The sequence below is a fragment of the Natator depressus genome, chromosome 10, assembly GCF_965152275.1.
Source record: "Natator depressus isolate rNatDep1 chromosome 10, rNatDep2.hap1, whole genome shotgun sequence".
NCBI classification, from domain to species: domain Eukaryota; kingdom Metazoa; phylum Chordata; order Testudines; family Cheloniidae; genus Natator; species Natator depressus.
Genome location: NC_134243.1, coordinates 44,918,204 through 45,040,099, shown reverse-complemented (window position 1 = coordinate 45,040,099; position 121,896 = coordinate 44,918,204). Strand labels below are relative to the sequence as shown.

The window sequence follows — 121,896 nt, the reverse complement described above, 5'->3', positions numbered from 1 at the left end:
CCCAGTTCACGCAGGCACAGCATTGCGGGATGACTGACCAGCCTGGCCCCCATGCTGCGGCTTTGGGACTGAGCAGGCAGGGTTGCCAGGAAGAGTTATCAAGCTGCTCCATGGCTTGCAGTGAGTCAGAGTGGGTCCAGGGGTGGGGGCAACCCCAGAAGCTTGTGGCTATGTGGTGTGCAGGAGCAGCCTGCCCTGACACACCCCAATGGGGATATCTGTGTGACTCTCTGCATGAGTCAGCCCTGCTCCCAGTGAGCGAAAGCCGCAGAATCAGGCCACAGCCAGACAGAGAATTGTAGCACTGTGCTACTAAAAGCCCTGACAAAGAACAAGGAGAAATGCCATTCGCTGTGTTTTTCCCATGTCCGCCCCACTGGGTAAAAAGCCCTGTCTGCCTGTCTGTTCTGACTCCAAGCTCCCACTGCACAAGTACTCTGGGTCAGCATAACTCCTATGGACATGCTCTCCATCCGAGTGCCCTGCACAGCCAAAATAAACCCCAGCAGCAGCCTGGAGCTCATGGCAGTTGTTTCCCTGGGAGCCTCTGGGGTGAATTCCCAGGGGCTATAGACAAGAGAGGTGCCCCTGAGCATGCCCCATAGGTGCCCCATATGTCTCACCACAGTGTTAAGTGTGATAGAGGCTCAGGACTCCACTTCCATTGTCACCGAGAGCCCACGGCAGAGATGGAAGAAGCAGAAGCTATTGCAAGAACCAATCATATGGCAGAACTCGGAGACAAAAGGGTTGGTTCTACTTTCAGTTGTGGCTGTTTGGAGTGGAGCAGAAAGAGAAACATTGAAACCAGGGAGGTCCTCACTGATTTCCCATTCCCACCCGAGGGGAAACTGAGCTCTGGTGCTGGGTCCTGAAAGTGTCAGCCCAGCAGAGACCAGCAACCCTGGAGGCTGAGGAGCGAATCCAGGTGAGGCTGCCAAGAGCCAACCTAACCGTCCATTGGACTACAGACTAGGGAGTCTGAGGACAATACTGCCCTTTTAGGGGCGAAGACCATGTAAGAAATCCTATGTCTATTTATTCTGTTCAGGGTTTTAAGTTGGCCACCGATTGCAGTGCTGCATTGCCCCTTCTGTCTGCATAGGCGGGTGCTGGGAGGGAGCGGGGTGATTTAGGCCAGTTGTAGGTGTTGGAAGCGGGAAGGGTTGAGGTATTACTGCTTTTTTATTATTCTAGTTACTTTTGTTCTTTCCTTATCCTTTGTTCCCTGTACCTAATAAAGTTCTCCCCATTGTTGTATTGTTATTTTGGGGATTCTGATCATTATTTTATTTCCTGTGTATTGGACTATGCTCCTAGTATATTATTTGGTAGGAATCTTTTCTTAGGGGACAGCACCCCATATGTCCCAGGCATTGGGAGGAGTCCCCCTGAGGTGGAGGCACCAGGTGCCAAGATACAGGACCCATGCCCCTAAAGTGAGAGGGGAGATCCCATCCAAGCAGAAGGCAACAGGGAGGAAGCTTAAGTCATGCCTCAGGACCGGGGTTACACTGGTGCAACTTCCCTGCTGGAGGGTGGCGTGAGCAGAGCAGAACTAGCCACTGGCTGCAGGCTGTGACTGCAACGCCAACCCCAAGCATTCAAAAATCATGAATCAAGCACCTAAAAGCATGAAATTGACTTCAAAATCATGAGGTTTTAAAAATTCTTCATGCTGGGTTTCTTTTTGACTGTGTTCTGGCTTCTGAGCCGTGGGTCACTGTTTCCAACTTTCCTCCGCAACCACCAGGGCTAGACATTTCCTTTTTTCCCCACTATGAAAGCTGAGATTCTCATGACTCCAGGAGCTGGGGTCTTAAGCATAATAAATATCACGAGACTCATAATACAGTCATGAGCGCGGGTAGCCCTGCTGTGAGCCAAGGCTGGGGACTTCCTTCATTGGTCCACTGAGTAGTTTTCCCATGACACCTCGGCTGCACCCCCCGGCATGTCATGTGGCACCCCTGCTGAATGCCAAATGATGCAAGTTACAGCACCACCCCCCTCCCCCCGCTCTCTCACCAGCTCACCCCAGGGCCAGACTCTGCTCTCAGACAGGGAGAGAGGAGCCCAGGTTGATCCCAGTCCGTGAGGCTGTTGGAAGTGAAAGTAGGACTGGCCCCATGTGTAACATGCAGCACGGGGGCCTTGGCAGTCCAAGTTGTCTCACTGACACGGTGCTGGATCAACACCTATTCTGCACACCCCCACCCTGGGTTTAGGGATGGAGCCTATGCTGGGCAGGGTCCGAGGGGAGTTCAGCTGCCCCCAAATGGGCTCATAAGAACATAAGAATGGCCATATTGGGTCAGACCAAAGGTCCATCCATCCCAGTATCCTGTCTACTGACAGTGGCCAATGCCAGGTGCCCCAGAGGGAGTGATCTCTCTAACAGGTAATGATCAAGTGATCTCTCTCCTGCCACCCATCTCCACCCTCTGTCAAACAGGGGCTAGGAACACCATTTCTTACCCATCCTGGCTAATAGCCATTAATGGACTTAACCTCCATGAATTTATCCAGTTCTCTTTTAAACCCTGTTATAGTCCTAGCCTTCACAACCTCCTCAGGCAAGGAGTTCCACAGGTTGACAGTGCGCTGAGTGAAGAAGAACTTCCCTTTATTTGTTTTAAACCTGCTACCCATTAATTTCATTTGGTGGCCCCTAGTTCTTATATTATGGGAGCAAGTAAATAACTACCTTATTCACTTTCTCCACACCACTCATGATTTTAGATACCTCTATCATATCCCCCCTTAGTCTCCTCCTTTCCAAGCTGAAAAGTCCTAGTCTCTTTAATCTCTCCTCATATGGGACCCGTTCCAAACCCCTAATCATTTTAGTTGCCCTTCTCTGAACCTTTTCTGAAGGCTCATTGAAAAAGGCAACTGGAACTTTTATCCGTCTAGCTTTTTGCTTGACTGAAACTAACTCATAAGCCAGCTTGGAATCTCCCAGTTCAGCCAAAGGGGCCAGTGGGGGCAGGGCAGAGAGTTTGGAACGTGCCTCTCCCCTCTCTCCCAGCAGGCTCCCAGCAGGCCCCCAGCACCCAGACGGTGCTCACCGCTGCAGCAGGTGGGGCGGTCATGTCTGTGGCTCTGCTGCCTCCTGTCTGCGCCGGGCTTGGAGCAGGGGTGGGTAACTGCAGTGCAGGAAGATGTTGCTCAGGTGTGGGTGGGGCTGGTGCTTCCCTGACACACTCCAGCAACCTGCTGCTGTTGGAGTGCAGGAGGCACGTGCCATGGGGAAAAGCACAGCCAAGACGCGCAGGCCTGGCTGCCTGCCTGTTGCCCAGGGAGTTCCTATATAGAGGGAGGGAGACCAGCTCTGGTTCTCCAGCCAGCGCTCGGCTGCGTGTGGAACCACTGCTCAGCAGCCCAGCTGGCCGTTGGTGAGCAGCAGAGACGGGTAAGTCAGTGTGCGTCGCTGCTGCCTCTGTGCACTGCTCCCAGACACAGCGTGGGAGAGCCAGGCCTGGCGCGCTGGGGGACATGGGCACTTCTGCAGGCAGAGCAGAGCTTCTGGGACACCCCCTTTGCTAGGGGTGCTGGCAACTAACTGCCCATGGGAACTAAGTGCCTCGCTGCCGTGGTGATGGGGGCTGCTCTGTAGGTGGGTCGGGGGAGCTGCAGTCTTGCTTCCCTAGAGCCATATACTCCTGAGCAGGCGCCTGTGGCATGATCAAACTTCTGAGCTGTGGGGCCAGTGGGGGGGGGGTGTCACTCACTGCACCCCAGAATCCCTGTCTCCTCTGAGCACTGAGCACTGCTGCAGGGAAGCGGCAGGGAGAGCTCAGTGACAATACAAGGAAAAGGGCCCCTCACCTAGAACCTGGAATGGCCGGCTCAGCACTGCCTTGGGGCTGAATGGCACCGGCCCAACAAGCCCCTCAGGCCCAGGGCTTTGAGCTACAACAAGAACATTCAGCGAATGTTAATAAATGCGGGGAGGGAGGGCGGATTGTGCTGTTTTGGCTCCCCCCATCCTAGCACCCCCAGCCTGGCCCCAAGGGCAGGCTGCAGTCTGGTGGGGGCACAGCACAGGAGCAGAGATCTGAGCTGGTCTCCATGGAGTTGGCAGGAGACACTGGCTGCCATGCTCCAGTACCAGATCGGGGCTGGCTTACGCGCCCCAGATGTGTTCAACATTGGATTCTTTCTTTAAGGCTCTTCCAGGCATGGCTGAGGGGCCTTTAAATAAGGCATTTGAGGCACGGTGCCACCTAGTGGCTGAACAGTATAATATCGTTGAGCATTCTATCATGCTGGCTGGCTTGGAGGCGCTCTCAGCCGCCCCTTGTTCTTTGGCCGAAATGAACCTGGTCCTGAGAGCACCGTGTTTCCCCTCCTCTCCCAGTCGCTTTGTGCTCATGACTGAGCCAGGCACAGCATTTGCCCTGGCACTGCGCTGGGCCCAAATGAAGTACATTTGCCCCTCTGGACGTGTGCCCACCCTGCCCTAGGCCCCGGCCTCTCTTGCCTGTGAATGCCAGGAGAGACGATTTCCCAGAGGATGAGGGAGTAGGTGGTTCAGATGTGCGAAGACGCTTTGAGGGAGTTCTGCAGCCTAGTGCTATGTCCCTGGGGTTCTGGGTAGGCGTGACAAATTTGTTCCCATGATGACTTACTAGTTTCCCTTTATTGACCGGCGGCACCTCCATTTGTGACTCATGGAGGAGAAGCTGGCAGCATATGCACAGGGTGACTCACTGCCTGTACTCTGTAAATCTGCAGGGTGGAGGGTGGGCAGATCTCTGCGTGCTCAGCGCCCACACCTCGGACCAGCTTTTCGGAAGTGCCCAGCGCCCATATCTCCAATCCAGAATGCTGAGCTGTCCTGAGAAGCTGGCCCATGAAGCAGCCAGAGCATGGGCCCAAACCAGGGCTACCAGAGACAGACAGCCCCCGCCCATGGTTCGGGAGGTGTTTTGCTTTCCACTAATACCGATGGACCTGACTGGCTGCTTTTGGAAACCCTCAGCAAAGGCCGTTTCCACTTCAAATTGTGCAATTTTTATGGTTGGGGGTTTTTCCCCTCAAATTTCAGGCGATATGGATGAGCCATTTTTGAGACTCTGATATGTCTATTGATGGGACTCACAAGATACATGGTTTTTTAAACCACATTTTATTGAAACATGGCTTGTTCAGTCTAGGCATTTTGAGTCCCTGAAAAGAGGAGCTTTAGTGAGCAGGACCATTTCAGAGCTGTGGAAAGACCTATCTGGGAGTGAAGTGATTCACTGTGCATGAACTTCACCCCCTGCCTAGGGTGGCCAACTTCGAGCAGGAGTTGGAACCTCCCCTGCCCTGCCTTTTCCCCCTGCGGCCCTGTCGAAAAGCATGACAGTCTCTTAAAGCTCTTGAGGAGGTACTCTTCCTGATGTGGCGGGCTTTACAGGTCATCATCATGGCATTATGGTCCGTAATCCCGCCCAGAGCTAGTCAGTATGTAACACACACAGAGCTCTCTATCTCCAGGGCCGGTTTTTGTCAATAACGGGTCAGCACTGAGGTGCGTCGGCAGAGCAGTTGGGGGCAGTCATTTGCACTGCATAGCAACAAGACTGTGGGTTGGGTGAGGGGCATCAGCAGAACTGGGTGAGGGCTGGATGGCAGAGGGGCTGCAGGTTGGTCTGAGGGACGCTGGCAGTGCTGTGCCGGGGCTGTTGTGATCACTGGGCCTACACATTTTCCATAATTGTGAGCTTAACTGCCAGAAGTGAGCGTAAATTCACAAGATGGCCCGGTAACAGCAGATGTTGATGGGAAAAAGCACGAAAGCAGACAAGACTGAATTAGTCCATACAAAAAGGCCCCCTGAAATAACTCAAGGACTGTGTTGAGATCATGCTTGGTAAACAAGAACAGCGTGAGATTGAAAAGCAATGAACCAAAATCGGTGTGTTGGAAATTAGGCCTAATTGGTGGACAAATAATGAGGGGAAGGGCTGTTCGCCCACCACCATCTTGGGAGGTCTTTAAAGAAAGAGACTGTGGGGAAAAACTGACTAACGGAGCAAGCTGCACCAATCTATGGCTGCCACCCCACTGTCTCCTGGGACCCTGGGCCTTCTTCATCCTAATCCTGAGAGACGTCCTGACCAACCATCCTGCACCCGCCGTCCTCCTGCCGTGACATGTCCCCAACCTGTAACAGATCCCTGTAACAACCCCCTTGCCGTCTCTGTCCCCATATCTACTCTAGCGACACCATCATAGGACCCCACCACACCAGCCACACCATTAGGGGCTCATTCACCTGCACATCCACTAATGTGATATGTGCTAGCAATGCCTCTCTGCCTTGTACATTGGCCAAACTGGACAGTCTCTATGTAAAAGAATAAATGGACACAAATCAGACATCAGGAATGGTAACATACAAAAGCCAGTAGGAGAACACTTCAATCTTCCTGGACATCCAATAACAGATTTAAAAGTAGCCATCCTTCAACAAAAAAACTTCAAAAACAGACTTCAAAGAGAAATTGCAGAGCTACAATTCATTTGCAAATTTAACACCATTAATTTGGGCTTGAATAGGGGCTGGGAGTGGCTGGCTCACTACAAAAGCAATTTTCCCTCTCTTGGTATTGACACCTCCGCATCAATTATTGGGAGTGGACCACATAAACCCTGACTGAATTGGCCTTCAACACTGGTTCTCCACTTGTAAGATAACTCCCTTCTCTTCATGTGCCAGTATATTTATGCCTGTATCTTTAATTTTCACTCCATGCATCTGAAGAAGTGGTTTTTTATCCATGAAAGCTTATGCCAAAATAAATCTGTTAGTCTTTAAGGTGGCACCGGACTCCTCGTAGTTTTTGCCCCCCACCTCGAGTGTGAGGCTGCAGGTACCCCCTCCAACCCCCCTCCCAGGCATCCCTCCTAGTACACCCCCTTCCACAACTGTACCCCACGTCCCGCTCCCTCTCCCCCTCCCTGCCCCTCTGGCAGTGTCCTCTTTTTTGGGAACCTGAAATACAGTAACCCTAGCTAAAGGAAAAGGGAACAACAAAGGTCATTAAACTACAAGCCTTACTAAATAGGTCACATTTCAAAGGCTTTAACTGTATGTCCTTCTTTTTTGTATTCTTAATAAAAGGTAAAAATACTGTTGAATGGTGCGTTTGCCATGAGCTTGAGCAGGCCAAGGGTCTCTGCATACCAAACCCCGTGCCTTGTTGAAAACTGGTTAATGTTAAACAATAACTGGGTTGTGATAGCATCTTTGGCCCTTATATTCCATCTAAATTAATACAACAGGGTCCATGGGTGGGATAGCAGGGGGCTGTGGGATTGGACAGAGGGGCACTGACAGAGCTGGGGGGGTCAGGGCTGGGATAGCAGGGGGCCATGGGATGGGACTGAGGGGCACCGGCAGAGCTGGCGGGAGGGAGCAGGGCTGGGATAGCAGGGGGCTGTGGGCTGGGACTGAGGGGTGCTGGCAGAGCTAGGGGTGCAGGGCTGGGATAGCAGGGGGCCATGGGCTGGGACTGAGGGGTGCTGGAAGAGCTGGGGGGCAGGGCTGGGATAGCAGGGGACCGTGAGCTGGGACTGAGGGGTGCTGGCAGAGTTGGGGGGGCAGGGCTGGGATAGCAGGGGGCTGTGGGCTGGGACTGAGGGGTGCTGGCAGAGTTGGGGGAGCAGGGCTGGGATAGCAGGGGGCTGTGGGCTGGGACTGAGGGGTGCCGGCAGAGCTGGGGGGCCGGAGCAGAGCTGGGATAGCAGGGGGCCGTGGGCTGGGACTTAGGGTCTCCGGCAGAGCTGGAGAAGGCCGGGCTGGTATCCCAGGGTATATTTCCTCTGTTCCCCAGAGAGGGGGAAGTGTGTCCCTGCTCTGTGGGGAGGAATAGCCAGAAGCATTCGTTTCACTCGCTGCTCATGTTGTGTCTGTAGATCTCCTGCCTCTCCCAGGCACTGTGATGACCTTGCTCGATGGCTCCTTCCCCTTCTACCCTAACACCAGGACACCTTTCCCCTTTAACACGACCTGGGTCGTGATCATCTCCGTGTTCCTCACCGTGCTGGCCACGTTCATTCTCATCCTGCCTGGAATCCGGGGCAAAGGGGTAAGGGCAGGAATTCGGTGAAGGGGGTGGGGGATGCACAGCTCCCCATCCTAGGCTAAAAGCAAGGGGGAGTTCGCCCCTTTCCTCCTGCCTAGTGGACTCAGAGCTCCCCCACTGAGCATGTGGCACAGACTGATAGGCCAAGGTGGCACCGAACAGCTGACACTGTCTCTGGATTGGTGAACTTCCCCAGGGGCAGAGGCTATTGAACTCGTGCGCTGGGGAGGCGCTCTAGGGCCTGCAGGTGGCGTGAGCAGCCATCTGGCCGCTAGAATAACCCACTAAAGTGCTGAGGAAGCGGAGAGCCCTCCCCTCCCCAAAAGAGAGACAGAGACACACTCAGTGTGTATGAGACCCCAGGAGGACACATCACTCCCCCAGTAACCGAGTCGCTAGTCCCATCCAGGGAACTAGAAGGGCTATTGCAGCCACTTTGACTAGGGGAAATGCCTCTGGGCACCCCTCTTAATGAAAAGCAGCATGGAGGGGGCTAGCCTGGCCCAGGACACTGGGCCAGAAGCCTGCTTTCATGGGCTCTTTAATGTCTGAGATGTTATCTAGAGGTGGGCCTGGAGCCTGGACCTGGCTCCGAGCTCCATGTCTGGCCCCATCTCATGGAGGTCTGGACCAACTGCCAGACTCATGAGGAACATTCAGGCCCAGATCCAAGGTTTTCAGCACTTGCCCAGCTCTAGCTCTGGGGGTATCTGTCCCACCATCCCACAGCTGATGTGTGAAACCCACCCACGCAATCCCAGAGAAACAAGAACTTCAGTGAAGAGAGCCACACTTCACAGGCCTCAACACCCCACGTGCTATTGGTTAATCTCCACACCTCCACAAGGAACGCACTGGCCTTGTAGCAAAGGAACCCCACCCAGCACACCCCTGCTCCTTCTCCAAAGCCAAACCTTCAATGTGACCTCAGACTGTCCCCGACACTGCTTTAAAATAAAATAGCCCTGGTCACGTGTGCCTACATTAGATCTGATTGACTGTCTGGTGTCAGATTCCAATATTGTGACATACATTTTCTTCCTGAATTGGGACAAAATGTTGCAATGTTTAAACTTCTATGAATTGAAAAGTTCAGGAAAAGTTCCATTTGGGAATGTGGAAACAGAACCCTGCTGCCTCATTTTCAACCCGCTGAAAGGTTTCAACTTCCCTAGGTAAAAACATTTCAGAATGCTCCTTTGGCCTGTGCAACTGCAGTGCCTCAGGGGGTTGTAGGTCTGTGTCCCTCGCAACCACGTTCCCCTAGAGGCCCCATGCCACAGCTGGACTGCATCTCCCATGATGCACAGCAGTCTTTCCCTGTGAGGGAGCTGCCGCAGTGACTCATGGGAGTTGCAGTTTCCTGTCCCATCTCAGTTTGTTTCAGACTCTACCACTTCCACTGCAGTTAATCTGGGGCTCAGGAGTAGGGTGACCTGATGTCCCGATATTATCAGGACCATCCCGATATTAAGGGCTTTGTCTTATATACACAACTATCCCACCCCACACCCCCAAAATGTGTCCCGGTTTTTCACACTTGTTATCTGGTCACCCTACTCAGGATTGGGGCAGGTTCCAAAATGTTATGATTTGTTTCTGGTTGAGGTTTCTAACTGAACTCGTTTGTTTTGATTTTCCCATTGGAAAATCCCTCTGAAATCAATCTTCTCCTGCAGAAAATGGTGATTTCAAGGAAGCCCTGTTTTCTGAAGGAAAAATGTTTTGATCAGAAATTTCTGGCCAGCTTTGGCCTACAGGAACCATGAAGTGAACAGAACTTCTCTGGTTCTGCCATTGGGCTCTGTTGAGTTCACAGACTAGAAAGGGGAGTGTGGCTGGGTCCTGATCTGTCCTGTCCTCCCTACAGAGGTTCTTCTGGCTCCTGCGAGTGGTCACCAGCCTCTTCATTGGAGCAGTGATTCTCAGTGAGTACTTGCTGCCACGCCCCGGTTCCCCGTAGTCATCTGCCCCTTCAGGCAGAGAAGCTGGACCAAAGTGGGAAATAGCAAGAAACACTCCCCGGTAGAGAGGAGAGGAAGAGGAAAGGTTGATGAAGAGCAAGGAAGTGGGGGTGTCCCATTGAATACTCTGTGGGGAAAGAAGATGACTCAACCCCTTTTTTGACTAATATTCTGAGGCGCTGGCTGCAGCAGTGCAGTTAGCGAGCAGAGGAGCGGCTGGCCCCTGGTAGGATAAATTATTTGCACCAAGTCCTTCAAGCAGCTCTCCTCCAAGGGTCATCTCCAGCACTGACAGAACACAAAGCCCACTGCCGCTGGACATCTGCTGGGGGTCCCTAATCATGAAAGCGTCTGCATCACAAACACCAGCACCTCAGCGGGACCCTCTGTTGCGCCTCGTCAGAGAGGCCTGGGCCGATAGGTGTCCCGAGAATTGCCACAGCCTCCTGAACACAGCCTTTCTAGGGCAGGGTTGTGGGGTGGGGGTGGGGAAGGCTGCGCGGGGGGCTCTGATCTATGGATCCCGAGGGAATTGCAGTCCCTCAGGCTATCGATCCAGCCCTTTCCCTTTGGGCTCAGTGAGCTCCCTTTCAGGCATGCAGGGCTGCAATGCCCTGGTGTCCCAGCAGCATGGTGCCATCCGCCTGGCACTCGGCATGGCAGCATCGGGGAAAGGGCAGCTCTCAGAGACGAGACCGCTGACATTCAGTGAGTGGAGATGCTGGAGCCAGAGGCACCGACTCCATGGGTGCTCCAGGGCTCAAGCACCCATATTAAAAATAGGGGGTGCTCAGCACCTACCAGCCACAGCTGTTTGGTGGGGCCACCAATCAGCTGTTCGGCAGCTGGCAGGAGGTGCTTGGGGAATGGCGGGGGGCCTCGGGGTAGGGGGTGGAGTGGGAGCAGGAAGAGGCAGAGCGAGGCCAGGAAGAGGGGGAGTCAGGGCGGGGTCTTGGGGCAGAGCAGGGGTGGAGCACCCACTGGGAAAAATGAAAGTCAGCACCTGTGCTGGGACGGATGGGCAGGATTCGAGCATACTTGCGCAGAAGTTGTGAGCGGTGGCCAGGCCACCGCCAGCGCTGGGTGATGCACATCTCAAGGTAAATAAACCCTTCGGGGCTGGCTGCCAGCGCTCGCCCCCTGCATGTGACCAGCAGGTTATTCACACAGGGGCCAGAAAGTGAAATCCCACCCAGAGGTGAGCTGAAGTCATGCATTTGCCAGTCAGGCTCCCCAGCAATGCTCTGGGGCTCAAGGGCAACACAGAGGCCAGCTGACTTTTGCTCATGTTCACCCGAAGCCCCATCCCCCCAAAACCAGTGCCCCATACAAACAACCCTCCCCCCAAATTCCACTGCCCCTACAAGCAGCCTAGCTCCCCCCATGCCCACGCACAGCCCAGTGCCCTTCCCCAGCCTAGCTACCCGTGGCCTTGTCTGTGCTGAGGGGAGGAGGGACCAAGTGCCTTTGCCCTGAGTGAAGTCGCCTCCCTCACCAGGGGCAAACACTGATGGTGAGTCTTCCGCCAGGGCGTGAGGCTCTCCATACTGGGGCTGGGACGGGCAGGACGAACTGTGGCCTCTGGGTCAGCCGAGCAGGACAGACTCATGGAGATCACGCTGAGATGGGGCTGTGCTCTGACTGCCCCACGCAGACCCTGCTGTCATGCTGTGGAAGGTATCTAGTTGGCATACTATCACTGCTGCCCGCCTGCAGGATCTACATGGCGGATTTACAGGACAGCCTTATGTTAGAGCGCTCTCAGTGCACACCCCTGATGTACAGGCGCTTGGCTGCTGCCATGGAGACAAGGAGTTTGTCACTCGCTCTTTGTGCACAGCCAATGGCTGATTGAGTAGCACAGGGGCTATGTCTGTTTATTGCCGTCTTCACAGGTGTTAACTTCACCAGGGACTGGGAGATCGGCCGGGTTACGGTGAACACCTCCTATAAATCCTTCAGCCATGCCATGGTGAACGCAGACGTCGGCCTGCATATCGGCTTGGCGGGGGTCAATGTCACGCTAGTGGGTGAGTCCTGGTCTTCAAGTCAAGGGCGAGTAGGAGGGGGAGACACTGGGGTCTTTCAGCTCCCCCGGGGCAGGTTGGCAGGACAGAGGGGAGGTAAGCTCAGCAAAAATGCCCTGCCCTTGGGTGACTGAGCAGCTCTTCCCAGCTCCCCTTCCCCATGTGCTCGGTCTCCTTGAGCTGCTGCAGAACAGAAATGTGTCTCTTTCCTGCAGGGAACCCAGTGAATCAGATCAACGAAACCATCAACTACAATGAGCACTTTGCCTGGCACTTGGGAGCAGACTACGCCCGCATCTACGTGGACAGCCTGGCGAAGGGGCTGCCCAGCCCCATCCTGTATGTGGCAGAGAAGTTTAGCCAGCACAGCCCGTGCGGCGTGCACAGCCAGTACCGGATCTCCGGCCACTATACCTCTGTCACTCTGTGGTAAGGCCCAGCAAGACACCGCACCTTGGGAGATCCGTCCGCGAGGGAAGGGGCTTCTCTCCGGTGGAAGGTCAAAGAGCTTCAGTAGCTTCCTGAGATGCACAGTGTGCGGCTCAATGTAGCATCATAATGGGACTGATTTCACTGGCCATAAACCATCCTTAGGAAATTACTGTCCAAGGCTTGACTAGCATCTGACAGATTGTTGATGAGCTTTCTGCAGAGTTATCCAGATGCTCTTAACACTGAGCTAAGGTTTACTTAGCTGGGCTCATGATCTGCTGCCATGCCAGAAGCTAAGCAAGGCCAGTACTTGGGTGACAAGAACCCATCCTAGATGCTCCAGAAATTGGTGGTTCTGTAGCTGGTACTCTTCCTTCTCAGTCAGTGACGATTCAGTGCATCACGTAGGAGATAGGTGGAGGTGCCACTTCTGGAGAAGAAACAACGAGGATTACTTGTGGCACCTTGTAGACTTAACAAATTTATTTGGGCATAAGCTTTCATGGGCTAAAACCCACGTCATCAGATGCATGGAGTGGAAAATACAGTAAGAAGATATATAAAGCAGTACATGAAAAGATGGGAATTGCCTTACCAAGTGGAGGATCGAGACAATTCAATTAAAGTAGGCTATTATCAACAGGACGAAAAATCACTTTTGTAGTGGTAATCAGGGTGGCTTATTTCAAACAGTTAACAAGAAGGTGTGAGTAACAGATGGTGTCCAAAAACAGACTCCAATGAGAAATTGCAGAACTGGAATTAATTTGCAAACTGGACACCATCAAACTAGGCCTGAATAAAGACTGGGAGCGGATGGGTCACTACAAGAACTAAAGAAAACTAATTTCCCCAAGCTAATTTCCCCCTACTGTTGCTCATACCTTCTTGTTAACTGTTTGAAATGAGCCACCCTGATTACCACTTGTGACAGACCCAGCCCAGAGGGGTACAGGAGTTTGGTCCTATTGGGATCCAGGAAGTGGGCGGGCAAAGCTCGCCCACTGCTAAAGGATTCCCCCCCCCAGCCTAAGGGGGGATCCACAGGACCTGGAAACCAAATGATTACGTGGGACAACTAATGAAGAACAGGAACGGGAGTGCAGTCAAAGGGTCAAAAGAAGGGAACCGGACGGGGACACCGAGCAGAGGACCCCGGACAGCGCCCACCGCACCTCAAAGGCGTCAAGGGAGTCGGTGGACGCCGCCTAGAGGAACTCTGCCCGGAGGCGTGAACGGACGGAGGATCGGAAATAGGCCCCGCAGTCGCAGGAGACTCCATCGGCCAACCTCCTCACCCTGGTTTTATAGATGGCCACTTTAGCCAGGGCCAGGAGGAGGTTGACCAGGAGGTCCCGCGACTTAGTGGGGCCACGGACAGGGAGTGCGTAAATAAGAAGGTGAGGAGAAAAGTGCAACCAAAACTTTAATAAAATATTGGTGAGGAGCCGGAATAGGGGCTGCAACCTGGCGCACTCCAGGTAGACGTGCGCCAGGGTTTCCCTCACGCCGCAAAAGGGGCAGGTGTCCGGGATTGGGGTAAACCGCGCCAAGTACACGCCCGTGTCAGGAGTTTGGTAGAAGGTAAATATACTGGCCACTGGATGAATAGTTTTCTGTTCCCTGAGTGACCAGAGCAGGGGCTGCGCTAGAGCAATCAGGAGCCTGCTAGAACCAATTAAGACAGGCAAGCTAATTAAGACACCTGGAGCCAATTAAGAACATACTAGAATCAATTGTGGCAGGCAGACTAATCAGGACACCTGATTTTAAGAGGACCTCTGATCAGTTAGTGGGGGGCGTGCAAGGAGCGAGAAGGTGTGCTGCTGGAGGACTGAGGAGTACAAGTATGATCAGGCTTCAGGAGGAACATCCTGTGGTGAGGATAAAGAAGGTGCTGGGGGGAGGCCATGGGGAAGTAGCCCAGGGAGTTGTAGCTGTAGCTGTCGTGCAGCTGATACAGGAGATGTAGACAGCAGCTATCCACAGGGCCCTGGGCTGGAAGTCGGTGTAGAGGGCAGGCCCGGGTTCCCCCCAACTCCTGATCGGACACAGGAGGAGTTGACCTGGTCTGTGAGCAACACCAGAAGGGAAGGTCTAATTTGGAAAGGGATCTGGCCTGTCCCCGACCCACTAGGTAGGACAACAGAGACTGGAGATTGTTTGCCATTTCCCCCATGCTGGCCAGTGATGAGGTTAGCTGACTGAAAGGCAGGTCTGAGCCACTAGCAAAAGTGGCCAAACTGAGGGCTGCCGTGAACCTCTGAGGTGAGCAAATCTGCCAAAAAGCGCAGGATCCACCAAGGCAGAGGAGGAACTTCGTCACACACTATAAAAGTGATTTTTCATCCTGTTGGTAATAGCCCACTTTAATTGAATTGTCTCAACCCCCCACTTGGTAAGGCAACTCCCATCTTTTCATGTACTGCTATATATATCTTCCTACTGTATTTTCCACTCCAAGTATCTGATGAAGTGGGTTTTAGCCCATGACAGCTTATGCCCAAATAAATGTGTTAGTCTCTAAGGTGCCACAAGTACTCCTTGTTGTTTTTGCTGATACAGACTAACACGGCTACCACTTTGAATCCTGGAGGAGACCCAGCCAAGGCCCTGGCCACCCATGGTCAGTTATGGTCACATGGCATTTATGCAGAACTAGGGATGTTAGGCCCCATCCCAGCCAAACTCTGCCTCAGGTAGTTGCATTCTGCCTTCCAAAAGCCCTCCTGCAGCGTCAGTGGGGTACCATGTTCTTTGTCACTCCCTGGCCCAAACTGCCGTAGGGTCTTGCTTTAGAACGGTGGGGTCTATTTGATTCAAAGTCATCTCCCAAGATGGGTTTCTGAATATCTGGAGCACCCCCTGGCAAGGCCGCTGTGGGGGGCCTGGCATCACAGAGCAGGTGTGTCCCTTGATAATGCAGTCTGGCATGGGTAGTTAGGAAATTCTTCGGCATGCACACGTTCCATGAATTCCAGGGCCTCTCAGAGGGAGATGTTCCCCTAGGTGAGGAGTGGAGAGTCTGTGAGCACTGGGACCCCTGCACTTGCACACTTGCACCCCCAGCCCAATCCTCACTGCACACTATCACCACGTCCAGTCCTCCCTCTTGCCGAGGAGAAGGTGGTTTCAAGGGCAAGTGTGTCCAACCGGGATCCTCTAACAAAGTCATCCCTGGAATTCAGTAGCATTACACCAGGGCTGAGCTCAGCCCGAAGCGCCCCTCGGGCGAGGCAGGAGGTTGGGTTCAGTGCAGATGCCGTGGGATCTGTGGGCCTGGCTCTCTGTAGCCCTTTATACCAGTGCAAAGGATGACTATTGCAGGGTCAGGTGACGAGGATGCTGCCCACTCGTGATGGGAGAGAAGGTCTCGGGAGCTGCCCAAAGCAGGTCAGTGTAAAAGCGAGGGACGTCCTCTCCTTTCAACCCCGCTGCTCTCTCGCAGGTTGGCCTTCTGCACCTGGCTGATTTCCAACATGCTGTTCTCCATGCCAGTCCTGCTGTACGGAGGCTACATGATCCTGCTCACAGCAGCACTGCTGATCTTCTCACTGCTCTTCTTCTCTGTTGCGAGGAACTCCCCGCTGTGCACCATCCGGTTCGGTCCAGCGTCCTTGCAGACTGTGTACGGGGCATCCTTCTGGCTCACGCTAGCAACAGGTCAGTGGGCAGCTCCTTTGAGTGAACTGGGGTTCTCCTCTTCTCCAGTGCTGCTGTGTGACCTAGCAACACAGGGAAAGAGACAGGTGGGACCAAAAGCCACCAGTTCCCCCAACACCGCACTTGGCCACAGGAAACTGATGGTGTGGGGTGCTTCCACCTGATTCCAACAGGGCAAACTGGCTCAGAGCTCCAGGGAAACCTTGCCCAGGGCTCTAACAGCCCTTTGAGAAAGCTCTTTCCAGACCCCAAGTGCAGCATTACATCAGCCGTGAGAAAGGAGTGGGCCCTGGGCTGTGATTCTGGAGAGATGGATCAAAGCAACATTGCAGCTCAGGGGCCCCCTTGGGCCTTGGATTTGATTAAATGCCAAGTCGGACAAATTAGAGGTTTCTAATCACACAGGAAATTTCTGCTTCTCCTTGGGGTGGGTAGTCCCATTTACCTGAATCCCTCCCCCATGTTGGGATAACAGCAGTGCTTAATTTGTACTGAAAGAGGTGCCAGGGCTCAATCAGTTGCGTGCTGGAGCTCCAGTAATTTTGTTACTTTCATAACTGATGTGGCAAGCCCAGAGGTGCCAGAGCTGTGAACTGCCAAGCCCAGAGGTGGTGGGGCTCTGAATTGCCTAACCTAGAGATACTGGGGGCTCAGCCCTGGCAAGCCCTGGCACAAGTTAAGCCCTGGATACAGTGCAAGAGGAAAAGCACTGGAAATTCATGCCCATCATGGAGATAGTTAGTATCTTTTCAAAGAAGGCGTTCACCAGTACAGTATGAGCGAGTGACTACAAGGGTTGGCATATTCAGCTCCACTAATATTGGAGCCGTAAAGCTAGGACTGGTTTGATACATTTATTAAAGATCTGGAAAAAGAACTGAGCAGCGAGATAGTAAAATTGGCAGATGACCTCAAAAATATTGAGGATAGGCAAGATCGGAGAAGAGAGTGAGGAACTTTAGAAAGAGCTAACCAAGCTAGGTGATTGGGGGGCATACAATGGCAGATGGCATTCAGTGCTGTTGGATGTAATGTCATGCACATTGGAAACAGCAGTTTTAACTATTCAGACTCACTAGTGGGTTCTAAATTATCTGTAACTACTGAGGAAAGGGGCAAGGCTCGCTGTAGACAACTCAGTGATGTCCTGCTCAGTGTGCAACAGTAGCAGCAATCTGCAAAGCGAACAAGATGTTAAGGTGTACAAGGAACGAGATGGATAATACGGAGGATATTGCATTATATAAAGCGGTAGCAATCTGCATGGAACTTGGAGGGTGCAGCAAAGTTGCAGGAGGGAAGGGAATGGAAGAGGCACCAGGCCGTCGGTCAGTGTGCATATGGCTGGAATGCTAGATGCTGTTGCAGCAGCTCTGTAAATAGTTCTCTCCATAGAGAGGCAGTTTAGTTTTTCAAGCAGCAAGTCCTGTCATGTTATGACCCCTCACATGAGACAGGGAGGCCTCCCCTGGGATACCATAGTCCATTCTGCTCACCCTGTCCAACGTCCTGGACTGCTTCGCACTGCACCATCAGAGCAGAGTGGCGCCAAAGCCCATGTAGTTGGCCATGAGGCTCAGCCAAGCCCAGGGAGCCCTCTGGTGGCACAGAGGTAGTATAGTGCAGGAAAGGTACAGGCCTGCAGCCTGTAACTAGTCCCCCCATGTTGCGTTGCAGGGCTGCTGTGCTTCCTGCTGGGGCTGGGCGTGATCGTCCTGAATTCTGTGCAGCCTGAGAAGCTGAAGCTGGTCTTTAATCTGAGTGAGGAAGGGGGAGAGGAAGAGGAAGACGAGGGGCCTGCCCAGCAACCCCTGAGAGACAAAGCAAGCTCCTCTGAGCAGGACACGCTCCTGGCGCCCCTGAGCGAGCATTGCAAAGTGATGGTTACTGAGCTGTAGGGAATCCCTGCTGGGTGCCCGCCATTCCCCTGCCTGGCGGAGTTGAGCCACGATGGGAAGGTTAGGGAGGTGCAAAACTGTGCTGGTAGCAGCCTGTACCCAGGCTGGGTGAGGGAGTTCTCGTGGCCTATCCATCGTTAACTGCCCCCCGCCGCTCAGCTCTGCACAGCCACACCAGGCATGTAGGCATGGCCTGAACAGACCTGGGCCCATCTAGCCTCAAGCTGCTCCCAGCAATGGCCAGCTCTTTTCCAAGTGGTTGTGCGTTGTGTAGGTCCCAGCCGTGTGTCTGAGCAGCTAATGTGCATTGCCTTGTAGTAGCCAAGCCTGAATTCCACTGGCCATCCCCCAGCTTCCTTAGGTCCCTTAGTCTTGCCACTGCTCCCCTCCTCTCCTAGATCATTCGGGAAGGTATTAAACAGCACAGCCCTGGTACACTGCCCTGGGCAGCCACCTGCTGTTACCTAAAAATGGGCCATTTATTCCTCGTTTTGTTTTCGTTTCTCTCGGGTACGGCTGCACATCACCTGCAGGGGTAATTCCCAGTCCGGGCAGACAGACCCCCGCTAGCTCGGCTGGAACTAGTGCCTAAAAATAGCAGCAAGACTGTGGGATGCTAGCCACACGAGAACTATCCAGGGCATGGGGGGCTTGTGCTCGGGTGGCCACCACTATGGCCACACTGCTATTTGTAGATGCTCCCTTGAGCACAGCTAGTACGCGTACATCCGCCCACGCTGGGAATTACACCTCCCTGCTGCTGTGTAGACGTACCCTGGGTCAGTTTCTGATCCCAGGCAGGAATTCTTCCCCTCTCCCTCCAGCACTCCTTAGTTTCCTTACAAGCTTCTTATGAGGGCCTTTATGGTAGGCATTTTGAAAAGTCCAAATCAATACAATCAGGCAGCGCGCCGTTTGGTCCTGCTTTCTGGGGTGCTCAAAGGGTGCCAGTAGATTGTGGAGACATGATTGTCCTTCCCTGGCACCAAGCTGGTTTGTCCCTCACATAGTGCCCATCTAGGTGCTTTATCGCTCTCTCTGCACAGGTTGTTTCACACCGTTCCCCTGGCCATAGGTGCTCACACCCACTAGTAGCCCCCCCAATCAGCTCCTCTCCCTCCCCCCAGTGCTTCCTCCCCCCCTCCCCCGCGGCCCCTCCAATCAGCTCCTTCCACTCCCTCCCAGAGCCTCCCTGCCTGCCGCAGATCAGTTTCAGCGGTGTGCAGGAGGCGGTAGGGATGAGAGGGGTTGCACTTGGGGGGAAGGGGCGGAACAGGGTGGAGCAGGGAAGAGAAGAGGCGAGGTGGGGGTTTGGGGGAATGGGTGGAGTGGTGGCGGGGCCTGGGGCGGAGCGGGGGTCAAGTACTCCCTGGCAACTCATCAAGATGGTGCCTACGGCCTGGCACTGCAGTAAGGCTCCTTGAGGATCCCCAAGCCTGCCAGGACCGGAGCTGATTTCAATGAGCTCTTTCAAAACTCTTAGATGGATACCACCTCGTCTTGGTGATTTGACTGTTCTTTTACTTGTCCCAGTGATGCATTTAGCTTTCCTTCAGTGTCTGTCCCCAGCAGACCCACTCATCCTCTCACAGGCTTCCTGCTCCTGAGATACTTGAAGGAATTATTGTGTCTTGTTTTTGTGTCCATGGCTGTTTGCTCATCAGGTTCCCTCTTCACCCTCCCAGTCTCCATCATGCATCAAACCTGCTGAAGGTTATGCCATTGAGGCTGGATTTCAGCCTTCCAAAGGATATCTGTTTGCTTTAAATACCCTCTCAAATCCTCTCTCTCTTTGGGGTTTATCCTGCCACCCATCACTGCAGCACCGGCCACTTAAAATCAATAGCTCTAACGAAGTTCCTAGTGCACTTCATAGGTCTCTGGCACTTCTCCCCTTTCAGGGTAAAATCTCGGCTTGTGGGAGGGTTTGTGTGTTTTTCAAATTGTATTAATTTATTAGTCTTGGGGATTCTTTAGGTGATCGGTTTCACGTTTCCAGGGTTGTTTTGAGAGCCGGTTGGCCATTTGTAGGTAGAAGGGGGTGTTCATGTTGTGACGGTCCTTCTTCCAGTGGAAAGACCTTTGCAAAGGAGGAGGTTCTGCAGTGTTTCGTAAAGATGGTCAGACTCTACCCTAGCCGGCTCTCCTCTGGATGCTGGTTCCAGAGCCAGATCCCTGACACAGAATGCTTTGGCCCAGCTCTCCTGTGTTTTGTCCTCCAGTGTGAAGACCTATGCCAAGGGTGAGGATTCGGATTGTCTCCCCTTTTATTTGCGGGTCTTTTTGGTGAGTTGTATTGGGTTTTTTTGGAATCCTGCTGTCTAAAGATTAGTGGCGCAGAGATGGTTTTTTGTAAGATTCCTCCTCCAGGGACATGGAAATTAATTAGACCGAGGTCACTGGCTCTTACTTGGTGGCTCAGCTATACCCAGTTCTTGAACCATCTCCGGTGAGTGACTTAGGACTGAATTGAACATAGCCTTACCTCTTGAATGCTGTAGAACTAGCTCTTCCAAGGGGCACTCATGTAAGGTATCAAGAAGTCTCTTCTCTTGCTCTCACCCCCCACCCCCATGACATTTGACCAGCTTATGTGTGAGCAGTAGAGGTCACCGGTTATTGCCATTTTACTCGGCTTTGATCTCCCTCAACAAGGTGCCCTGAGTGGGTCTTGGTTGCATTCACACTAAATCCTGCTTAGTAGGTGTCACATTAAGGGCCCTTCACACTGCTGTTGTAAAGCATTTTGGGATTAGCTACATGAACAAGGTTAATGTAACTGGTTTAATTTAAGGTGTGATTTTAAACTTATTTAGTGCCTGTGATGGGGTGGACTAGGCCCAGAGGCCCCTTGCTGGAGGCCTCAGTGTCCTGCCACACCCATCCCAGGAAAGGAGCAGTAGAGGAGTCCTCCACGCAGCCTAACATAGCTGCAGGGAAAGCAGCCAATCGGAGGCTGCAGGAAGCAGCCAATCAGGGCCCAGGAGGCCCATATAAAAGGAGCTGCAGAGACAGAGACAGAGACAGACTCAGTTTGTTGTTGGAGCTAGAGGAGTTTAGCTGGTGCTCCTAGCTGGCTAGAAGGAACAGCAGCATTGTGGACCGCTCAGTGCTGGCAGGGGTGGAGGCAGCGAGGAAGCGCTCCTGGCTGGCTGCTGGGCCTGAATTTAAATGAGCCCAATGGTAAGGGTGAAGTATTGCTGAAGGCTGGTACCATGGGGAAATGGCCCAGAGAACTGAAAGCAGTGCAGTTAAAGGGACATAGTGGTATGTGGCTGCTATTCTTAGGGTTCCTAGGCTGGGACCTGGAGTACTGGATGAGCCTGGGTCCCCCTTCCCATAGGCCCCTGGGGAAGTGGCCTACAATTGGACAGAGGTAAGCCCCAAGAAGGGGATATGAACTGTTAAGAGGCCCAGCTGGAGAGCTGGGGCCAAAATGGACTAAGAGGGCAATACCATTGCCTCCAGGGAGGAAGCCCTGGGGCTACAGCCTGAGACCAGGCCCGGGACGCAGACACACTTGCCCAGAAGGCGGCACTCACGAGAGGTGGGTGCCATGTCACTACAGTGCCAGAGTCTTTGTGGACACTGTGATCTCAGTTTTAAACGAGACTTTGCTTAATTTTAGTTAGGGACTTATCTCCACTGCGAGGTTCTGCATTGCAAGAAAGGGTCTAAATCTACAGCACACCAGCATGTGGTGTCCACACATCCCCTGTGGACCCTGCCTCTGCACCCTGAATGTCCCCTGGAGGCTGATACTGTGCAGCAAATCAGCACACTGCAGATTCAAACCCCAGCTTGCCTCACTGTAACTTGCCACGGAGACAAGCCCTAGGAATCAATTAAACTGGACGGAAATGAGCCCCTCTTAATAAGGGTGTCTATGGAGCGGTTAACACTGCTTTAACAAGGTGCAGCTTTCCTGTGTAGCCTATGTCTGCGCTACAGCCTATGCTGGCAATAACTTATGTCGCTCAGGGGTGTAAATAAACCACCCTCCACGGGGGTGACATAATTACACCAACGTAAGTGTTCGTGTGCACAGTGCTGGGTCGGCCAGAAAGCTTCTCCCGCTGACGTAGTTTCTGCCACTTGCGGAGGTGGGGTTTGTTTATTTTTTATGCCGACGGGAGAGCTCTCTCCCTTCGGCATAGAGCCTCTTCCCCGGACACGCTGCAGCGGCGTGGCTGCATTAGGCTGCTGCAGTGCCATACGTGTAGGCAGGGCATTAGTGTCAGTGAGAATCAGACCCTCCGAGCAGGACAGCACCAAGCCCCTTCTGCTTTCCCGTTGTTTCAAGCACTTTGATTTTGTCATAGCTCTCCTAACATGGGGCCAATCCTGGCAAAACCGTTTGTTTTGAAATTTCTTTGACAAATGAAACTTTTAAATGAAAATGGGGGGTTTTTTCAGTGAAAAGTGTTATCAATTAAAAAAATAATAATTTTAACCAGACCCATAGGGTGTATGGGGTGGTGGTGGATGGATGAATGAACAGTCATTGAAATAAAAAGAATGAAGGAAAATTTTTTTTATACCACCCATAATTCACCTGTGGAACTCACTGCCACAAGACATTGTTGAGCCAAGGACATAGGAGGATCCCTCAAAAGGATTAGACATTTCTAGGAATCAGAACAATTCCATGTGCAGTTCCACAGGTGATTGTTTAGAAGGTTTCTAAACCCTGTCCATCAGGGCACAAGCTGAGCCCTGACATCCTGGGCTCAGGAGCAGGCTCCAGCCATGGATAGCTTAGTGCATCGTTGTCCAAAGTGGGGATGCTTGAACCCTCCTGGGAGGCCTGCCATGGGGCACCAGACTGGATGGAGCCTGGCTTGGACTCGCTGTGGCAGCACCTGTGTTCCCCGCCCCCATCCCGGGAGGAAAAGATACAGAACAGCTGGGCCCCTCTGACCAGTAAGTGGGGATCCCCCAGCAAGAGGCGTAGACGCGATCCTTCCCTGCTGTAGGAAGTGCACAGGGCTCTGCTCCCTGCCCACAGCCAGGAGGGGATGGAGAGAAGGAAGAGAGAAGGCTACCCAGCTCCTCGCCCAGTAGCCAAGGAAGGGGCTGGGGCTGTCTCAGGAGGCTGGGCTGGGGCATGGTACCAGTGCATTTAAGACCCTATTGTCCCACCCTGCTCCCCCAGCACAACACCCCTTGTGGCTCAGCAGCTCTTAGATGAGTGCTGTAAGTCATACAGCATTAGTCTGCATTCCTCCACCAGGTGGCGTGCTGGTGGCATGCTGCCCTGCTCTCTCAGCTTAGCACCTGCTGGCAAGCGGTGCAGATGTTTGTCCACCGTTCCAAACTGAGCGGTGCCCTCTGCTTTTCCCCACCTTTGGTGGTGGCTTATGTAACTCCCAGAGTTTCTGTGACTGGGGCAGCCGCTGCCTGCTCAGACCTGCCGCCTGTCCCTCCTTACAGCGATGGACCTGAGATTAGATCCCAAATTCCCCTCCAAAGATGGGCACTTGGGCAGAGGGAGTATGTGACCTATGCTAGGCCACAGGGCTGCAGTCCAGGGTTATGGGGAACTATTATTCCATGTAAACATTATTAATTAGTTTGCTGAACAGCAGCAAAGTGCACCCACCGTAGGCCAGTGTGCACCCAACCAACCCACCCGACTGCTGCCCTGTCACGTCAGACTCTTCTAGCTGAGTGAGGCAGGGTTAGAGCATGTGGTCATGTGATTAAAGACTGGGTGGGGAAAGCAGAGGCACAAGGGGGCTGAACTAAGGCGGCCGAAGCAAGGTTAAAATTGGCATTTTCCAACTGTCAGGTGCTTGACTCTGCAACCTCAGTTATGGTTTTTTAATGTAATTTCCTAAGGGTGGAAAAGGCAAAAGTCCCTTCCAGTTATGTGCACCTGCAACCATCAGTTCATGACCTAGCATCATCAAGCTTTGAGCCCTGAGCGGTCAGTACAGGCTGCTCCCATGCGAGCCACAGAACTAACCTTGCCAGGGGGCCGTGGCAAAAGGCCGGGGGATGTGAATGAGCTGCTAATGGAGGCCAGCAACACACTGGGTTACCTAGACCTGAGTGGCCCTGTTTTACAGACAACGTAGCCAAGGAGAAAGATAAGTGCTGAGAGCACGGTGGCTAATGGATAGCACTGGGCCTCCTGCAATAATACAGTGGGTTCTAATCCCAGCTTAATAACGAAAACAGTGAAGGATACAGAATTCTTTAGCCTGTGTCGGTCTACAGATTGGGGCTGAGCTCATGGGCTCCTGGGTTCCAGCACAGTGCCCCTTCCCTAGCCCACAGGGGAAAGCTGAAGGAGATGGATGCAGTCTGGTTGGTGACTGAGCTCTATGTGCCAGGCTGAAGTGAGACACCAGGCTGGTGCATGCCCAGGGCTGGAGAATGTTGAGGCTCTGGGGCACACTGCTGAAACCAAGCGACCCATACATGGGAGATGGTGTCTCAACAGTGTATAACTCAGAGCAGGGTGGATGAGGCCAGCAAAAGGCACCTCCTTGACCGCAGGACTGTTTCTTGGCCAGAGCTCAAGTCCTGCTAGAGCCCAGGGATGTGCAAGTGCTCTTGAAAGAAACCGTCCCAGGAATTTTTATATTGGAAAGCGTTAGCCAGCCTTAATACAGGGCTCTCTGCTTCTCCCCACATAGTGCTGTACAGCACCTCTCTTCCTCACAACAGGGCAAGGGAGCTCCTGGCTCAGCCCATGTGTGGGGGCATATGTGGGCACTCCAGCAGTAACTGGCATTTCCATAGAGGATGCCATCTGCCAGAGACATGCTTCCATCTCAGACATGTTCTAAAGTACAGTACAGACAGTATCAGCTACTGGATCTGTTACCATCTCACTCCTGTAATGAGCTTTTTTTTTTTTTTTTAAAGACATTGGGCTATAACTTAACAGCCCATGAACCTCCACACACTTTTCTGCATGAACTGTTAGCTCCCCACAGTCACCATTCAGCTTCAGTGTTGTTGCTGCCACGTTTGCATAAACAAATTCAGCATCATTCCTGAAACAGTGGTGGTGCGTGGTTCTTGACCTCTGTGGTCGACCTCTACAAGGAAGCATACAGCACGATCCGCACTAAAAGGAAGCGGCTGGCAGTGAATCAGGCGGCACCTATCAGCTCTAGGTAGATAACACAGATCTCAGGACAGCTGCCACCCTTTCTTAAACAAATCCAGTGTCATCCTGGAACAGTTGTGGATCTTGGGCTCTGTGTCGGACTGCTACAAGGAAGCATACAGCACAGTCCTAGCTAAAAGGAAGCGGCTGGCAGTGAATCAGGCAGCGCTTATCAGCTCTGGGTAGATAACACAGATCTCAGGGCATTACAGCACGGAGAGTGTGATGATATTTCTGGTAAATGGTCCACTCCTAGCAATGGCTGCTGGAGAGGCAGCAATCATGATGTCACCATGTCTTTCACAGCCGTTGATATCAGGGACTGCGAAACTGTCGTGACTCATCTTGTAATCCCTGAGATACAGCTCCCCTGCCCAATAAAGATTTTTGCCATAAGCAATGCCCCCGAATGTGCCAGATGTCATGCCCACAGCCTCAGGTAAGAGGATGCCCATTTTGCAGATGGGAAAGCTGAGGTTAAGTGACAAGAATTAGAGGCATAGTGGGCTCATGGCTTGGGTCCAGATCCTCCAAGGCATTTACGTGCCTAGTTCCCAGTGATTTCAGTGGAAGTGAGGAGCCTAAATACCTTTGATCTGGGCCTAGACTGGGGACTAGATTCTGTGCTCCTCAGGCTTTCTACAGCCTTGCAGCCTCTGAATTCTGGGTCTGCTGAAGGCCTTCTCAGACCCTGGTGCAATTAAAGCAGCCCCTGGGTTGACATCCAGTGGGACTTGTGCTCCTAACTCACTTAAGTGCTTTAGAAAATCCCATCTCACCTCTGCTTCAAAATGTGTCATTTAACACTTGCTGGGAGGCTGATTTCAGGTGCTATTGAGGGAGTGGAAAAGACAGGAGAGAGCAGCCCCTCGCAAGAGTGATCAGCCCTGGAGCCTGGCTGGAGGTCTCGGAGGCTCAGATCCCACTGCATGAATTGCCCTTACAAGCTGGCCCAGGCAGTCAGAAAAAGGGCAGGAGCCTGCACGTTGCTACACTTCTATTGTTTTTATTACAGTGTTCTTAGCATACACAAACTCCAAAACTCACCAGGATGCATCACAAATTACATGTGCACAGATGCTGAAATGCTGCAGGGAATGTTGGATAAATAGAGGGCAGCCCAGCCGAGGGGAGCCAGCCAAGAGACAATGGAGTCTCCATGTGATGTGATGCCTGCCCTCAAGACCAACTCAGTACAGAGAGCCGCCCAATCCCCTGAGCGGCTGCACGCCACAGTGCTGTCGGCTTCACTGCGCGCTAGGTCATAGCTTGCTTGAGGTCAGGCCCAGGTTTGGCAAAAGGAGCCAGGACGCTTCAAACATACTGCTTTCCTTTTGTGCAGCCCTAGGACTGGCACGTGCTCCTCCAGCTGGAGAGCCACTCAGCACCTCACAGGATCGGGCCCTGTGAGAAGATTCTCTTAGGAAGTCAGTCCCCACAATGGTGTGGCAGTCTGTGCACAGTCCCATCCCCCATGCCTGCATTCCTGCTCCTAGCACGACAGGGAACACCCCCCCACCCGCAGGACATGCGGAGCGAGGGCACGGTCCCCCACTGCCTGCCCACTGTCAGACAGTCAGGTGCTGCCATGTGACCACCTGCCTGTGGGCCCCACGCTCAGCCTTAGTGTCTCCTTTATGGAGCTCGCCTGCCCATGGGCGCTTACCCCACAAATCCTTTGCCCCAGCACGTTCATGGACCCCCTGCAAGAGGCTTGGATGACCACAGGGAGTTTTACAGAGGGCTCAGAGACCTGGCCCTGGGGTGGTGACTCACAGCACCAGGGAGGTGACAGCAGGGTCTCTGGAAGCCGTAGGTGATGGTGAACCCAAGTGCTGCCTCCCCCAGGGGAACAGGGAGCTAGATCTCCAAGGGGTGGGGCCCCAGGTGTGTCCTAGGTCTCTACAGGGGGAACATGGGGGTGGGCTGGCCTAACACAAAGGACTGGCTGGCTCAGGTGCCAGCGAAGCTGTGGGACCTGGGGGTGTGACTGGGACCTGGGGGTACATAGGACTGAATCCATGGCTTTAGGAGTCATTCAACTTTGTACCCACCCAACGCAACTCTTTTTAAAGTGAAACCTCCCTAAGCCCTTGTTCCAGCAAGTGGATTAGGCTTGTGGCTGTGATATTAGCTACAGGCAGCATACAGTGCCTGCCCCATGTGGCTGCTGAAGCAGGCAGGGATACACCGTTTTTAAGGCCAGACTGGACCATCGGATCATCTAGTGTAACCCTCCTATATGGCACGGGCCAGAGAACTTCACCCCCGTTGCCCCGGTATTGAGTCCCATAACTTGTGTTATGGTCCTTTTGCCAGAGTGGGTGGGGGAGGTTCTGTGACCTGTAACACACTGGAGGCTGGGATGGTCCCTTCTGGCCTTAAAGGCTGTGAGGCCCAGAAAGATGCCAGCTGGAACCTGAAAACTTGCAGAGATGGAGAATCCACCCCTGCCTTTGGAGTTTGTGCCAGTCGTTACGCTCCCTCGCTGTTAACAACTGGGGCCTTCTCTCCACTTTGAATTTGGCTGGCTTTAACCTCCGGCCATTGGTTCTTGTGCTGCCTTTCGCTGCTAGAGTAAAGCCCTTTAGTCGGCAATGTTTGCTCCCCAGGAAGGTACTTCTACCCCCTTGCTGTACCTGCAGTTCCTGGCAGTGCTTTAGTGCAACGCTCCCCTGCTGTCTTGTCATGCCAATATTCCAGCTGCCTTCCCAAACAGAGAGAGAGGTGCAGTGCTGACCAGCGGGACTGCAGCAGGAGGCAGCTCATTAATTAGGGAACCGTCACTTCACGGCTTGATTATTGTTCTTTGCGATCTCCCCCTCCCGCCCTTCCCCCTGCCCCTGCCCTACCCCATCCCCTGTCCATGGCTGCTCATTGAACATACTAAACAGCTTCAATATTCTTCATATTGGGTTTGGCCTTTTCAGTCTGTTACGTAGAATACTGGATGCCAGTAGCATTTCAGTCCTGCCTGCAGGATCCGAGTGTGTCTCACATACTTACTGTATGTGGGGGTCACAGCCTCTTCATGCGAGATTCCAGTCCCCCGACTCATGGGTTCAACATCTGTAGCCAGGTGTGAGTCCAGTGGGAGAAGGGAGGGTTTCGACCTGACGCCAGAAAGGGTGCGGAAGTGCAAGCGGAAATGGCTCCTGTGAACCCATTTGAGCAGAGCGACTATGCAGCTCAACACGTGCTGAGTCCCTGCTGGCTATGAGGCAGCGCCTTCCCTTTCTCTGGAGGCCGCTGGAGAGGAGATGAACTCGGAGGGTTCTCAGCCTAGCAGAGCATGGCAAGGCGCTCGCTGATTTCTGAGGTGCCAACAGGATGTGCGAGTTCAATCTCGGTGGAGAGCCGGAGAAGGATCTGGACTCCATAATGCTCTGCTCCCTCGTGTTTAGGGTCCAACTAGGGAGGGAGGAGGAGCTTCCTCTAGACCGCCTTGATGGTCAGTGCAAAGTTGTCATGAGGATTCTTTTTGCTTGCCCAGAAGTAGGGGTTGCCATACGCTTCTCCCAGCATCGCGTTCCCTTCCTCTTCATCCTCACTCCGATCAAAAAAGGCTTTCAATGCCTTAGGTCGGAAGTAGTGCAGCACAACCACTACCACCCCAATCAGGAAACACAGCAAGCCTGGAAGACACAAGCAACGCACACACACTCAGCAAGCTCCCCTACTGTGCACCCTCCACAAGGAGGGCCCCTTGGGAGCAGCATGTCCCTCATGCAGGGTGACAGATTGCACCCAGCTACCAGCCTGGGACACATCCCAGCTTCCACCCAGTTGATGCCCCCTGTATGTATTCTGACAGGCAAAAGGGAACGGCCTCCAAATGGGGAACTATCACACCCCCTTCCGCCTCTCACTGCAGTGACGGCACCATGGGCTGCTGTGCTCTGCCCCGCTTTCAAATCCTATGCCACACCCTACAGCACCATCAGCTGGACGTTTTGGGGAACATACACAGACTGTGGGAATTCTTACCACTTGGCCCATTAAGCGCATATAAAATCCACAATCTACTGAAAAAGTCCCACAGTGGCCTGCCAGCCCACTCCACCCACCACCGGGAGCGATGCTTTTCACTGTGCAGAGGAACTGGTACTTTCATTGAGCATGAGGCCTGTTTCTCCAAACAGCACCGGAGAGCAGGCTGGCTGGGTGCGAGCAATTCAGAGCCGAGTTCCATCTGGAGCTGCCTACGCCAGCGGGTGCCGGCAGAGTTGCGGATACAGCCTGCTCGGGAGAGCTGGCTGGAGAACGACAGTGTTTTTTTGTGGAGAATTGTTTCCCTTTTGATTTTTAAATTTCCTGTGATTTTTTTTAAAACTTAACAACAACAACAACAAAATAAAAAGTTGGTTTTTAAAAAACCGTTTTCAGTTAAAAAATGAGGTTTTAAAAATCCAAACCAATGTTTTTCCAAATGCCAAAACTTTTCACCCAAAACTAATAATTTCTACCAAAATATTTTCAGTTTCTGGGGTTTCCAGGAAAAAATACCAGCAATGTCAATCACAATCAAACATGTCCAATGAAAAAATACCAGCTCCCAGGCTCCGTGGGAGCACGCACGCTCATTGTATCAGCCCCAGGGGCAGCTGCAGACCACGGAGCAGCACAGCCAGGTTCATAGCTGAGGACTCTGACCCTCACGGGTTGGCTGTGAGGGACTTAGAACTGGACAACAAGCAGCAAGTGCACAGAAGGAATCTGCCTCCTTCTCAGCTGCCTGGTCTCTCCTAGAACCACGTCACAGACAAAGCAAGTGTGATGCCTACTTGTTGCAAGCGTGAGCCAGAAGGACGCCCCGTAGACAGTCTGCAAGGAGGCTGGACCGAACTGGATGGCGCACATGGGGGAGTTCCTGACCGTGGAGAAGGAGAGCAGCGAGAAGATCATGAAGGCCCCAGTGACCAGGATCATGTAGCCCCCGTAGACCAGGACTGGCATGGAGAACAGCATGTTGGAAATGAGCCAAGCACAAAATGCCACCCTGGTGGGAACAGAAAAGCCATAAAATGATGAGACCCACACACAGCCACTGGAACGGGCCACTGTCTTGGCACCAAACTGACTGCTGGGCGAGCTCCAGCCTTGCAAACCCCTTGCCCCCTGAACGCTCACCTCCAGGCTGGTCTAGGAGCTCCAGGCTGTTCCTGGGCTTCCCGCAGGCACTGCCAGGTCAGTGTACTGGATGCCCCTCCCAGCTTCCACGGGCCAAGACAGAGGGGCGGTACCCATGGACAGAACATGGCTCCTAATGTGGGACATGGCTGTTCCTTTGTAGGGGGCGGGGCAGCTTTTCTCTGTAGTTCTGCAAAGGGCCAGGAGGTGCTGAAAGCCATGCCAGGGGCAGGCTAAGGGAAGAGGCAGACTGCAGTGAATTCAGCCCCCTGCACTCAAAGTGGGTGGGCTCCAACCCTCAACTCCAAGTCAAAAGAAGGTTCCAAGTCAGATCGGAAGGACCACATTTCCAGTCTCGCCTGTCTGTCTGTCCAGCCCCCGTTGAGTTCACCCGCAGTCTGTCAACCCACTCATGCTTCCTGGCCGTAGGCAACAGGGGCCAAGATTTTCAAAAACAGGAGCCTAAAGTCAGACTCCTCCATCCATATTTAGGCACCTGCCTGATCCTCAGCAGTGCTGAGCACTCTCTAGCCCCACTGGACCTACACCTGTGATCCCCAGGGCCTGGCTTCTGCTACAGATTGACTTGGGTGCTATATGGTTAGTGTGAATGGACTGACTGGTGTAGACCCCATTGCAGCTGGGGGGAGGCAGGCACTGCTGCAGGCCATGTCTGCTCCTAGTGAATGGGAGTCCAGAGCTGGCTTTCCAGAGGAGTCTCCGGGCACAGCAGGCTTTGCTAGCAAACCCATCTCACTTGGAGCAGGCCCGGGGCCAAACCAAGGATGCCCAGTCTGTTCCCCTTGGGAAGGGAGACTGTCCAGCTCCCTATGAAGAAGGACGAGGCTCACCAGAGAGTTGCTGATGTGTAGTGGCCGGAGATCCTGTACTGGATGTACACGCCGCAGGGGCTCTGCCGGGTGAACTTCTCCGCCACGTACAGGATGGGGCTGGGCAGCCCCTTCACCAGGCCCTCCTCGTAGATTTCGTCGTAGTTTTCTCCAAAGCGCCAGGCAAAGTGCTCGTTGTAGTTGATGGTTTCATTGATCTGATTCACTGGGTTCCCTGCAGGGAAGGGAAGCATCTCGTTAGCCTTGGGGCAGAACAGAGATTCCGCACTGTGTGGGGTTCCAGGGGGCCAAGCAGTAATGGGGGGGCCAGTTAGTTACCTCAAAGACAGGGCTATTGCTGAGCTTACTGCCCTTTCATACCACCAGCCTGCCTTGGGTAGTTCACCCCAGAAAGAGGAAAAACCCCATTGTCTCCCCTTCCCAGCTCTTCCCGGGCTGACCAGTTCTGGTGGGTTGTGTGTTATGGATGGCCCAGAATCCAGAAGTCAGACAGTACTGACCGGGTGACAAGCAACTGTGCTTTCCGCAACCAGAGATTGGACTGCATGTTACAGGCAGTTCCCCCCCGCCCCACACAGGACCTAGGCAGCCCAGCAAGTAGACTGGTACCCAGCATGCACTGGGAGCCAGAGGAGATGTACAGGGGCCCCTGCAGCTGGTAGTGGAGTTGGTGGCCTTACAACAAAGTGAGGGCCAACGGCTCATGCTATGATGCCCAAAGTCAGGGTTGGGGAGAGATCCCCACGTACTGCGCACATGGGCCGCGTTTCACTGACTGATGCATCCCAGCGTCGCACTCACCTACTAGCGTGACGTTGACTCCCCCCAAGCCGATGTGCAGGCCAACGTCTGCATTCACCATGGTGCGGCTGAAGGATTTGTAGGAGGTGTTCGCTGTCACCTGGCCAGTCTCCCAGTCCCCGGTGAACTGCACAGCTGGGAGGGGAGAGAAATCGTGGGTGGAGTTAGTCAGGGGCTAGCACCAGGCGCTGCTGCCCTCATGATCACCAGCTGTGGGCAGAGTCTGGGTTTGTAGGGATTACAACTAAGCCATGGACTCTGCGCAGTCATCGGCCGGCTAAGCTCCAAAAGGCCCTGACTGGCTTCTCATACTGAAATAAGCTCTTTAGGCTCACACCTAGCCCTGTCTGGGATCCCTCCATGCAGAACTGTGGCAAATAGAAGCAGAGAGGACCCTTGGATCCAAAGGGTCACTTTGGCTAAGGCATGTTCCAGCAGGACCTGGGAAGCCACTCACTGGCAGTGGTGCAAAGCAGTGGATGTGTGGCCTAGTGGAAAGAGCACAGACCTAGGAGCCGCAAGCAGGGTGCTCAGCTGCCCTGTGCTGCCCCCCTTGTTTGCTGAGCTGCCCACTTTAAAAAAAAACAAATAATTTATTCATCCTTGAATCTTTCAGATTTTCAAGCTCTAAAGATGGAGCCTGCACAACCTCCCTGTCTCAGCCAGGTGCAGGGAGACACTCGGGGGGTCTGGGAGTCTATGTGTGAAGAACGAGTGGAGCAGAAGGGATGCATCAAATTGTCCCCCTTCCAGCCCCTGGGGCATATCTAGTTCATGCAACCTAAGACCCCTGTAGAACAGGCCTCGAAGGGGGTGGCGTGGCAGGCACAGACCCTAGAGTTCTCAGCACCCCAGCTCCAAAGACACTGCACTGCCAGGGAATGGGGGAGCCGGAGCTGGGGTGGTCTGCAATTGGGGGGGCCTTCAGCAGCTGCCTGAGATCCATGCAAGGCTCAGGGGCTGAACCTCGTGCTTCTACTGTGGAAGCACAAACCCAGACCTGTTCCTTTCACCCGAGGGGAGAATTCAGAGGAAATGCCCCAAGGGCAAACTCTGAGATCTTGCTGTAGACACACTGCAGTCCAGAAGGACTTGCAAAATGGTGTGATCCCCAAGTACTCAGCACCCCCCCCACCCCCCAGTACTTGCTGGGGATCACAGAACCAGAGTATCTATCTATGGACTCCAAACTGGGCTTCCGGGTGGTGCCAGACAGAGAAATTCTTGGCTTCGGCTCTGAAAACGATTCATTATTCTTGTATGCCCAAGCAGCACTTGGATATCTCGTTATGCTGAGAGCAGCATGTGGCAGCTCTCAAGTGCCTCGGGGAGGGTGGACTCACTTCCAGAGAAGGGGGTGGGGGCTGTACCCGCTGCCTCTCGCCCCTTCTTTGACATCCAGTCTTCTGCATTTCCTCAGAGTGCCCCCGTGGCATTTGGACTCAGGGAGCAGCCTGTAAAAATGGCAGGGACCGATCTCTAGGGCTATCGGGTGCTGCCAGTTATAACAACACTCAGCATCTCTCCAGCAGTTGCCTTCTAAGGGTCCCAGTGTGCTTTACAAGCAGGAATTCAGCCACTCTCAGCATCCCTGTGAGAGGGGCAAATATGACACTGTGTGCATGTATGTGTACGTGCATTACTGCCCTCCACTGGCTGGCACCAGAACTGTTCAGCTGTGTGTCATAGGCCTCCCTCCTGCTTACAGCCATTCTCCTGTAGATCACATAAGGGGCTGAGTGTTTTGGCACAGGGGGATTCGATTTCTATTCCCTGAGAAGCTCTGAGTGGCCACAGAGAGAAGAATAGTGACAGCCACAGCATTCCTAGATGGCCATGCATTTATTAAAATGCTATCAAGCCCATTATAGAGATGGGGAAACTGAGGCCCAGACATGTTAAGTGACTTGTCCAGGTCATACAGGAAGATTTAGTCAGAGCTGGGAAGAGAACCCAAATCGCCTGTGCTCTAACCACTAGCCCATGCTTCCTGTGCACACACCCAAAGCCTCCCTACCAGGAAGTGCCCCTGCTCTGGGAATACAGCCCTGTGGGTCACTGGCTAGTTCAAGGGAGCACTTACCAACAATCACCGCACCAATGAAAAGGCTGAGGATAACCCGGAGTAGCCAATACAGCCTCTGTGAGGAGAGAGATGGAAGGGGGGTCAGCTGTAAGGAGTGGCCCAAAGGGTCCTCAATTCTCTTGCGAGTGAGTGAATGTAACAAAATCACTTAAAAGGAGCAAAGCCATTATGAGACTAAGTTCTCTGGGACAGGGACAGAGGCTCTGCACCTGTTTGTGCAGCACCTCGCACCAATCCTGATCAGGGCTTCTAGGCACTACTGTAATAGAAATAACCAATAATGTCTTTGGATTTAAAGCAAAACTGCTGTGAGGGGGGAGAGGCCAGGACTTGAGTAGCAGGAGGTGCAGCCTATCAGAGGGGAGGGGCAAATCAGAGGTGTGGGATGCCAGTATTCGACTAGCAGGGGGCTGTGGGGCAGGGCCGTGGTGCCCTGGCAGAGCTGGGGGGCAGGGCTATGGTACTGGCCTAGCAGGGGGCTGTGGGGCAGGGCTGGGGTGCCCTGGCAGAGCTGGGGGGGCTGTGGCCTAGCAGGGGGCTGTGGGGTAGAGCTGGTGGGGGGGTGTCAGTGCCCTCATGCAGTAGGTCTGGCAGGTCAGAGCTCTCGGTCTCTCTGTTCCCGAATGCGTTGCACGGGAGCGGCCGGGGCCGGGGCCGGGGCCGGGGCACTCACCGCTCGGCCCCGGATCCCCGGCAGGATGAGCAGGAAGCTGAGCGCCAGCGACAGGAAGACGGCGATGACGATGATGGAGCTGACATCGAAGGCGAAGGCCTTCCTGGGCTGAGGGTAGAAGGGGTAGACGCCGTCGAAGAGAGTCATGGTGCGGGCTGGGCGGAGGGCAGGAAACCTGAGCGAGAGACCGAGAGAGACTCAAGCGTGCCCGGGGCCAGCGTGTCTGAACACCGCCTGGGACCCGCTCCCGGCCCCGGGGAGGGGGCTGGGTGGGAACGTGCCCCAGGGCGAGTCGCGCCCGAGGCCAGAGGAAAAGCGCTCTGCGCCCGGGGGTTCGGCCCCGTTCCCGGCCGCGGGCGGGGTTTGTGGAAGCGGACGGTGCGGGGAAAGCAGAGCCACGTCCCCACCGAGCGCGGCTCTGCTCCCCGCTGCTCTGCCTCCCGCTTCCCCTGGACAGCCCAGACCCTAAGGCAGCCACCGCTCCGCGCTCGGCAAGGGCGAGCTGGGTCCTGCCTGGCGCTGCAGCCGCGGGAATCGGGGGCTTTGTATTTTGCGGTGCGCCTTGCAACCGCACCCGTCGGAGCGATCTCCCGGGCGAGCGGGCGCCCTGACCCGCCGCAGGCTGGGCTGTGCATTGGATCTCTCCACGTATAAAGCTGGCTTTGTGTTAGCCCCGTTTCCTGGCCCTGGGTCTCAGATACCATTGGTGGGTATCGCCACCAGCAGCAACTAACCGCCCCCCCCCCCCGTTCCAGCCTGGCAGAGCAGAAATCCTGTATGCACGCCAAAGGGTGAGAGGTGTTGCCCAAGGTCAAAGAGGGAGCAATTGGCAAAGTCAGGATTTGGCTCGGAGTTCCCAGCTCTCCCCCCCACCCCCGACTGGCTGGAGTACAGGAGTATTGGCTGGCATTTTCCAAAGCTGCCTAGGAGATTTAGATACATTTCTGCCATCAGCATTCATGGCAGCCGGGGCTGTTCTGTCCAGTTTGATTATCTCTTAAGATTGTTATGTGATTTCTTTAGAAAATATATAGATTTAAAAAGGGTATTTCTATCTCATGGATAGTCCAGGCTGTTTGTCACTCTCCTCTTTCTCACAAATAGCGAAACTGATTTTGCTCAAACTTTCCAGCAAAAAATCGTTGCATTCTTCCGGGAAGATTCCGGGACAGTTCAGCCCCAAAGGGGAAAGTTTCCGAATATTACAACTCACTGAAAATAGGTGACGGTTAGAAGGGGCAGAGCAAGGGAACCTAAACTCAGTCGAATAAACACCCGACAAGAACTCTGAGCTTTATAATAAGGAATTTAGCGTATACTAAATATATATATAATACAATATAAATAAATAAATTAAATAGTAATATGCGCTAGGTTGGAATCTCTCCGTGTGTTTGGGTTTGTCTACACAGAGAAATTGACCGCAATAGCTACTGTGGAATAAGCTACTCCACAATAGCTCCCATGTAGGACCTCTCTTCTCCGGAGGAGAAGTCACTTTATTCCAGAATAATTAACGCATTTCCAAAGCGGAGTAATTATTCGGGAATAAAATCACATTTATTCCGGAGCAATGATTCCACGAGAGCTTTTCCGGTCGATTCCCCCGTGTAGACAAGCCCTGAGTTAGAACCCACCCGCCTTCTCAAGCAGGGACTCCAGTGGGGTAACTCGCAGGGTAAGTGTGAATTCGGGAATCAGGTTCTGGTTAAACCGCTCAGGCAGCTCTGAGGTGCTGAGAAAAGCCCGGTAAGCTGATCAGACGGTGTCAAACTTTAATCATCGAGCGGCAGCCGGGCATTCCCTGGATCGCGCAAAAATGCCCCGCTCTGGGCAGGGATCTGCGCTGGACTCAACGCACCGGCCCCAGCCTCATCATGCGAGATCATTTTTTCAGTTCAAAAAACAGCAGCCCCTGCCCCGTTGCCGAGATTTCCCCTGATGAAACAATTCGGCCTTTACAAGTCGCTGCATTTGGACTGAAAATGTCTCCTGATGAAAAAGGGGGGGTTATATATAAAAATATTATTTCTCAATGAGAAATTTCAAAGCCAAACAACCATTTTCATTTGGCTTCATTCCGGATGGAAAGTTCACTTTTTGAAAACTGAAAATTCTTTGAGCTTTCAAAATTCTAGCAGGGGCGGGGTTTCACCCTCTCTGGGGTTGGATCTAGGATTTCTAGACCTGGGGGGGGTTCGTTTTTCCTCTTTTTCTTTTTCTCCCCTGAAACTTTTCAAAAGGCTGGAGAAAGATCGCAGAGCTGTAAAAAAATGAAACTTGTGAATTCTGCGGCTCCGACAGTATTCAAAAGGTGAAGGGGCTTTGAAAAGTTAGAGTGAGAAAAGAAAAGAAAGCAAAGTTGGCTGGCACGGTTCATCCTACCCCATTCAGCGGCAAAAGGAATCAAGGGGGAGCAAGCGGGAAGGGGAATGAAAATCAAACCCTGGCATTTTGAGGGGAGGGGCTGTTGAAAACTGAATCGGAACCAACATTTCGCTCCGAATCCCGCCACCGAGACAGTCCGGTTTGTTTCCCAGCTCCCCTGCAAAAAGTGTCCCACGAAAATTCTCCCTTGGCAATTTCTCTCGGGGCTAGAAGCGGGTGTTTCGGCTGGCTCTAGGGTGCCCCAGACGGGAAAGGCAAGTAATGAGATCCCACCCGGCCGCTAAGGGCTTCTCAGGGGATAGCCAATGCCCTGCCTGGGGGGGGGGGGGGGGGTCAGCCCAGATTTGGCTTCACGGCCCTTGCACCCACACGTCCCCTGGGAGCGGGGTCAGGTAAAGGGGCTGCGGGTCATGTCCCCAGGGATCTTCACGCGGGGACACAGCCAGTCCCCATGGGCTGCACTGCGGTAGCCCCGAGAAGCCTGGGGTGTTTAGCTTCTCCCTTGCAGCCTGCTCCAGGCAGAAATGCGCTAGCAGGGGGGAGCATCTCCCTGCTGCCTGGAGCCCCAGCCCAGGGTGGGCGCCTGCCCCTCGCTTACCTGTCCGGCAGGGCAGCGCTCAGGGTCCAGCAGTGCTAGCAGTAGCCCGCGGGCTGCTCTCTTATAGCCCGCCTGCCCCACCCCGGGGTGCCCGCCCGCCCCATCCCGGGGGGCCCGCCCGACTCACCCCGGGGGGCCCGCCCGACTCACCCCTGGGGGCCCGCCCGACTCCGGGGGCCGGTGACTATGCAAATGAGGCAGCTGGGCCCCGCCCCCCAGCTCTTCCTCCTTGGCGCGGGAGCCGCCCAGCCCCACTCTGCCCAGAGCCGGCCAGGCAGGAGGCATCGGGGCCAGAGGGCTGCGCGGCACCGCACACCAGGCGCACCCGCGGTCCAAGTGAGTGCGCCGCCCTCTTGGGGCCGGGGCCCTGGGGTCGGGGGGTGCCGCAGGAAGCACCTGCTGCGGGTCGGACCGGGCGCTAGCTGCGCGGTGCTCGCAGGGCGCCGCTGGGGGGCGCCGCGTCCCCGGTCAGTTCACACGTGGGAGCTGTGGCGGCAGAAGCAGCATCCTTCCAATTTTGCTACCAGTAGCGGCTTCCGCCACGCAAATGCGGCCTTTTGGGCTACCCGTCGGAACTTGCGACCACCTGGTCCAGGGGCGCGAATTCGGAGGGATGAGGGGGGGTTGCCTTGATAAGGGGCAGGATTTGCTTCCTCTTTGCTAATTTGCAATTGATTTATTTGATTATTGAGGTGCGCTGTGGGAGCCCAGCTATGCGGGGGAGAGGGCCCTGCCGCGGGCAGGTGGCGTCCCTGGGGAGAGCCGGCCCTCGCCCGCCGCCCGCCGTCCTGGAGCCGCCTGGCCAGGGCAGGTGGAGCCCGGCACAGCCGTTGCGCAGCCCCTCTCCCCAACGCGGGTCGCTCCGCGCTTTGGAAGTGCCCAGACCGAAGGCGGAGCGCCAGGCGCAGCCCCCCACTGGGAGCTCTGCCCCCCCCCCCGCCAATTAAATCTTGGCCACGGGGACTCTTCGTCCTCCCAGCCCGGCCCCTTGCGCAGGGCTCAGGGCGCTGGTGGAGGGGCTGGGCGGGAGGGTCTCTGCTCTGGGGAGGGGCCGAATCCCCGGCTCTAGCCTCCGTGGGGAGCCGCGCGTGGGGCTGGCTGGCTCTGTATTTCCCTCGCCGAGGCCAGGACACAGGACCGAGGCCCCTCGGGACGGGAGCCTCCTTTCCCTGACCCTTGGCGGGGCACCTGGGCTCCCCTGCACATTCTGTCCCCTTTGCTTCCGCCAGCTGCCCCCGGGCAGGGCTGTGCTGGGCATCCCAGCTGCTGGCCGTGCCCTGGCCAGAGGGAGGCGGGGAGTCAGATCAGGGCCCCAGCGCCTGTTCCCCGGGGCTCGCCAGGAGCCTGCTCCCCGTCCGCAGGCTGCTTCCCGGATACCCCCCTGCCGCCCCCAGCCATTCCGCGCAGCGAGGCGGTCCGGACCCAGGCGATGGGAATCTGCCTCCTCGGCACGTACAACCGCCCTGTGGGGCTACCGAGCCCCCGTGGGTTTAGTTCTCTTCATACTCCCGGGGTCCCAGACCCCCTCCGGCCACAGGGACAGCAAGCCCTGGCCTGCCCGGAGACGGGGCTAAATCCCATCCACCCCATCCCCTGCCAGCCAGCCCTGAGCACCGTCTGGCCCCAGACGGTTTCTCACCCACCCGGATTGACTGGGAGCTGCTAAAGGCACGGGGCCCATTGAGAAGCCGGGTCTTGAAAATGTAATCGGGGGCCGGGGGGGACTGAATGTGCTGCAAGGTTCAGAATCGCTAAAGCAGCCGCAAGCCGGCATTCTGCAGCGTTTAATCTTTTGAAGAAACCAGGGCACTTAACATCAGTGCCGGGGCTGAGACCAGCTTCCCGGAGCTGTCCAGTCCCCTGTACTGCGCAGCTCTGCTTAACTGAGCAGAGAGACTTTCTGGGGTACTTGGGAGCAGCCCCCGTCAGCCTCCAGGGTTCCTACACAGGGGGGTGAGTGTTTGGGGAAGCTAGTCCCTCCCCTCCCTTTTCAATACACAACAGCTCAGCCGTTACGGGCGCTTGTCCTTGATTCCTTGCCAATTCCTCCTGGAAGCCCTTCTTTGGCGTTGAGGGTTTGTTTGCATCACTCTTATCTGGAGTGCAGTTGCTGAAGTGTTTGCTAGGGTCCTGCGGTTTTGGATAGGATTCACTGGACGATTTGATGAAGGGCCTGGAGCCTTTGGAGACACCAAGGGAACCAAGGAGTCCCACACCCAGACTCCTAGCAGGAGGCAAGGACCAGGGCTTGGCTCTGGCAGAACCAGGGTTCCGTGTTTTCACGGGGTGGGGAAGCTCAGAGCTATAGTGGGGTGTGGGCAGAGGAGCAGGATCAAACCCCATTGCTGGACAGGGCAGAGCTGGCTTTTTGAATGTGCCAGCAGGGATCTGAGGCACAGAGAGTGAGTGACCTTCCCTGGGGCAGAAATGAGACTAGATCCTCTGTCTGTTGTTTACCTCCCAGCACATCCTCCCTCTCACCACAGTAGAGGAGGGGTTTCAAACCTTGCAAACTCCCTGTGGGGCTCCCAGGGCTTGTGGAGCCCGCCTAAGTCTGCAAACTGGTTTCCCAGTCAAAGCCCAGTGTTTTCAGGAGTGGTTCAATAAACAGGCCAGAGAGCTGCTAGATGCCATAACGCAAGGCATTTGTTTGGCATGCCAGGGGCTGGCCTGCATTTCGCGAACTACGCTTGAGCTCACCAGCACCAACGTGCTTGCTCTTTCTCCATGGTGCTGGGAGAGAACACTGGCCTGGTTCAGAACGAATACATCCAGGAAATCGGGCAAATCAGCCCTCAGATGAGTAGACATCAAAGCAACAAACTGCAGCACAGGTTGGTTGGAGCGCTAGGTGGCCACGCATGGGAAATGGACTCCCAGGCTCAAGGAGCACCACCCCCAGGAGACCACATGATTCAGGCGCAGAAGGTCCTCTTGGCAGGCCTGAGTCCCAGAGTCCTTGCTAGGACTTGGTGGGATAGACATGCTGAATGGACAGGGCCGGTGCAAGGATGTTTTGCACCCTAGGTGAAACTTCCACCTTGCACCCCCCCTCCGCCCTGAGGCGCCCCCCCTGCGGCAGCTCCCCGCTGCCCCCTCTCCCCTCGGGGAGCCGTGCGGCAACTCCTCGCCCCAGCTCACCTCTGCTCCACCTCCTCCCCGAGCACGCTGCCGCCGCTTCTCCCGCCTCCCAGGCTTGTGGCGCCAATCAGCTGTTTGGCACCCAAGCCTGGGAGGGAGAGAAGCAGAGTGGGGCGGCGTGCTTAGATGAGGAGGCGGAGCAGAGGTGAGCTGGGGTGGGGAGCGGTTCCCCTGTGCGCCACCCCCCCCCCCCCGTTACTTGCTGCAGGCAGCCCTCCCCGCGCCCCTCTGCCCCAGCTCACCTCTGCTCCACCGCCTCCCCAGAGTGCGCTTTTGGCCGCCCCCAACCACTTGGTGCCCTAGGTGACCGCCTAGTCCGCCTAGTGGTTGCACCGGCCCTGTAAATGGATAGTATGGAGAGTTCCCAAAAGGACAGGCAAGGAAGTGGAACATGGGAGCCACCAAAATAATCTTTGGTTAATTGCTCCCCATGAGGATTTTGGGATCTTGGTCCCTGTTGAATACTCCCCACAGTCTTGGATTTGTCAGTTGATAGAGGCTGGGTGGATCCTTCGGGCCAGGCCATGGAGAGATGAGAATCCCAGATGTACAGGGTCAGCCTCCCTGCTTCACAGGCCTAGTACAAATCCCCCAGGCTGCACCAGAAGACAAGAACAAAAGAACTTTCAAAACTCATGTCGGCTGGAACTCTGCATGAGAGCAGAACCTTTCTGAGACAGTGAAGGGACGGGGAAAGGGAGGAAGGATGGGCTATTGGACAGTGCATTTGGTTTGATTCCTGTGGGACCATGGGTCAATCACATAATTTACCATGTGTCTCTGGTCCCCAGCTATAAACTGGGGATAGCACTTCCCTATTTCATGGGGGGAATGTTAAGATAAATCCATTAGTTGCTCATGTGCTATAGAGGATGGAGCATTGAACTTGGGTGCAGGAGATCTGGGCTCTATTCCTGACTTTGCCGCTGACTTGCTGGGTGCCCACGAGCAAGTCACTTCTACTCTCTGTGCCTCAGTTTCCACATCTGTAAAATGTGGCTAACAATAGCAACCTCTTTTATAAAGGTTTCAGAGTAGCAGCCATGTTAGTCTGCCACAAATACTCCTTCTCTTTTATAAAGTGCTTTGAGATCTACTGATGAAAAGTGCTGTATAAGAGCTAAGTATTACCCCCGAGAGAATGAAAAACTTAACAACCCTAACCCTAACCCTAACCCATCCCTGAGGCATGTGCCCAGCTCATCGCATTTACGTACAGAGGAGAAGTATGTGAAGTATGTGACCTGAATGGAGAGTGCATTGACTAATGCCATGGCAGGAAGAGCACAGTATAAATGCCTTGCTGGTAGAGACTAGAGTCTCTCTCTCTTTGCAGAAATATATGACTGGACACTCCAGCTGTTGGCTAGCTTCTAATAATTTTCCTTGCATAACATTCCATCTTTCTCTGCTGTTTATCTTATATTTCTTTAAACTGGGCCAGGAGTGGAAATTTCCTGTTCATTTCATACCAGCCCAGATCCTGTTACAGTCTGGATCTACGGTTTTCTGCTTGTGAGAAGTAGCCATTTGTGAGTGTCTCTTTCTACTGGTGCTACGGATAATGCTGTAGTAGGGATTCACAGCACTAGTTGTATCGGAGCTGTCTGAGTTAATGTTACACCCAGCTGGCAATTTTTGAAAATTTGGTTGTAACTCTTTCCTCTAGCAACTATTCTGTCAGCTGATAAATACATACTCATATGCATACATAGCCATACTGCTTGCAACTGACAGGCAATGTCGCCATTCTGTTTTCACTGTACTGTGCTTTTCAAGGTAGAGGAATCTTTCAGTACTAGTTCAATCTTAAATCCATATGTCATGAAGAAGTAACTTTCTTTCAAAAGCCAATGAAGTGGTTTGCTTGTAATAATACTTGCTAACGTATGGATCTGAGATCAGCTGAGAGGAGATTTATACAGTATTATTTCTCATAAGCAAAGGAACATTTGTTTACAGTGTCTCAAACCACCTGTAATGGCATCATGAATTCAAAGGACAACAAAAATAATGGGGTTTAGAGTGTGTATCTCCTCTTGCACGCAAACTGAGGGCCTGGAGATGGTATCTGGTTTTGTGGGCACAGATGCTAGCATTTAGATCTTAAACTACTACATTGGAGTTAGAGGTGCACATGCTATAATTTGTATTTGCTGCTAATAATAGGAGAAAAGTTTCCGGTATCATTAACTGCAGATGCAAAACTGAACTGATAAAGATTATGGTCCAGGTTGAGGGGTTTCTAAAACTCAGGTACAATACATGCGTTCCATTAGCCTCTACGTAAAAACCGTGATACACCTGGAGTGTCACTTAGGCCTGGAATGTGGGAAAAGACGATTGTGTAATCTTTGTCAGAAACTATGTCCAGAAAACGGTTTATCCAAACAATGTGACTTCTTGCCGAGGCAGTGCATTGAGGGGGTCCTTCCACAGAGCAGGTGAAAATAACTTTGGAAGCAGACCCACCATGCTACTATTTGCAGGACGTGCACAGCAAACATGTGAACTCTGCTTTCCCCTGCTGTGCAGGCCTGCTATTCAGAACTGTGCCTTATGGACAGGAACACTATAGAAATACATAGGCAAGATACCTTTGCAGACTGCTGGTCTCCACCCTTAAGATTTCTGCCTCAGAAGCAGAACAAGTGTTAAACTGGTTGGATGATTTGAAGTACTGACTCCAATCTAGCATGTTAGGGGAGCCACCTAAGCTAGCCAATGGGAGCTGCCAGCGAGAGGAGTGCATACTAAGTCCTGTCCTGTCTCAGAGATGGGTACGTAAGTCTAGGCTGCAGGGAGGCGTCCATCCCTCCTAGAGATCCACGGTTGGGAAGCCCTTTGTAGTTAAGCACCTAAGGCATGTTATGTGAGGAGGTGCATCTCTCTCATAACTTTTAAGCCTAGTGGGTTGGTCACCCACCTGGGATGTGGGAGACCCCCCCAGTTCACGTCCCCCCTCTGCCTGATGGGGAGAAGGGATTTGAACAGGCATCTCACAGCTGAGTGCCCTAACCACTAGGTGATGGGATATTCTGACATGGGGCTGCCTCAGTCTCTCCTGTTCCCCTGTAGATAAATAATTAAAATTTTATTGGAGCCAGGAGATTGAATCCTGGGTCTCCCACATCCTGTGTGCATACTCTAACCAGCAAGCTACAGCATCATTCTCTGGCCCCCTGCACTCTGTGAGACACCAAGGCCTTCAGAGGTTTAGAAATTCTTTGTGGGGCTCCAATTCACCTGCTTTCCTCTCTGTTTTCAGAGGCATCAGTGGGAGGGTCTCCCAGGAAAAGTACGACCGTCATGGCCAGGACTAAGACTTGGATCCTGGCCTTGGTTGGGTGGCTCCTTTCCGGGACGTGGGGCACAGTGGGTAAGTACCATTACCTTGCTTCCATCACCCCCCATCTGTGGTTACTGACATATTGGAATGCCCCATGTTTTCTCGCTTCTGTTTGGGCTTCTTTGATTAGAAAGAATCTACCGCCCAAGGCCACGTCTCTTGGGGGAGGAGGAGAGGTGCTGAGATAAGGGTGTGTCCTGGCATGTGATTGTGGGGTGGATGCCCTGGCTCCGTTGTTTGCTGTGACTAATACTGTGTGGGCAAGCCATGCACACTGGTGTCCCCCATGCAGGGAGTGGGACATGTTGGTATGGCCCCTTGGCTTTGATTGGTCAGTAATATCATTTGCTGTTCAGTTCACTCGCAGCCCTGGGGTCTGATTGGCTGGGAGGCAGTCCGGCCCCTCACTCTGAGGGAGGTAAAAGTCCCATGACACAGAAATCCAGTGTTCCTTGTGTAGCAGAGGGAGTTATCTTGCCCCGCTGGGAAGCATGTTCTCCTTGCTGGCAGTGAGGTGTTGGCTTAGCGATCCTTTGGCAGGCTGGGCTACCAGCACACTGATCCAGGGCCCCTCTCAATGTTTTGTTTAAAATCTCAGGAGACATTGGTGTCAGTTTTCTCCAGCTGTGACTGTACAAACCAAACTTGCATCCTGTTCCCTGGGTTCAGTCCCCATCTCCCCTATAACAGCTGCCACTCACGCTACATGCCATCCCAGCTGAATATGGCCCTGGGGTCTGGTGTCTTCACAGGTGCTCAAGAGAACATTCACTGGGAAGTCCAGCGCTATGATGGCTGGTACAACAACCTCCTGTACCACAGCCGCGGCTCTGCAGGTGAGTGCGGGAGCATGGGAGGCCAGTGCTGGCAGCAAGGCAGGGCCAGCAGCTTTTACATCTTCGGTCAGAGTAGATGACCTGGCTTGTCCTGCCTCTGGGCAGAACTGTTGATTTGAAACTGGGGCCTGATGGGGACTAGGAGGCTAAAGCTCAGTCCAGACCTGCCTGAGCTGAAAATGGTGGCTTGGGGCAGCCAGAGGAGGTGGCAGAGGGGGTTTGCCTACCATTGGTTGCTCCTGGGTATCGCTCAGGGCTCTTGTTGGATCCCCAGGTCCTTTGAGGTGATTGTAATACAGCAGTGTATGGCTTCTGCCACCTGCGCTTGGCTGAGAGGTTGCAACCTTCACATTCAGATGCAGGCCTTGCTACTGTCATCTGTACCTTGGTCACCTCCAGGGCAGGCAGCCCCCACTCCGCTGGCCAGGGCCAAAGCCCCCTGAGTCTTTCCATTGATTTCAGTGGGCTTTGATCAGGTCCTCAACGGGGCTGCGCCTTCAGGGAGGATTTTCAAAAGCATCTAAGGGAGTTAGGCACCCGGCTTCCACTGAATTTTAATATGTGCTGGCACCAAACTCCTTTAGGTATCCAGCTTCCATGGACTTTCAATAGGTGCTGGCCCCAAACTCCCTTAGGTACCCAGCTTCCATTGACTTTCAGTAGGTGATAGGTGCCAAACTCCCTTAGGCATGTGGCTTCTATTGACTTACAGTAGGTGATAGGTGCCAAACTCCCTTGGGTACCCGGCTTCCACTGACTTTCAGTAGGTGTTGGCACCAAACTCCCTTATGCATGTGTCTTCTTTTGACTTTCAAAGGGTGCTGGCACCAAACTCCCTTAGGTGCTTTTAAAAATCCCACCTGCAATCCCTCCAGAAACTCAAGCTGGTAGAGCTTGCGGAACGTTGTTTACTTTGGCCTCGTTTCCACTGGCAAGGGCTTGCTGTTAGCGTTGATCAGGAGACCAGCACTAGCAAACGAGTGCTTTTCCCAGGATAGTTTCTACCGTTTCCCCAAATGAAATAGCCTCTCCCAGAAAAAGGGCTTTTATGCAGGCCAGCTGCATCTGCAGGTGGGCTTTGTCTTTTGTCAGTTATGGGGGGTTTTCATGCTCCTGGCTGACATGGCTCTGCTGGGCCTAAATGTTTGTTCTCCTCTGACACATCTGGCATTGCCTGTTATTGGGGGTGCAGGGTTGGATGGTCTGTGCTGGTAGTTGACCCTTGTAAACATCCCTTGTGCCCCGATGAATGGGGAGATGCTGTGTGGATCTGATTGTGTGGAGGAGAAGGAATGTGTCTATTTGGATGTTTAGCACACCGCAATAACGTTTAGCAGTGCGGCCCTGACGGTCCTTTACAAAGACACTAGGTTTTCTGGAAGGCAGGTTCCCAAACGCTCCAGCTACCTTGTACTCTCCCCCCAGCCCAGATTTCCCTAGCCCTCTGGGCAGCCCCAAGGGCCCCCTTTCCCCTGTATGCTGCCCACAACCATGGGATCCCATCTGTCCTCGGGATACTGGACACAGTGACATGCTGATGTTGTACCACCAGGTTCCAAGCTGCTGCGTCTCCTGCCAGCTAACTATGCCGATGGCGTGTACCAGCCAGTGCAGGAGCCAAACGTGCCCAACGCTCGCAGCCTCAGCAACGTGGCCGCGCGGGGGAGCTCCAGGCTGCCCTCCAGCAGGAACAGAACCGTGCTGGGTGTCTTCTTTGGTAAGAGGTGGCTGGCAGGGCACTGGGAACAGCCCTTGGGCTATTTCTTTACTCCCATCGTTGTGACCCCTCTCGCTCTTTCCCCTACAAAGCCCTTGGTTAGACAGATTCAAATCTATAACTTCTGAACCAAGACGTCAGACCTGGCTGAGCCCTGGGGGTTAGGAACAAGGATTTGAATGGGAGGCATCGAGGAGTGGTGGTGGCCCGTCACTCTGTCTTAATGAGGTTTTTGTTTGGAAACTTCCTTGTTGTTTTAGACAGAGTTTTATATCAATGATGCATGAACACTTGGTGTAGGTGGAGCTGCTACTCCACAGCAGACTCTTGTTTCAGAGTAGCAGCCGTGTTAGTCTGTATTCGCAAAAAGAAAAGGAGTACACCTTAGAGACTAACCAATTTATTTGAGCATAAGCTATCGTGAGCTACAGCTCACTTCATCGGATGCAGACTCTTGTGTAGCTTATAAACGCAGCGAGGGTTCGGGTGCCTCTGAGACTCAGAGCTGGGGCTCCCCTCGCCCCTCCACACTCTGCCTGGTAAGAATTTCACCGGCACGCAGGTGATTTAGCTACACAGCTGCCCCTGCCACTCATTTGGAGTTCTGCAGCCCTGGGCACCAGGATTTGCCAGGCCAGCTCTGTCCTCTGAGGCTGGGATATGTTCCCACAGTCCTTTCTGCAGGGGCATGTCCCTCATGCTTCTCAGAGTACATTCCTCTCGGTGAGGGTGTGATCCGGGCTCCTCTCGCACCAGGGCCTGTGGCCCTGCTCTGCACACTGGTGACTTCCTCCATTTGTCTGAGTCATGTTTGGAGAGTGTAATCCCCTGTGTATGTTCACGCAGGCTTAGCAAACAGGCAGCAGGTTTCCCAGAAGCCAAAGGGCCAGCACAGCAGAGAAGAGCAAGAGGAAATGGGGTTCAGTTATTATTTCCTTTAGTCTCACTGATCCAAAAGGCAAAGCAAACACAAGCTCACCTGGGGTAGTCCTTCTAGCCTGGGACAGTCCCTCTAGCCTGGGGCAGTCAGCAGTGTCCCTGCTCTCTGCAAGAGGCATGAATAAATACCCATTCCTGTCATATGCGGAACTTCACCCATTCATTAACCATTTCGCTGAGTGTTTGTTTGATTGTCTGGGCAGTGGATCCCAGCAAGAGCCTGTCCCAGCAGTGCTCAGTGCTGGCTGCTAGCAGAGACTTTGGCCAGGATTCTGTGCTCTGTTCAATTTTATCTCAGAGATTTCAATGGTAGAGGGGACCATCCTGACTCTCTCCTCTGATCACAGGCCAGAGAACCCAGCCAGAGAGTCCTGCATCCAGCCTATCTCTCCAGCTGAGCTAGAGGCTCTCTGAAGTGGGCAGGCAAGTTGTTATCCTGGTGAGACGCAATCCCCAGGCGAGACGCAATCCCCAGGCTGAGGGCAACTCTGCAGTACCCAGGAGTGGGAGAACCCTGGAAGGTTTAGGGGACTGCGTTGGATACATCCTCAAAATTCCCCCGCTTTCCCCGGGCCCTTTGCTCTGCTTTTGGCTAGAGATAGTGACGGTCAGTGCTTACGCAGCGTGTCAGAAATTCCCCTCCCGAGCACTGCACAGTCTGCCAGCATTAAAACAGCCTGTGAGATTTCCAGCCCTGCCTGCTGCTATGCAGGCTGGACTAGCCCACAAGTGGCCTGTTTCACAGGGTTGTGGCACCTCTGCCTCCAGCCTCAACCAACACCAGACAGCTCAAAGGCTCCCGACAAAGAAGGGTGTGAACCTCCGGATCAGGGCCTGCCTGTAGGACAGATGCCTCTTCTGTCCTTGCTTGCTGTGCGTCACTTGGCTTATGTCAGGCAGTCGCCAGGCTTGGAGAACAGCTCTCCACAATCCCTCAAGGCTCAGACAGGCCTCAGCGAGTGGCTCAGAGGAGAAGGGGTGGCCAGGCCAAGAACAAGGTCATGTAAGGCACCAGGTTTCATCAGGCTGATGAAAGGCAGAACCTATTGGGAATCTCTGAACAGCCACTGGCTTAATCCGATTTAATCCCTGCTGACTATGGGACTCTGTGCTAGCCATGTGTTCGTCTGCCCAGCCTCACAGATGGGTAAAGCCCAGCACTCCTTACAGTACTCTGCCCCATAGCCCATCCCACCCAGGGATCTCAAAGCACTGTAGAGAGAGGCAAGTATCATCACTCCCGTTTGCAGCTGGGGAATGGAGGAACAGAGACATCAAGTGACTTCCCCAAGGTCAGCCAGCAAGCCAGTGGCAAAGTCAGAGAGAGAATGTGGGTCATTGTCCAACATGGCCATCCGTGTGCAGCCCACCCCCCACATCCGCATCTCACCTGACCCGCTCTGACTGAGCTGGAAGAGCAGTCATTACGCAGGGCCATGGAGAATTTGCCTGAATCTCGTTGAATGCTGTTATTCTTGGGGTGCAATTGACAACCTGCTCCCACCCAGCTGTCCCAGTCACTGTCTCTGCTTGGGTCTCTCGTAGGTTTCCATGTGTTCTCGGAGATCCTGGCGGTGGAGAATCCCGGCTGCCCTGCTCAATTCATAAACATCCGCATCCCCATGGGAGACCCCGTGTTTGACCCTAACAATGCTGGAAACGTGGTCCTACCCTTCCAGCGCAGCAAGTGGGCTGTGGAAACGGGGCAGAGCCCCAACAACCCCAGAGAACAGGTGATGGGGCAGCATTTCCTTTTTTGTTTCCTTTTGGGTTGTATTTATTTCTTCCATTTTTTGTTTACAGGAGTATTTTGTAACTGGCTGGGGTGAGGCAGCGCATGTGTCAACAGGTCTCTGGCACAGTGACATAAAGGTGCCTTATGAAATTAAGAGGACAAGAGAGCAGAGAGCAGCAGCACCGTCCTCTCACATGCCAGTCACTCTCCCCATTTATTAAAGACATTAATGCCCGCAGTGACCTGAGAACAACACAGTTCCCACTGGTCACCAGTCCAGGATGCAAGAGAAGAAACATTGCAATGACATGGACTAGACAGAAAATGCGTGGCTGAAAATGTAGTGACCAAGATAAGCAGGTTCTGATAAGAACGCTGCGCCCTTTACAAGTATTAGTGAGCGAGCCAGGCCTCACAAGCCCCACCTGCAAGGTGGGGAATTGACATTTTACAGACAGGAGGCAAACTCCCCTAGGCCACAGTACCCCTAGAAGAAAGCTCAGATCTCCTAGCTTCCTAGCCACTGGAGGGGACCATCTTTCCTTTCATCATCTAGCTTGTTCTCTGGCCCTTTGAGCTCTTAGCTGGACCCCTGTATCTCCAGCACTCAGTGCATATGGACCTGGGCCAGGAAGAAGAGAGATGAGTTGCTCTTGCAGCATCTGTTTTATTTATACCCCTTGGCTCTTTCTGTGTGAAGCTTCAGATAGGCCAGGTGGCCTGACCGTCTGTCAGGCTTTCCTCATTAATTAATATCCAATTGCACTTGCTCAGGAGTCTCCCCTCAGTGCAGTATGCAGAGGGCATGCCGCCACTTAAAGGCCTTTTCATTCTTGCTGGCACTTAAGCTAGGGTGACCAGATGTCCCGATTTTATAGGGACAGTCTCAATTTTGGGGTCTTTTTCTTATATAGGCTCCTATTACCTCCCACCCCCGTCCCGATTTTTCACATTTGCTGTCTGGTCACCCTAACTTAAACAGGACTGCTTTGTTTGTGAACTGCAAACTGAATTGCTCTTTCACTAGTTTTAGGCCCTGGATTCCTGGAGGACATATCTGCTAACTTCACTTTAAGGGGTTCATCCCAGCCCTCTTAGGGACACTGATGAGCTCTCCCCATGTTCTCCCAGTATCACACCATCTCATAGGAAATAACAGGAACCTAAAATTCCCCACTCACCTCCCAGCAGAGAGCTCCCAGCCTGTAACAGGGCTCCGTTGGATGGGCGGCATGCAGCATGGGGTACTGTCTGCATTACAGCCCAGTGAAGAAAGGCTGGGGAATCACATTTTTTGTTGTTGTTAAAAAAAAATCTGTGAAGACAGACAGTCCGCACTACCTTACCCCATGTACAAAACAGCACCGAAATGGAGCATCCAGGCTGTTGGTGCAACTCGGCAAAGTCAGCATTCGGGGTCGTTGAGCAAAATATTTGTTCTTTCAAAAGAAAGCCCATCAATTTCTGTAGATTGACCCAGAACTATCCAATTGATTGGCAAATCAAGTCACTCGCAACTTTCTGGGAGGCCAGAGTTGGGGGAAAACGTAGCCACCTATGGTGATAACGGTCGAGAAAATTCTCTTGCTGTGGGAATTTCTATCACTTTAGTCAAAATGCCCAAGGAAAATGTTAGTGATCAGCCCTGAAGTAGCTCTGGTGTGTCAGAAATGGGTTATGAGCAGTGTCATTTTAGGACTAATTTGAAGAAATGCTTACACTTTCCTCTAACTAACAAGCCTTTCTGTCACTCTGCTCCTGTGTGACATGTAATAAACAAGACATTCTAGGCAGTAAACTCTCTTTATTGTGGTGTAATAAACAATAGAATGTGTATGCTGTGCAAATGGGTAGTCATAGACCTTGCAAAAAGATAAATGCATTATGGCATCCTAGTCTTGGTACTATGAAAAACATCATGGGATCGAATGCATTTCCACACACCAGCATGGCTGGCTCAGTGTAACCTGGTAATATTCTGAAGTGTCAGGATGTGGGAACATGCGGTACCATCACCACCAATACATCAGCCAACTGTAGGCAGAGCTGGCTGAGAAATGAAAACACATTGCACATGTCATTTCATGTCACTAGTTTTCCAAATGGGTTGATTTCATTTTCTTTAAAAACCATCCACAGATTTTTTTAAACTGTTTTTGAAAATAAAAATTTCCCATAATGAAGGTTTTCAGTTTTGATATTGAAATTTTTTTCAGAACTGAAATTTGTTTATGTGCTGAAAAAAGTCCCACCGTGTACCTAATTTGGCCAGTCAGAATGGTCCACCCAGAAAACAAAAAGTCTGAAATTGACACCTGATGAACACAAACAGAGCTCAGAAATGGAAAATCACAGTGGAGCCTGATTAGCAGGTTGCATTTTTAATTCAATGTTTCCTAGAAAAATTTCAAATCCTGAAAAGTTTTGAAGACACCAAAATGTTTGCAAGGAAATGTATATTTTCAAAAGAGGCCATTTTTCACTGGAAATGTTTGCCACGTGAAACGCGTAGCCCAGCTGTAATGGAAACAGACTTCACAGTGCAGCAGCAGGAGACATGGCTCTAGGGATGGATGAGCAGCAGCCAAAAGGAGGGGCTCTGGTTAGAACCACCTTGCTGAGAGCAGGTTTGCTGGGGAGGAGTCCAGTACTTCCTCCTGCCCTGCCTCACTCAGCCTGTGATTCAAGAGCTTGTTTCAGAATCTAAAGGAAAGCAGGAAATGAAAAATAATTTAAAAGAATGATAACTGAACTTCCTCCAACCTCTGGGAAGGCCCTTTATCTGGGTGAAGAGTCACGGAGTTGGTAGTTTATCAACACTGGCAGGCTCATCCCTTTCTTGATGGTTCTGGTGACTTCTGCTCCAGATTGATAAAAAGGTAGTAAGACTTCTGTTCCTTGGGGAATATGTGCTGTTCATCTCACCGTATGTGTAGTGGACCATCAATATATACAATTGCACAGAGGACCTGGGCTTTGGCTAAGCCCTGATCCTTCCCATCCCCATTCAGAGACCAGGAGGCAGCCGATCATCCCGCTCTGACCCAAGCCCTTGCTTCTCTCCTCAGATAAACATGGTGACAGGCTGGCTTGATGGAAGTGCCATTTATGGCCCTTCCCATTCCTGGAGTGACGCCTTGAGGAGTTTCTCTGGTGGGAAGCTGGCTTCTGGGCCTGACAAGAGCTTCCCAAAGCAGACTGACGGGAGAAACTTCATGTGGAAGGCTCTGGACCCGTCCACGGGGCAGGGCGGCCCCCAAGGGATCTATGGTAAGGAAGCCTCATGTCCCAGTTTCCCATCTTTCAGCCTCCCATGGTGCATTTGCAAGGTTATTTCACACCCTACCCAGGCTGAAGTCTCCAACCCATCCTGGATCAGAATCAGGCCTAGAGGTGACCGATTGCACAGGCTGCTTGAGAGAAATGTCTTCTCTCATGCTGCAAATTAATGCAGAAAAGTGGTTAAAACTGCTGGGCTTCCCCCAGCACTGAGTCATCAGTCTCCCTCCCGATCCCCCGAGCAAACCCACCGCCGGGTGTGTCCGAGCAGAGCGTCACCTCAGGGCAGGGAGCGAAGGGCTGGGTGGGTAGGCCAGATCCCCCTGCATCTAGGGAACCTGATGCCAAGCACTCGCCCCAGAAAGGGCTGCCAAGCAGAAATTCCCAGACACAAAGCTGTTTGTTTCCTGGGTGTGGTGTGTGGTGTGGAACCGAGGCATTCATGCCGCATTCAAGCAGCGCCATGAAGAGAAACATTTCTTAGCACCTGCCAGGCCCAGGCAGCGAAGTGCTGGGCACTCCCTGCAGCCAGGTGCTGCCCCTACAGACCCAGGCCGTGCTGGTGGGTCACCTAGACTTTAAGGCCAGAAGGGACTCTCATGATCATCTAGTCTGAGCTGCTGCATGTCGCAGGCCACAGAGCTTCACCCACCCCCTCATGGCTGTACTAGACCCCTAACCTCTGGCTGAGTGACTGAAGTCCTCAAATCACAGTTTAAAGACTCACCTGTGTAATGTTCCTTCCCCAACCACACCCTGAGTGCGGGGGGGCAGTGATCAAAGAAGGCAGAATCCTGGTCAGACTCAGCACCATTAAGCCTGCCAGGGCTGGGCCTCTCCCTAGCTCTTATGGGGGGAATTGCTTCAGGCCCAGGCTGCCCTGCAGCCCACGCAGCCCTGGGACAGTTATCGGGTCGTGCGTCAGGGTAGAACCTCCCTGCCAGTGAGGGTCAGAACTCTGCCCAAAGCTGCCGAAGCTCCGCACACTCACTATAGCAAGTGCAGCATGTTAATTCCATCCAGACTAGCCAGATTGGCTCCCTAGAGAGAGGGAACTAGGCCAGGGAGGCCCCTGGGGCGGCCAAGCTCAGGGAGGAAGTACGAGCAAAGGTTCCTTTTGGGATAATGTTGGTCAGGTCACAATAAAGTCAGTTCCCAGCTAGTGGGAAAGTTTTGGAACCACTCTGTGTGGGTGCCCAGCCGGGGAAGGAGGCAGGGACCCAGCCCAAGAGGGAGAGAAATGCCAAATCACGCAAGGGAGGTGACAGGAACCTGCGTAAGTTGAAGATACAATGTGAATTTGAGGCAGCCCTGCATCAGCTCCCAACCCAGCCCAAACTATGCTGATAGAAACCCACTCTCCCCCTCTAATCTGAAATGATCTAGGCTGCAGGTCACAAACCTGGTCACAATCCTGCTGTGCTTTTTTAAAGAATTCTTTATCTGGCCATCCTTTGCTCTCTGCCCCTTTACCTGATACTAGGAAGAGCACAGTATCTCCCGGGCCAAAGCAGGGGGCGAGCTCATGCCATGCCACACTGCGGACGAGAGATGTTTTATGACTGCCAAAGTGTATTGCTAACCATAAAACTGTATCAAATACCTGATGTGCACCTAACAACTTTGTTTGCTTTGTCTTTTACTTTTTCATGAGGAAAGGTTAAAAACAGAAGGAGAAAGAAATGAGAGAGAAATGTAACCTCTTTTCTTGGCCACACTTTGTGGCAATGAGTTCCACAGGGTAGCTGTGCTCGGTGTTAAAGGCGCGTTATCCTCTGCCAACCACTGCTTGACTTTATCAGGTTTAAATATGCTGCTTTTTAAATTAATCAACTGCCTCCTTGTTTTTTCTATTTCTCTATTGTGTTCCCTCTTACTCCTCTCCCTTCTGAAATAGAGAGAGGACTAGAAAAGAGTTACTGGCATCCTTCTCTTCTCTTCTCTTCTCTTCTCTTCTCTTCTCTTCTCTTCTCTTCTCTTCTCTTCTCTTCTCCTTTATTCTGTTCCCCACAGAATGGCCTCTGGCTGGCAGACATGGACACTGAAAATCCCCTAACCAGTGCCAGCACACGCAGCCCCCGGAACATCCCCTCTCCAATCTCTTCCCTCCCCATAGCACCAGGGAAGCTGTGTGTGGAATCTAGCAGCAGGCTTCCTTTCTGTCCCATAGCAGCAACAGTCAGCTCCATGGTATATTGAAAATGGTCTTAAAAACAAGCGACCATTTTAAATTTCAAGGAGTTTCCTGCTTCTGCTCGCAGGGTAGGGGGTCTGGAAGGAAATGTGCAGTCTGGGTCTTTCGGCATGCAATCTGCAAAGAGCTGGCCTAGAGCAAAGGTTGTGCTGCCTTAGAGAACAGCCTGCTCTGTCTCTCATAAACTCATAGATATTAAGGTCAGAAGGGACCATTATGATCATCTAGTCTGACCTTCTGCACAATGCAGGCCACCGAATCTCACCCACCCACTCTTGCAATAAACCTCTCACCTATGTCTGAGCTACTGAAGTCCTCAAATCATGGTTTAAAGACTTCAAGGTGCAGAGAATCCTCCAGCAAGTGACCTGTGCCCCATGCTGCAGAGGAAGGCGAAAAACCCCCAGGGCCTCTTCCAATCTGCCCTGGAGGAAAATTCCTTCCCGACCCCAAATATGGCGATCAGCTGAACCCTGAGCATGTGGGCAAGACTCACCAGCCAGACACCCAGGAAAGAATTCTCTGCAGTAACTTAGATCCCACCCCATCCAACATCCCATCGCAGGCCATTGGGCCTATTTACCATGAATAGTTAAAGATCAATTAATTGCCTCTCTCTGGTTTTGGTTCTTCTGCAGTAGGGTTTTGGATTCTAAGAAATATAGTTGTGTTACATGGCAACCTGCCAGCAAGAGTATTTTATGTTTTCATCTAACTTCTGTGTGTGTTTGTCATGCACTTCATGGGTTCCTTGACTGTTGTAGACTTTGGGAATGCCAGAGGGAACGAGAACCTTTTCCTGCAGGCCGAGAGCATTGTCTGGTTCCGCTACCACAATAACTGGGCCTCGAAGCTGGCTCAGCAGCACCCGAGCTGGTCGGACGAGGACGTGTTCCAGCATGCGCGCAAGTGGGTCATTGCTACCTACCAGGTGAGGGAGCCGGGAGCCCCATGCAGAGGGGCCAGCACGAGGGAGAGCCCCTGGAGTGATGACGGCTGGGCTCTCTGTCCTGAGCTCTGTGGGTGTTTGTGCTGACACCATCTCCTCCTCTCTTCCACAGAATATCGTCCTGTATGAGTGGCTGCCGACATTCCTACATAAAACCATCTCGTCGTACACTGGTGAGGGGGCAGGAACCACGGGGTGCAGGAGGCAAGCAAAAGGGTGGGGTGATGGGCCTAGGGAGGCTGTGGGGAGCAGTGAGTGGATGGGGGAGTGAGGGGCCCTGAGGGGGGGCTGTGGGGAGCAGTGGGTGGATGGGGGAGCGAGGGGCCCTGAGGAGGGCTGTAGGGATCAGTGGGTGGATGGGGGAATGAGGGGCCCTGAGCGGGGGGCTGTGGGGAGCAATGGATGGATGGGGGAGCGAGGGGCCCTGAGTGGGGACTGTGGGGAGCACTGAGTGGATACAGGAGTGAGGGGCCCTGAGGGGGGGCTGTGGGGAGCAGTGGGTGAATGGGGGAGCGAGGGGCCCTGAGTGGGGGCTGCGAGGAGCACTGAGTGGATACAGGAGTGAGGGGCCCTGAGGGGGGGCTGTGGGGAGCAGTGGGTGGATGGGGGAGTGAGGGGCCCTGAGGGAGAGCAGTGGGTGGATGGGGGAGCGAGGGGCCCTGAGGGGGCTCTTCACTCCCCTGCCAGGAGGTGCAGCCCAGCAGCTGCTCTTTGTTGCAGGTTACAAGCAGCATGTGGATCCCAGCATATCCACCGAGTTCCTGGCGGCCATGGGGCACTCCCTGGCAACCATGGTGCCCCCCGGAGTCTACAGGAGGTAGGGAGAGCCGCGTGGCAGATGGGGGTGCCCGTCAGCTGGGGAAGCAGCAGTGCCAGGCGGGTGACTGGAGGCAGCAGTCGCAGGTCAGACTGCAGCAAGGAGAGCTGCTCTCCAGTCCTGGAGGGCGACAGATCCACCCCAAACCCTGAAAGACACAAGCCTCCAAAGCATCACCCAGCCCAGTGCTTTCCTGCCAGCTCCTAGCAGCAGGACTGGCACCACCGCCCTACAAGCGTTCCCTCCAGAGTCTGGGGCCACGCAGGCTCCCTGCCCTACTGCCTCTCAGCAGAGAAGTGTAGCACGGGTCATGCCATGCGCAGGCTGGGGCAGCTGGAGCTCCCACCCAGCTGTGTATGTAGCAGTACGGATACAAAGGTGCTGTCTACACTCAGGACTGTTTTCTGGGGACTGAGACTCTAGCAAGCTGCAGAAAAGCCCCTCTCAGCCCCGCTGTTATCCCTGCCCAGAGGGGCTGCGAGGCCTCACCCTTCTCCTCTGTTCCAGAAACACGAGCTGCCATTTCCAGGAAGTGCTCAACCAAGACAACAGCAAGTCGCCAGCCTTCCGGCTCTGCAACAGCTACTGGTGCAGAAAGGTATGGGGGGGCGGGCCTGGGAAGGGCAGCGTCTCATCCGCGCCCTGGCCAAAGGCAGGGACTACCTGCATCGCGGGCCAAGTCTTGTCCCCGCTGTGCCGCCTGACATGGCCCCAGAAGCAGGAGGGCAGGATTTAGGGAGCTGCTCCATGCTTCGGCACAGCAGGTTCTTGAAGTTCCAGGAGCCCTGCCCCGAAAGAGGCAGCATGCAGGGATAACCCTCCCCCCAGGCCGGTGGCTGTCTGCCAGTCGATGGGCTCCGGGAGTTGCAGCTGTGGCTGTGTGAGATGAGTGATTAAAAGACTCCTCCCTCCCCGTCCCTTTATTTACCTTCCTGAGAGTGTGGACTGCAAACCTCTGGCCCAGCAGCTCAAAGTGGGGCAGGCAGGGAGGAGGAATCCCCAGGGGTCTCAGACTTTATTGGCAGCTCTAATGAGGCAGACCGGCTCCTGGCACAGGCCCGCGGCCCGCCCAGGGCCCCCAGGCTTGCAGAGTTGGCCACGGTCGCAGCAAATGGGCTGGATTCAGGTCTCTGATTCTGAATGCGCCTGCAGTAGGAAATAGCGGAGCACTCAAGGGTCAGGAGGGCAGGGTCTTGGCGCAGTATGGCGGTGGGCTGGCTTGGCCTGCCGTGTAGCAGAGTTTGCATTGTCAGATTGTGAGACGTGAGGGTTACCAGCCACCCTGAGGATCAGAGCCTCGCTTCATCTGGGGGCCGAATGGACCGTTCCAGTGATGGCAAGGCCCTTGCCAACCGCATCCCATCACCAGAATGGCCTGGTGGGAATTCCACCGCACAGAGAGTCAGGCGGGTAGGATTGCACTCAGGGAGCTGGCAGGGAGCTGTTGCTGAAGCCGCCGGGACCACCCCACCCACCTGCCCAGTGCTTGACTAATGCAGTCACTGCCCCACCCTAGCACTTCACTGCGAACGGACACGCGAGGCACTGCAGCTCTGAGGAGATAAAGCAGGGAGTTACCCCATGGGCAGCGCCCTCCTGAGCAGAATGGGGTCTATATCCCTCCAGAAAGTCCCTTGGGTCAGTGTTTCTTTCCACCCCAAATTGCAAGGAAAGTTGGAATATCGCGCTTGCTGTCACCCAAAGAAATTCAAACGTTTTCCATTTGGAACGGTCGGGACTTTTCATTCCGAGCCAGCTCAATATTACACTGCATCTGCCCATGCAGTGCCACATGGGAGCCGGATTCTGGTGCCTCTCACCCACATTCTGCCCACGCGCTGGGCTCTCTCGTCACACTACGCCTCCCGGCATGTGACTCCCATGATGCACCATGTAGCTTGGTCAGAGGCGGGGTCGTAGGGGAGAACCAGGGCATAAGGTGCCTTCAGCAGCTGCAGTTTCACGTTGAACAGACTTGAAATGAAGCACATCCGTGCGGTTGAATGCACCAAATGCTCTCATTTGGGTCTAACCAACTGCAGACGAGAGATTTTGTTGAGATCTTCCCTAGAAAAAGTTGATACGTTTTGGGTCAATGAAAATTTTCCTGCAGAAAATTGCTATTTTGCGGAAACTTTTTTCCATTGAAAAACTGTTTCAGCAGAAAACTCCCAACCAGCTTGACTCCTGAAAAGCTCCTTCTTGTTCTCTGATGCTGCTTCTGTTCCTCCATCCCATCCCTGGGGAGGCAGCTTCTACAGACAGGAGACTCAGGCAGGGCCAAGATAATGGATCTGTCCTATGGGAGCCAGATCTGGAGATGGTTACGCACATGGGTGTGGCAGCCGCATGGTGAGGTGCTGCCCGGGCTCACAGGAAGACCCGGCACCTATGGGAACAGACAAGGCACAGGGTGCTACACCCTCCAGGGCCCCAAGGGACCTTTTGCCTTCCATTGGCTGTGGATTTCCACCTGCTGAAAGATTTTTCACAAATAGTGGCAAAAAAAATTCATGTTTTGGTACTAATTGTAAAGATGTCCCTGAAACAGAACCCAACAGTTCTGCCAACCAGTGAAACCTGCAGAGCAGGAGCTGCATAACTGGCTTAATGAGCCTCCGGAGCCAGCCTCTTCCTGCCCTGGGCATTAGCTGAGCAATTCTCATTCAGGTCTAAGGCCAGATCTTCAGCTGGTGTAAATCTGTGAAGCCCCACTGGCTTCCGTAGTGCCTTCCATCAGCTGAGGATCTAGCCTGATGCCTGCAGGGCTGTGAAGGCCTGGAGGAAGCTGACATATTCCAGATAGCGATCGGGCCCACCTTTCTCAGTCAGAGCGACCCACCTTTGGCACAAGCTAGCAAGGGCACAGGTGGAGTCTCCTTCTCGGGATGTTTTCACATTCAGCCTGGATGCCTTTCTGGGAGACGTGCTTTAGTCAAACACAAGGGAATGGCTCAATAAAGGGGTAACTGGGTGAAAGTCGCTGGCCTGTGCTAGGCAGGAGGTCAGGCTAGAAAATCTAATGGTCCCTTCTGGCCTTAAATTCTATGAATCAAGTTTCCTTTGGGTGCTGGATCAGGCGAGTGCGAACATCACGGGTGTCTCAGAGGTTTGCACCATAATGACAGAGAATCTCTCTTTCATTTAGAACCCCAATCTCAAGACAGCGCAGGACGTGGATGACCTGCTGCTGGGAATGTGCTCCCAGATCGCGGAGCGGGAGGACAACGAGGTGGTGGAGGATCTCAGAGGTTGAGATGCTTTCATGTTGCAGTTGTGCAGTTTGGCTGAATGTCTGTCTCTTTCGGCTGTTAGGGGGAGTCTCGTTGTTCCCCTTTTACAGCTGGGGTGGAGAGGCACAGGGAGGGGACATGGCATGGCAGAGAGTTGGTGACAGAGTCAGGAATGGAACCCAGGAGTCCTGTGCCCAGCTGCTCTCTTTCCTGTAGCCCTTCCTAGCTAGTGTTGGGCAGCAATCTTCACTTTAAGATGAGTCCATGAGGGAAGGGGACTTGGTGAGGGGAGAGGCCAGCATGCAGGATTGTCCTCTCAGGGCCCCTGCTGTGCTGTGAGAGGAAGGGTGATCACTGGAGGTTGATTCTGCATTACCATGTCTTTAGCTCCTCTCTTTGTTCTTCCCAGATTACTGGTATGGGCCCCTGAAGTACTCTCGCACCGACTACGTGGCCAGCTACATCCAGCGGGGGCGAGACCTCGGCCTGTCCACCTATACCAAGGCCCAAGAGCTCTTTGACTTACCTACTGCCACAAACTGGTCATTTTTTGCCCACGTGGATGGAAAGGTCAGAAGCACCGAGATGTCATTTAACCTCAGTGGCTTGTGTTAGCCCCAGACACCCATTGCTGGGGCCTCATCTGCACACAAAAGTCATACGGCTTTAACTGTCTTGGTGCAGTCAAGGCGCTACGACACGCTAGTGTGGACACAGTTACACTGGTCCCAAGGTGCTTCTGTTGGGATAGTTCTTCCCAAAGGGAAGGGGAGCGAGCCACAGCCCTCACTGACGTAGCTACACTAGCTCAAACGCTGTGTGTAAATCAGGCCTCGGTCTGGGTTTAAAATTGACTAGAGAGAGATCACCACATGAGGAGCTGGGTGCCTTGCTGGCTGCACTGGGGCCTCAGGCGTTGGTGGCTGGTGCAGCTGGCTGCCCTGCCCTGCCCTGCCCTGCCCTGGTGGCGAGCTCTGTGCTGAGCTCACTGCCTGGCGCCTGCCCCCCCTCCCATATAGCTGTGTGTGCTCTCCTCTTCCCGGGAGCCGCGGCTGCTCCTGAGCTGAGGTTTGGAGCAGCCTGGGGAGTTGGAGCAGTCACAGCTGTGAGCAAGGCTGATACAACTGAATCATCTACCCACCTCAGTGCGGTTCTTAGCCCCTCCCACTGACTTGCCGTCTCTGGTCAGATCAAACCCTTAGCTGATGCCTGCACCATAGTCAGAGATAGTCTAGCTAGCACAGCTACAGACAGCAGTGAAGACGGGATGGCTTTATCGCAGGCCAGCAACACATGTTCGTACCCAGGGTCCCTGGTGGACTTGTACAGCCTGCACTACAGCCCGCTGCGGCTTCACTGCTGGTTTTAGCCCACTAGTGAGATTAAAGCTAGTGCGGGTACCTCTGCGTGAGCTGCCGCCACCACCCCTCTGACGGCAGTGTGGACGTAGGTTTCGAGTGGTCAGTAGGCAGGGCAGAGAGTACTGGCCAGGTTCTCCCCAGTCCTCACTCCTACCTAGCTACAAGTATCATTAGCCCCCGCAGCCAGCTGCTGCAACGTCTCTCTGCCAGTGGCGAGTTGCATGCTGGGAGTTCCTTAATCTGATGGCAAATAGAATCATAGAATCTCAGGGTTGGAAGGGACCTCAGGAGGTCATCTAGTCCAACCCCCTGCAGGGCCAATCCCCAATTTTTGCCCCAGATCCCTAAATGGCCGCCTCAAGGATTGAACTCACAGCCCTGGCTTTAGCAGGCCAATGCTCAAACCACTGAGCTATCCCTCCCCCCGATAATCAGGCCCCAGCTCCAGCGAGGATGGTACAGGAGCGTTGGAGTCTACGTGTTTTGGGGGAAAGGAGGCCAGCGACAGGGGACCTCAGTGAGGAGCTGACGGTGGAGGTGCCAGGTGGAGATTACAGACCACTGGGAGTCAGGCACAATGGGAAGCACAGGGGTACTCCTGCCAATGACAGAGCAGCTAGGCTTTCCTGTGCTCTCATTGGCAGAGACCTGGGGGTTCTCTGGAGCAGTGAGCCGGGGCTCTCAGCACCTGCCCCTCCCACACCAGACGAGTCTTGACCTCTCTGGGAGGGGCGAGGAGGGGCAGAGGGGATCAATTGACCTTGGCTGGTGCTTCCTTCCTTCCGTTTCAGTGGGAAGGCTGTGGCACCCGTACGGGGTCATACACACAGCTGGCATGATCACCATCCCACAGCCAGCTGGCTTTTCCATAAGACCCCAAAGGGCTAATGAATCTTCTCAAGGCTTTTTGATACACTCAGCCACTAGCGCATGGGGGCACTGGGTGTAATCAGCCCTTCCTAACCCACGGGGCTTGTTCTCCAGGTCCTTCAGAATGTAGCTGCCCTATACGACAACGACATCTCCAAGATGGAACTCCTGCCAGGGGGCATGCTGGAGAGCAACGGAGACCCCGGAGACCTCTTCAGCGCCATCATCTTGGACCAGTTTATGCGCCTGCGTGACGGGGACAGGTTTTGGTTCGAAAACACTAAGAACAGGTAAGTGTCTCTTCTGGCAGCCCATGCCAGGGGTGGTCTCTGCATTGGCCGTTGTTCCCCCAGAGCACGGCCAGGATGGTGTTGTGCAATTTAACATCCTGTAATGCACTGTAACTGGCCTGAGACTGGGGCTTGGAGTCCTACAAAGTGTGAACCAATGGTGAAGCCCGAGAAGCACTTCAGGCCAATGTAGAACGAGCTCAGACTTTCATGTGGGTGAAGAAAGCCCATCCCAGCAGCACCCTGGCAACCCATCGACAAGCTGCTGTGGAGTCTTGGTCTTCAGTTCTCTTCCCCAGTTCCTGAGATGATGTGGGGTGGGTGTCAGAGTCTGTGGTATACAATCCTGGCACTCTCCCGGGGCTGATCTGGGGCACAGTGTAGGCTGGGAGCTCTGGGTCAGACACACTCTTGGGACTCTCCAGGTGCTGATCTGGGGAGGGCGTGGGCTGGGGGTCACACACACTCCTTGTGTGGGCAGGGGTCTCTGACGCCTACACTGGATTCCATTTTCTCTTTCCCCAGGTTATTCACAAATGATGAAATTGAAGAGATTCGAAAGACCACATTCCGTGATGTCCTTGTTAATGTCACCTATGCGGAGTGGGGAGATGTCCCGAGGCAGGTGTTTAACTGGAGTACTGGTGAGTGTTTCCTTTCTGTGCTGCTGGGGCGATAACCCGGGGGAGCCAGGCTGCTATGTTCCCTTCACCTTTCCCCATGGTAGGTCTTGGGCTATACAGCCAGGTTGCACACAGCACCCTGCCCACCAGCTGAGAGGCTCTCTTCTCCGGCATCGTCCAGGTGACGCTCCCTGCGTGGCTGTCCTCTAATACACCCCGCTGCGCATCTGGACCATGTGTCCATTAGCAGTTGGGTTGGGCAGCATACACTGGGCACAGGAGTTGAATGAAAAGCCACGGAGCTGGCCGGAATTGCCATGGTTTCTAATAGAAGAGTGCTGCTGAGAAGGTCTGGAGGCCAAGACTGATGGAACCCCCTTGCAATGAGCAAAGCCAACTCTGTTCATATGGGGATGGCCCAGAGCTCACGCCCTGGCATGGCCATGAGTCAGCTCGGAGCTGGTAAAGCATTCTGGGTATTGGCAAAGTGAAGCACACAGCTGGCAGGCAGGAGTTCCAGAGGTCCCAGGCCAGCACCTATGGCTAACCCAGCATCCGTCGCTTTTCCTCACTTTCCATGTCATGCGCTCATCCCCTGTTACTGGCCTTGGCCTGAAGAAAGTAGACCACGGTTTGTTTGTGAGTTGTGGCCATTAATGTCAGTGGTCATTTTGCCGCTGTGTTTTTGCCCCACCCTGCCCTATAAAGTTATCCATTTACCATGCAAATTTTTTTATTGCATTCTTCCAATTGCATTGCAAGAGCTTTATTGATTTCCGTTTAAAATACAAAAATCCTGACAACTTGTAACTGCGCCAAGAGTGATTTCCAGAATTGCAACATGATCCTGTCGTCTGATGCTTAAGCCTGGCTGAGCACCTGCTCCGTAGTGCCGGTAACTCATAAGACATGGTAATTCCCTCACTGCCCATTCCCAGGTCTCGTGGGAGAGTGGGCGCTGCAGAACACTATTGTACAAATGACTTCTCAAGAAATCCAGAGCAGGCCAATTCAGTTAAATGGGTGCAGCAACCAGGGGACTGGAGCCCATGTAACTGACAGCAAGGATCTGGCCCCAAAAACTCTGAGCTGGAGTTAAATGTAGGGCCCAGAGCTTTTCCGCAGGACCTCCCAAGCTTTAGGGGAACCCTTCCAGACTCCAGAGAAGCCCTCTCGTCATCCCATAGTGAGTGTGCTCCTAGAGAGGCAAAGCAAGCGTGAGCTGGGTTGGTATCATGGCACTCAGACCATCTTCTCTCTGCCTACCAGAGGATCCATGTCATCAGCGCCAGCAGCTGACTACAGAACACCTGGCAAACTGCACACCCATGACAGTGCTGGACTATTTCGAAGGCAGCGGGGCTGGATTCGGGCTTATCCTCGTCGCCCTCTGCTGTTTTCCTTTAGGTTTGCACTGGTCTTTGCTTCCTTTGTTTATTTGCTCTTTGCTTAAATGCGGTTGTTGTGCCAAATCCCCCTGGGGGCTGAGCACCTGACTGGCATCAGTGGGAGTTGCATGCATTTAGCCACCCTTGGGAATTGGCCCACTGCAGCTCTGTGCTATCCCCTGCTTTGCAGAGGCCCAGTCCTGGCTGGAGTAGAGTACCTCCGAGAGATGTTAAGCACTCTTAACTCCCATCACAGTCACTGGGGAAGGAAGATGCTCAGCAGCTTGCAGGATGATAGTTCCTGCTGCACTTCACTGAGAGTCACTTCACCGCGCCAAGGTCCCCTGTGACACTGGGGCCACGTGTAATGGGGAAATGTACCTTAGATGGTGGCTGGGTGGCATTTAGGGGCGTGTGCTTGATTGGAGGTCAGATTAGACAATCTGGTGGTCTTGTCTTGATGAAGGTAGGACAAGAAGCCATGGGCATAGTCTGCAGCAGGACAGATTTTTGTTCTGGGGTAGTTAAGCTCTGGAACAGGTTGCAAGGGAGGTTGTGGAATCCCCATCCTTGGAGGTTTTAAAGAACAGGTTGGACACACAGGTGTCAGGGCTAGTCTAGATTTACTTGGTCCTGCAGGGGGCTGGACCAAATGACCTCTCAAGGTCCTTTCCAGCCCAACACATCTATGGTTGTGTGACTTGCTGGTCCCAGCAGCAGCAGGAACCTTCAGTGGGACATTAGCGATGCCAGAGATGGAGGCAGAGGCTCAACTGTGACTGGAACCCTTGATTAAATAAAGCCATTTGCGGTTGAAACGTGCCATAGTGGGGGAGAGGAACAATCCCACATTCCCTCCAGGCCCCAGTGGTAGGTGGGAATCATTGTAAGCCCTCGTGGATGACCACCAGGGCTGAATTGCCAGAAGGTGGGTGGTCCTGTGTTGTTCTGTTACCTCATTTTTCCCTTTCCTGCTCATTTGCTCCCTCAGTGAGTTTATTCGTTGCCTGGATCGTCGCTACTTTCCGCAAGCGCGATTTCAAGAAGCTGCAGAGAAAAGCGAACCCCAGTGTGAGGAGAGAGGTGTCGGGCGAGGGAGTGCAGGGTAAGGCGGGGACCTTTGGCTGGCTCGGGGGGGCATGGTGGAACCCCCAGCTCGCTGGAGTTGGGTGGTTCCTCCGTAGTCCAAGTCATGCATCCACCAAACCCCCTTTGCTGTCAGCGTGGGTTACTGTCTAGGACAGCGTTGGCATGGAGCTGACACCCTTCTTCATGCAGCTCACCTTCAGTTGGGAGCTGGGAGGGAAACTCTGGTACAGGGCACTCATGTGAGGGCAGGTGGCAGCTTCTGGGGCTGGCCCTAGAGCAGGCTACCGGCATCTGATCTGGAAACTGTGGAGCTTCTCTCTGGCATTGCCCAGTTAGAGTAAAATCCCCCTCTCCCGTCTGCATGAGTGATCTCAGCTCTGACGCTCCGAGAGCCATGTGGATAGGATAAAGGAATTTTTCCCTCAGTGTTGCCTTGTGATTCAGTAGGAGATCTGGGGTTACTGAATAATATGTATCCTCTATGAAATGGAGACCTCCAGTTCTGTAATGTCCTTAAAAATGGAGGCTGGTGACCTGACCCTGATCTCCCGTACACTGGTGTAAATCAGGAGTAACTGTATTGAGGACAATGGAATTATACCAGACAGAACCAGTCCATGTGATACCAGAATTGAGCTCATTTTAGTACTGTTCGCCCTGCAATTTGGATAGACCGCTTGATCAGCAGAGGAATAAAGGGCTTCTGTTACCCACCCCAAACAGGAGTAGATATATTTGTAGGCCACTCTCCCAGTGAAGAAAGATGTTTGTTAATACTCACATACAACCAGTCTGACCCAACTCCCTGCATTCTCTCCCGCCAGCCTTGGAGTGGCAAGGTCCCAAAACAGACAGCAATCTCATCTACCTTCAGCTTCATCCAGACAAGATTATCAAAGTGCTGGACAGCCGGCGAGCCGTGCTCCGCAGCATCAGTCTGAAAAACCAACAGCAGGTGGACATGGTCCTCTCCATCAACAAAGGGAACAAAGCTTTGCTCCTGAAGATTCCCAAAGAGTATGACCTGGTATGTGATGGGACACATGACATGTGCTTGGCGTTGCCTCTGAGCCCTCTCTCTGCCTGGCTGTGCCAGTCATAAGAAATAAATTCCCTACCCTCCACCTCCCTTGATGACGTGTTCCTGGGAGCCCAAACTAAATGTTTTGGCAGGGGTGGCTGGGTTTATTGCTGGGGTAGCCTTACACTGGAGGTTCTAGGCCAGTGGATAATAACACCAATGCTTTGTACTGATTCTGAAAAAGCCTTTTGCCCAGATCTGTGAGGTTTAATAACTCTGGATTTCTAGTAAACATGACGCTCCAAAGCATGCATGCCCTACGTATGCATGAAATAAATGTCAGGATTCTACTTAGTGCTGGTAAACCAATCAAACAGGTGGAAACTCCAGAGTCCATAGGAGGCATTTTTATCTCATGTGGTATTTTGGATCCTATATTTCCACTCTTTGGTTCATGCAGCATGAAACATGTTAATGGTGGCTATGCTGCCTATCTAAATAACAACCAGAGCTCCATAGGAATGGCCCAGAGGTGTCTGATGGTCTGGCCTACACAGAGAATGCTTCACATGGGCCTTGTAGGTTCTGATCTTTAGTTACAAGAAGCTGTAGCCTTCTCTCAAACAATGAATCTACATCATCCCCCGGGAAATAGAAGTGTCACTCGTTGGGTGGGACTTGCTGGTTGGAAGCAGGGCTCATGTGCCTAAGCACAGGGAGAACATGAGAGGGAAGAAAAATGAGATCTTCAAGCAAGAGCCTGATTAGCTGTGAGTGGTATTGGGGCTGCTATTGGGGTCTTGGCATTTTAGCCTGGTTTTAACACGCTTGTGGAGTGCCACTCCCAGCCCAGCCAAGAATGGCTCCAGCTCACTGGCTCATTCTTTGGGGGCTCCTCCAGGTGTTGCTTTTTAATGGCGAGGCAGAGCGAAGTGACTTTGTCCGGAAGCTGACCAACTACCTGGAGACAAATGGACTGTCTCTCAACGTGTCTGACATGACGGAACGCAGCCTGCTGAAGAGGGCTGTGACCAAAGAGCAGAGGAAGCAGATCCTGGAGACTTTCTTCAGACATTTATTTGCCCAGGTATGTACCAAGCCAGCACATGGGTGTGGTGAGCACTCCGGTAAATGGAGGCCAGCTATTTATATTGATTAAGCATTAGGCACTACTGCTATTATTGCACACCATAATAGGCAAACCACTCACAAGGAACAAGCTGCCAATCTGTTTGACATTAAAGAATCCCTGTTATTTACAGAGGACTGAGGAAATGGCAGTGCTGGGATATTACCATTTAATACCTGGAAGAGGCTGTTGCATGACAGCATCATGAGTACACTGTACCAGTAAATGCCCTCCAGTGTGTATTGTAATAATAATGACCATCAGATGGGAGTCATAGGAGACTTTGCCACAGCATCTGCTATTAAACCTTGGCTAAGAGTTGGGGAGAGACCACCAGTGTTTGTATGGAATGGAAGGGGTGTGGGTTAGCATGGTTCTGTTCTTTGAGTGCTGAGTATGGGACTAGCCCTCAGCCTGCCACTCTCATCGCAGGTGCTGGACATTGACAAGTCAGATGCCGGAGACCTCAACTTTGAAACGTCCTTGACAGCAAAAGAATCTCTCAAGTGTGAGCTGAGCCGGGCTGAGTTTGCAGAGTCGCTGGGGCTCAAACCCCAGTCCATGTTTGTGGAGTCCATGTTCTCTCTTGCTGACAAAGATGGCAATGGATATCTCTCCTTCCGAGAGTTCCTGGACATCTTGGTGGTCTTCATGAAAGGTGAGACTTCACTGGAGGACTGGGAGAGAGTCACTGACTCACGTTAAGCATCTTGCTGCAGTCACAGCCCCAGCTAAACAGCTTCCTTCTTTGTCCACACTCTGCTCACCAGCCATCACAACTCAGCTGAACCTTGGCATGGTCCATCTGTCAAATGAAACATAAAGCGAAGGTCCTGTCCCTGTGTAGTCACTGAAGTCCACTGGTGCCTCAGCCAAATTCCTTCAAGCTCAGAACACAAGTGTGACCAAATCCCTCTCAATATGATGCGTGTAAGAAGTAGCTAACTGAGGTCCTGATTCAGGACAGCACATAAGCATGTGTTTCAATTTAAATGTGTGCTCAAGTGTTGTCCTGAATAGGAATGGGTTCAGGCACAGGATAACTGCTTTCCTAAATTGGGGTCCAAGTTTCTACCCCAGTTTCACTCACGCAGAGAGTGACCTCCACCTGTGAATTAGCACGAATAACCAGAACAGCGTTTCTCCTTCAGCTGTTAAAGCAGAGAAGGCGATCTCTTCTCTTTGTCAATGCTGATGGGCAAAGTTTGGCTAGTTAGTCTCTGAATGGGTATCCCGCACTCCACCTGTCGGGAGGCCAGTGATGTGACTCTTAAAATCTCCTTTTTTCTGATGCACTAGCAGACAGGGAAAGCTACAGCAAACTCTGCAGCTGCCTTTTCAACAGGCAGTGGTAAGGGGGTATCCCATGATCACTTCATACTATCATTTTTTATACTGTCAGGCAGTTTTGGGGGGTAGCTTCCTTGGGGGAAGTTGGGTGGTGTTGCATTTTACTGGGTGCATTTGGAGGCTTTATTAAGAGCTTGTCTACATGGGGAAATTGACCAGAATAGCTATTGCAGAAAAGGCAGCTATTCTGGAATAACTGCCTCTGTGGACACTCGGTTCCAAAGTAAATGTGATTTTATTCCTGGTCAGGGTACCAGGCTCTGCCCCGGTTTACCCCCAGGCTGGAGAGAAACACGCAACCTTAATACTTTAATTGAGACACTGGGAGGGAATAAGGAGGTGGGATATGATAACTGACAGACAAGATAAGGTGATTGCCAGAAAATCTTTGCCTTGCACTGATTAGGAGAATAATTCACAACAAATAATTTGTTTGACAAATTGTGCCTCTTTTTCTCTTTGCAAACTGTCTGCAGACAGGTAGTGATGGTCTCAGACTTATTCATTATTCAGAATCACTGCAGATTTCCACAGCGACTCATCCTTGGTTGGGAGTTCACTAAGAAGGAGTTTGTTGGAAATATTCAAAATTTGTACCCTGTTGATTACTTAAATAAACACAGGGGATTGTTTCTGCTCCCATGTAGAGTGATGTCCTTAACTAACACAAGTGTGTATTGTGACTTTCACACTCAAATATTCCTTAAAGAATTTGCATTTGACGAACATTTAGTTATTCAAGCTGTAAGATATTTTTCTTCATGTCTATTCATGCTGGTAAAGCTCGCGTGACAGCATTTAGAGAAATCAAACACAGAGGAGCAGCAAATGCAGTTGAAACAAACTTGCTTACAAATTCAAAGTAACATTAGCAGTGTGCTTTTTTGCAGGAATTTCTCTGATGGAATGATGACTGTGTTACTGCAGGTCCCATAAGCCCCACCTCAGTCCTTGTAAAGTGCCTTGAGACCCTAATTTGCAAGGAACTACAGAAATAAGAAGTAATTCTTATTCCATCCATCTTCTTTCCTAACAGGGTCCCCAGAGGAGAAGTCAAAGCTGATGTTCACCATGTATGACGTTGATGGGAATGGCTTCCTCTCCAAGGAAGAGCTCATCAGGATGCTGAGGTATTCCTCCTGTCTGTGCTGCAGGATAGGTAGTTGGCATACGCCTTCTCATATGAGTGGCTGCTCATTTGAGGTGTTTCAACTGCTGAGGGTCAGGTGTGAAACCCCTTGGGTCCAGTACGTGGAGCTGAGAACCCCTGGATGTATCGTGATGCTCTGAGAACCCCTGGATGTATTCTGATGCTCAGTCTCATCTGAAGTGTCTCCAGTAATGATGCTGCCACATCCCCTGCAGGGGTCTCTATAACCCCCCAGTCAGGCCTGTGTTCTTGCCCTCTGAGAGTCAGCTGATTGCTCTGCAGCTCCCAGTCTTGTCCCTTTGCTCTAGGTCCTTCATCGAGATCGCCAACAACTGCCTCTCAGGCGATCAGATGGAGCAGGTGATTGAGTCCATGTTCCAGGCATCAGGCTTTCAGGATAAGGAGGAGCTGACGTGGGAGGATTTTCACTACATGCTGCGGGACCATGACAGCGAGCTGCGCTTCACCCAGCTCTGCATCAAAGGTCAGCGTGGTGGGGCACAAAGAGCAAAGAAAGTCCAGGTAACCTTTCTGCTGCGCTCAGCTGGGCTGGGGGTGGCTGGCACTGGAGGGCAGAGTGAAGCCCTGTCTTTCCTCCAGCGTCTCTTTTCCAGCCGCAACCCACAGAGGCGCCATTCACTACAAGGTGGGGAAGTTGCCTTCTGCTGCGGAGACTCAACAAGCTGGCCCTTCTCTCAAGCAGAGCAGGCTGCCCGTCCCAGCAGAGCCCCTCCCCCCTCTCCCCCCCCCCGAGCAGAGAGCCCAGGGGCATGATTGGGGCGTTCCTGGACGCGTAGTCTCCGTGTCACACCTTTGTCCTTTCTCCTCCCCACAGGAGTTCCCGACGTGTTCAGGCAAAACATGAACAACCGCGTCTCCTTCATAAACCGGCCCAATACCAACGGGTAAGCTGTGCCCACTGGCCTGGGGTCTGCCTTTCTGTCTTCCCAACCCCTCTCCTCCCTACCAGCACGCTCGGACTCAGCCGCTGCCCCAGCAGGATGAGGGGAGAGAGGGAAGGCAAGTGGCTGCTTCTGAAGCTCCAGCGTGTGTCTGGGAGCAGACCAGCTGCAAGCCCAGTAAGGGAGAACACAGCTCCTCCTGTCTCTCCCCATGACTCCAGCCTTGGCTGGCTGCTGAGTTCACATGGTAGCTCGTCAAGAGCCGGATTTCACATGAGATTTCTGGTACAGAACCCCCAGGCTTACAGTGCATCATGGGAACGTGCAGCCTTCTGCTCTGGGGAGCCCTCTGGCCCCCCTGGCCTGGCGGGTCTGGCTCCTGACGCTGCAGTATAAGCATGCAATAACCCAACCTGCCAGGGTCCCACTGCAGGAGAACTTGGCATGCTCTGGCCTCCCGGCACAAGAGCCCAGTGTGCCCAGCTGCTTTCCAAAGCCTCATTCCCTCACATCTGGCTCTGAGCCGTGCTACGCAGATTATCCACAGAGGCATCTCTGGTTTATAAATAGTTCCTTTGGCAGCACAATCCCAACCAGGGAGAAAGCCCCAGCTCGAAACCACGGCACAGCTTGTGGAGTGCGAGAGGCCAGAGCTGGGGAAGAGGATGGGCAAGAAATGCGTATGCCCCCCCTCAATCCTTGGGCGCTAGCCTGAGCCTCTGAGCCGGCTGCCTGGGGTCAGCCTCTGAGGGGTCAGGCTTTGGCTCAGGTGTTTCCTGTTTGATGCCTTTCTAATGCAGCTGTTCTCTATGGACGGTGACTGTAAAAAGGGCCCCGGAGCGTTATGTGTATTATGGCTGTGCGACTTTGTATCAGATTGGCTTGGATTATAAAATAAAACACCAGTTAGGGCAGGAAGTGAAGAAGGAATCTGGATCCAGTTGAAACTTCAGGGGCCCTCTAGGGAGGAAGAAAGCAACTATCAGTTTTGGCGTTCGGGTAGGATGGCATGAGCACCCCTGCCCTTCCCTGCATGCCACACGCAGTTACTAAGCACCGGTTTCTGATGCCCTTCCCCAGGCTGAGTAGTGCCTAACACCTGGGGTAGCCTCACTAATTTCAGTGGACCTGCACGAGGAGCCAGTGGCTGCGCTGTGGGTGTAAGGGTGTCAGAATCCGGCCCATTGAGTAGTCGCAGTCCGTCCAACTCCAGTCAGGTTGGTCAGAAAAGGAGCCAGTTTGTGAGGAACGTGTCTCTTTGGCTGAGCGGGTCCAGTCGAAGTTGGGCCTGGGGTTGGGGGCAGTTCTGAGCTAGGTCAGTCCCGAGCTCCCCTGGGTAGGGGACTCCCCCGCACATCATCTCCCTGCTCTCGGGGGCCTCTGCTTAGGGTAACCATATTTCCCAAAGGAAAAACGGGACAGCACGTGGGGCTGGCCCAAGCCACTTGCCCAAGCCCTGTCCCTCCTTCCCCCGCGGGGCTGGTGTCACTGCTTGCCCAGACTCTGCCTGCCTGCCTTCCCCACCCCTCGCGACACTGCGGCTGGTGTTGCTGCTTGCTGGAGCCTGCCTGCCTGCCTTCCCCGCCCCTCGTGAGGCTGGGGCTGGTGTTGCTGCTTGCTCGAGCCTGCCTGCCTCTCACCCAATCCCTGTCTCTCCCCCTGCGTGGGGCTGCCAAGAGCAAACTGGACAAATGCCCACTTTTGCCAAAGAAGTCTGGACGGCTGAGACAGAGCTTAAAAAAGGGACTGTTCAAATCAAAATGGGACGTATGGTCTCCCTCTGCTTGTTCACCCTAACTCTCTCCCAACGAGCGGGAGAGGGGCGAGGCCCAGACCCACGGCTGTAGTGACACCAAACGTCACCCAGGGAAGGAACATGCCCTGGAGCAACATTGGAACTCCTATGAATTTAGTGATCTACCGTTGGAGTTCCCAGCCTTCTGATCTGCCCGGAGTGAGGTTTCCCATTACTGTAATTAATGTCCTTTTACGGCTGTCCTTTAAAGCGTATCTTATCTGCCTTTATTAAGTTGTTACGCTTATCTGATTATTAGTTTTTATGAATCCCCATATAACTCTGCCAGGTGGCATCACCTGACACACATTTGCATCATTTTACTACTCTCATTCATTGGCTGTATCACAGTAGTGAGCAGAAACGCCAGCCCAGCCAACGTGCTAGCTGCTGCTCAGACACGTAGTGAAAGAATCTTTGCCCAACGGACCCTGCGCACTCAGTGGCATTAAGGAACTGCATGGTCCCGGTGGTTATGTGACTGATCTAACCCCCACTCGCTCGCAGTCCACTGGAGTTTTGCCCTCCACTCTGGTGGGAAGAGTGCTGCGTTTGTTTAACCGTGAGCTGACGACTATTCTTTTTAGGGCAACACCTCCCCAGCCACATTTATACACCGAGGCCCAAAGGACAAAATACCAGCGGAGCAAAGTTCACCAGAAGATCCAGCAGTTCAAGCGTTTCATTGAGAATTACCGGCGCCACATTGCCTGCGTGGTTCTGTTCTCCGCCATCACTGCCGGCGTGTTTGCGGAGAGAGCATATTGTGAGTGGCCAGCTAGCATAGAGCGTCCCCTGCTGACGGGGCAGCTCAGAGCGCCACCCCATCCAGGGAGGAGAGAAGCAGGAATGTGCGCTTCTGGGGGGTGCGCCGGGAGCAGGGCCCTGTGTGCTAGGCCAGCCTGAGGGGCATAGCAAGCAGATCGAGGGACGTGATCGTTCCCCTCTATTCGACATTGGTGAGGCCTCATCTGGAGTACTGTGTCCAGTTTTGGGCCCCACACTACAAGAAGGATGTGGATAAATTGGAGAGAGTCCAGCGAAGGGCAACAAAAATGATTAGGGGTCTGGAACACATGACTTATGAGGAGAGGCTGAGGGAACTGGGATTGTTTAGTCTGCAGAAGAGAAGAATGAGGGGGGATTTGATAGCTGCTTTCAACTACCTGAGAGGTGGTTCCAAAGAGGATGGTTCTAGACTATTCTCAGTGGTAGAAGATGACAGGACAAGGAGTAATGGTCTCAAGTTGCAGTGGGGGAGGTTTAGGTTGGATATTAGGAAAAACTTTTTCACTAGGAGGGTGGTGAAACACTGGAATGCGTTACCTAGGGAGGTGGTAGAATCTCCTTCCTTAGAAATTTTTAAGGTCAGGCTTGACAAAGCCCTGGCTGGGATGATTTAATTGTGGATTGGTCCTGCTTTGAGCAGGGGGTTGGACTAGATGACCTCCTGAGGTCCCTTCCAACCCTGATATTCTATGATTCTATGATGTGGGGGTGACGGCTGGGACAGTGAGGGGAGTCCATGAATCAGTTACACACACTGACATCAGAACGACAAGGAGAATGGAGGTCCCCAGCCAGACTCTAATGAGACTTGTCCCTGTTGCCCGCAGTGCAAAGGGGTGCGCCTCTGGCCATAAGCGGCCAGTGTGGCATTCTTTCCCCTGGCATAAAGCTAGCAAGGCTAGTTCCTGTACCTGTGCATGGCAGAGCCCTCCTCCACTATGCCAGTCCCCCCCTGGCATGACGTTCCACTGGTATCCCATACAGCAGGGGTGTAAGTTCAGCAGGCCCCTAGGCTGCTCTACATCATGGGAGGGCTGAGGATGGAGCTGGCACAGACTGGCCCTCGGAATCAGAGAGCCATAACCAGTCTCCCGCTAGCCCACCCCTGCATTCCACCATGTCCTGCTGCATTTACCTTTGGAGAAATGAGCTGGTTTGTTGCCCCTCTATTAAGGAGACACAGAAAGGGAGCGGGCTCCTCCCCAGCACTCTCTTGTGCTCGCCCTGTGTGTAACCCCCGTGCCCCGCTTTGTCCGCAGACTATGCATTTGCATCGCCAGCAACAGGAATTGCCGACACCACCTACGTGGGCATTGTCATCTCCCGGGGGGCGGCAGCCAGCATCTCCTTCATGTACTCCTACATCCTGCTCACCATGTGCCGCAACCTCATCACCTTCCTGCGCGAAACCTTCCTCAACCGCTACATCCCCTTCGACGCCGCCGTGGACTTCCATCGCTGGCTTGCTATGGCGGCCCTGATCTTTTCAAGTGAGTTGGCTACATGGTGGGGGGATCCCCCTGGCCCTGATACTGACAGAGAATGGGGCATCCCCCAAAGCCAGCCGCTCTACATCCTGCACAGCCAAAGTCAGATGTGGGCCATGCCGTTTAGGACTGACCTGCCCCCCTAGACATAGACAGAGATACCCGGGCAAAAATTGGGGTCCCCTCTGTATTGCAAAGCACTCATTGTTTGCCTAGCTCCACCCGTGTGTTTGGGTCTCTCAAGCACAGCTATATGATGGTGCTTGACCATGTATTTGCTCTGTCTCTGTGTCCTGCAGTTCTCCACACTGGGGGCCATGTAGTGAATGTCTATATCTTCTCGGTCAGCCCACTCAGCATCCTGTCCTGCCTCTTCTCCAACGTCTTCATGGATGATGGGTGAGTGTGTTTTGGAGGCCCTGCCCTGGGCAAAGCACAACTGTTTGAGGAGCAGCTAGGTAAGACCACAGATGGAGGACAGTGCAATGCAGAGGGCTGGGCTAGATGGCTTGAGAGATCTCATCCAACCTGCCTGGGAAGTGATCTCCTTGGGGAAACTGCAGTCTGTGGATGGCCACCATCCCCAAAGGGCAACGTCAGAGGCCATTTGTGGAGTGGAAAGCCAGTGGGCATTTGGTTTGTTCTGTAGAGAAGTCTGTGATCTGATGTCAGAGGGTTAGGTCATCTCTTTCCTCTCTAGGTCACAGATGCCCCAGAAGTACTACTGGTGGTTCTTCGAGACCGTCCCAGGTAAGGGTGACCATCTGTGCATGCCAGGCGTTCTGTGAGGGGGGGGGGTCTGCATAGCTTCCCCACCCCCCGCCCCGGTGGTTCCAAGCTTGGCACAGGCTATTCTGATGACCCCTTGCCCCTCATTCTTCAACCCTCTTTCTGGCAGGCATGACCGGGGTGCTGCTGCTGGTGATTCTGGCGGTGATGTACGTGTTCGCCTCCCATCACTTTCGGCGCATCAGCTTCCGGGGGTTCTGGATCACGCACCACCTCTATGTGCTGCTCTACATCATGGTACGTGGATCGGAGTCCTGCGGCCCAGCTTCGCTCTTGCGCTCTGGCTATTGGGCACGAGGTCTGTTTTGTACCTGGTGCAGATTATTCATCACAGCTGTTAGCAAGGAGCTGGAGGGATGTACAGGGAGTGGATGGGCTTCCCAACCAGTCTTTCACCTCCCATGGGGGTGAGCACAGTATGCAAACCTAGACTCGATAGGTGGGAGTTCCTATTTGTCCTCCACTCACACAGGTGCAGAGCTGGGCGGTGGAAGGGGCTGCTAAGCAGAGGGGAGGTGAATGTTTTGCAGACTTGGAAGAATGAATGTTATTGGTAGCATAGAGAATATGCGTCAGTACAGAAGAGACAGGTGCAAATCCACTCAGCACCCAGAGATTGAAGCATGGCACCGTGAGCCACCAAGCTGCCCTGGTTAGAAAGCATGTGCAGGTACTGTAACCTTGCTAACAGAGAGAGTGCACATGTGGCAGGCTGTGGGTCCTAGTGGGTAGAGCATGGGCCTGGGGCTTAGGAGACCTGGGTTCTAGTCTGCACTCAATCACTGGCCTGCTGGGTGAGCTTTGGCAAGTCACCTCCCTGCTCAGTTCCTCAGTTTCCCCATCTGTAGAATGGGGATGCAAAGAAGTAGGGATTATTATTGTCATAGCTAACAGCTGCTCAGGGCTCCTCTGACCTAGCCTGCCTGACCTAGCCTTACTGCCCACTGGGTAGCTCTGCCATTGCACTCCTCCATTTGGGGCACGTTAACACCTGAGCGGTTTCCTGCACTGCAATCATGGGTGTGTTTGGCGCTGTGTTCTCAGGTCATTGTCCATGGCAGCTACGGCCTGGTCCAGCAGCCCCGCTTCCACATCTATTTCATCATCCCAGCTCTCATCTATGGGGCAGATAAGCTGATCAGCCTGAGCAGGAAGAAGGTGGAAATGAGTGTGCTGAAAGCTGAGCTCCTCCCTTCAGGTACAGTGGGGGCGGCTCCCCGGGGGGTGTTAGCGTGTCAGGCAGTCTGCATGACCCTCCGCAGGCCTGCGGGGTATATCCAGCTTTCGCAGAGATCTGGAGCTCTCAGTGTCTCTGGTTAGCCATCTCCGGCTGGCAGGGGCAGGCCTGTGCTGCCTTGACCCAGCAGGCACATGGGTACATCCCTGCTGAAGTCTGTCGATGGCCGTCGGCCATGGCAGTGGCGCTGGACTGTACGTCCCCATGCTGCTGCTGTTGGAGACCAAACCATGCCCAGCAACAGGCGCAGACACAGGCTCACAAGGCTGCCAGGAGCCTTCCTCTGGCGTCACCCTCCAGGCAGCCTGCTCAGCTGCCCTGCCCCTGAGGGCTAAGCTCTTCTCTGCTGGGAGCACCACACCACTTTTCACCATCACCCAGCCGGACTCTCCCTGCACCCAATCTCAGCCCTCCCCTGCCGTCCTGCTCCCACCCGGGGCCTGTCAGCATGGTGAGCGTTGGAGCCTCTGTTCTGTGCATGTGCAGCTCCCACCCAGGAAGGAGCCATGTGCAGCACCCCTGGCATGGCTCAGATAAGGGGGAAGCTGATTTTACAGAGCAGGAGCTGTTATCTTAAGAAGGGTGCTAAGGAAACCTTTGCCCTTCTCTTAGGCGTTACTTATCTCAAGTTCCAACGGCCGCAGGATTTTGACTACAAATCCGGGCAGTGGGTGCGAATTGCCTGCCTGTCCCTAGGGACAAATGAATACCACCCCTTCACCCTGACCTCTGCACCCCACGAGGACGCGCTGAGCCTGCATATCCGAGCCGCAGGGCCCTGGACCACCCGGTTGCGGGAGCTGTACTCCCCGGAGATTGTGGCTGAAATCGGCAGATATCCCAAGGTACAGCCAGGCGTTTCCTCCCCTGTGAGTCTGGGGATGGGCGAAAAAGCCACATCTCTGGAGAGTGGAGTCCTCCGAGCATGACAGAGTGCCAGCACCCGGGCATCAGCAGAGTGAGCTGTGTGTGGCACGGGGGGAGCTCAGGCTCCGAGATCTAAGCTTCTGGCTTAGCGCAGCTAGATTCTTTCGAGCCACCAGTCCCACTCCTGGATGGGCTGACTCAGTCCTTCATCCTACCCCAGCTGGTGCATTGGTTCCTATTGCCACTGGCTGCATGTGGGATGGTCCAAGGAAATGTAGCTGTCCTGGCTCCTGTCTGCCCCAAGCGGGCATCAGAGATCTCTGGGCACTGCTTGTAAAATGTCCTCTGCCCCCATCCTGGGGCGCTCTGCGCTGTGCTAGCTGGGGTCTGCTCCCTGAGACAGCAGCGCGGGCAGGGCAGCATTGCTCACTACCGGCTCCTTCCCAGCTCTATCTGGACGGGCCGTTCGGCGAGGGCCACCAGGAGTGGAACAAGTTTGAAGTCTCTGTGCTGGTGGGAGGAGGCATCGGGGTAACTCCCTTCGCCTCCATTCTCAAAGACCTGGTCTTCAAGTCCTCGGTCAGCTCCAAGATGCCGTGCAAGAAGGTGAGAGCCCATAGAGTGCGAGGGACTCCCTGGGCCCCTCCTCTCGCTGCCCTGGTGACGTGGAAGGAACGTCTGACAACAGTCCCGCAGCACTCGGGAGAGAGCGGGCAGCGAGGCCAAGCAGTAGGGCTTAGCCTGTCTGCTCCAGGTCACTCTGAGGTCTCAGCACTGTCCTCCCCTTGCTCTCCGTCTCAGATAGCTGCAGCACGATGCTGTTGTCAGAGCTGGTCCCCTGGCCCTGCGCACGTCTCTGGGACCCAACCCATTCCCTCAGAGGCTCTGAAATGCTCACTGACGCAGCACCATGAGTTTTGCCCAGCACTCTCAGTGCGCCCCCTCTGGGCTGCCACCTATCGCCTCCCTTAGCGCAGAGATTTTACTTTTCATGGCTGATCCTGGTGGGGCTGGCGGTGGAGGGTCCCCAGGATGGGGCCAGCTGAGGGGACCTGGGGAGTGGGGGCTGGCTGCAGGGAATCCCCCGGAGCGGGGGCTGGCTTGGGGTTGCTAGGGCCCTGCCAGTGACCCGCTCTCTTGTGCTCTCAGATCTATTTCATCTGGGTGACGCGGACTCAGCGGCAGTTCGAGTGGCTGGCTGACATCATCCGCGAGGTGGAGGAGAACGACCGGCACGACCTGGTGTCTGTGCACATCTACATCACCCAGCTGGCTGAGAAGTTCGACCTGCGCACCACCATGCTGGTGAGTGCCCTGCGCCAGGGCTGCCGCTCTGTGCCAAGTGGGAGGTCTGAATACGGGAGAGGGCAGGGCCAATTTCACCTCCACCAAGGCTGGGCTAGGGGGACAGGACCCAACTGAGAGAGGTGATTAGCCATTGCCCCAGTGCTGCTCTGGGCTGCCCCCTTCCCCCACCCCGTGCTGTGTCCCTGACCCCAGTCCCTCTCTGTGGTGGGGCAGCCCCCCATGCCGTGTCCCTGGTCCCAGTGCCAGTCTGTACTGGCTCGCCCCCCATGCCACGTCCCCGGTCCCAGTGCCGTGTCCCTGGTCCCAGTGCCGCTTTGTGCTGGGCCCGTCCCCTGTGCCGTGTCCCTGGTCCCAGTGCTGCTGCGTGCTGGTTCGGCCCCCCTGGGCCATGTTAGAGCAGAGAGGCCCTGCCCTTTCCCACCTCCCCTCCCTGACCCATGGCGCCTTTCTCCTTTCAGTACATCTGTGAGCGACACTTCCAGAAGGTGCTGAACCGGAGCCTGTTCACGGGGCTGCGCTCCATCACGCACTTCGGGCGGCCCCCCTTTGTGCCCTTCTTCAAGTCCCTGCAGGAGGTTCATCCCCAGGTCAGTGCCAGCCGGCCCTCGCCCCCACCGATCTCTGCCAAGCAAGGGGTATAGGAGCTGGCAGCTGAGCAATGTGCCGGGGGGAGCCCTCTGTGCAGCATTGGGAGCTCCCAAGGGCCTGGAGGAAACGTTCCCAAATAGTCAAAGGGTGGGGCTGGGCCGCAGATTATCCTGAAGCCTTGCCAAGGGAGGGGAGAGGCGTCTGCCAGACCCACCGACAGGGAAAATGACAGCCTCATGCCAGCTGGCCCGGGCTGATCCTGCCACTGGCTCATGTTCCCTCCTGACCATGTCCTGTCAGGCAGACCCCAGTCCGGGCACCAAAGGGTTACAAAAATCTCTTAGCCCTGCTCCTGCAAAGCAAGAGCCAAAAGCCTTTGGAACAGGGGCGTCGCAGCCTGGCACCCTGCCAGCGAGTCACACCCGTAATCCCCAAAGCGTCTGGGGCTTCTGGGGGGACGTGAGTTTGCACTGTGCCATGGCAGTGAAAGACCAACACGGTGGAGGGCTGTACGCACAATGTCCTCTTGCCCTGGGGCAGAGAGCCCCAGACGCCCCCGGAGACCGTGCACACCCCATCACTGGGAACGTACCGACAAACTCAGCCACACTCAGAGCAGAGCCACGAAAATGACCGGGGAGGGATTGATGGGTGAGGGAGGCTGAGAAGAGCCAGCTCTGCCGTGCTCTGCAAAGGGAGACAGGCCACAGCCTGCGAACGTGGGGTGGGATGTCAGAGGCCTGACTAGAAGCAGTGGGATGAAATTAACTGACATGTCTTGTGGCTGACAGGCAGGCAAGGCAGAGGGATGTGCCAGGCTGGGGGAGCCCCATTGCTTGGGGATTGTGAAAACTAGACAAAAACAGTAGCAAAAACGGGGACAGTCCTGCTCTGAGGGGGATGGGACCTGGTACTGCCCAGTGCACTGCTGATGGGAGAGGCCATGGCTGCAGCGAGGTGTTGGCGCTGCCAGCGGCTGAAACTCCAGCTGGGGTGTTTGAGACGCTCTGGGAAAGAGGCTCATTGTGAACAGAGAAACAAATGCAGCTTTTGTTTCCCCCATCCCGCCAGAAAGGTCAAGGCTGTTCCTAAAGGGAGGTGTCTTTGGGGGGCGTTCATGCAAGGTGCAGGCCAAACTGGTACAAGTACATTGGGCTGACGGTGGTGTAGCCTGAGGGCAGAGTCTTCCCTTAGCATGTGTGCACACGGGTTCAGTTCCTGGACTCTCCCAGGGGCTAGAGCAACAAACCAGAGAGGATGCTGCCGAGAGAAGGGGAGGTGTGAGATACATGGCCCCAGCATCCCGTGCACAGTGGGGGCAGAGCCACCCACCCCTCCTGCTGGTGGGAGGAAACCAGAGCTGGCACCTGAGGGCAGCAGGGTGAACTGCTCTGAGCCTCTGGCAGAATGGAGACTGCTGGTGTGACGAGCCAGGCCAGTGCAGAGGGCTGGCTGTGGGAGCCCCTTGCTCTCAGAGACTCTGTTACTTGATGCCCCTGCTTCCCCAGGTGTGGAAGATTGGCGTGTTCAGCTGCGGCCCCCCGGGGATGACCAAGAACGTGGAGCAAGCCTGTCAGCAGATCAACAAACTGGACCAGACCTACTTTGTGCATCACTATGAGAACTTCTAACCCGTCCCCCACCCACGGAAACACAGCCCTGCCCAAGCTTGAGTGCGGTTCCCTGGGCTATCATGGGGCCAGCTGCTATGTGAACTCGGTGCTTCCAGAGTCCTGGGAAAAGTTCCCTGCCGCTTTTCAGACGGGAGCTGCTGGGTGTCCATGGCACGTCCCCCGCACAGCCTCACGGAGATGCCCTCCTGGAGCCGTGCTGTCCCAGGAGCGAATCGCAAGGATGCTGGGGATCTGCATGGCACTGGCAGCAGGTTCCTGGAGATCACTGCCCAGCGGGGAGCAGCTTTGCCTGTGATTTATGGAAACCCCAATGGCAGCATAGCCAGCCAGGCAGCACTGCTGTCCCATCCCTTTGGGACCCACCAGGTCCTGTCACGCATGTCTTTTGTGTGCGTCTGACCTTAGGAACCGATTAACTGATTGATTGGGACTGCGTCAGTCTCTGTACTGGCATCCGGCAGCTTCGTGCTGTGTCACAGAGGCCCTGAAACAAGGGGCTTCTGTTCCAGGGTAGCATCACTGGAATGCAGTCCTCCTGGATCTCTGCCCTACTTCCCTGTGGCCAGCTCCCCAGAGCAGGGGGGTGTATGTGAGTGAGTGAGAGAGAGAGACACACCTCCGCCACTCCGCTGTGCTCCAGAGCAGTGGCGGGAATCTCACAGCGAGACACTGACATTAAGCAACCGAATTGCAAATCTTATGGAACTTAAAGTCTTCAGATAAAAGAGCCCTCAGGCGCAATCCTGCCCCACTGATTTTAATGGCAAAGCTGCCATTAACTTCACTAGGGCCAGAGTTCTAGCCTGCACTCAAACAACAATCTAACACGGAGAAATTGCATCTCTGTGACTCCAAGCAGCGATGCGGGCCGGGCGGGGGAGCCAGAAGGGGAGGAAGCAGAACGCCTGGGAGGACCTGGGGCAATTTGTTCACTTGGGGCCCTGCACCCCCCTTTTTGGGGGTGTCATGTGGCCCTTGCCTGCCCCAGCCCAGCTCTCAGAGGAACTCAGCAACCAGCATGTCCATGTCCAAGGACGGTGGCCTGCAGCAGTGTGCTGTGCTAGGGAGGGTGGAAAGAGGATCACCTTGGGGAAACCAGCAGAGCCACACCAGGGTGCTTTGGGCAGGGAGGGTGTCTGCACAACTCCAGCTGAAGGGAATCCTCAGCTAAGGGCCTTGGGAGGCTTTTCAGCCTGGCAAACACCAGTACAAAGAGCACTGGGATGCTTGCAAGTAAATCCAGGACGGAGCTGGTTGCTGGGCCCCCCTGAAAGGGCTTCTGGGTGGGCCTGAGCCATTGGAATAGAGTGAAAAGGGGTTCATTCCACTGGGCTGGCGTGGGACGTAAGTGGTGCCTAGAGCATGTGCTGCACCCCTACAGGGGGGGAACGTTCCCCCCTCTGCTAATGACCGTAACCATCCCCACAAGGCAGCCTGTTTCCTGCTCCTACGAGGGATGAATCGCCATTTGCTTTCCCATTCAAACACATTTCCACCATTTGCCCAGCTCTCGCCTGCTCCCGCTAGGACACAGAGAAGTGTGGCTCCCTCGTTTGGCGTGAATTGTATTGGAGTAAGTGCATGCATTAAACCAGGGCTTGCTGGCTGCTTCCGAAAGAAACTATTAATTCATTGCATTTGCTGCTGCTGCTCTGAAAGTCTGACTCATTTTGTCTGTTCCCTTTCTGTATTTAATGGCTAAGCCCGTAGCTCTTATTTTTGTTGGCATATCACCCAACAGCCCAGCGTAATTTGCTAGCTGACTATTCATGCCTTTGAAAGAATGACAATAACGATTACTGCAAACTGTCCAAGCATTAAAATACCCTTTTCTTGAATTGTGAATGTTACGCTCCATGCCTCAGAACCAAAGCTGGGAAGTGAAATCATTAATCTCGACGAGCTGTGAATGTGTAAATTCAAATGACTGATTTTAAGGCACTTCCAAAATAAAACTGGTTAACTGCGGAATCATTCTCTTGTCTTTGGTAATTATTGGGGTTCGTTATTTGATATGTAGCAATCTCTTCTTATCGGGGTCACCCAATGAAATTAATAGGTAGCAGGTTTAAAACAAAAGGAAGCATGTCTTCACACAACGCACAGTCAACCTGTGGAACTCTTTGCCAGAGGATGTTGTGAAGGCCAAGACTATAACAGGGTTAAAAAAAGATCTAGATAAGTTCATGGAGGATAGGTCCATCAATGGCTATTAGCCAAGATGGGCAGGGATGGTGTCCCTAGCCTCTGTTTGCCAGAAGCTGGGAATGAGCGACAGAGGATGAATCACTTGATGATTACCTGTTCTGTTCATTCCCTCTGGGGCACCTGGCATTGGCCACTGTCGGTAGACAGGATACTGGGCTAGATGGACCTTTGGTCTGACCCAGTATGGCCGTTCTTATGTGCTTATCAAGAAGCTGCGTTTGTTCCCTCTGGCTTGGTCAATGCACAGGAAGCAGCCGATGACACAGCTCCAGCGTGACCGCACTGAACTCGACGACGTGAAGCTAGCAAGAATGAGTGAAGATCATGTTCTGTAATGAGCACGGGTGGTATCTGCAGGAGGGTGTTGTAATGGCCACCTCTCGGCTGACAGCAGGGATGTAGCCAGGGAACCTTCAGAGCTAAAAGCCCAAGTTTCTACGATGTGAGCTAAGGGGTCAAGGTCTGTGGGCAGGGCCGTAGCAGACTCGGCTCCTCTGTGGGGGGCGGCAGAGGGGTTAGGATAATGCGGGAATCTGTACAATGTACGAAGGCATTGGCCTGGGGGGTGGGCCTCTGTATGTATGTGTGTCGGACTGCAGATGTCACTTTGGATGGGATGGGGTCTTCCCCTCTGTTGTCCTGGTACTGCCAGGCCGGACTTAAATTCCAAGGGGCAGTGATGCAGGGTTTACAATAGAGGGGGCATTAAATCGGGCTGGTCCTCTATTCAAATACAAATGTCCCAGACAACTGGCCTCCAAGCAGGACCTTGGGTGTGTTGAGGAATGGCTGCCCGGCAATGAAGTTACCTGGTTAAGGTCTAGGATCATTCTCAGAGGCTGCCCTGGGAGCCACCAGGTTCTGAAAGGCTATAAAAGGACTTACAGGGGACGATTGAGTGAGATGCACAGGCGTTGTGGCAGTTGAAGGGAAGGGGGACGGACCACCAAGATCAGAGGGGGTGAATTGGGGTGGGGGGAGGCTCCATGGTTCAGAATCATAGCCATGCACTGCAGGAGGAGGACCCTGGCTGGCCCCAGACAACCCCCAAAGAATGTTCTGGAGTGGGGGGCGGAACCAGAAGCAGGATCATGGGTGTAGGGTTTATTCACACTGTGTCACTCTGGGAGTCTTGTGCGATTAAAGACAGAGCAATGGTGAGTCAGATTCTTGTGCAAAGTCAGTGTGTGTGTTTGAAGTGTTCGTACCTGCTCCTCGAAGCAATAGCCCAGCTGGCCCAGGCTGTCAGGTGGAGCGCTGGGAGTGGGGGTGTTCGAACTATCAGGGAGGGAAGCTGAGTGCTGGTGCCAGCAGGGACTTGGCCATGGGGTTGCAACTTTCAGGAGAGGGTGATAGAAGAGCTGCACCCCAAGAGTGTGATCAGAGGCCCTAAGCTTGGGACTCAGGCTTAAAACACCCAGGCCCCAGAGTTTGGTGAGTAGCCAAGAAGTGGGCTTGACTGGGGCTGTGACGGGGGCACATGTCCCGGGGCCAGTGTATATTAGCACCTGTCACAAGGCTCCAACAACTCAAACTGAAATGAGCCTGGCCCTGGCAGGCCCGGGACTAACAAAATGTAGTCAGTGGTTTTAGTTTATTATTCATTTACGATTAACATAGAATCATCTGATCATAGGACTGGAAGGGACCTTGAGAGGTCGTCTAGTCCAGTCCCCAGCACTCATGGCAGGACTAAGTATTATTGAGACCATCCCTGAGAGGTGTTTATCTAACCTGCTCTTCAAAATCTCCAATGATGGCAATTTATTCCAGTGCTTAACCACCCTGGCAGTTAAGAAGTTTTTCCTAATGTCCAACCTAAACCTCCCTTGCTGCAATTTAAGCCCATTGCTTCTTGTCCTATCCTCAGAGGTTAAAGAGAACAATTTTTCTCTCTCCTCCCTGTAACAACCTTTTACGTACTTGAAAACTGTTATGTCCCCTCTCAGACTTCTCTTTTCCAGACTAAACAAACATATTTTTTCAGTCTTCCCTCATAGATCATGTCTTTTAGACGTTTAATCATTTTTGTTGCTCTTCTCTGGACTTTCTCCAATTTGTCCCCATCTTTCCTGAAATGTGGCGCCCAGAACCGGACACGACACTCCAGCGGAGGCCGTATCAGCGCGGAGTAGAGCGGAAGAATTACTTCTCATGTTGTGCTTACAACACTCCTGATACACACATGTCCTGTGATGTATAATCATTGTAAGTTAGCATTAAGCTGTAGGATTATAGACACATAAGACTGATCGGTATTTTAGAGGGAATCATGTAAGTAAGAAAGGCTGAACCGCAAGCCCCGGAGGCTGATGCCTGTAAGATTTTAGCTTAGCTATTTTAGGCCTTGGAGATAAGAAATGCTGACATAAGTAAATGAGTGAAGACTAACCAATGCCCTAAAATGATGGGGCAAGAGATACCACATGGTAATATGTGAAAAATCAGCTGGAAGATTCATTTTAAATCACAGAAATGCTGTAGAGGCATATCCGGCTCCAACATGTGTCTTAACCACAGGATACAGGTGGTGCTGCAATGCTAGTGAGAAAAAAGAGAACCTACACAGCCTACAGAAACCAGGGTGCCTTAAGTTTCTAGGACAACATCAGCCCAATAAGGAAAAGGGGGGGGGGGTGATACATTCATGGACATGCCCAGAACATCAGTATAGGCAGAATCACATTATAAAAAGGGGGTGCCCAGAGCGGGAAAATGGCACTTGCTGTCGGAGAACGCCAGCAGGGCTCAGCCCTTCCCTGATGATCAATCCATAAGAGATCCATCAGCCCCTAACGCTGTCTAGGAGGCTGTAAGGCTAGCTGTAGTTGTAACTGGTGAATGGCTAGATCTAGGGATTGTCTATGCTGTGACTTTCATAACGTTGTTGGTAAGTTTAATAAAAGAGAGTGGCCCTTGTTCTTGTGATTGCCTGTGTTACTCGCCTGTGGTTTCATGTGTTCCCATGAGCTCTAGCTCTAAACCAGGCCGAACGAACGCGGTGGAACATGAGGCTGGAGCTGCCAGAGCCGAACCCTCAATGGTGTAATATCACAGCTCTACAATTAACGTTAAATAAAAACAAAGGCTACAAAAAGGAAACTCCCTGCAGCCCCCTTAGCACTGACTCTATGCCCTTGTCTGCTGCAGCCTCTCCCAGCCCCTGGCACAGGGCTTGGCTGAGCCCCATGTAGGCCGTTAGCCCCACGCTTGCTGCTGCTCCTCCAGAGTGGGCGCATGACACAGTCCGGGGCGTGTTTGCCGTGTAACCGGCCTGTGGTTATTGTTGAGGCGCAGCACAGCTGGGCTTGTTGGCAGCCTGCATGCCTCCCACCCCCCCACCCCCCGGCAGCCACAGGGTTCAGTGACTAATTTGCTCACCCAGGTCCGAAGGACACAAGGCACTTTGGGGAACCAGTCTTGTCACCCCGAAGGCCCAGCGTCACGGAGCGGGGTGTCTTGGGAGGTGGTGGGTTGCCCAAACAGCTGCCTGAATGCAGGGGACATGGCTTCTTAGATCTCCTCAACGGGCTGCCTAAGATGCTGAGCCCGTCACGCTCAGGAGCAGGGAGTGCTGGAGGCCGCTGAGCAGGGTACGTGCCCCTTTGCAGTGCCCTGCCGGTGCTAACATCAGCGCTGATGCTGACGAGTCACAGTAGTAACGGGAACCTGGCGAGTCATAAACCATTGAGCCCTGCGCGAGGCCCAGTCTGTGACAGGGCGAGAGTGAGAGACACAGGCGCCCTCTCGCCACAGGGCAGCGCCCCGTTGTGTGGCCCTTAAGAGCAGTCATCCATGTCAGCAAAGCCGCGTAAGCTGCAGCGTGCAGGAGCCAGCAGACATGCCTGATAGCCCAGGGCCACCCTGAGGCCGCGCTCCAGAGCACAAGCCATGGGGAGAGGCTGCAGGTGCGCTGCCCTCCCTGCTCTGAAGCAAAGCCTCAGCGGGTCCACACTGCACCGTGACCTGGAACACAAGGCACTGGGTGCTGTAGAAGGGGCTCAGACACCGTAGGGATGGGTAAGAAACCGTCACCCAAGCCAGGACCTCAGCTGCCTCCCCTCAGCCCAAGTGGGTGGACAAGGAGGTAAGGGTGTTACCCGCACCACCCACCCTTACTCCACTCCTAGGGCTCAGGGCGCCAGAGGCACCAACTTTCTGATTTCCCGGGGCTGCTTGACCCCCAGCTCTGCCCCAGACCTCTCCCGCACCCCTTCCCCCAAAGCCTCACCCCACCTCTTCCCACCCATTCCACGCCCTCCCCCGAGCACGCCCCACCGTCACTCCACCTCTTCCTGTCCCCGCTCCTCTCCCCCGCACACACAGCACCTCCTGCCCGCCACTGAGCAGCTGATCCTTGGCCAGCAGGAGGCGCTGGCGGGGTGGGGGAAGAGCAGATTTGCAGGGCCCATCGGCGGGCGGGAGGTGCTGGCGGGGCGGGGGGAGAGCTGATCGGTGGGTCCACCAGTGGGTGCTGAGCATTGGTGCACCCACAGAGTCAGCACCTATGCAGGGCATAACCTCACACTCTAGGCACCCACCTTTACCCTGTTCCTAGGGCTCAAGGCGTAACCCTGTTAACTCAGGCACCCACTCTTACCCTTCCATGGGCTCAGGGCATAACCCTACACTCAGGGCTTTTTACCAGTGAAAGAGCCTTGCACCAGTGGTTCTTAAACTTTTGTACTGGTGACCTCTTTCACATAGCAAGCCTCTGAGTGCGACCCCCCCTTATAAATGAAAAACACTTAAAAATATATTTAACACCATTATAAATGCTGGAAGCAAAGCAGGGTTTGGGGTGGAGGCTGACAGCTCGTGACACCCCATGTAATTACCTCACGACCCCCTGAGGGGTCCCGACCCCCAGTTTGCAAACCCTGCCTTACACAGTAATAGCCTTAACCTCTATTTATTAATCATCACCAAAACAGAATGCACACACCAAGCATACAATGTTCACCACTGCCAATAAGGCAGACGAACTTTTCCTGGTGGCCAGTCAGGATCACATCATCCAGGGACTCCAGCTTTTGCACGATATTGTTAGCAGCAGAGTGTGAGGTCTGGCTGTGTCCTGGAGTTGCTGCCAAAGCACTTCCCTTTGGACCCCAGGTTATATAGTGAAACTTGAGTCCTGCTTAGCTGTACCCATCCTAGCCCATTAGGAAACAATTCTTTAACCAATCATCCCCCACCACCTTAGTCGACTGACACCTTGCAAAGTTAGTTATGTAACAAACAAACAATTGAAGAACCAGAGAGAGACCCTACAGATAAACAAGAGTGAAGTGGGGACCACAAAGGCAAAACAATAAAGAAGTAGCAATTTCACACCCACAACTGTTGAGGAGTGGTTCCTTGCCAGGCAGAATGCCCTCAAAGTTTTCTTTAAAAGTCTTAAGATCTGTTTCTTTCTCTGGTGATGGTGGGTACTATTGGAGTGGGGACTTCTGACCAGCCCGATATTACATTGTTTTGATGTAATTTAGAAGGAAAGTGAGGATGTGTCTTTCTGCTTCTTGGCTCATGGCTTCTGCTCTCCTAATATGGCTGCAGAAAAAGGCAGCAGACATTACAAGGGGGGGGTGGCCCATCCTGTCCTGTAGCACCAAGGCTTCTCTTAGCCAGGGAAGCAGGCAGGGGCCCCTCCGGTACTTGTCTAACTACATCTGTGTTCCTCTCCGCGTGAGTGGGCGGGACCCTGGGCCTGGGGCAGAGAAGCTGTCCCTGAGGGGGCAGAGAAGCTGCCCATGAGGGAACTGGGTGCCTGCACCCCTGGAAATGTAATGGGACTTGGGGCTCCAAATCCATTAGGCAGCTTTGACAAATCTCAGCCTAAATGTATATAAATATAGGGTGCCAAGGAGGTGCACTGTACTGCGCCAGCTAGCGTCTAATCAGACCCTACCCTCTTTTCAACTGTGTCTCATAGGCCCTCTACTGCTAGAGGTGCAAGAGATTCTCCTGTGCCTCAAGTGGTGGGTGCCTCTGGCCTTGGGGAAGAAGGACCTGCCTGCTAGCCCTGTCGGTACTGTGCAGTTATCACTAGCCATGGCCCACAGCATCGTGACCCCTCTGAGGTGCCGAAATGGCCACAGATCTGTACTTGGGCTCAAGCTATTCCTGAGCTGGGCAAGCCATTACCTGGCTGAACTGAGCAGCTCAGGCTTGCCTCATGCTGGGTCTGCAATAGCAGCGAGATGGACCAGCAGGGCGGTAGCTAGGATATGCCTTTCTAAGGGGAAAGGGCTAAATCCGGAGACATTTTATTACAAATTCCATGGTCCAGGCCTTGCAGCACTTGGTTCTTTGACTGGTCCCCCCAGATTGCCTTGCACAGGAACTATTGGGTGACATCTAGTTTGATAACCTCCCGCCCTCCTTCCAGGCCCGACAGAAAGCGAGACCGGCCCATTTTTGATGACTGTCCGCCTGCTTCTCTGCTGGAGTGACGGGCCCGTGGAGCTGGCTCCTGACCCATGTGAACACACGTGCACGTGAGCACGTACTTTTTACATTGTTCCACTTTTACCTGAAAAAGGCAACGATCCATTTAATCACTAGCCACCTTGACAGCTGGCTCTTTGCCACAGCACTGACTCAGGAGACAAAGATCAAGTCATAACTCGGTATTAACTTACAGACCTGAAGAGGAAGTAATCGCTGCCTGGGGACAATCTCAACTGGAAAAAAAAAAAAAAAGGGCTGAGATTTTGCCCCAACTTACACAATCATTCAAGACGTGAACTCCCCTCTCTTCCTTCTTAAAGCCCCTTCCCCTTTCGTAACTGGTTTTTGCTGGTGAAACTGGGGAGAAATGTAAATAAGGAAGCACCTGTCACAGCGGGACGTGTCAGTTGCAGCACTCATGCCAGGTGGCCCCTGGAAATACTGAGGAGCTGATCGTTGGGAGATGATGCAGAGCCTTCACCCTCTGCAACACAGCCCAGGAGCTCACGCTGCTGCCCTTCCAAAGCAGGAGCAAATCGGCGTGTGCCTGTCCGCTGGCTAGCTTTGAAGCAGTGAGAACCACATTCAAAATTATTCCATTGCCTGGCTGGAATAGGCCTTTGGAGTGGGCTAGGAGAAAACACATGTCAGGGCAAATGTATTCAAACCTGCCCTGAAGGGCACCCATGTTTGTTCCAGACACCCCACAGTTTTGTCCACCCCAAAGTCACCATGCCATCAGATCAGGGCTGTTCACAACCTCCTAGCAAATTCAGCCCCAGCCACAGCATTTGTGCATTCCAGGCTGATCACTACAACTCAGTGGATCTAGGCGTGAGGCTGCCCATCCTGCAATGACCCAGTGGGGATAACACAGAAGCTCGCCTGCGAGACGCATGAGGTCCTAGTAACGCAGCACACCCCAGCCTGCACTGGCTCCCCACGGTTCAAGGGGGCGGTCCTGAGAAGGCAAGAGGCTGGAGCAGAGAAGCTGGTCAAGACTTGGATTGATGGCCTGCTTTTCCACTGTGCTGCACATTTACAAGTGTGCACATGGTCCTGCAGACAGCCCCTTTGCCGGGGTAAATGGCAACGCAAGGAGTGGGGCAGGTGTGAAGCCAACTCACTGTGTCTGTGGGGCAGTGCTGAAACTGATGTGTGTGGCAGCAGATGCCGGGAGTTCCACCAGAGTTAGAGTTAAATCCCATTCTAGGACCTATTTGTGAAATGATTTTTCAAACCAGTTAAACATGCCCACCCTCCCCGCTCCATGGACTAGTGATGTGCTGGGCCTCATTATACTCCGCCAGCACTACGCTGGAGACTCAGCCGCCCAAAGCCCAGCCATATCCTGACCTGCCCAGCCCAAAGCCATGGCAGGCTCTTTAACCCAGCTAAAGAGGACTCATCTCAAGCTGGGCAAAAGTTCCCCTTCTTTCTGCTGGCTGCGGGTCATGCTGCTTTACCCTGATGAGGCTGCCATTTCAAATGTGAAGAATGCGAGTCAGTGGGTCATGGGGACATGCCTTTACTTTGACTTACAGTCCAGGCCTAGGGCTGGGATTTGGGCTGTGCTGTCTGGGATCACTAAAGAACTGCCCAAGTGTTACTTGGGTTAGAAAGCTATTACACTGCAGCACTGTGTGTGTAGCTATTATGTGTGTACATACATGCATTTTACCCTTGTATGTCAGTGCATAGCCTGCAGCATGTAAATACCTCATTGTTCTCCAGGTAATAGAGAATGGGGACTTGTAGGGAACTGTTTCAGGTCTGTATGTATGTGTATACCGGAGGGAGATAGTTAGCATTCCCTGTTCTCTGTGTTTTGCTGGTCACATGAAGTCAGCACTTGCTTTTGATTCAGTTAATCTCTGCTCATTTTATAGATTTACAAACTAAAATGTGGATTTTTGTAATTCTAAAATTACCTGTCATGGACAGGTTAATAGGCAGTAGCTGCAATATACAAATCAAATGCTAGATTATATGGGCAAGGCTACACTGCAAAATTAAGTCAACCTAAGTTACCTCAACTTGCAGCCACTGCAGTAATTAAACTGATTTTGCTTGTCCACCCTACGCTCCTTGTGTCGGCGGTGCGCATCCTCCCCAGGAGGGCCAGCACTGATTGAACTGTCAGTGTGGGGCATTGTGGGACAGCCTCTGAAAGGCAGCAACAGGTGAGGTAAGGAATGCAGTGGCTACACTGACACTGCGTCGACCTAACGACATCGACCTAAACGCTATGCCTCTCGCGGAGGTGGAGTTATTACATTGGTGTAGTGGGGGAGTTAAATCTGTGGGAGCTGCATTTTAATGTAGACACTGACAGCGGTAGATGGATGTAAGCTGCCGTGCGTTGACCTAACTCTGTAGGGTAGACCAGGGCTAAGACAGCAGTACATTTGTTTACCTCCAGAACTATTTGTTCAATAACTGCATAAGCAACAGGAATGCGTCAAAGTAATAAGACATAAATTCTAATGGAGGCTGGGCAAATACAGCAGAAACACTAATTACTCCTCCTCTACTTCTAGGGAAGTCAGTCACATTTGTCTTCACTTTCCACAGTCCACACCCATTCTAGCAAATGAGTCAACTCCGGAGGAACGTTTATCAACATTACGCATCGTATAAACAGAGCAGAAAGCCTATTTCAAATACAGCGCTGCCTCTATGCCCAACTAAGTTTGAGAGTTTCCCATAATCAGTCAGGAAATGGAAACTTATCACATCACCTAAGCACCAAATCAAAACAGTTCATACTTTGAACGTCAAATACTTTCTACAACTGCTGATAACAATTTCAGAAGGTTTCGTTTTTTCGTCTGATGAAGAGCTGAACAAAATGTCAGAACCTCAGAATTTTTCACAAAGCAGAATTCTTGTTTTCCAGCTGGCTCTAATTATTTGGTGACCATTTTAAAAGTAATTAATGAATTTAAGAAAATTGGAATCTTACTGTAAAACAAATCCTAGGCAAAAATAACAGGGCAATTAATTGAATAACTTATTTGTCGTGGGTTATTTGCCGAGCTCTAATCACCATACATCGTACAACAATTGCAGTGCAGAATATTTACTTTTCCATGGCTCACTGATTCTGGCTGTTCTAGCTTTATGTACTTAAACTGTCTCTGGCTGTGTCTACACTACAAATTACTTAGGTATAAATAAGTAGCTCAGGGGTCTGAATAATCCCCTAATCATTTTTGTTGCCCTCCACTGGACGCTTTCCAATTTTTCCACATCCTTCTTGTAGTGTGGGGCCCAAAACTGGACACAGTACTCCAGATGAGGCCTCACCAATGCCGAATAGAGGGGAACGATCACATCCCTCGATCTGCTGGCAATGCTCCTACTTATACAGCCCAAAATGCCGTTAGCCTTCTTGGCAACAAGGGCACACTGTTGACTCATATCCAGCTTCTTGTCCACTGTAACCCCTAGGTCCTTTCCTGCAGAACTGCTGCCTAGCCACTTGGTCCCTAGTCTGTAGCAGTGCATGGGATTCTTCTGTCCTAAGCGCAGGACTCTGCGCTTGTCCTTGTTGAACCTCATCAGATTTCTTTTGGCCCAATCCTCTAATTTGTCTAGGGCCCTCTGTATCCGATCCCTACCCTCCAGCATATCTACCTCTCCCCCCAGCTTAGTGTCATCTGCGAACTTGCTGAAGGTGCAATTAATCCCATCATCCAGATCATTGATAAAGATGTTAAACAAAACCAGCCCCAGGACCAACCCCTGGGGCACTCCGCTTGATACCAGCTGCCAACTAGACATTGAGCCATTGATCGCTACCCTTTGAGCCCAATGATCTAGCCAGCTTTCTATCCACCTTATAGTCCATTCATCCAGCCCATACTTCTTTAACTTGCTGGCAAGAATACTGTGGAAGACTGTATCAAAAGCTTTGCTAAAGTTTTGCTAAAGCTTTGCCTCCTCCCCATACTGTGCTGCCCAGTGCAGTAGTTTGGGAGCTGACCTTGTTCATGAAGACAGAACACTGAGTCGTGAAGACAGAAGAAGCACTGAGTACATTAGCTTTTTCCACATCCTCTGGCACTAGGTTGCTTTCCCCATTCAGTAAGGGGCCCACACTTTCCCTGACCTTCTTCTTCTTACTAACATACTTGTAGAAACCCTTCTTGTTACCCTTCACATCCCTTGCTAGCTGCAACTCCAATTGTGCCTTGGCCTTCCTGATTACACCCCTGCATGCTCTATTTTTTTATACCCCTCCCTGGTCATCTGTCCAAATTTCCACTTCTTGTAGCTTCCTTTTTGAGTTTAAGCTCACCAAAGATTTCACTGTTAAGCCAATCTGGTTGCCTGCCATATTTGCTATTCTTTCTGCACTTCAGGATGGTTTCTTCCTGCGCCCTCAATAAGGCTTCTTTAAAATACAGCCAGCTCTCCTGGACTCCTTGCCCCCTCATATTATCCTCCCAAGGGATCCTGCCCATCAGTTCCCTAAGGGAGCCTAAGTCTGCTTTTCTGAAGTCCAGGGTCCATACTTTGCTACTCTTCTTTCTTTCGTGAGGATCCCAAACGCAACCATCTCATGGTCACTGCTGCCTAGGTTGCCACCCACTTCTACATCCCCTACCAACTCTTCCCTGTTTGTAAGTAACAGAACAAGAGGAGCACGGCCCCTAGTCGGTTGCTCCAGCACTTGTACCAGGAAGTTGTCCCCAACACTTGCTTCTGATGATCTGCTTGGAGAGACTGGGGGGTTGTTTTGAAGCCCAGACTGTGGAGTATCAAGTGTCGTTCATTGTTTGGGCAGGGTGGTGTTGGTACAAGGGTCCACAATGCAGTCATTTTCCAGGAACACTGATTCAGCTCTTAATGGGCTCTTATCTCGGAATAGCACCATCATCAGCCTTTCCCCAAGCCACGATGATATGGGTGTCTGGCTGGTGTTCTGGTATCTTCCTGGTACAAGCGCACCTGTGGCTGCTCATGATCAATGATTACACATGACTCACTAGCCTGGTTTTCTTGAGAAGTCACTGAGCAAGGCGGATGGTCCGGGAGTTCGTGCTCACGTACAACTTTGAGGAAGTTCCCAGAGTCCACAGGTTAGTGGGAAGCACATCAGGTCTATGTGGAAACCCTTCCCAGCTACATCATCCATCCCAGCCCAGCCAGAGAGGCTCCTGGATCAGTTTCGGAGGGCAGCGATTAAACCTTGTGTAAACGCTTATGGCAATCCCCTCCTCTCCCCCCAGTCTGCACTGTGGGGCGGTCTGTATTTGTTCACTGCCTGGTGACATTCACACCCATACTCAGAGCCAGTACAGGGCCTGCACGACACGGCAACCCACAAAGGTTTAATCCCCAAATTCAACAGGAGGAAGGCACCATCAGACCCAGCACAGCAGCACATTCAGGGGTAGTCACGACTGGGAATGTGCTGCACTAGTTTGCACTCAGTCTTTGTGAGCTCAGTCCCCACTTTGCTTCCTGGGCAATTCTAATTAGAGCCCAAAGCTTTGCATCCACTGCTGGCTGAGGGGGGAAGGAGACAGCAGAGACCACAGGAAAAGAAGTAGGAAGGGAAGGTGCAGGCCATCCCAGGGGAGAGGGGAAAGAGGTAGCAGCCTGCAAGAGAAAGCGAGACAAGGTGGGTAAGGTAGTATCTTTTACTGGACCAACTTCTGTTGGCAAGAGACAAGCTTTCAAGAAAGCAGCAGGTGAAAGAGAAAGCAGCAGCCACCAGGGGACGAGAAAAAGGGGAAGTCACAGGGGAGAGCCAAGATCATAGAATCATAGGACTGGAAGGGACCTAGAGAGGTCATCGAGTCCAGACGCCTGCCCTCATCTCCCTCCTCCCCCCGCCTTTTCCCTACTCTGCTGGATACAGACTGCCCCATGGAGAAGGGCCCAGCGAATAAAGGCCCATCAACTCCCAGTGAATAAGGGCTCTTGATAGTTAAGGCCTGCTCAGCAATTCCCCCTCCCTCACCCACATCTTGAAGAACAATAGTCTCCCAAGTACAAAGGACTCTTGGCCCCTAATTACTGTGATGATTCTGGTAGCAAGAAACTACCTTGCCAGCAACCCCGCCCCATCACTGCTCCCCTTCACCAGCCAGGAAGGGGAGAAATCCCTGGCTCAGGAAGTGACCTGGCTCTTGGAAAAACAGCTTGGCAGGTGGCTGCAGGGAGAAATCCCCAGTACAAAGCTGGCTCTGGCTGTGCCTGCCGGACGTTACAGCTCGGTGCGGGTCTGTGCGCGACTAGAGGGGAAGCGGCAGGGAACCAGTGCAGAGCGGCCCCACTGACTGATCCCAGCCTGGAAACTGCAAACACCTATTTGCTAGAAGAGACACTGGGCTGGAAAGAGCAACCCAGACACTAGGTCTAATTGGCTCTCGATTGGCTTGCCCACCCGACCAGGGGTCCAGCTACGAACTGCTGTGCTGTCTCTTTACTGTTTAAGCCACAGTGCTAGGGTATTTACAACCTCCTTTCTTGCCAGCCTGAGTAAAATACCCCTTCACTTTAGCCATGCACCTGAGTGGCTACTGCGACCCACCAGAGCTAGTGCCTACAAGGCCTAGCTGCTGAGCGCCTGCGGGGTACACCAGGCACACTCCTGGCCCCATAGGGGTGTGGTGGGCTCCAGCCCTGCGTGGTCCCAATGATTACATTATAATGGTGAGGAGAGAGGAGCTGGGACAGCCCTGAAGGAAGCTGGAAGGGGGCAGGTTCTTGTTGGTTTATTTCAGTGCTAGCAGGTGTTGCGAATTATACCCGATAGGTCACGCGCAGTTCGAGTCTAGGCTGAGGCACACGAACCAAGTCCATAACTGCAGAGTTCCCAAAGGTACTAAGTTTATTACGCTCGAGTGTGGTGCCCCCTGCTAGTCAGGAGGGGACCCAGCATGCAGGTTATACAAAGATTATATACCTTTTAGCAAAGCATGTTGCCCTCGTGCATCGGAAACTTTAGCCAATAGACAAACCCTTCCCTTATCTACCACCTATCCCTGCTAGGTACATTCCCCGTGCTAAACCATTACTTCAACTACATAACATGGTCCTAAAGCAATGCATCAGTAACTTTTCTTATCAGGATGGGAGGCCCACATCACAAGGCCAGGAGGCAGGGAGTTAGGAACAGACAAAGAACAGAAACCGGGAGTCGAAACAGGCTGGAATCAAGGGGGAGGGTTTTCATTAGGAAAGCAGTATCTAAGGAACACTCCTCCTGGTGCATGATGTGCTTGCTTTTAGACAATGGTGGGCCCCAAAACAAAAATGGAGTCACATATACTAACTTTTCCTTAACACAGGGAAGGGTATCAAGGGTTTTTGCCTTGGGTTTTTTCCACAGGATCGGCCCTGCCAAGGCAGCAGGATCAGGATGGAAACCTGCAAAGGCTGCAAGTTCTGCTCCTGGCTCCCAGTTCACTTACAGATCTTCCTGATGCCGAGTCTCTGGCTCCCTGCCCCTCGGTGGGGCTCAGCTGCAGCTTCTCTTTCTGGCCTACGGTCGCCCACCCTGGGTGAGGCACACCTGCTCCTTGTTTTAATGTTGTCAAGGTTCCTTCCCCACTCTGAACTCTAGGGTACAGATGTGGGGACCTGCATGAAAACCTCCTAAGCTTACTTTTACCAGCTTAGGTTAAAACTTCCCCAAGGTACAAACTATTTTACCTTTTGCCCTTGGACTTTCACTGCCACCACCAAACGTCTAACACCAGTTACTGGGAATGAGTCTGTTTGGAAACGTCTTTCCCCCCCAAATCCTCCCAAATCTTACACCCCCTTTCCTGGGGAAGGCTTGATAAAAATCTTCACCAATTTGCATAGGTGACCACAGACCCAAACCCTTGGATCTTAAGAACAATGAAAAAGCAATCAGTTTCTTAAAAGAAGAATTTTAATAGAAGAAAAAGTAAAAAGAATCACCTCTGTAAAATCGGGATGGTAAATACCTTACAGGGTAATTAGATTCAAAACACAGAGAATCCCTCTAGGCAAAACCTTAAGTTACAAAAAGACACAAAAACAGGAATATCCATTCCATTCAGCACAGCTTATTTTCTCAGCCATTTAAAGAAATCAGAATCTAACGCATATCTAGCTAGATTACTTACTAAGTTCTAAGACTCCATTCCTGTTCTGTCCCCTGCAAAAGCATCACACAGACAGAGAGAGAGGCTTTGTTTTTCCCTCCCCCTAGCTTTTGGAAGTATCTTGTCTCCTCATTGGTCATTTTGGTCAGGTGCCAGCAAGCTTATCCTAGCTTCTGAACCCTTTACAGGTGAAAGGGTTTTTCCTCTGGCCAGGAGGGATTTTAAAGGTGTTTACCCTTCCCTTTATATTTATGACAGATATGTTGGTGTTTCCTTGCATTTGTGGATGGGGAATTTCCCCCTTTTTCTGTTCTCGGTTGGACTGGCAGCGGCTCTCCCTCTCTTTCACTCATCACTTAGGTGAAGTCGCGCTCCAGCTGTTGTGGATTATGATGCACAGACAATTCTATAGCAACTCAGCAGAGATTGATACTTAAGCACAAGCATTTCCTTCTTATACAATCGCCTGCCCTTTGCCTTCTAGTGTGCTGTTTTCTCCAAGGAAGGGTAGTGTCCCCAGAGCTACCAATGGGCGGCTTCACTGCCCAGCATAACCCTGGACCACTGCCCCTCCCAACCCAACACTCCCTTCCTTCTCCAGCATGCCCTAACACTGGCTGCTCAGACTCCTGGCCAATTTTCCCAGGGGCTGTTTAATTCATATTCAATGTAGCAAAGTAAGTTATGGGCATGGAGTGAGAGAATTCTACTCACCTCCGAGGCCAGGACACCCCATTCTGACCCCATGCTAGCAGATTAGATAGCTCACCCATCACTGCTCTAGAATTCACCCTTGGGGAAAGGGAATGCCCTAGAAGAATGTTTTGGAGTCCTCTGTTGGAAGATGGCAGAATCCGATTTCTTAGCAGCTAGACAAGGACAAACCCAATGTGTTGGCTTGATGGAGGGGGAACATATCTGCACTGGGGTTACTGACCTTCCCAGTCACTGTTGTTTTCTGAGATATATTGTCCACAGTATGTGTGCATGCACCTGATGTGCTTGAGTCAGAGCCTTCTGACAGCAGTACCAGTGGGTGGAGCTTGTGTACCTGCTATCTTTAAGCTGGGTGATAAGGATGTAGAGAGGTGCAACTGCCAACTCTCTCTCATTGGCTAAACTTCCTAATTATGCTCCTTGTGAGTTTTGCCCCAGGTGAACTAGTGAGAGAGATTGGAAATATCTTTTCAGTTGCTAGGCTACGATTTATGTTAGTTGGTCGAAGCGGGTTCCTGGAATAGTCTGTTCATATAATCATATTGTTAAAGTGTCAGTGCCTAAATCAAAAGAGATGGGTTCATTTTCATGGAATCGGTGCATACACTGAAAATGAAGAGAACAGGCTAAATTAAAAAACTTCAAAGACTAAAATAGCAAAACTGATAATATACTATACAGCTGTTGAGTACACTAAAAATGTTCATAAATACTCCCGTATTTTTAAAACTAACACTGTTAACAACTAGCCTAGTCATATTTTTCCTCCATGCTTTTGGAGAACCAAAGAGAACCCCTTTATCTGGAATGCCACTGGATTAATTTGAGTTCAGTATAAAAGCAATTGCTGAGCAGGAGAAAATGCCATTTGGTTTTTAAATGAAGGCTTTGGCCATGACTGATCTAAGTAGCCACATCAGTAAGAGTTTAAAAAATTAAACTTTCAATCCTGTTAACATTTGAATTTTGAAGTTTTTACTATCCCAATTGATGTTTCCAAATTTCCTATGCCGAGTAAAATTGTGTGATCTTAAAATGCTGGTTACATCTGATGTATATAAAAATCACCGTCATCTTGAAAACCAAGATTCCTGGCAGGCAGCTGCACCCTCAGGTAATGGTATCAATTTAGTTGGAACTGCCCTATACTTCTGTTCTGTTAAAAACAGAGGCAGTGCAAAATAGAAGCTAAACATTTTTGACTATTCCAGCCTTTTATTTAACACAGGAAAATGTAGGGCCAAAGGAACCTTGAGAAGTGATCACGTCCAGCCCCCTGCACTGAGGCAGGACCAAATAAACCCAGACCATCCCTGACAGGTGTTTATCCAACCTGTTCTTAAAAACCTCCATTGACAAGAATTCCACAACCTCCCTTGGAAGCCTGTTCCAGAGCTTAACTACCCTTGGAGTTAGAAAGTTTTCCTAATATCTAACCTAAATCTCCCTTTCTACAGATTAAACCCATTGCTTCTTGCCCTACCTTGAGTGGACATGAAGAACAATTGATCCCTGCCCCTTTATAACAGCCCTTTACATATTTGATGACTATTATCAGTTCCCCCTCAGTTTTTATTCCTCAAGACTAAACATGACTTGAGACAGGGGTAACAAGAAAACATTCTACAAATACATTAGAAGCAAGACGCAGACCAAGGACAGGGTAGAACAGGTATTCATTGAAGGGAGATAATAGCAACAGAAAATGTGGAAATGGCAGAGGTGCTTAATGACTTATTTGTTTCAGTTTTCACCAAGTACGGTGGTGGTGATTGGACGTCTAGCATAGTGAATGCCTGTGAAAATGAGGTAGGATCAGAGGCTAAAAAGGAAAAGGACATGTTATCAATTACTTAGACAAGTTAGATGTCTTCAAGTCACCAGGGCCTGATGAAATGCATCTGAGAATACTCAAGAAGCTGACTGAGGAGATATCTGAGCCATTAGTGATTATCTCTGAAAAGTCACAGAAGACAGGAGAGATTCCAGAAGACTGGAAAAGGGCAAATATGGTGCCCATCTATACAAAGGGAAATAAGGACAACCCGGGAAATTACAGACAAGTCAGCTTAACTTTTGTATCCGGAAAGATAATGGAGCAAATAATTAAGCAATCAATTTGCAAACATCTAGAAGATAACAGAGTGACAAGTAACAGACAGCATGGATTTTTCAAGAACAAATCATGTCAAACCAACCCGATAGCTTTCTTTGACAGGGTAAAAGCTTTGTGGATGGGGGGAAGCAATAGACATGGCATATCTTGACTTTAGGAAATCTTTTGATACTGTCTCACATGATCTTCTCATGGACAAACTAGGGAAATGCAACCTAGATGGACCTACTATAAGGTGGGTGCAAAACTGGTTGGAAAACCATTCCCAGAGAGTAGTTATCAGTGGTTCAAAGTCATGCTGGAGGGGCATAATGAGTGGGGTCCCACCGGGATCAGTTATGGGTCCAGTTCTGTTCAATATCTTCATCAGTGCTTTAGATAATGGCATAGAGATTACACTTATAAAGTTTGCGGACAATACCAAGCTGGGAGGGGTTGCAAATGCTTTGGAAGATAGGATTAAAATTCAAAATTATTTGAACAAACTGGAGAAATGGTCTGAAGTAAATAGGATGAAATTCAATAAGGGCAAATGCAAAGTACTCCACTTAGGAAGGAACAATCAGTTGTACACATACAAAATGGGAAATGACTGCCTAGGAAGTAATACTGCGGAAATGGATCTGGGGGTCATCATGGACCACAAGCTAAATATGAGTCAAAAATGTAACACTGTTGTAAAAAAAGCAAACATCATTTTGGGATGTATAAGCAGGAGTGTTGTAAGCAAGACATGAGAACTAATTCTTCTGCTCTACTCTGTGCTGATTAGGCCTCAACTGGAGTATTGTGTCCAGTTCCGGGCACCACATTTCAGGAAAGATGTGGACAAATTGGAGAAAGTCCAGAGAAGAGCAACAAAAATGACTAAAGGTCTAGAAAACATGACCTATGAGGGAAGATTGAAAAAACTGGGTTTGTTTAGTCTGGAAAAGAGAAGACTGAGAGGGGACAGTTTTCAAGTACATAAAAGAAGGAAGGAGAAGAATTGTTCTTCTTAACCTCTGAGGATAGGACAAGAAGCAATGGGCTTAAATTGCAGCAACGGAGGTTTATGTTGGACATTAGAAAAAAAACTTCCTAACTGCCAGGATGGTTAAGCACTGGAATAAATTGCCTAGGGAAGTTGTGGAATCTCCATCATTGTAGATTTTTAAGAGCAGGTTAGACAAATACCTGTCAGGAATGGTCTAGATAATAGTTAGTCCTGCCATGAGTGCAGGGGACCTGACTAGATGACCTCTCAAGGTCTCTTCCAGTCCTATGATTCTATGTCAATTTTTTTTAAACCTTTCTGCACAGGCCAGGTTTTCTAAACCTTTTGCCATTTTTGTTGCTCTCCTCTGGACTTTCTCCAGTTTGTCCACATCTTTTGCCAGAACTGGACACAGGACTCTAGCTGAGGCCTCACCAGTGCTGAGTAGAGTAGGACAAATCCCTCCCCTGTCTTACATACAACACTCCACCCCAGAATGACATTAGCCTTTTTCAAAGCTGATCTCATTGTTGACTCATATTCAGTTTGTGATCCACTATAATCCCCAGTTCCTTTTCAGCAGTACTGCCGCCTAGCTGGTTATTTCCGATTTTGTAATTGTGCGTTTGATTTTTCCTTCCTAAGTGAAGTACTCTGCACTTGCTGCTATTGAATTTCATCTTGTTGATTTCAGACCAATTCTCCAATAAGTCAAGGCTGTTTTGAATTCTGATCCTGTCTTCCAAAGTATTTGCAACCCCTCCCAGCTTGGTGTCATCTGCAAATTTTATAAGCATACTCTCCACTCCATTATTTAAGTCATTAATGAAAATATTGACTAGTATCAGACCAAGGACTGATCCACACAGCACCTCACTAGCTCCCCTTCCCCCCGCCCCGTTTGACAGTGAACGATTGAATACTACTCTTTGAGTATGATCCTTCAACCAGTTGTCCACCCACCTTGTAGTAATTTATCTACACCATTTCCCTAGTTTTCTTATGAGAATGTTATATGGGACTACGTCAAAAGCCTTAGGGCTTGGCTACACTTGCGAGTTAGAGCACATTAAAGCAGCCCCGAGCGCCCTAGCTCACTCCCCGTCCAAACTGGCAAGGCAAGTAGAGCGCTCTGACTCCACGGCTAGAGCGCTCCTGGTACTCCACCTCGGCAAGAAGATTAATGCTTGTTGCATAGTGGCTGAAACGCCCGGGGGTCAGTGTGAACGAGGTGCTGCATAACTGCACTCTGATCAGCCTCTGGAAATGTCCCCTTATCCCCTTAAGTCAAATGGCCACTCTTCTCATTGTTTTGAACTTGCCTAGGAATGCGGATATGCCCTTTGAAAGCTCCGTTTCTGACAGCCGGCTCAGAGACAAAGCAAGTCGTTACTGTGGAATGCTGTGTGTGAGAGAGACAGGTGAGGTGGGAGGGGAGGTCTGCTGCTGTCTGAACTTACAAGACAGCATGCTGACATTCTCTCAGCGCTCCCCCAAAAACCCACTCTCCCTCCCCCCACATGCACACCACACACTCCCTGTCACACTCCACCCCCCCCCATAATGCACCGCTCCCAATGCTGCTACAAGTGCCGCAAATATGGCCATGCAAGTGCACTTGAAGCTGTCTGTGAGGACAGACTGCAGCGCTTTCCCTACTGTGCTCTACGAAGGCTGGTTTAACTCAAAGCGCTCTAGATCTGCAAGTGTAGCCATACCCTTACTAAAAATCAAGATATCTCAGGTCTACTGCTTACCCCATAGCCACTAGGTCAGTAACCCTGTCAAAGAAGTAAAGTGGGTTGGCTTGGCATGATTTCTTCTTGAAATCCATGCTGGCTGTTCCTTATAATCCCATTATCTTCTAGGTTCTTACAAACTGATTGTTTAATTATGTATCCTTATTCTATGCAATGATTCCAAATACTAAGCTATATTTATGGTTCTAAATGCTTGCACTCAGAGGAGAACCACTGGCCAACCTCAGTTTCTCAATTGCAGAGATTTTTGAATAGTTTGTCATGAGGATGTTTGCAACTTTTGCAAAGGCTGATTAATCAATGCATTTAGCATAGAAGTTGCTGTTGAATGAGGCAACTTCTTAGTTTCCCACAGAAAAAAATTACAAAACAAATCATAAGGTTAGCGTACCGATAATCAGGACACATAATGCATCCAAGTGAGATCAGAATTAGCTGGATATCTGAGGAAAGGCCAGAGCAATAGGGAGTTGCGAATTTTCTTATGGAATGAAAGTGATGTCCCCAACTCATACTCTAATTTGTTAATGTTGAGCGTGTGTTGAGTGTGGATTTAAAAGGAGAAGGCTAATAATGCCCATGTGAAACAGATGCTCAAGAACAGTTGCATGTAAATATGCAAGTAACCATTTTGAGAGACATGATACCTGACAGTTTTCTACTGCTGCTCGTTACCGTGGTATCAGTGCCTTCCATGTAAAATCAAAAGCAAAGTTCTCCGTGGACTTCATGGAGTCCCTGGTTCCTCTCTCTTTTCAGAGTAAAATCTCTGCTTCAGGAATGGGGTTTTGCTTTGCTTGTTGTTTGATTTGTTCGTGTTGGGTTTCTTGGTGTGTGGCAGGTGTTTGGGCAGGTGGGCCGTCCTGATGAAACGGACAAGGCTGCATAAATAAGCAAGGAACTGATACATAACTGTACATAGTTGACAGGATGAGAGCACGGCTGCGGACACCAAAGTCAATTAACAATGGAGCCTTATGAGCAGTTTTTGTGCAGGGACTGAAGGGCTAGAAGCTGATCTTCTCTTGATCATCTGGACAAGAAGCTTATCATTCTTCAGCACATGGCAACAAGAAACATTTGCTTTGCCAAGGGACTTCTATATTGCCTTTCCACCAGTCGGGACCTGACAAGCTCAGGGTAGACAGTTTTAATGTTCAACATCGCCCCCTGCTGGCCCAGGCAGGTATAGTTCTCAACTCTATTGTAGACATCCAGTCCCATTAAGCTCAGTCTGGCCTCTGTTAATCACTTGAGCCAGGGCACTTAGTTCCATTCCAGTTTTGCAAGCCTCTTGTTGACAGCCGTTCAGGTTGAGTAACTTAAAAAAAAACACTTCTAACCTTGGCATCCCTGCCAATCTCTTCTCTGTCTTTCTAAGAGGACACTTATTAGTGGCCTTGTGTATCTCTTAATCACTTTTTAACCTGGGACAGGTCTTTAGTTCTCACCAAAAATAGACTGGTTTGGCGAACATGATTCCGTTTAGAATTCTGAGGTTCCCCCACACATTAAATCAGAGGTGAATTAGTGTCTATTTTACCCCCAAATTTCAACTCCCTTTTTGGATTATGCTGATTTCTGTTACAAGAAAAAATCATGCTACTGTCCAGATCTTATTCCCTGAAGGCTGGAGTGTATTAAATAAATGGGAATTCTGAAAGTTTGTACGCATGCTTGTTTATACATAGAGTTAAGCGATGGCCAAACAGTCAAGCATTAAAGTAATGACTTTAACTGAAAAAACAATCTGTACCTTTTTCTAAACAGTGTAGCAGGAAAGCGCTCTGCCATCTGAATTTACAACATAGGTAACTGCTTCCTTCTGATTACTCTTTGAAAGGCTAGAATGCATTTTGTAATGTATGCGAGCTGATCAGTGGTATGTAGTACGCCTTAGATAAATAGTTACAGAAACACTGAATAGTTCTGATTATGTTTGAAGATTCAGAATTTAGGATATCTGCTTTTTGCAGAACCTTTTAAAATATGGAAGCAGGCAGGTATCTGTTCCTAGTATTATGTTACTGTCATAGAGACTTTCATTCCAGTCACTCCAGGCTTTCACCATATTGTGTTCCAGGGATCCATGATTTGTGCTTTCCCAAAAGCTAATTTCTGCATAACAAAGTGGAATGGGAACACGCAAGCTATACTTCATGTCAACTCACTAACAAAGACAAGCCCTTTGGTTATTTAGATTGTATTTCTGGCTCTGTCAGTGACTTGTTTCGTGACAAATAGCAAATCACTGCACCTCCTGGCCTCAGTTTCCCCAACTCAAAAATGAATTGGCATCCCTGTGAGGTAGGAATAATGAATGCTGGCTGAGTGCTTTGAAACTTGGGGTAGAATTGTTAAATATTGTTGTGATTTATAAAACTAAGTAATTTAGGACTCTTCCATCGCTTTGAGAAGTCATAGCACAAGAAACGCATGCACACTTGCCAGGTAGATAACATACAGAGTAAACATTTTCTTTCATGAGAATAGCTAAAACTTTTTTCTTGGTCTTATCTAGACCATCCCTGACAGGTGTTCGTGACTGGAGATTTTTAAGAACAGGTTAGACAGATTCCACAACCTCCCTAGGTAATTTGTTCCGGTGCTTAATTACCCTTACAGTTCAGAAGTTTTTCCTCATGTTTAACCTAAATCTCCCTTGCTGTAATTTAAACCCATTATTTCTTGTCCTGTCCTCAGTGGTTAAGGAGAACAATTTATCACGCTCCTCTTTATAACTACCTTATACACACTTGAAGATTGGTATCATGTCCCTCCTCAGTCTTCTCTTGTTCAGACTAAACAAACCCAATTTTTTCAATCTTTCCTCAGAGGTCATGTTTTCTAGACTTCTAATAATTTTTGTTGCTATCCTCTGGAGTTTCTCCAATTTGTCCACATCTTTCCCAGAACTGGGCACAACACTCCAGCTGAAGCCTTATCAGTGCAGAGTAGAGTGGAAGAATTACTTCTTGTGTCTTGCTTACAATACTCCTGCTAATACAGCCCAGAATATATTCACTTTTTTTGTGGTGATATTACATTACTTCATTCATTTAGTTTGTGATTCACTATAACCCCCAGATCCTTTTCTGTAAAACTCCCTCCTAGGCAGTCATTTCCCATTTTGTATTTGTGAGTGATTGTGAGTGATTTGTGAGTGACTGCTGGACCCAAACTAGAAGGAGACTAGTCTGTAAAAGGAAGCTTACTGGAATTCCTCTAAGAGTGAGGTTTTTATCTGTATTCAGTTTTCCTAGACATAGACTTGCGTGTTCTATTTTATTTTGCTTGGTAATTCACTTTGTTCTGTCTGTCACTACTTGGAACCACTTGAATCCTACGTTCTGTATTTGGGGTTTGGACCCCATTGGGAGTTGGGCATCTGAGTGTCAAGGACAGGAACACTTCTTAAGTTGCTTTCAGTTAGTCTGCACCTTTGGGGCACTGGGTCTGTGTTGTAGCAGACTGGCGAGTCTGGCTCAGCGAGACAGGGTGCTGGAGTCCCAAGCTGGCAGGGAAAGCAGGGGCAGAAGTAATCTTGGCACATGAGTTGGCAGCTCCAAGGGGGTTTCTGTGATCCAACCCGTCACAAGTTCATGTGAAACAATATCAAAAGCCTTACTAAAGTCGAGACATATCACATCTATTGCTTCCCCCCATCAGCAAGGCTTGTTAGCCTGTGAAAGACAGATATTAGGTTGGGATGACATGATTTGTTCTTGACAAATCCATGTTGACTGTTACTTATCATCTCAGTCTGTAAGCACAGAGAAGGAAATGATTGTTTCATTATCTGCTCTCTTATCTGTCTGAATACCAAAGTTAAGCTGATTGGTCTATAATTCCCTGGGTGTTCCTTACCTCCCTTCCTACAGATGGGCAAATATAGCACCTTTTCCCAGTCCTCTGGGATCTCTCCCATGCTCCACGAGTTCCCAAAGAGAACCACTAATGGCTCAGAGATCTCTTTGGCCAGTTCCTTAAGTATTCCAGGATGAATTTCATCAGCCCTGCCTACTTGAAGAGATCTAGCTTTTCTATGTAGTTCTTAACTTGTTTATTTCCTGTTTGAGCCTTAGGTCCTACCCCACTTACACTGATGTTCATATGGTAGATGTCTGGCTATCACCCTAACTTTTTTGGTGAAGACTGAAACAAAAAAGGCGTTTAATAAAGGCTAACAGTTTATCATGGTGGTTATTTTAATAAAAGTCATGGACAGGTCATGAGTAAGACTGTGAGTCTGTCATGGAGGACACGGATTCTGTGACTTTCCGGGACCACTGTGATTTCTGCAGCTGGCAGGAGCGATTGACCGCAGGGCCACCCGAGCGGCCCTGGGCCAGTTGCACTGCTGCCCCCCCCCAACAGTGGCAGTCCTGGGCTTCCCCCTGCCAGCAGCAGCAGTCCCATGCCGCCCCCCTTCCCCGAGCACCAGCAGGCGCCCCGGAGGCCCCCACCCTGAGCACCAGCAGGTACCCCCAGAAAACTAAAGATTTAATCAGGGTTATAATAGTACAAGTCATGGAAAGGTCACAGGGCCGTGAGGTTTTGTTTATTGCTAGTGATCTGTCCATGACTTTTACTAAACATGCCCATGATTAAATCTTAGCCTTAGTCATGGCCAATGAACAAAAATTCACGGAAGCCTGTCTATGGCCTGTTAGTGACTTTTACTAAAAATAAGTATGACGAAATGGGATTGAGCCTGAGCCCAAGACCGGCTGCAAGAGGGGAGGGAGGGGTGTCCAGCACCTGCTGCCACTGTGGCTGACAGCTCCAGGGTCCTCCCGGTGCCCACAGTGGCTGGGAGCTGTGGGGTCCCCGAGCTACCCACAGCAGCTCGGAGCTGTGGGGGCCCCTGCCCTCTGTGGCAGCTGGGAACTTGGGGACCTGTGGCTGGGAGCTCTGGGGTCCCCCTGCTGCCCACGGTGGCCAGAAACTGCGGTGGGACCCCCAGGAGGTGAGGGTGCTGCGCAGGAGCTCCAGCCCCGGGGCTGAAACGGAAATCACAGATTCCATGACAATCTTACACTTACATTTAATACTTTGGCCTTGCTGTGTTTTCTTTTATTGTCTTTCCCCGCCTCATTGAGCAATGGCTCTCTCCTCTCTTTGGTCTTCCTCTTGTTTCTCATGTATTTGTAAAATGTTTTCTTGTTACCCTCTATGGTCCTAGCTAGTTTAATTTCAGTTTTTGGTCTGGCCTTTCTAATTCTCCCTACATGCTTGTGCTGTTTTTTTTTTATGGATTCATCTTTTGTAATTTCACCTCGTTTCCACTTTTTGTATGACTCGTCTCTGAGTTTCAGATTGTTGTAGATCTCCTGGTGAAGCCAGGGTGATCTCTTACTATACTCCCTACCTTTCCTATGCATTGGGTTAATTTGCTCTTGTGCCCTTAATAATACCTCTTTAAAAAACTGCCACCTCTCCTGAACTTTTTCCCCCCCAGATTTGCTTCCCCCAGGACCTTACCTCCCAATTCTCTGAGTTTGCTAACGTCTGCCTTCTTGAAGTCCATTGTCTTTATTCTACTGTTTTCCCTCCTGCCATTCTATAGAATCATAAACTCTATCACCTCAGGATCACTTTCACTCAAGCTGCCTTCCCCTTCAAGTTCTCAATCAGTTCCTCCCTGTTTGTCAGAATCAAATCTTGACCAGCCTCTCTCCTAGCTGCTTTCTTCACCTTCCATAATAAAAAGTTGGCTGCAATGTACAAGTTAGTGGAACAAACTATGCCAGTAGTTCTCAAACTTATTTCATCACCAAAACCCTTCTTTGTGTCTGTAGTCTCTTATGCCACCCACCCCACAAGTATATATATCGCCACCTAGCTGTGAAGGCAGAGTGGAGAGCAGCAGCTGCTGGCCAAGCACCCAGCTCTGAAGGCAGCACCACACCACCAGCAGCACAGAAGTAATGGTGGCCAAGTGATACTGTAAATATCACTGTTCACAGAAGACTTAGCGCCCTATTGCCACCCTGGGAAAACAAGGGCAACAGAGAGATGATCTCTTAGCAAACAGTCGTTCAATCTAATCTTCACATTTATTTAAAGTTTCATTTGTCAAATTTCAAGAAGTATTATGTAAAAGATCAAGCATGTTAAAATTGTCTTTCATGGGAAACTCTGGTTTCTCTTTTCAGGGAAGTGCAACGGCCTGTGTCATACAGGAGTGTTGAGACTCAGCAGTTACACCAAGGAAAAATGCAAATCACATTTACTTATGTTTATCGGTCACCAAATTATTTAGTCCCCACACGTTTATCACACTTTGAGTGTTTCTCCAAGGAGTCAGGATACACTTGTCTTTAAGGCACGTTTAAGAGCCTAGTCCTGACTCCCTGCTATTTGAATGGATTGATCCAAAAGAGACAAGTTTAGAATATCAAAAGCAGGTGCTTAAAGTTATGGTTCAAACCTCGTAGGCTACATCTACCCTTGCAGCTGGGGCTGTCATTCCCAGCTCACGGACATACTTGCACTAGTTCACAGTAAGCGAGCATGCTAAAACTAGTAGTGTAGCTCACAGGTGTTGACTTTTACTTTTCCCCGGGGGTGCTCCACCACCGTTCCACCCCGAGGCCCCGCCCCTGCTCTGCCCCTTCCCCCAAAGCCCTGCCTTCACTCCACCTCTTCATGCCCCACCCTCACTGCATCCCCTCCCCTGAGACTCCACCCTTGCCTCGCCTCTTCCTGCCTCCATCCCGCCCCCGATCAGCTGATTGACCGAGCTGCCCCCGATCAGCCGTGGCTGGTGGGTGCTGAGCACTCACTATTTGTTTTTCCTGGGGGTGCTCCAGCCCTGGAGCACTCACGGAGTTGGTGCCTATTGTATAGCTGCTGTAACACAGGAAGTGGAGAGCTAACAGCATGGGCTAGCTGTCCTGAAGCTATGTCTACACTACCACTTTTGTCGGTATCACTTATGTCACTCAGGGATGTAAATAAATTACACCAAGCTAAGTGCCAGTGTGGACAGCACTATGTCAGCGGGAGAGTTTCTTCCGCCACCATAGCTACTGCTGCTTGTTGGGGGTGGATTAATTACAGTGACGGGAGAGCAGCTGCACCACTGTAAGCTCTCTAGTGTAGCCATAACCTTAGTACAAACCTGCCTGGACCCCCTGGCTACGCACTCAGTGTGACCATCTTGTGCTGCTGCTCACCATGGCTCCACTACTATTTTTAAGCATGCTTGCTCAATGAGAGCTAGCGCAAGAATGCCTACTCAAGCTGGGATTCACACATCCAACTCCTAATGTAGACATGGGCCAAGGTCAGTTTGCTTGGGCTTATAAAGGAGAGCACACATATAGCATTAGTTAAAACCTAAAATATGGTGACTTGATGGCTCACCAGAGAGTGTAGACACAGGAAGATAACTGCCAGTTATTGTGTTGAAGAACACAAGGGGAAATACAAGCTTTGAAATGGAATCTCACCACTACTTATCCTGTTAACCATGTGTCGAGGTTCCTTCCCCATTCTGAACTCTAGGGTACAGATGTGGGGACCTGCATGAAAAACCCCCTAAGGTTATTTTTACCAGCTTAGGTTAAAACTTCCCCAAGGTACAAACTATTTTACCTTTTGCCCCTGTACTTTTTTGCTGCCACCACCAAGCATCTAACAAATATATAACAGGGAAAGAGCCCGCTTGGAAACGTCTTTCCCCCCCAAATCCTCCCAAACCCTACACCCCCTTTCCTGGGGAAGGCTTGATAAAAATCCTCACCAATTTGCACAGGTGAATACAGACCCAAACCCTTGGATCTTAAGAACAATGAAAAAGCAATCAGGTTCTTAAAAGAAGAATTTTAATTGAAGAAAAAGTAAAAGAATCACCTCTGTAAAATCAGGATGGTAAATACCTTACAGGGTAATCAGATTAAAAACAGAGAATCCCTCTAGGCAAAACCTTAAGTTACAAAAAGACACAAAAACAGGAATATACATCCCATTCAGCACAACTTATTTTATCAGCCACATAAACAAAACAGAATCTAACGCATATCTAGCTAGGTTACTTATTAGCCCTTTACAGGAGTTCTGACCTGCATTCCTGCTCTGGTCCCAGAAAAGGCAACACACAGACGGAGACAACCTTTGTTTCTCCCCCCCTCCAGCTTTGAAAGTATCTTGTCTCCACATTGGTCATTTTGGTCAGGTGCCAGCGAGGTTGTCTTAGCTTCTTAACCCTTTACAGGTGAAAGGGTTTTTCCTCTGGCCAGGAGGGATTTAAAGGTGTTTACGCTTCCCTTTATATTTATGACACCATGCAATGGGGGAAAAGCCCTTTCCACATGGCTGGTGTGGGCATCTGTCACACTGGGGATTCTGCACCTTCTTCTTGGTCAGCTCTTGGTCTTGTGACCCTGTATGAGGGGAAGTCTTTCCCATGCAGGGGTTCAGTAAGCTCTGGGGTCCCATATGGTGACCTCCGTTTTATATGCCCTGATTTCAGAGCTTGGAGTGGGGGGGGAGGGGTGTAGGTGGGAGGGAGGAAGAGGCAAGATCTGATTTCTATTGGCTATTTGCCAGCTGAGCGCTCAGATTTCAGCTCTGTTTCTCTGCTGCTTCTGTCACTTTCCAGGAGATGATGTTGGTGTAGAACAAATATTTTCACTCCTTTTCATATTGGAGGGTTTTTATGTTTGGTTCATTTCAAGGACTGTATTTCACTATTAGCCCACATTAGTAATTGGAATTTCCCGCTTTTAAAGCAATTTCTTTTAATAATGCATAATTATGCCTTTGGTTATATTTTGCAACTTTCCTTCTTCCTTGTGCCAGACAATTCCTATTACTTCTAAAGTGCAGCAAGTATTCCCAGTGAAGACCAACAAATCCCTTATAATCTTCTAAATCTAATGGCCGTACTTCATACATTCTTTGCTTGTACATAAGCATTTCACATTATTTAGGCCTGGTGACAGAACAAGGGACGCTCTCCATATATAGAGAGCTGTAGATCAGACCTCACAAGGCAAATAAATGTATAGTTTATATTCTGGAGTGCAAACACGTGGTTTGGATTTCTTGGGACAATAGGCAGTTTACCTCATTTGACCTCCAATCTCACAAGTTATATCTTGTTGCTTTTACTCACAGCTTCCCTACCCATCACTTGGTCCACATACAATGTGTAATGCTCTGCTTTGCATAGGAAAACAGGGCGTTACCCGGCTTGGTAATTTTTTGGACTGCTTTTTGGCTAGATTGGGAAGGAGAAAGACATTTTATCCATATGCAGATATGAGATTCTTGCTTAGATGATTAACAATACTCACATTTAGCCATTTTAGTTTCTATTCTTGGGGGTGGATTCTTGACTGCAGAGGATCTGTCTCACATGATATAAACCATTTTCTTCTTGTCTTTACTTTCTAGGTGGATCCTATTTTGAATCAGAGGCATCAGCTTTTCTGATTTTTGAGGGCCAGGAGGAATGAATAGTTATTAATCATTCAAAGTGTATCTGTTCTCCATACCTCTCCCAGATGGTAAATAGAGTGAAGCCAGGCCTGCAAACCCCTGAGGTGAAGTCTTGGAGCTGAACAAGGCCAAACAGTATTAACTGTGCACTGGCCGTGCGCTCTTCTGATCACAAAACCTTAGATATTTCCTCTAGCCTGGAGGTCCAGCTGTGTGAAAATAAGCATTCTACAAATCAAGGGCCACACACACGTCTCCAAGTTCCAGGAAAGGAAAACTGAAGAAAGGGAACAATCCTGAATTTCAGTTTCTTGAGGAACTTGTTCAAGTTGCTCAAGTCCAGAACCCACCTCTTTTTGGAGAATTAGGAACTAACAAAAATAAGATCATCTTCCTCTTTGTTAAGAGCTTCCTCTGTAGCTCCCAAGTCTGGAAGAGATAGCACCTCCTGAAGAGGTAGCCTTGTGAGTTAGGTCCCTGAATAGGGACAACGAAGGTGGTGGGAGGAAGGAAAGGAATTGAACTGGATGATATAGCCACCTTCCATAGAGAAACCATTTGTCTGATGTTATATTGGCCCAAGCACTGCGAAAAAGGGACAGATCGTTCCCAAAAGAAGGTATTGTGTCTTGAAGAATTGTCATGGCTGGTATGCTGTCCTCAATGAAAACCTCAGCATGATTGCTTTGTTGATGTAGATGTCTGGTGAGAGGATTCCACAGCCAATGAAGTTGAAGACCAGTGTCTCAGGGGTTTACACCTATGTTTACAAGTGTCTTGGAGTCCAAGCTGATAGTATGAAGATCTGAATTGTGACTAAGGTTTGAACTGCTTTCTCTTTGATGTGGGAGTATAAACCCCCCAGGAGTCTTTCGATGTGTGCATAGCATTGTGGGTCTTTTCAGACAACAATTTTGATCCTTCAGAAGGAAAGTTCTCAGTCATGCTTTGCAGCTTTTTTGGGATCCCTGAGGCCTGATGCCATGAGGAGGAACTCATAGATATTGCTCTGGCTGTTTAACATGAAGCAGTGTCTGAGAAGTCTATGGCTGCTTGAAGAGTTGTTCTTGTAGAAAGATGACCCTCAGCCACTATAGCCGTACATTGATCTTTGTACTCCTCTGGCTGCTTATCTGCCAACAGAAATGCATATCCCATTAATAAATATATTAATATTGATAATCTGTGACCCTTATTTGTAGGCTCCCAATAGTGTAAGCCTTCCTGCCCTATAGGTCAAGGCTCTTATGGGCCTTGTCTTTTAGGGTAGACTTGTACTGAGATTGTCTTGACTGCCTCCTAGCTGCTGTAACGTTATGAAGCAGGATGAGTACAACAAAAACAAAACCCTGCATTCCTGCTGAAGCACTTGATAGCACCTCTCAGCATGCTTAGATATACAAGGTATGGATGCTGGGGTCTACCAGAGTGTTCAAGAAGAGGTCAAGAAGGGGTTCATTAATTGGAAGGATGACTTTTCCTGGAGATGGAGCCTGCAAAATATCCAAACGTTTATGCAGATTGTGTGGAATTACTTCTACCTGGATACCTAAAGATATAGCCACTCTCTGCATTAAGTCTTGGAAAACCTTCAAACTCTCAAATAGGCAAGGAGGACTTAAGGTAATAGCTTCATCTGGGGAAGATGGGGCTATACAAGGAGGTTGATCCATGACGTCCTTCCTTCTATCCTGTCATTCAGTGATCTCTAGAAGTGGCATTGGATCTTGAGGCAGATGGAACGGCTCTTACCTGATGGGGCAGTGATAGGCGATGGAGATTTGTTCCTTGAGTGAGAAGCTGATGGAGATCTAGTGCCTCTAGAACCAGCCCAGAGGGCCCAACATGGCCAAGATGAGTAGTTGGATCTCTGCACTGCCCATTGCGGTAGACACCAATATGGAATGTCCTTAGATAGGCAATATTCCTGCCTAACACCACGGGTCCTTGCAGCAGGTCTTGTCCAGGGCCAGATTAACCTTTTGTGTGCCCAGCGCCAAACATATTTTTGGGCCCCTGTCAAGGTTCCTTCCCCACTCTGAACTCTAGGGTACAGATGTGGGGACCTGCATGAAAACCTCCTAAGCTTACTTTTACCAGCTTAGGTTAAAACTTCCCCAAGGTACAAATTAATTTTACCCTTTGCCCTTGGATTTCCACTGCCACCACCAAACTTTAGCTGGGTTCCTGAAAAAACGGAGTTTGGACACGTCTTTCCCCCCAAAATCCTCCCAACCCTTGCACCCCCCGTCGTGGGGAAGGTTTGGTAAAAATCCTCACCAATTTGCATAGGTGACCACAGACCCAAACCCTTGGATCTTAGAACAATGAAAAAGCATTCAGTTTCCTTACAAGAAGACTTTTAATAGAAGTAAAAAGAAAAGAATCTCCTCTGTAAAATCAGGATGGTGAATACCTTACAGGGTAATTAGATTCAAAACATAGAGAATCCCTCTAGGCAAAACCTTAAGTTACAAAAAAGACACACAGACAGGAATATTCATTCTATTCAGCACAGCTATTTTCTCAGCCATTTAAAGAAATCATAATCTAACACATACCTAGCTAGATTACTTACTAAGCTCTAAGACTCCATTCCGGCAAAAGCATCACACAGACAGACACAGACCCTTTGTTTTTCTCCCTCCTCCCAGCTTTTGAAAGTATCTTGTCTCCTCATTGGTCATTTTGGTCAGGTGCCAGCGAGGTTACCTTTAGCTTCGTAACCCTTTACAGGTGAGAGGATTTTTCCTCTGGCCAGGAGGGATTTTAAAGGGGTTTACCCTTCCCTTTATATTTATGACACGCCTCCCAAATCTCAGCTACGGTGAAATGCTGGCTGGGATTTCTTCCTGGAGCGCTAGGAAAAACAGAGTTAATAAGACACATGCACCTCTAAATATACTACCAAGTACATAAAGACTAACAATATTTTCCACATCTCAAGGACTATTTTAACCAGTTGATTTTGGGAAACTTTCACGGGAGAGTGCATCAGCCACTTTGTTAGAAGCTCCTGAGATGTGTTGGATGTCGAAATCAAAATCTTGGAGAGCTAAACTCCACCGAATAAGTTTTTTGTTATTTCCCATGGCGGTATGAAGCCACTGCAGCGCAGCATGGTCGGTTTGCAGGTGGAAACGCCGTCCCCAAACATATGGGCGTAGCTTTTCCAGAGCGTAGACAATGGCGTAACATTCTTTTTCACTGACTGACCAGTTGCTTTCCCTCTCAGACAGTTTTCTGCTGAGAACACTACAGGGTGGAATTCTTGATCCGGTCCTTTCTGCATTAAAACTGCTCCCACGCCACGCTCGGACGCATCTGTGGTTACTAGGAATGGTTTGTCAAAGTCTGGGGCCCTTAGTACAGGGTCAGACATGAGTGTCTCTTTAAGCTGGTTAAAGGCCTTATGACACTCTTTGGTCCACTGAACGGCATTTGGCTGTTTCTTTTTGGATAGGTCTGTCAGTGGGGCGGCGATTTGGCTGTATTGCGGTACAAATTGTCTGTAATAACCGGCCAAGCCTAAGAAGGATTGAACCTGTTTCTTTGACTTTGGGACACTTTTGGATAGCATCCACTTTGGCCTGTAGGGGGCTGATAGTTCCTTGACCCACCTGGTGTCCAAGGTAAGTCACTCTGTTTAGGCCTATTTGACACTTCTTAGCCTTAACAGTTAGTCGTGTCTCCCTTATGCACTCAAGAACTTTTTGTAGATGTTCCAGGTGTTCTGCCCAGGAATCCAAAAATATGGCCACATCGTCAAGGTAGATGACTGCATATTCTCCTAATCCCACTAGGAGACCATCTACAAGTCTTTGGAGGGTGGCGGGTGCATTTCACAGCCCGAAAGGGAGTTCACTAAATTCATACAGCCCGACATGTGTGGTGAAGACTGACCTTTCCTTGGCAGATTCATCTAGCGGTACCTGCCAGTACCCCTTGGTTAAGTCCAAGGTAGAGATGAACTGGGCCCGTTCCAGTTTCTCTAATAGTTCATCTGTGCGTGGCATTGGATAGTTGTCTGGGCGAGTTACAGCATTTAGCTTACGGTAGTCCACGCAAGAACGTATCTCCCCATCTGGTTTGGGAACTAGAACCACTGGAGATGCCCATGCACTTCCAGAGGGGCGGATTACACCCATCTGTAACATATCCTGGATCTCCCGTTCTATAGCAGTTTTAGCTTGAGGAGACACCCGGTAAGGTTGGACTTTAATTGGGCGAGCATTACCTGTGTCAATGGAGTGCTATGCCCGTTCAGTCAGTCCTGGGGCGGCTGAGAACGTCGGCGTGTAGCTAGTGCACAGCTCCTTGATCTGCTGTTGCTGCATACGCCCAAGGGTCATGGAGAGGTTCACCTCTTCCATGCCACCAGCACTTTTCCCTTCATAGTAGATACCTTCAGGCCACTCAGCGTCATCTCCTCCCTGGGCTGTAAACTGACAAACCTTTAATTCTCTGGAATAAAAGGGCTTTAGAGAATTAATATGGTACACCTTAGGCTTTCGGTTGGAGGTGGGGAATGCTATGAGATAATTAACAGCTCCCAGGCGCTCCTGGACCGTGAATGGCCCTTCCCACGATGCTTCCATTTTATGGGCCTGGAGCGCCTTTAAGACCATGACCTGGTCCCCTACTTTGAAGGAACGCTCTCTGTCATGTTTATCGTACCAGGCTTTTTGCTCTTTTTGAGCATCCTGTAAGTTTTCTTTAGCAAGGGCTAAAGAGGTTCAGAGGGTGTTTTGTAGGTTGGTTACAAAGTCCAGAATGTTAGTTCCTGGAGAAGGTGTAAATCCCTCCCATTGCTGCTTCACCAACTGTAATGGCCCCTTAACCTCACGGCCATATACAAGTTCAAATTGGAAAACCCTAAACTGGGATGTGGTACAGCTCTGTAGGCAAAGAGCAACTGCTGCAACACTAGGTCCCAATCATTGGAGTGATCATTTATGAATTTATGTATAATGGCCCCCATAGTTCCATTAAACTTCTCCACCATGCCATTTGTTTGATGGTGGTAAGGAGTGGCAACCAAGTGATTTACCCCATGAGCTTCCCAAAGGTTTTCCGTAGTTCCTGCCAGGAAATTAGTCCCTGCATCTGTGAGGATGTCAGAGGGCCAACTTACCCTGGCAAAAATGTCTGCTAGTGCCTGGCACACACTTTTAGCCCTGGTGTTGCTTAGAGCTACTGCTTCCGGCCATTGGGTGGCAAAATCCATGAAAGTCAGTATGTACTGCTTTCCTCTGGGTGTCTTTTTCGGAAAAGGACCCAGAATATCCACAGCTACTCGCTGAAATGGAACTTCAATGATGGGGAGTAGTTGGAGAGGGGCTTTGACCTGGTCTTGGGGTTTTCCCACTTTTTGGCATACCTCACAAGACCGGACATAGGTAGAAACATCCTTGCCCATTCCCTCCCAGTGGAATGACCCCCCCCAAATGGTCTTTGGTCCCAGCATGGCCACTAGGGTGATCGTGGGCTAAGCTCAAGAGCTTGGCCCGGTATTTAGTTGGAACTACCAACTGTCTCTGAGGATGCCAGACTTCCTGGTGTCCACCAGAAAGAGTTTCCTTGTATAAAAGTCTTCTTTCTACAACAAACCTGGATAGATTAGAAGAGCTGAGAGGCGGTGGGTTGCTCCGTGCCGCCGTCCAAGCTCTCTGGAGGCTTTCATCTGCTTCCTGTTCGGTCTGGAACTGTTCCCTTGATGCTGGAGACATCAGTTCCTCATTGGATTGTGGACCTATGCTTGGTCCCTCTGGAAGTGATGTAGGGGATGGGGCTGTTTCCGTTGACTGTGAACCACTCTCCGCTGGGACACTATGTTGGGATTCAGGCTCCGGCTGAGCCTCTTGTGTAGGGTTATGGGCTGCTGCCGGTTCCGGTTCGGTGGGGCCCTCTGGTGTTGAGGTTGCAATTACTGGATTCAATGCTGGCAATGGGTCTGGTGCTGGTTGTTCCGCTGGTTCCGGTTCTGGGACTCGTTCCGTCTGGGTCTCTGGGACTGGATCCACTACTGCTGTTGCAGACATTGGCCTGGGGTCCGGGTCCATCACCTCTGACCGGGTCCTGATAGAAGTTACCAGAACAGAGCTAGGTGTCACGGCTTGTTTAGCCTGGCTGCGGGTGACCATTCCCACCCTCTTGGCCCGCTTCACATGATTGGCCAAGTCTTCCTCCAACAGCATGGGGAGGGGATAATCATCATAGACTGCAAAAGTCCACGTTCCTGACCAGCCCTTGTACTGGACGGGCAACTTGGCTGTAGGCAAATTGAAAGAATTGGACTTGAAGGGTTGAATCGTCACTTGGATCACTGGGTTGATTAAATTGGGGTCCACTAAGGAAGCATGGATAGCTGACACTTGTGCTCCGGTGTCCCTCCATGCGGTGACCTTCTTCCCACCCACACTCACAGTTTCCCTCCGCTCCAAGGGTATCTGGGAGGTATCTGGGTCTGAGGACCTCTGGTGTGATTCCGGTGCAATGAACTGTAATCTGTTGGGGTTCTTGGAGCAGCTGGCCTTCACATGCCCCGGCTCGTTACATTTAAAACATCGTCCAGCTGACGGGTCACTGGGGTGAGGTGGGTTGCTGGAGAACAGAGTGGTGGGACGATAAGGTGGCTGGAGAGTTTTTTGGGAGGTAGGTGGAGCTTTGGGCAGCCCCCGGTAATAGGGTGTGGTCTGGGGTTGTCCCTTCTGGTCTCCACTCCAACTGCGACCAGTTTTCTTCTTCTCTGCCACCTCCACCCATCTGGCTCCAATCTCTCCTGCCTCGATTACAGTTTTGGGCTTCCCATCTAGGATGTATCTTTCTATTTCCTCAGGAACACCCTCTAAGAATTGTTTCAGAGTAACAGCCGTGTTAGTCTGTATTCGCAAAAAGAAAAGGAGTACTTGTGGCACCTTAGAGACTAACCAATTTATTTGAGCATAAGCTTTCGTGAGCTACAGCTCACTTCACGGATGCATACTGTGGAAAGTGTAGAAGATCTTTTTATATACACACAAAGCACGAAAAAATACCTCCTCCCACCCCACTCTCCTGCTGGTAATAGCTTATCTAAAGTGACCACTCTCCTTACAATGTGTATGATAATCAAGGTGGGCCATTTCCAGCACAAATCCAGGGTTTAACAAGAACGTCTGGGGGGGAGGGGGTAGGAAAAAACAAGGGGAAATAGGTTACCTTGCATAATGACTTAGCCACTCCCAGTCTCTATTCAAGCCTAAGTTAATTGTATCCAATTTGCAAATGAATTCCAATTCAGCAGTTTCTCGTTGTAGTCTGGATTTGAAGTTTTTTTGTTGTAATACAGCAACTTTCATGTCTGTAATCGCGTGACCAGAGAGATTGAAGTGTTCTCTGACTGGTTTATGAATGTTATAATTCTTGACATCTGATTTGTGTCCATTTATTCTTTTACGTAGAGACTGTCCAGTTTGACCAATGTACATGGCAGAGGGGCATTGCTGGCACATGATGGCATATATCACATTGGTAGATGTGCAGGTGAACGAGCCTCTGATAGTGTGGCTGATGTTATTAGGCCCTGTGATGGTGTCCCCTGAATACATATGTGGGCACAGTTGGCAACGGGCTTTGTTGCAAGGATAGGTTCCTGGGTTAGTGGTTCTGTTGTGTGGTTGCTGGTGAGTATTTGCTTCAGGTTGGGGGGCTGTCTGTAGGCAAGGACTGGCCTGTCTCCCAAGATTTGTGAGAGTGTTGGGTCATCCTTCAGGATAGGTTTTAGATCCTTAATAATGCATTGGAGGGGTTTTAGTTGGGGGCTGAAGGTGACGGCTAGTGGCGTTCTGTTATTTTCTTTGTTAGGCCTGTCCTGTAGTAGGTGACTTCTGGGAACTCTTCTGGCTCTATCAATCTGTTTCTTCACTTCCGCAGGTGGGTATTGTAGTTGTAAGAATGCTTGATAGAGATCTTGTAGGTGTTTGTCTCTGTCTGAGGGGTTGGAGCAAATGCGGTTGTATTGCAGAGCTTGGCTGTAGACGATGGATCATGTGGTGTGGTCAGGGTGAAAGCTGGAGGCATGTAGGTAGGAATAGCGGTCAGTAGGTTTCCAGTATAGGGTGGTGTTTATGTGACCATCGTTTATTAGCACTGTAGAGTCCAGGAAGTGGATCTCTTGTGTGGACTGGACCAGGCTGAGGTTGATGGTGGGATGGAAATTGTTGAAATCATGGTGGAATTCCTCAAGGGCTTCTTTTCCATGGGTCCAGATGATGAAGATGTCATCAATATAGCGCAAGTAGAGTAGGGGCGTTAGGGGACGAGAGCTGAGGAAGCGCTGTTCTAAGTCAGCCATAAAAATGTTGGCATACTGTGGGGCCATACGGGTACCCATAGCAGTGCCGCTGATCTGAAGGTATACATTGTCCCCAAATGTAAAATAGTTATGGGTAAGGACAAAGTCACAAAGTTCAGCCACCAGGTTAGCCGTGACATTATCGGGGATAGTGTTCTTGACGACTTGTAGTCCATCTTTGTGTGGAATGTTGGTGTAGAGGGCTTCTACATCCATA

The 121,896-nt window shown here is 51.6% G+C and overlaps 2 protein-coding genes across 3 annotated transcripts; one reads left to right on the top strand and one right to left on the bottom strand.

Moving 5' to 3' along the window:
• Positions 1 to 3,339: 3,339 nt before the first annotated feature.
• Positions 3,340 to 83,495, top strand: DUOX2 (dual oxidase 2). Of its 2 annotated transcripts, XM_074965955.1 has the most exons (39): positions 3,340 to 3,415; positions 7,912 to 8,084; positions 9,952 to 10,009; positions 11,941 to 12,075; positions 12,288 to 12,501; positions 15,953 to 16,167; positions 17,845 to 17,928; positions 44,125 to 44,235; positions 44,958 to 45,041; positions 46,594 to 46,758; positions 49,243 to 49,430; positions 52,501 to 52,702; positions 55,670 to 55,836; positions 55,967 to 56,027; positions 56,575 to 56,671; positions 57,179 to 57,269; positions 59,820 to 59,922; positions 60,314 to 60,474; positions 62,250 to 62,425; positions 62,951 to 63,069; positions 64,318 to 64,455; positions 65,428 to 65,541; positions 66,350 to 66,552; positions 67,448 to 67,633; positions 68,108 to 68,333; positions 70,062 to 70,155; positions 70,484 to 70,659; positions 71,011 to 71,080; positions 73,460 to 73,638; positions 74,921 to 75,151; positions 75,448 to 75,547; positions 75,849 to 75,898; positions 76,047 to 76,174; positions 76,982 to 77,135; positions 77,787 to 78,019; positions 78,489 to 78,647; positions 79,191 to 79,346; positions 79,808 to 79,936; positions 81,446 to 83,495. In XM_074965955.1, the coding sequence occupies exons 2-39, from the start codon at positions 7,938 to 7,940 to the stop codon at positions 81,566 to 81,568; spliced, it is 5,427 nt and encodes a 1,808-aa protein (XP_074822056.1). In that variant the 5' UTR covers positions 3,340 to 3,415; positions 7,912 to 7,937; the 3' UTR covers positions 81,569 to 83,495. The 2 variants fall into 2 exon arrangements, with proteins under 2 accessions (XP_074822056.1, XP_074822057.1); XM_074965956.1 differs by lacking the exon at positions 17,845 to 17,928.
• On the bottom strand, positions 28,473 to 34,876 carry DUOXA2 (dual oxidase maturation factor 2). Its single transcript, XM_074964719.1, has 6 exons — positions 34,730 to 34,876; positions 34,054 to 34,111; positions 31,971 to 32,105; positions 31,170 to 31,383; positions 29,973 to 30,187; positions 28,473 to 28,823 (listed from the first exon to the last, which is right to left on the bottom strand). Exons 1-6 carry the CDS (start codon positions 34,874 to 34,876, stop codon positions 28,624 to 28,626), a joined length of 969 nt encoding a protein of 322 aa, XP_074820820.1. The 3' UTR covers positions 28,473 to 28,623.
• Positions 83,496 to 121,896: the final 38,401 nt, after the last annotated feature.

Excerpts from the sequence above, each read along its gene's own strand:
- DUOXA2 (XM_074964719.1), bottom strand. The coding sequence starts at position 34,876 with ATGACTCTCTTCGACGGCGTCTACCCCTTCTACCCTCAGCCCAGGAAG. Across the intron at positions 32,106-34,053 it reads CATTGGTGCGGTGATTGTTG|CTGTGCAGTTCACCGGGGAC; the intron begins GTAAGTGCTCCC and ends CTCCCCTCCCAG. Across the intron at positions 28,824-29,972 it reads CTGGCTCACGCTTGCAACAA|GCTTGCTGTGTTTCCTGATT; the intron begins GTAGGCATCACA and ends TGTGTCTTCCAG.
- DUOX2 (XM_074965955.1), top strand. The coding sequence starts at position 7,938 with ATGACCTTGCTCGATGGCTCCTTCCCCTTCTACCCTAACACCAGGACA. Across the intron at positions 12,076-12,287 it reads GGTCAATGTCACGCTAGTGG|GGAACCCAGTGAATCAGATC; the intron begins GTGAGTCCTGGT and ends TCTTTCCTGCAG. Across the intron at positions 49,431-52,500 it reads CCAACAACCCCAGAGAACAG|ATAAACATGGTGACAGGCTG; the intron begins GTGATGGGGCAG and ends TTCTCTCCTCAG.